Source organism: Procambarus clarkii, chromosome 50 (assembly GCF_040958095.1).
Source record: "Procambarus clarkii isolate CNS0578487 chromosome 50, FALCON_Pclarkii_2.0, whole genome shotgun sequence".
Taxonomy (NCBI): Eukaryota; Metazoa; Arthropoda; class Malacostraca; order Decapoda; family Cambaridae; genus Procambarus; species Procambarus clarkii.
In genome coordinates, this window is record NC_091199.1 from 9,560,912 (window position 1) to 9,705,090 (window position 144,179).

The following is a 144,179-nucleotide window of genomic DNA, read 5'->3' on the forward strand; positions in this document are numbered from 1 at the left end:
TTAACACAGTCAATATGAAACATAAGTAAATCAGATATCAATGTATCTAACAGCCTTACTTTAGCCTAACAGCTTTACCTTAGCCTAACGCACCCTCACTCCTAGCCTAACGCAGCCTCACCCTACCATAACATACAGGTAAAATAAGGCGACACAACACAAGCGAACCAAGGATATGTATGAAATATCATACATATCCTCGTACGCTAATATCATAACAAGTGAAAGAACCACGTGACTCTGGCAATGCCCGCCTATACCCATATATATATTTTGATTCTTTCATTTCCCAAATCATCGCCTATAGGGCACACTAACCAATACATTCACCATACAATTGTATCTTATACCCTACTCACCTGAGGGTATTCACCATACAATTGTATCTTATACCCTACTCACCTGAGGGTATTCACCATACAATTGTATCTTATACCCTACTCACCTGGGGGTATTCACCATACAATTGTATCTTATACCCTACTCACCTGGGGGTATTCACCATACAATTGTATCTTATATCCTACTCACCTGGGGGTATTCACCATACAATTGTATCTTATATCCTACTCACCTGAGGGTATTCACCATACAATTGTATCTTATACCCTACTCACCTGAGGGTATTCACCATACAATTGTATCTTATACCCTACTCACCTGAGGGTATTCACCATACAATTGTATCTTATACCCTACTCACCTGAGGGTATTCACCATACAATTGTATCTTATACCCTACTCACCTGAGGGTATTCACCATACAATTGTATCTTATACCCTACTCACCTGGGGGTATTCACCATACAATTGTATCTTATACCCTACTCACCTGGGGGTATTCACCATACAATTGTATCTTATACCCTGTGGGTATTCAGTCAGGTGTGAACATGTACACAAAAAAGTTCCAGTTGTACGACGCACACTTTATTGCGTCGTAAGCTTTATTCTCGATACGCATCGTGTGCGCATGCAGTGTGTGTATATCAGGATACATAGGATGTACATAGGTACACAGTACAGTATGTACATCTGTATACATAGTGTGTACATCAGTATACATACTGTGTACATCAGTATACATACTGTGTACATCAGTATACGTAATATGCACATCAGTACACATAGTATGTACAACTGTATATGTATTGTGTACATAATATACAAAGTATGTACATCACTATACATAATATACACTAGAATACATAGCAAATTCATTTCAGCTTGGTATTAGATTCGGGACATTTTGTAGGGATGAATCTACCTACTTTTCATTGAATACCGTGTTTACTTTTAACGTTATAGACGCTAACAAATAAAATCCATCATATATATATATTATAGCAAATCATACTTTGTAACAATCAAAGGAAGATTTAGTGTACAAATATAACAACAAGAACAACAGCAGCAATAATATTAATCATATTTTCTACAAGATATCATATTTTCTACAAGATATCATATTCTCATTCTGTTTATGAAAGCCCAGTACGGTGTTATTAAGGTTATCGGCTGTCTCTGCTAACGTTATCGTAGGCGAGAATGAATATTACATGAATAATTCATAATAAATCATTGTGTCGAGGGGGGGGGGGGACAGGCAGCCAGTATATATAAACATGTTAGGCTTATATCAAGGTTCCCTTCCTCCTCCCACACCGAAGATTGAATTACTGATCACTCTCCAAAATGCAGTTATGGCTATCTCCTGGGGCCCTATTTTACTGCTAGGTGAACAGGGGCATTATAGGTTATAGGAAACGCGCCCAATTATTTCTGTCCCGCCCGGGATTCGAACCTGGAATTTCCGACTGTGAGTCGAGAGCAGAATCAGGTCATATACCTTGTTCGCCGTTCAGCTGTGGAAGCATTTTGTGCTCGATGGAGAGAATATGGCAGTTTAATTAAATTCATAATTCTATTAGGGATTAAAATGCATTTGGAGGTTAGAAAATAAGAATGATTGCGGCGATAAAGCTAAACTGTTTACACATTTCTGTGTGTAAAGCTAAACTGTTTTTCTACATTGACACTACTTAAGTATGCTGGCTAAATGAACAAGTCCACGCGGGCCGTTATGAGGGTTCGAATCTACGTCCGAGGGTCATATGAACAGATCCACAAGGGCCGTGATGAGGGTTCGAACCTTCGTCCGAGAGGATTTGTCTCTTGGACGTAGGTTCGAATCATCACGGCCCTTGTGGATTTGTTCATTTGATTCATCATGCTATTGTGATTACTGTGTGTATACCGGCTAATTAACTCGTCTCATTATGATCTCCTTCCTACATTAGTGTTACATTACACACAGAAATCACACTAACGTGATGCATCAAATGAACAAATCCACAAGGGCCGTGACGAGGATTCGAACCTGCGTCCGGGAGCATCCCAGACACTGCCTTAATCTACTGAGCTACGACAGGGTTAAAAAAAAAAAAAAGAGTTGAAACCGAAGTTCTACTGAACTTACTGGATCCCGTAACCTCTCCGAGGCACAAACCAGGATTTTACACAACTCCCCCCTGCACTCGAGTTATGTCAATATTGTAGCTCAGTCGATTAAGGCATGCTGGGATGCTTCCGGACGCAAGTTCGAATCCTCGTCACGGCCCATCGGAAATGTTTGTTTAATTATCGTGAAAGTTTCTGTACACATTTTTGTCTTTGGTCTCACGCTTCACTAACTAAATATATTTACAGGTGGACTGAAACGATATCGTTTCTCCATTTTCGTATCTGTGGTTTAGTCGGCTTCACTATAGTAGCGTTGTTGTTTTAGATTCAGCTACTGGGAACACAAAGTTCCCAGTAGCACGGGCTATGGCGATCCCGTAGTGGACCTACCTGGCACAGGAGCGGGGCTGTACGTCTCGTCCCAAATCCTTATCCCTTCTCAGTGCTATATAGTCGTAATGACTTGGCGCTTTCCCCCGATAGTTCACTTGTAAGACCTACGTAAAAGGGCAAACGACCAAGTGACGTATTAAGAAATCGAGAGAATTATGTCTGTAGAGTCCTGAGATGCATCTTATAATCCACCCAATTGTCATAATATTTTCTCACAGACGGGCAGAGATAGCCTAATCTACTCTATCCCTTTGAGATGTATTTTATTGTCTCAATAAACGTTATCTTGGTTATCTTGAGATGATTTCGGGGTTTTTTAGTGTCCTCGACCAGGCCTCCACCCCCAGGAAGCAGCCCGTGACAGCTGGCTAACACTCAGGTACCTATTTTACTGCTAGGTAACAGGGGCATAGGGTAAAAGGGACCACAGGATTATAAGTCCAGCGTGCTGTCCGCTCGGCCGACCGGCTCCCATCCGTACTTGAACTTTCTCACGGATATACTCACGTTCTTGAGATTTTAATGTACATCTGGAGGTACATATTATTAAGATTATACGTTCAGTCCTACTCTAAACCATGGGCGGCCAGATTCACGAAGCAGTTACGCCAGCACCTACGAACCTGTCCATCTTTTCTCAATCTTTGGCGGCTTTGTTTACAATTATTAAACACTTAATGAGCTCCGAAGCACCAGGAGGCTGTTTATAACAATAACAACAGTTGATTGGGACGTTTTCATGCTTGTAAACTGTTTAATAAATGTAACCAAAGCCGTCAAAGATTGAGGAAAGATGTATACGTTCGTAAGTACTTGCGTAACTGCTTGGTGAATCTGGCCCTTGTACATCTTTACTCAATCTTTGGCGGCTTTGTTTACAATTATTAAACAGTTAATGAGCTCCGAAGCACCAGGAGGCTGTTTATAACAATAACAACAGTTCATTGGGACGTTTTCATGCTTGTAAATTGTTTAATAAATGGAACCAAAGCCGTCAAAGATTGAGGAAAGATGTACACGTTCGTAAGTACTTGCGTAACTGCTTCGTGAATCGGCTATATACTTCCCGGGAAAGAATATACGATAGCGGGTCCCCTGGACGGGACTTTGGACGCTATTTTTCCTTCACTCCGGTGGTCGGCAGCTCTCATCCTGTATCACGTTATCTCTGCTATTTTTAATTTTTCTTTCCACTACAGTGGAAAGTTTTTTGCTCTAAGGGTGAATGTTCATACTTGGATTTTCCTTCAAAGTTTCTTACTTATTTTTGGTATAAATTGATCATGTACTTACCTATCGGAGTTTACGGGGAAGTGAGGTAGCTACTACGGGCTCACCATAGCCCGTACTACTTGAAACTTTTTGTTCCAAGTAGCAAATCTTAAACAACATCATTCCCCTCCTACAAGCCTTGTTGTACCTGTTGCGGTATAATTTAACTATCCTAATGATCAAATTTCTAGTCGAATCTAGCCATAAAGTTGTAGATGGAGGTGGCTTCTACAACTTTGTTTTTCAGCGGATTACACTTGTTAACCACCCGTACAGGATGCGGGTATTTCCTAATATATATTCGACTACGTTATTGTAACTCATGGTCTGAATATCGACACCACTTGCATGTTTTTTGAGTTTCCAGCTTCCACTTATGTCCTATTGTGCTACTTTCTCTGAATTTAAAGAGCCTATCCTATCTATTCCCCCTCGGTATCTTGTATGTTGTGATCATATTATCTCAGTATCTAATTCCATTGTCTTGTATCCAAATAGAACAACACCTAATATACATATATACGAAAGTTTTAACGAATCTAGAAAAGATAAGCAGCAATTATTTCACCAATCAACCAATACAACTAAATATTTTATTCAGAAAATGGTATACATTAAATTGTTTAGTTAACATAACTTTTAAATAATAAAAAGCCTCAGACGTACTTCTAAATCAACGAATGTAAGTTAATTATCAACAAACAAGAAAAATAACAAAGAATCAAATCGGATCAGTTGCCATATGGTGAAAATATAAAAAGGAAATATAGTAAGAATTCTATAAGATAAGATAAGATAAGATAAGATGTTTATTCAGGTAAAGATACATACATTCAAAATCAGTTACAAACATAATGTTGGATTTCTAGATAGAGTACAAGTACGTTTATCGAGACAATACAATACATCTCAAAGGAATAGAGTGGCTTAGGCTACTCTATCTAGAAGGAGGGGATAGATAGATAGACAGAGCTAGTACATACAATGTCCTCCCCCCTCCTTCTAGATAGAGCAAGTACATACAATGGCTAGATAGAGCAAGTACATACAATGGCTAGATAGAGCTAGTACATACAATGGCTAGATAGAGCTAGTACATACAATGTCCTCTCTCCACCTAGATAGAGCCAGTACATACAATGTCCTCCCTCCACCTAGATAGAGCCAGTACATACAATGTCCTCCCTCCCCCTCCTAGATAGAGCAAGTACATACAATGGCTGAAGCCACTATTACGCGCAGCGTTTCGTACATATATTCTCACCTGGGGGGACGAAAGTCGGGGAGGTGAGAAGAGACCATTATAGACCTGTGCACACCTGAGAGACACCTCCCACTACGACTACTTCTGACATGGCCATTAATAACACCGCCACGTGTTTATTAACATGTATACTGAGAAATGTGCTTCCTAGGCTATAGGCTAGGCTATAGGCTACGAAAGGTGTGCTGCTTAACGTATATAGACTATAAACCTATAGGAGTTATGCTCTGCGAAATTTTAACTTACATATATAGCGAAATTTTAACTTACTCTTTAACCTATCTTACGACGATATAATCCCAAATCGCGTTACCTATTGGTGTGTGAGCAATGCAGTGTATGAATCTTGTATATATATATTCGCTTCATGCAGGTCGGCGTTCAATCCCCGACCGTCGACAAGTGGTTGGGCACCATTCCTTTCCCTCCGTCCCATCCCAAATCCTTATCCTGACCCCTTCCCAGTGCTAAATAGTCGTAATGGCTTGGCACTTTCTCCTCACAGTTCCCTTCCATGACCCAGCCTCCTAACAATTAGTGCTTTACTAACCCGACTTGCTAAGAGTAATGAAGCATTAGTAACCGAACTAACGCATATATTGAATCATTTTAACACATGCACTCACACGCCACACATAAGAACATAAGAACAAAGGTAACTGCAGAAGGCCTATTAGCCCATACGAGGCAGCTCCTATTTATAACCACCCAATCCCACTCATATACATAGATGTCTAACCCACGTTTGAAACAATCAAGGGACCCCACCTCCACACACACATGTATATACTGTGTATACATATATATTATATATATATAATATATATAAAGACACACGCATGCATATATATATGACAGGGTTGGCGGAGTAAGTCGAGGATGTGGGTCGATGTCCGCCGGATTTTGGATTTCCCGCCAGTTCGTCGTTGTCGTCATTCGAGGGTGACTCAAGTCACTTTATTTCGTAACATTCTATTGAGACAGTTCTTTTGTAGCAATGGCTGTATAATTGTATATATTTTGAATGTTACTAGGTGTGTCGGTGCTATTGCATTACTCCGCTCTTTGTTCGTGTCGCTAGTAATACAATATTTCAATATATCTGATATTCTCAGTGATTTGACTTAAAATACATATCTCATTTGGTTTATTATTTATATATATTTGACGTAGTATTTGATTAATAATTATATACATTATAATGATTTTTTCACAAAGTTTATCATCTCTATACTTTTATATTTTCCATATCATACTATAGGTTTTATTTTATTTTTTCCTCAATAAAATTCGCCTGAGTCGTTTAAAATTTTATTTCTCATTGGTCCCCCCAACATAGGTCAAAGATTAAATTTCCTCAGGATGCAACCCACAACAGTTGTCTAACTCCAGGGTATATTTACGGGTGGGTGACCGCAGACATATCAGATATAATGAAATGTGCTCAATTGTCTCATCCTGTCAGGGAATCGAACCCTGAACTATTCGGCTGTGAACCGGGTAGATGCGCAGAATACACCGTATTGATACGAGTTTCTAGTTCATTCTTAAAACTTTATATATAGAGATAGTACACAGTAATAATGTTAATAATTATATTATAAATATTAATAACATTAAATACAGCCTGAGAATATATCCATTAGAACGAGACCCCCCTTATATGACCTGTATAGTTATCTAGATATTTGTGATGGTCTGAAAGCATATTATGGATATAATAATGGTCTACATGTCATATGGCAAGTGAATCTTGGTCCTAAACAAAGAATATTCTCAAGTTCTAACTTTATTGTATCATAAATAGTTGGTTTAAAAATATGAAACGTATATGCTGAACTCGTTTTCTCTGAAACGGGCAGAAGAAATTGGTTTTCATTACTGTGAAATTTTTCCTAAAATGAGTATTTTAGGAGATGTATGAGTATCCCCTAAAATGAAATTTTAGGGGATACTCAAATAGTTTTCAGATTCCCTATTTCACCCTTTTGAGAATAATACATAACATAACCGTAACCCAAACTACCCATGGATGGGTAATAGATAATAGTACTAATTATGCAGTGGTTTTAAAGTCATTACCTCCAGGAGATCTCCTCCCTGAAGACATGTTGGATTAATAAAATAATTACAAATTAATATGTTTGATATTTAATGAAATATAAACCCCATGTTGCTACTGCTACGACCACTACTTACCTCTCCTGATGTTGTTGTTATAGATTAAGCTACTCGGAACAAGTTCCAAGGTAGCACGGGCTATGGTGAGTCCGTAGTGGACTTACCTGGCACAGGAGCGGGGCAAGTAGCACGGGCTATGGTGAGCCCGTAGTGGACTTACCTGGCACAGGAGCGGGGCAAGTAGCACGGGCTATGGTGAGCCCGTAGTGGACTTACCTGGCACAGGAGCGGGGCAAGTAGCACGGGCTATGGTGAGCCCGCAACTTACCTGGCACAGGAACATGAAATACCAGGACATCTGAACGACATGCAAGAACATCTTTCAATATTCCCGAGTGTATGAAGTAGTTACAGAACTCAAAGTACCTCATACCATTTGGTGTGAAATCATTGATTACAGAGCAATTACAGATATAGTGTTGGTGGTGGGGGGGATATGGCCTGGCTATTGTTCTTATAGTTCATAATTCATTATAGTTCCATTTGGTGTGAAATCCTTGATTACAGGGCAATCATAGATATAGTTTTGAGGGTGGTGGATGTGTCCTGGTTCTTGTTTTTATAGTTTATAATTAAATAATTGCATTATTTAATTAATGTCCACCATTGAAATTTTTTGAAACGCCCGCGCCTGTCAGCTTTTAGTAGAGAAAAATGATACCTTATGTGCCTTATTATCTAGCTTAATAATATATTTCTCCAATAGTATATGCTCCGCGATATAATCATTATTTATTTTTTTATTATGTACAAAATGCGAGTGAAAGTTTTTTTGTTATTACTTTAATGAAGTTGTTGGAGAGCATCAAGGCCAGTAAGAACACAACTTCCTCCACTATTATAGACCGTTTTTTGACCGGTAAAAGCTTCTTAAGAGGCTAAAGACCCCATAGACTAGCAATATAGCCTCGTGGTGGATCATGTGATAGTCAAGAGGTGTGGCGAGGCGAGATATAAGGCGTGTGAGGAGGGAGAGAAGGAGAGAGAGGCCGCGGCCCGCCGATTACGACTGTGCTCGCCATGTTGGATGTAAACAACTCCAGATGGCCAGCTGCTGCTGGAGGTGCTCCTCTCCCTCACCCCGTCCTCGCCAGGGGCCTGGCTGGCCGCCACCTCCTCCTGGCCAGGCCCCGGTCAAGCCGTTGATGCTAGTGCAAGGTTATAGCTGTTAGTTTACGCAATATCTCTTTTTTGCTAGTCTCGGTGGCCAGGTTATCCAAGCGGTCGGGACGAGTCGCCCCATTTTGTCTTCCCCCTCACACATAACCTCTATTTACTAATTAAAGTAACATTGTGTGAATAATTTGAGAGAAAGGAGTGACTTGTCCCAATGTTTTCCACTAGTGTGGGGTGCAGGGGCATGACAGTGTATTTTGGTTCAGTTATGCTAGCTATAAGTAAAGTAGCGTGGTTGGTTTTCTTCTCGTCTCGCAATTTGAAGGTCCCGGGGTAGATTCTTGGGTGCAGCGTATGTGATTGGGCACGTTTCGTTTAATGCTTCTGTTCACCCAGCAGTAAATAGGTACTTCCCCCATGACAGGCAATGGGGTTGCATCCTTGGGGGAGGATCAGTAGGTCGACCTTGAGGCGGACCACGATACAAGCCTATAGTGTATACTATATACAGTATATATACACTTGCTTTCTATGAGACATGGTATAATTTATCACAGTAGGTGACTTTCATGTTCTAGTGCAAAGTGGTTAGTCCATAGCTCTGGTTCGAATGACCAGTCAGTGAACTGTCGAGTCCCTGGTGAAATCTGTAACACCACTAAGTCACTTCAGTAGTATGGGATGCAAGGGTACTGTGTTTGGCATTTATCAGATGTCTTTGCAAGAGGTGATGCTGAACTTGTTCTTGGCAGGAAGTTTGTATTCAAGACTGAACTTGGTGCTATATTCTCGGAATATGACCGAGAATAACGTACATCTGGTTTGTCTTTCTGCTAGGTGCTCTGGAGTCGTATTTTATTATATTAGAGAGCACATGGAGTAGCAAAAAGTGGGTTGAATAAGTAACCCTTGTATAACCTATTTATTGTGGTTGTATTGAATACAGGTAGTATATGGAATACTGCGCCTTTTGAATAAAAGATAATGTAACCTGATTTGTAATAGTGAATTTTTATTTTACCATCAGCACAAATGGAATAGTATTATATAGGCCTTCACAGAGTACTGTGTATCCATAATAAGGAAGGCAAAGTGGAAAAATGTGGAGCGGGGAGGGGTTTGGTGAGAGAGGGGGGGGGGGGGGGTGAGGCTAGAGCTCATGGTCACATCACAGCGGGAAAATACAATGACCTGCTTAAATATTCCATTCACCTAAACTGTATGGGGGTCTGGACCCATGGACCCCCACGCGTGTGAGGCCGTAACACTTTTTTTTTCCTTACCTGCTTAAAACACTCGACTCATGAGTGGTATTAATATGCCTGGGGAGGATACAGATTGGGACAGATCTCATGTTGCACATAACACACACACTGATACAGTCTTACACTTTCTAGGACAATAATCTCCAACATACTATATATGTGTTGGAGAATGCAGAAAGTTTTGTGGTTTTTCACCCCAAAAATTTTAAGTTTTTCACAAAACCACTTACACTATACATGTAAGGGATTTTGGGAAAATGTACCATTTACACATGGAAATTCTAAAAGAAATAATCCGTTGTACATTCTTGTAAAAAATATTTAACAAATAAATAATTACAAAAATCATACATTGCAGGTTGACAAATGAAGCTTGTTCAGTTTCAAAATTACTGCATTACTGTATACCCAGGAACACCTTGGGTTCCTGGCTCATCACTACTACAAAAAAACTGTATCCAAAACCATCGTTTTCTGGTGCCAGCGCCTCGGAATCGCTATCCAAAGAGGAAATGGCTTCTGCATTCTCGATATACATCTGACCTTCAAGTGAGCATAGAACATTCACAGCCTATAGCTTTATTTTGTAAATTAATGTTTGTAATTAATCATTTTTTATTTAATGAAGCTCTAATAAAAAAAATAGTAAAATATAATAGGTACATGTAAGGAGAATGTGCTGTTTAAAGTTCTCTTTAAGTGTAAGGTTCTCATATGTTAACAGTAATATTAATTCTAGTACAGTATTTTACTCTTTACTACTTGCATACACTTTGTCTTAAGATATTTGTTGATACATTAATACTGAATATGTATAAAAATTACAAAGAAACTAATTTAATGTGTGGTTACATTCATCTCAAATATTTAATTAATTTTGGGAGTGTGGAACGGATTAATTCGATTTACATTATTTCTTATGGAAAAATTCATTTTAATTTATGAATTTTCGGTTTACGAATCTTCTCTGGGAATGGATTAAATTTGTAAACAGAGGTACTGTACCACTATATACATAAATTTTTTTGTTTGTTAAAACTAACAAATTTGATCAAACCTAACCTAACATAACCAAGTCAGTAATTCATGTTCTTAATATAATAATGATTAGAATAAACCAATTTGGAAAATATACATATTTGAAAATAATGAAAATTACTATACTTGTTAGGCAAATTAGGCCATGTATACTAGGCCAAGAAATAGTGTGACACTGGTTATTAGGTACAGATAGACAAAATAAACTATAAAATACACAGTACAGTATATATATATACATAATTTTTTCTATTTCTTTATTACAGAATGTTAGTAACATGTTGAGGTAAACAAAGAAACCCTGACACCATATTTTAAGGATGGAGAATAAAAAAAATGAGCAGTCTGCTTTGGCTGTCACTTCAGGAGAAGCTAAAGGGACTTCAGGAGAAATGGAAAAGAAGGAGGATTCATCACGCATAAGAAGAGGGCAGTTGGACACTGTTCCTGGTAATATTGGTTCACAGACTGTACTTGCAACATTGCCTGCGGGTGCTGGGACGCTTGCATCTACCAACCATATTCATGTCCAGCTTTTTGATGGACAAGTTATTCAGATCACATCGGCATCATTAGTAAATTCAGAAAGTAAAGGGAATGGAGGAGCAAGAAGAGAATGGGAAGTTGAAGAGAGGAGAGAGGGACAGAGTGGTGTAATTGGAAGTGAACTAACTGCTGGTGGAGCAGTGACGATCCTCACAAGTGGCGGCAAAACATACATCCTTCCACAACCTTTGAGCTCTGATGGTGCAGGTGGGGGATTTCTAATTACTGAAGAAGTGCTGAATGGCGAAGACGTTCTACAGTCTAGTGATGTACTCCAGGAGGAGCAAGTATTGACTATATCCCCTCCCCAGTCCTCCTTAGAGTTTCCATCTCCAGTTTCACAGCCTCCAGATGCTTTAGCCATTGCCACCAGTGAGGTTTTTAATGAAGATTTTGTAACTCTTCCCTTAGGTGACCAGACTGGATTGACTGATAGATCGAAACAATTTCAGTTTAAAGCTGATGTAAGTAATTATCAGATTTCTTCAGCATTAAATAAAGATTACATACATCCAAGAACTGAAAGTCAGAGGGAAAGTGAATCATATTCTGACTGCAGTGTTATAACTATTCATGCTCCAAGTGTCAGAGTCAAGAATGCTTGGCTGGAAAAGAGCACCAAAGAATGTAATACGATTAAGACCAGTAATGATCCAAGTTATGCAGGAGATAATAAAGAACAGTCAGATCCACTGGCTTTGGATTTTAGAGAAAGAATACCAAGAACTTCAGAGAATAATGAAAAACAGTGTGATGACTTGGACTGTGGAAATTATTCCTCTGTTTATTCTAAATGGTGTGAGACTCATAATTGCATTACCAAAGACCACTCGACCAACTTTCAAATGAATGTGTGCTCTTCAAAGAAGCCAGTTACACGAGAGACAGAAGAAGCCATTAACAGGAGGGAAACAAATGTAGTCAAGACGAACGTAGAAAGAAAACCGCCTAAAAAAGATCCGGAAGACTTAGTTACGGTTGCAAACACAGGCTGGGAAGATGATAGTACCGTGGACCAGAGTGCAAGTCTAGCGAAGTTGCGGCGCTCATCTCGCATTAGACGGTCCAAGAGAATTCCCAGTGAAGTAGGTTTTTTAATGTTCAAGTGTGAAATTTTGTATGAGATAAAAAATATTAGCACAAGATTTTAAAAGTACTATATGTAATATTCTTAATAGCTACTCTAGTCAAAACTTGATTCACTATTGGCACATGTTTATCCAATATTTCCTTCTCCACTTTAAATCAAATTTTCATTGTTTTAAATATATTTCTTTAATAACTTGTTTTAAGTACAGTAGATGGTTTTTATCAATCAGTCTGTAAACTGTATATGTATCTACTATGAGCTGTCAACTATACAGCACTAAACATAGTGGAAAAACATCATACACTGCCATACTGTTTGAACGAAGGTCAAGGAAAGGCCCAATACATGTGTACGTGTATTATTAAACCAAGTTTTTAGATGACGCCTACATCCTTTATCAAGGTGCTGTCAAACAATATTTTAACAGTAAGTCGATACAGGATGTAGGTTTCATCCGAAAAGTTGGTTTAATATTACACATTCACATGTTACTACAGGGACTTTCCTTCCCCTTCCCAAAACATAGTATGTATGTGTAAGGATACACTATGGTGTTCTTTTGTCTCTTGATATTTTCAGGATGAGGACTATCATACAGGAGAGCCGAGCAATAGGAAAAAACGAAAAGTCACAAAAGGAGATGCAAACAGTGGTCTGTGGGAGTGTGAAAGTTGTGATGCCATGTTCAGGTACGTATTTTTTTTTTTATATTAAAGCTCAAATTATTTATACTGTGGGCAATTTTAAGCTTCAGAAGGATCTTCCTCTGTCTTGAACTTAATCTAATACAAAAAAGAATGAGTCATTGTATAGTTACCATGGGGATTCTTATACTGTACTGCAACATATATAGTATTTAACTGTGGTTATTATTGAAATATTAATTCTTAGCAAAATTATATGAATTTCAGCAACTATTTTGCCATTGTCTCTTCAGTTACTTTCTTATACCAAATACTGTATCCTAATGTGTATTCATTCCATACATATTCAGCCAACCACTCGGACTAGTTGGTAGAGATGGCCTCGCTTCTTGCAGGCCATTGTTTGATCCCCGCTAGTCCAAGTGATTGGGCACCATTCCTTCATGCAAATCATTGTCCTCATATCCCTTCCAAGTGCTGTAGTCATACTAGCAATTTCTTCCTCGTAATTACCTTACCTTTCCTCTTTACATATTTTCTTGATTCTAATGATATTAGGTCAAAGAAAACATGGTATACTGTACTGTACTCTGTTCTTTGGATGCCCAACCACTTGGACTGGACGTTAGAGTGACGGTCTCGCTTCTAGCAGGTCGGCGTTCAATTCCCGACCGTCCAAATAGTTGGGCACAATTCCTTCCCCCTGTCCCATCCCAAATCCATATCCTTATATCCCCTCCAAGTGCTATATAGTTGTAATGACTCAGCACTTTCTCCTTACCTGTTCTTTGGAATATAACAGAACCAAGGTGAGCCGTGACCGTCACATGGAGGAAGGCCACGTGTTTACCTGTTACATCTGTGGCTGGAAAGGAAGAAGCAAAACCAAATATGAACTTCACATATCAACAGTTCACTGCAATCAACAGGCGCGCTGTTTGTCGTGCAGGTACTGGCGATGTTGGCAAGTGTCATTTCTGGGGCTCCTTTAGGATATGCTAAGCAGTTCTTACTTGTTTGCATGTATGCATACACACACACACTCACCGCACACAAAATCATACAGATAACAAATGCAAGCTAAACAAACATTTAACAAATACAGTATATACCAGTACATAAACCAATTATAAATAAAATGCAGCAAATGTATAGTGTCTCTAGATTTATTTATTCGCATGGTACAATGTAACTGAAAGTTAATTTTAGTTAATCAGGCACAACTATTTGCTGCATAAATGAATAAAAACTTGAATTATCATAAAAAAGTATGATTATTAGGATTGAATAAATTGAGAACATTCCCATCCAAAACAGTTGCATGTTTCATAGCTGTTACATTCAGTTGCTCCCCAAGGCAAGATCTACTGTGTCACGTAACAAAGATCATGAATATAGGACAGTGGTGCGTGCATACAAAGCCTTTTCAAACTCTTGACATTACAAGTGACTGCAAACAAAGGGTTATTGTTAACTGCTCATTTGCATTTTTAACTAGCTATGCTGACCATTAGGTGGCTATATCTTGAGGTTATCTTGAGATGAAACAAACGGCTACCTTACGAAAGCTTTGGGGTTCCCAAAACCAGACCACTTCACAATCTTCCTGGCTATGTCTTGTGTAAATTGGCAGGTGGAGACCACTTCATAGCTAAGTTGACTTGTTTGTATCCTGTGAAATATTGTTTTCTAATGTGAAGTGTCCAGTTGTCTGTACCCTGGTCCAGATAGAGTAGATTCAGGTATAAAGTATACAGCTTCTTGTTGCCGTTTGTTGGCTTCAGATGAGTCATAACAGTAATTTTTGTTAGTAGTAATGGCATCTTTAGCCTTTTCTTATACTATATCTTGGTAGTATTTTAATTGTACCATGGCTCCCAGGCATATTCTTCATACATTTGGTCAGGGATGTTGGATCTGTTGTTGTTGCCTTAAGGTGTTTGAGTGACCTTTAGTTTTATCTTGCAAGTGTTGGGCTCTGCAAGATAGCCCACTTTCTCCTCACCTGTTTGCTCTGCCTGGTGCAGCATGAAGGAGTGGAAGATGGGAGTTTTGTTTACCCCCTCAACTACCCATTCTGCCTCCTGCATTCCTAATATTTTATGCAAAGCTAGCTTCACCCCCTTAGTTACTGTTGCAACATGCATTGTGTTTGATTCTTTACTTCAGCAGGCAGCTTATAAAGATGCAGCTAAGCTTAGAACTCAGGCACAAAAGTACAGTATCTGTGCTGAAACACTGGGTCCCCAGATTTGCAGTTTCTTGGCAGAATCCTTTTTATTTGAGGAAAATTTTGCTCTTGCTGCTTTGACTCAAGTTGAGACTTCAGGACAGGAAGGGTACAACTCTGAATTTGTTGTATGGCTCTTCAGCTTTAGGCAGTATGGCTCCTGTTTGGTCTGCCAAGCACTCATGAATCCATCCTGCACTACTGTCTGTGTAACATTAGAGGTTTTGGTCTTGCACAGGTGACAATTAGTGTGGGAATGGAGGCTATTGGAAATGTGCTTTTATGTCCCTTTGGGGGTATGGTGAGGTATTCAGTGCTATGCCTCTGTGGACCACTACTTCCATTGCTATCAATTCAATGGCACTAAAATCAAGTTCAACCTTAAGCATGAAGCCTTGTACCTCTTTGTGCTAGACTCAGCCCTAAAGGCACGTCTTAGAGTAGGTTTAATGATCAGTAATCTTCGGCTGTTGCTGGCTCTTACCTTAAGAATCAATCTAGATGAGGGACTTTTATCTATTTACTGCAGGTTTGCATCAAATATTTATTTCAAACGTTGCCAACTGGGATAGGCAATAAAGTGCCTAATAAGATTCTGTATTGACAAAGTAGGCAAATCATTTTAATGTAAAGGTAAGAGGATTTATAAATATTTTTGTGTACTAGTATTTACACTAATCTATGTGCATGAAAAAGAAGGGAAAATTTTGTAGCATCATTTACATGTTGGGCAAGAATGATTAATGGAGAGTTCCAAAGAATAATATGCAAGTGTAGCAGATGAATTTCACTTGTACAGTACATGTCTGGAAGTAAATTAAGAATACATTTAGACTGGATTGACTCCTAGGAAACTACTGAATGCAGAGTTGCCAAGAAGCCACCTACTGGGGTAGCATAGCGACATACAGGCGCCAGTCGAGGGAATCAAAAGTGATGTCCTGTCATGACCACATTAACCTTTTGGTTGCGACATGCAAGCTTTTTTCAGCAATACAGTTCTGCATTGCCTAAGGGAGTAACCAAGTGGTTTTAGCTCAGGAAAATGCATTTGATTTTTGTATAGTGGTGCCTCGATTAACGAATTTAATCCGTTCCAGTTCCGAGCTCGTCATGTGGAAAACTCGTCTTGCGAAACAACAGCAACACTGTTGTCGGAGGTGTCTGAGAACCAGCGGGAACGCTTGTTAATCGAGCGAAAGCTTGTTAGTCGAGACAAATTGTCAGCGAGTGGCTTGCTCGTTACTCGAAATGCTCGTAACTGGGGTCGCTCGTCACTCGTGATTCCACTGTATTATTATTTGCAATGCCACTAATTATTTTGAATATGTATCTCAATAATAATTAACCTTCACAACAGAAAGGATTTTCCAAGCTATGAGGCCTACAAACAACACATGAAAACAGTTCATCCTTCAAATACTCCAATTGCAGTGAAGATGGAAATTGAGTTTGAATCTAAATCTGAGGAACCAGAGGAGAAGGAAGAGTGTCGAGAAGAAGAAAGATATAGAGGAGATGAGGAAGATCCTGATGATCCAGACTTTAGGTAAGACAATTGAAAAATTTGATATGATGATGAAAATAATAATAATAATAATTTATTATTGTACTGTGTGGAGGTATTTTGTCAGGCTCTAGTCCCTCCTGGGAACACTGCTTTGCTTCGCTGCTACTAGCCAACACCTCTGTTTGAGGTACTGTAGTGGAAAGCGGGCAAAACGGAAACAAAGAAAAATGTACCAGAAACCGAGTGTCCAGCCTGTTCTGAGCATTCCCAACGTCACTGAATTGTTGTTCTAAATGGCCCAAAGCTAACCTACCTGAGGAAACCGCGAACAGAAAACAGGACATCATGTCAATTCTGCGAGCCGCTATCATTTTCATTACAAGAGTGTTTGGCATTAGGGAAAGTATTTTTCTAAATGCGATGTACTATTAAGAAGACAGGTTGGGGTGTGAGCATGTTTAATGTAAATGTCTTGAAGGAGGAGGGAAAAATGAGAATTTAAAGAAAATTGTATAATTGGAGAGAGAGGTATGTTAAGTGTAAATGAGACATTTGAAGGGGATGAATGAATGGAAGATGTGTGAAAATTAAAAGAATTGGGAGATTTTGAGGTAGTTGTGTGGTTAGAAATGGATTAGGATGAAAAGGAGGAGGTGATGCTTTGATCAGAGAAGAATTACAGAATATTTGAAAGGGTATGAGTGTTAATCCTAGAAAATGTTGGATTGAGAGCATGACACAGACATGTACTGTATTTGTCATTTGGAGGAATGTGAAAAAGTAAATAAAATGAAGGATGTGGCATGACTTTGTTGACAGATGTGTATGATGTTTCCAATACATGAAGTTAATATTTTTGTGTTTAATGGTTACCTATGGTGAAGAAATTAAAATACAATATTTTGGATTTCTTTCTGTAATCGCAGCTCACATGATCATTTCTGTATTATAACAAATACTTCACATACATGATTGTGATAGCTCTTATTAGTCTCAGGTACTGTACAATATATATCATTTTGTTGTTTTTCTAAACAAAATATTGAGCAACATTTACTTTAAAGATTGTGTGTGTGTGTGTCCCTTATTTGGCTTAAAATTGCAATACTGTATATATGATTAGTATACTGTGCTGTTCTCTCATATTATGTGGAACTGTCCCAAACAATTCATCACTATCTTCCTTTGATACATGTTTTTAAATCTGACTTGAATTCTCACTTTGCTTATATCATTTCAGAGATTCAAAAGAAGCGTTAAATAAAAATGACGACTTTCATAGTTATCGTGGATCTGGGTGCACATACTGTGGCAAAACGTTCCTTCGTCGCAGCCGTTTTCTCAGGCATCTAAATTACCACATTGGCAACAAACCGTATATGGTGAGCTCTTCATTTTTTTCAATTTATAGTTTATCAGGTAATCCTAGTAGGAATACCTGATGGCTGAATCTTTATTTTTTTCTCCCCTGTCCTGCATTCTCTTATCTCGCTGACTGTCAACTAACAACCTTACAGTTTTTGTGGGATCTATGTAAACTAATCCCCCCATTTTAGTTAATCAGGCACAACTATTTGCTGCATAAATGAATAAAAACATGAATTATCATAAAAAAGTATGATTATTAGGATTGAATAAATGATTATTAGGATTGAATAAATTGAGAACACTGATATCCTTTATCTTATAAAGAGATATCACAATGGCTTTAGTACAATCATCTAGGATCTTGCTCTCCTGCCATGCCACACACATATACTCTCCTGCTTTAAACAGATTAATACCTCCCCACCATGTGAAAGTGGACAACAGCAGCGATCCTTCCGAGTGTGGAAGGAAGACTGACACTATTTTACACCAGTCTCTTCTTAAGTCTCTTAAAAATCTGATGGCAGGGAAATTAAGTCTCTTAATTTCCTTTGCCATTAGGGGCCGTCTTAATATTTTTATTTTCTATGAAAAGCCTTGAGATATTCACATCTCAGTATATAGTAAATAGCTTTTTACTCTTGAGATATTCATTAACTTGTGCAAATTATTTTTACATTTTGCAGTGCACTTTCTGCAACAAATGCTTTGTGGAAAAGAGTGGCCTTGATGCTCATCGATTAACCCACTGCCCTATCAATCAGCCGTGCCCTCAGTGCGGGAAGATTTTCAAGACACAGCGCACTATGAGGCGTCACCTCAGGACTCATCAGAATAAAATATATTCGTGTGACTTTTGTGCCAAAGAATTTCGGCACGAGGAATCGCTTAGGGTTCACAAATCTGTTCATAAGGAAGGAGGTTAGTTAGATGAATATTGCTTTATTTTTATTTTAGATTTACACTACGGTATTGCCATAGTACATAGAGTAGACAGTATTGCTCTAGTGCATGTATGGTATTGCTGTTGTGCATATACAGTATTGCTATACTTCATATATAACTATATTTCATATATAATATTGCTATAAACAAATCCACAAGGGCCGTGACGAGGATTCGAACCTGCGTCCGGGAGCATCCCAGACACTGCCTTAATCGACTGAGCTACAACATGCCCTTGTGGATTTGTTCATTTGATGCATCACGTTAGTGTGATCTCTGTGTGTAATATTGCTATATTTCATATACAGTATTGCTATTTGGCTAATTCTAACCATTTTGTTTTCCGAGCTGTGATATTTCACTAGCACATGAGCACATCTACTGTCATATGGTCAGCATGATGAATGCCTTCCTCCCTGACTCTTCATGGCTCACCAGTCTTGGCTGCAGTGTTAACCTGTGTATTTGTTATGCTGTAAACCCCCTATTCATACCTATTTGTGTCTATTGGGAAAGAGGTGTGGTTGTCTGGTTCCTTGATGCCCGAGCCTCTTGTGATTTATCGTGCATTGGGAGCTGTGAAGGGAGTTACTGCCCATTACCCCTTTTCAAGTTCATTCCAGCTGTTAACTGCTCTTGACACTTGCATACATTTATTTGCTTAAATGTTGCCTCGTGTTTTTAGTAGGCTGGTGAATAGCGATGATATTCTAGATTACGTTGTTATAATGGTCAGCAGATACCGAAACACTAGCTATTAGTGTCAGTTTACATCTGACGCAGGCGATGAGTCACAATAACGTGGCTGAAGTATGTTGACCAAACCACACACTAGAAAGTAAAGGGATGACAACGTTTCTGTCCGTCCTGGACCATTCTCAAGTCGATTGTGATTGTGACAATCGACTTGAGAATGGTCCAGGACGGACCGAAACATCGTCGTCCCTTCACTTTCTAGTGTGGTCTGGTCAACTTACACCTGACACTTGATTGAGTTTTTCTCATTGACAATGATCACTCTAAAACGGTTACTCTTAACCCTTACACTGCTCAGGGGTCATATGGACATTTACACCCCTGTGCGCAAGAAAAAAAAAAATTCAAAAAAATTTTTTCGTCTTCTAAACATGTTAATTTGTGTCCCCTGAGCACGGAAAAAATAAAAAAAAAATCGTAGGTGACATATTTTGGGCGCAATTGACCGAGGAAGTCTGGCAAAAAGTGGGCGTTGACAGAGCGGTCGTCAGACCCGGTCAGCGTCACCCGCGTTGACAGATGGGAGTTGCCACAAAGATATTATTACCTAATTGTTTCAATGTCTCCGATTGATTTTTTCTTAGTTTTTTTGCAGTAATATTATTCAATAGTGTGTATTGTAATATATTTATATAATAAAAGTGGTTAATAATCGCTATACTCAAAAGTATGATGTGCGTATTAGTGATTCAATTATTATGTTTATAAAACAATAAACAAATAGTTTTGCTGCTATTACACTCTATACACAGGTTATATATAAGTATTGGCATGTTTTGGTCACCATAACGAACCACTAAGTTTGTATTGAGAGTCGAAAAGCAACGAGGAGTTACCGCCACACACCAGCCAGCCACTCACTGCCACTCCCTCAACACACGCACTAAACTTTCTCCCCCAACAATACCAGTTGTGGTGTTATTACACTATATACAGACGTTATATATAAGTATGAGTATATTTTGTTCACCACAACTGTACAGCTAAGCTGATATAGTTAGTTCAGGCACTAAGAGTCGTCGCTATACACAGATGGCGGCTGGCGGCTCCCTCACTCTTTCAAGGTCACACGCACTAAACTTTCTCCCCCAACAATACCAGTTGTGGTGTTATTACACTATATACAGACGTTATATATAAATATCTACATGTTTTATGCACCATAACTGTACACCTAAGCTTGTAGAGCGCCCAAAGAGCATAGTGGCCACCCTCTAAACAGCTAGAGAAATCGTGCAGACGACGTCACCTCCGTCACCCATATGGCTCCTCCCAGCATAATCCTTTTGCTGTTATTACACTAATACACACATTATATATAAGTATCTACATTTGTGTTCACCATAGAGAACCACTGACCTGGTATGGTGAACGCAAACAATAACAGGTGGCCACACAGTCAGTAAACGATGCTGTCTCCCTCCGTCTCTCAGCATCACTCCTCACACAGCGCTAATTATTACAACAATCCTGCTATTATCACAACCCTGGTTATTTATATCACAGTCATTGGTCATCTGTAATATTGTCATCGCTAAATAATAACAATTATATATTTATTTTGACATTTTTCGGCGATGCTGTGGGCACAAGCTGAACATCAATGCTGTTCGCTCATGCTGCGTGCGCCGGCCTTGGTTGCTCCAACAGTACTGTGCCTCTCACACCTGAGAATATTGCCCACGATTTTTTTTAAAAATGGCATCTGTTTACAAGAGCCCTGAGGAAGCTACTGTGAACCCCGTGTAGCCGCGGGCCATTTGAATCAGGCCTGGCACCCTATGGCGTATATATACGCCATGCGCACCATGGGACATGTTACTCAGGGCGTATATATACGCCATGCGCAGTTTAAGGGTTAAATGAATTGATCTAGTTTTTCTTGGCAACAGTTTTGTTTAAATATCTTTTTAGTGAATGTAGTGAGTAAATTTAGCAGTATTTTTTTTATTTTGTAGGTAGTGGCAATATTTGCAAGGTGTGTGAGAAGGACTGTAAGACACCATACTATCTGCAGCTGCACATGAAGACCAAACACGAGGGAGCAAAGTTTTTGTGCCTCGAATGTAACCGATCCTTCAAGTGGAAGCAAAGTTATCGTAAACATAAGGCCATTCACCACCAGGATTCTTGTAAGTGTTACTTATTGTAGCCTTATCAAAGCTGTATTGTTTCCTAAAATGCCGCTGCTGGTTTTTTTAATTTTCATATCCATAGACCATTTTTTTTCAACAGCTTCTTCCATGATTCATTCTCCATTTGGGCGTGGATTCATTCATTCATTGGATTCATTTGTACATTGGGCGTGTGTGCAGCCTCACTTCTGACATGGAAGATCTCTATAAGCTTAACAGGCTTCATGTTTCCCACAGTGAGAAATCGTTAATCATTAGTGTTTCTTTACATTACATTCACATTAGTTTGTATAGTAGATCATAATGGAAGGTGCTAATGTTAGGGAAAAAATATCTTGTCTACGACATTATATGTGTTCACCTTACATAGTAGAGTATTATATAAGTAAGGGTAACCAGATGGGGGTACCTGGCAGTGCCTGGGATGACCCCGTGCCCAGGTCTTTCCCATGCTTCCTCCCAGGTCCATCCCACGCTTCCTCCCAGGTCCATCCCACACCCACCTTTCCCTCCACACACACACACACCCTTCCAGATCCCTTCCACAGACACCCTCCCCTCTCTTCCAAAACAAAACCTCCCTGTCACCACCCCTTCCCCCCCATCCCTCACACACCCTCATATTTTAGATCCAAATAGTTCTGAATGGCCCAATGGGAAGTGGCAATTTAAATAGTGAATATATTTTCCCTTACATGTTTGCTATAATGTCTTGCTTTGTAAAAGTCTCTGTTGGTTTAATTACTAATAAGCTCTGGTTGTATTTATGAGTTTACTGTGTCAGCATATTCATGAAAACAGATAACTTATATTTGAATATATGCCTGTGTGTGTTTTATGTAATGAAGCTAGAGCTAATGTTGCGTTCTCACTCAGATGTGAAGTTCAAGTGCACATTGTGTCCCCGGCATTTCTTGACCCCTTCCGAACTTCAGCTTCACCAGATAGTTCACTCTAGTGAAAGGAAGCATTTGTGTGACATTTGTGGTAAGTAGCATGCCTTTTCCTGGAAGTATGTACAGGTATTAAGTAATAGACCAGCTGGTCACACTTGCCCATGAAAGCACAAGTATTATTGTGAGTCATGGAAAAATGATATCTTTTCTTCTATTGATTTTTGTTGGTGCTTCACTAATAGAGCATTTCTTGGTGTCTGCTCCCTTCTCTCCACCTTTACATTGCCCTGTCATTTAGAAATATTTCCTTTTCTTTTTGGAGAAAGGCCCTCTCGATTGCTTCTCTAGCCAGGGTCAAGGTTTGCTCAGGACACTACACACACACTCCAGGTACTCATGGACTTTGAGCCTAACTTCAAATGAGGAACTTTTCCAATAGCCTTGTTGTATGATTTATGGCTGAACACACGGTGTAGAGAAGAGTTCAGTCACTCCGTATGTGGCGATATGAGGCTATCCTTTATTTTTCTCCTCTCTCATTTGGATGCCTTCTGTTTTCCTGTCTTTGTATTGGTGTTTATATCCTACTCACATGACTATTCCAGAATTGCCACCTGATGCCTGATGTTCAATACCATTACCTCTTTTTGTTCTGGGTTGGCAAGGTTTAAGATGCTTGTTCCTGATGGGTAGAGAGAGAGAAGCCATGGGAACTCAATGCACTTAGCATAATTGTAGAGAGTCTATGCCAAAATCTCAGCGGAGTTACTGTGGTGCCATCTAGAAATGGGGGGGGGTCTTTCATTACACTTTAAGCTCTTGTTTTTTTAATATAGGTTCAATAAATTCCCCGCATTTTGCTAGCTATTCTAACACTCATGGTACATGTATTCACATGATGCTCTATGCTTCTGATTTGCTAGTGGCCACTTGTTTTCATGTTTATTAGTTTGTTGATTTTCTCACCTTTATGATATGTCAGTTACTGTCTCTTTTTTTTTTCTGTGTTTTAATTTCATAGGATTTAACACTGCTGGATTTAACACTTTAAATTTAGTAACACTATCTTGTGATGTTTCGTACTCATCCTCCAGGTCACTTCCCTTGACTGTCACTATCTCATGGCATTCCAGTACTCAGTACCCAAGTCACTTCCTAGTTCAACTTGTTGTTAGCTACTGCTGGCCGCGTTAATTCCACTATTTCCCACTTTTTCCCCTGTTCTTTGTCCCTTTTGTTTATTTTGTCCTAATTCCTTTTGTCTTTGTCTTTTGCTTTTTCTTTGTACACTAATTGTATTTCTCGGCTTGACATTGGAATGGGACATAACATTTTGCAGAGCTGCAGACAAAATACAGACAAAATGTCTGCATTTTGCAGACACTGCTTGGATTGTGTATTTTCCAGGATTCTAGATTTTCTCTAGCTTTTATTCCACTTTGCCCTATGTCTTTTACTCCATAAATGTTCCTGGTGCTTCCTGATTCTCTAATATTCTCTGTATCGTTTCGATGATGAACTGCCATTTCTTTTCCTTGAAAGTATATATTGCTCGTGCCTTTTGTGCCAGTGTTGTTGTTGGTGGGGTGGCTCACATTCTCGGCAGAATGTCGTTCTGCCTGAATGTACATGATCTCGTCCTTTGACACAGGATCACTTGGCTTAGGGAGCAGTTGAGTGATCTTCTTCACATGAAGGTGTTTTTCATATTAATTCAAAGCCAAATTTGTTTTTCCTAGAATATATTATTATATGTCACCAACCTGTTTTATTTTTCCAATCAACAGTCATTACTGCACACTATATGGAATGAAGTGTTGCCCTATGTCTTTTCTGACTCTTTATCTGGAGTCATTCAAGAAGCATCTGTTTATATATACAGTATTTTGTTGAGCAGGTGATATACCTTACAAATTTTGTAACTAATTTGTAGCCTGTGTAGTTAGAAGACCTTTCCAGGTTAGATAAACCTTTGACATTCATTGATTATGGCTTATCAATTGACAGGCAATGCATTCAAGAACGAATATACTCGTGATAAGCACATAAAGACCGTGCATCAGGAGGACCGAGAACACATGTGTCCGCAATGTGGTGCTCTCTTCAAAGCTAAGGCATATCTAGACCAGCACTTGGCCCATGTCCACACCACCAAGGAGCGAGTAAAGTGCATGTAAGTAATACACCCTGCTGCCATTTCTTCTAGTCTAGATTATGTAAGTCATTCAGCTCTAGGGTTTGTGCGATAGCATGGCAAGGGATTGGGCTGGGGATCCATCCTCCACAATTCCTGGCAACATTGTGCAGAATTGGTACAGTACTTGGATCTAGGGCCCACACATGCCCAGGCCCAAGAAAGCAAAAGCTGGCCCCATGGCTGTGGCATATTAAAGAAATATAAAAGGAATAAATGGGAAACAAAAGAAACTGGAAATTGTAAACAATTTAAAGAAGGAAATTTTGATATGTTAGATTTATGTTAGGCAACTATTAATTGAATGTAGTAGTTATTAGAAGAGCAGAAGGGACAAAAAGAGAGGAGTTGGGAAGGAGTATGCCTGTTGGTAACACTGTACGAAAATACTTTATCTATATGTATTATTAATGTAATTATATGACGACTTGGATAACTTTTTGGTAAATGTACGTGTGTGGCTTTTTATTATATTTTTGTTATAAAATGCGTATACAGTATTTCCAACTTTAATTTAGCGTAATCACATTACATTTTTCTTACAAGTAACACTGTAGGAAAATATTTTATCTGTATTATTACTAGAATTATACAAGGATTTGAGTAACCTTTGGTAAATATATGTACTATATGTTACTTGTGACCAAGTTTCATTAGAAAATTTGTATATTTCCAACTTCAGTAATGTGTAATCGTGTTTAATTTTCCTTACCAATAACACTACTACTGTATAGGAATATGTTTTATCAGTCTACATTATTAACATAACATACATAACATTATTAACATGCAAGGATTTGGGTAACTTTTTGTAAATGTTCATTTTTTATTTTTGTTTGCTTGCTAATTATTGACACCAGCTAATCCGGATCATATAGCCTTTCTTCCCTCCCAAATGCATTAACTGGACATCTATCTGAATTAGCTGAATTTTGACTGGGAAAGTCCAAAATTAATATATTTGTAATTTTTTGTACCACCAACATAATTTGTTGGTGGTACAACAAATAAGCACCTTCCTCTATATCATGTAGGCAGTCAGCCATGTTGAATGCTAAATGAACCTGTAATCATTTCTTGAGAGTCGTCTGTAGTTTCTGGGTTAGATGTCCAGTGTTTCTAAATGGGACCAATGGGACCATAGTAGGAATATAGTACCTCATAATACAGATGATGTCTTGTGCATCGTAACATAGATGATGTCTTGTACATCGTAACATAGTTGATGTCTTGTACATCGTAACATAGATGATGTCTTGTACATCGTAACATAGTTGATGTCTTGTACTCTGTAACATAGATGATGTCTTGTACATTGTAACATAGATGATGTCTTGTACCTTGCAATATGGATGATGTCTTGTACTCTGTAACATAGATGATGTCTTGTACATCGTAACATAGATGATGTCTTGTACATCGTAACATAGATGATGTCTTGTGCATCGTAACATAGATGATGTCTTGTGCATCATAACATAAATGATATCTTGTACCTTGTAACATAGATGATATCTTGTACCTCGTAGTATAGATTTAGGTACTGTATTTGCACTTGTTGGTTTTCATATACTGTAATGTTTTTCTTTACAACAGGCACTGCGGACATGACTTTAAGACAGAGTCAAATTTAAGGAGTCACATAAAAATCGTGCACAATCCCCGAAATTCGAAGTATACTTGTAAGACTTGCAACAAAATGTTCTTAGCACCTAAAGATCTTGCCAGGCACTTAAAGGTAAGACAATGGCTACAATCTAGTTCCCAATTTATTTTGAAACTGTGTCAGGAGCAATAACTAGTAGAATTTGCATCATATGAACTATATGTAGGAATGTTTGGGGGTGTGATGAGCAGGTGAGCTTTAAATGTCATCTAGGTAGTTTTTCCATTATTTTCTTGGTCAAAGTTACCTAGTCATGCTATTGCACTATAAATAAGTTAATTACGGGAGAAATGGAATGGTTATCATTGTGAGAATCGTAAATAATGTAAATATTAAGTGTATGTACAATATTTGGTCATATGTTTTAAAGACTGGAACTCCTTAAGATACTCTGCCATAATGTATTATATTTTAAATTATTTTGTTACAGGTTCACACAGGGATCAAAGATTATTCATGTCCAAAGTGCTGCCGCTGCTTCTCTCGTAAAGACAACATGGCAGCACATCTTCGAACACACACGGCAGATCATCCCATGACCGTGTACAAGCAGAAAGCTGATCTGGTTACATGTGATGTGCCACCACAGACACCTCAAGGAATACCACATATACTTGGTCTTCCATCATCTATTTCTTCTACAAACATTTCTCTACCAAATATACCTGTGTCTTCTCATAGCATTATTCTTCCAAATGTTCCTGCTTCCTCCTCAGATATTGTTATTTCTAATGTATCTCCCTCCAATAATATTGTGATGTCCAGTGTTCCTACCACAGAAAACGTTGGCCTTTGTAATGTATCTACATGCTTAACTAGTACTCCAATCTCTGATTCTACTGTGTCATCCAACAGCCTCACACTTCCTAATATATCAATATCTTCCACAAATGTTCTGCCAAACATTGTATCATCAGCAAATAATATTATTCTATCAAATGTGTCTGTCTCATCAACGGGCATGTCTAATGCACCTGGTTCTTCCACTGCTGTTGCTTACTCGGGTATTCCTATGTCCTGTAACCTTGATTTCTCAAACACACAGTCTTCTAACAACAGTACGTCTCTATGCCACACACATTCCAACTCTAGCAATATGTCACTTGAAAATACATCATCCTCAAATAATTTAATTTTGGCCAGCTCCCCAGCATCTTCGAATAATGTGATACTCAACACAACCCCAGTTTCGTCCTCTGGGAGTCAGGCTAGTCATCAAGTGTACAGTCTTCACCCTCATATCATTACGTCAACACAGCATCAGACTTCCACATTACCGTCTGTTTCTCCTCCTTCCTCGGTGCCATCGTCAGTTCTTTCTTTATCTTCTCATCCGTCCTCGTCGTCAGTATTGATGTCACAAGCAAACCGAACACAGATGGTATGCACACCTTTTACGCCAGAGCAAGTTGTTCTTGCCGATGGAGTACTGAGCCCAGTGTCCAGTGTTCCAACACATCCCACTGATAATTCTCAGTATACTCAGGTTAGTTACTGTAATTAAAATTACAGGTACTGTAGTATATTTGCTAGTATAATACAGTGCTAGTATATGGCTGGTGCTAAAACTGTAGGATATGTATTTACTTTTACTAAACATCTCTTAATTGGTTTGACTGGATGGATATTTAATAATTTTAGCAACTTTGCATTTAATTTAGTAATGTGTTAGTTTTATGTGCTTAATTAAATAATATTATCATCCAGATTATAATTTCCTAAGTTTAAATCTATTAATTTTAGACAGCTGAAATGGCGTCACCGAAATATAAATACAAATCTTATAAACTGAATCAGGTATTTGCATTATACAATACTTCTATTGTCAGTTCAAGTAAACAAAGTTGTAGTTTATAGGAGTGACTAAGTATAGTGATTTGCAGTAAGTATATTATTAATAATATTATTATTATTATTGAGTGGTTGATCAGTTTAAATACCGAGCATGTACTCACCTATTTGTGCTTGTGGGGGTTGAGCTTTGGCTCTTTGGTGCTATTGATTAAAGTTAATTAATCTCTTTGGTGCTATTGATTAAAGGTGAGTTTTTGCAACTGAAGTTTGAAAGCTGCTGCTGCTGCTGTTTTAGATTCAGCTACTAGGAACAAAAAGTTCCAAGTAGCACCGGCTATGGTGAGCCCGTAGTGGACTTACCTGACACAGGAGCGGGGCTGTAACTGTGTTTGAAAGCATTGTGAGTGGGTCAGTGAAGAAAAATGGAAGGCCCTTGAAAGGCCTTGTTAGAAAAAAAGAAAAAAGAGATTGGCAGAGATGTATCCCGAGAGCTGCACAAAGGAACGCTAGTGCTAGTCTTCATTTATGGATGTGAGACAATACTGTAGTATCATATGGACATGAAAAATCAAGAATTAGAGCAGTACAAATTAACTCTTGAGAAATATATCCGGTATTAGGAGAATAGGAGGTAAGAAATTAAAAGGTCATGGAATGTAATTACCTGAGTGTAGTTACAGGATGAAAGCTACGCTCGTGGCATCCCATCCTCCCAGTACTCTTTAGCGCACACAAGTTGATAAACGGCAGGAATTGAGAAGAATGTTCTGCAATGGTTTGGTCATACAGTATTGAACAAGTGAATGATGGTAGACTGGTGACGAGTGTACTTGAGTGAATGTGAAGGCCAGAGGCAAGGAATGTCAGGAAGAATATGGGTTGGCAAGGTGTGAGGTGCAAGGAAGTGGGGATCGAGTAGGGGCAACACATGAGATACGGTGAGAAAATTGTCAAGGAATTGATTTAAAAGGAGAGAATAAGTGTTTTTATACTATATACCAACTCACAAGCAACACTACAGCTTGTCTTGGGGAGAGGTCAAGTGCGGCTGTGGGTGTGATGGGGCTGGTTTGTCCATGATGCTGTACTGTGTGTCGGATGATATCAGTGGATGACAACATTGTCTGGTGAACTGTGTCTACAACCTTCTATATTGTTCCCTTTATTCAAGCTGATGTCTCTCATGAAAATGGGAGCATTATTATATATGTATGTACACTATAAAGTATGATTATTGCTTCTGTATTATTATAATTATTCTTGTGATGAAAGTGTATCGAGAGAAATGAGCATTTATGTTTGTAGAATGTAAAGATTGACAATTTAAATTCACCATGTACAAATAGCTAGGTAAAGCCTAACAAGCTAGCTCTTACTTTTTGGAAACACTAATAGGTTAGCACTTCTATATTACTACCACCATGCTGTTATTGCAATAACAGCATGGTGGTATTAAGGTGTTGATGGTGAGATTAAGGCCCTTAGCCAAGTACTGTACTAAGATGTTGAAGAGTAAAAAGGTTGAAGCGTGTAACAGCTCTCTCTGCAGAGTTATTTATCAAATTTCCTTTAATATTATTCAGATAATTGAATGAAAAATAATGTGTTGTAATCCCAGATTGAGTAAGTTGAGAGCCATTTTCTTTCAGCTTGATCCACTGGAGGCATCAATGTCTTCAAGTCCCAGCATAAACATGGGCACAGGCTTAAATTCACTGGGTTCATCTATAGGAGGAGGTCCAGCAGGAAGTATGAGTGTGGCAGCAGTAGAAGACAGCGTTTCTCTGTCACTGGTTGGGAGTCACCATACTGCTGCAGGAGGGGTCTCGGGTCCAGGACTTTCTAGCCCCACCTCCCTTCTCTCAGAGGCAGCTCTAATTATTCCTGAGAAGGTAATAATAGTTTGTTTTGTGATACTCTACATGTTTAGACTCTCTTGAAATGTTAAGTGCACAAGGGTTTCATATTGATATACAGTAGTGAAGGTAGTAGCAATAGGTAGTGAAGTATCCGAATCGTCAACATTTCTCGTGAAATGGTGGGTGGGGTGATTGATAGTATTGCGGTGCTTTTTAACTTTCTAATTTCAATCAAATATTGCTCGTTATTTTCGTATACAGTACTGTGTATGACATTCTTATATTTTACTAATATCTTTTCAGTCGGGTGTCTACACTATTGTGGGTGAAGGTGGAAAAATGACTCCATTGGAAGCCTTCACACTTCATCCTGTGCCTGATTCAAACGCTTCATCCCATGAGTGCCCTGCATCATCCTGAATACATCCTCTTCTACATTGTTCTATTCACTAGTAATAAGGTATCCTGTGTAGGGATAATCTGTGGATTTTACAGTTCCCTGTATTTATTTTTGTGGCACAGTATCTTTGTAATATCTGGAGAATGTCTTTAGCATGTTGAAACTTTTAACACATACGTGGCTGTGCAAGGGCAGTGAGGGTGAGGAGAGAAGCAGTCAGCAACTACGTGGAACTACACGAGTGCTGGAGCACATCACGATAAATAGACTTGAAGATATATAGTAAATTTTTCATGAAAAAGGAAACAAAAGAAGCAAAAGTAAGGAAGGTTGAGATACAGTAGTTTAATCATTTTTGGGTACGGAATTAGTTTTGAGGCAGCTGGTAACCGATGCAAATATCATAATGGGGCATCCGCAAGTGCATTTACGCACAAACCTGCATAGAAAGACTGTATTGTACCTCCAAAATCTAGATTACTGTTTTGTTACCAATCTGGATTTGGAGACATCTTGTACTTTTTGGCTATGTATCGTTAAAGTTTGGGGAGTTTTCTTATAGCAGATGATATAAGGGAGCCGGTCGGCCGAGCGGACAGCACGCTGGACTTGTGATCCTGTGGTCCCGGGTTCGATCCCGAGTGCCGGCGAGAAACAATGGGCAGAGTTTCTTTCACCCTATGCCCCTGTTACCTAGCAGTAAAATAGGTACCTGGGTCTTGGTCAGCTGTCACGGGCTGCTTCCTGGGGGTGGAGGCCTGGTCGAGGACTGGGCCGCGGGGACACTAAAGCCCCGAAATCATCTCAAGATAACCTCAAGATACTGTTCTGTAACACACCTTTAGGTGCACAAAATCATAACATTGTCATATACTGTAACAATATAAATAATTTATTTTGTAATGAAGATCCTCTATGGCTAACAAAAGTATAATTCTGTACTGTACAGTACTTGTAAATTGCTTAATCCTACGTGCATTTGAAATATTGAGAAATTTTCACACAATCTTTGCCACTAAAACCTTCTCCCTTGTACTTTGTTTCTCCTATTACCATAACAATAATGTTTGTCTTGAACCAAGGCAAGACTTTAGGTCTTTACTACAAAACAGGAAGTTGGACAATGCTTCTGGCTAGATTACTTATTGGCTATACACTATTAACACGACTTGTACCTTCTTGTAGAATATCATGATTTTCAAGATCAGACACTTTGCTTTCCCAGTACACTACAGTAATTTGTTCCTCGATAAAACCCTTGGTGACTGATACCTTTCACATTGTGCATCTGTCTTCTTGCTCTCACATTGACATCCTGAACTATATCTATTAATTCTTTGTTTATTTTTTTATGAAAAATGAATGAATATTGGATTTCTGTAACCAAAATATTGAGATGTGACAGCTAGTGAGGAGCTTGTAGAGTACAGCAATAAAAAATAGTATTTAGTAATATTAACTAATTGAGAGCCGGCAAAATTGCTCATACAGTACTGTACAACAGTCAAGCGGTAAAATACTTGTGTCCAAGAGATTCGTCATAAGGCCTGGATTTCAGATTCTGTTTTATCATAAAAACAAAAGATATCTAGTCAAATTGTGAATGTGTGTCAACCATACTACAGTGTATATTATGTACATTGTCATCATTGTAACCTTAATATTTTAAAAATTGTAATTTCTGCATAAATGGCTTTTGGTCAGCATCTTTCAAGTTCGTTTATTGAGACAATAAAATACATCTCGAAGGGATATACAGTAGTAGCTTAAGCTATTTGGTACCCTCCTTGCATCTTTGAATCGGCCTTAGTTACGTCAAAAGTTTCAGTTGGCTGGTGTATCATTTTTTACATACAGTAAACGTGTACACAACTCCATTCCCAAACCTGACCACTATGTAAATTAATACTTACTACCATAATACATCTATCCTTTCTTACATTCACTCAACTACTAATAACTGGTATTCATTACACTACATTGCACCCTAACTCGTTATTGCACCTCATTCATATCGCGAGATATGTTGGCTCCAGAATGCCTTTCTTGATTGGCCTTGTGTGATCTGACCATATCTAAACATGTATCAATATTTTTATTGTAAAGAAAAACATATTTTTCCCTTTTAATTCAGATTGTTTATCTGATATAGACCTGTAAATAGTACTTAAATAAAATTGTGAAAAACTTAAAAATTAAGATTTTATCTAACATATATACCAGTATTAACGAGCCAAGATTCAGCAGCACACGACATCTCGTCAAGTTATTTTCAAATTCAAAATTCAAATGTTTATTTAGGTAAAGTACATACATACAAGGGGTGATACAGATATTGATGAATTTATAGATAGAGCTAGTACATACAATGCCTAAAGCCACTATTATGCCAAGCGTTTCAGGGCAAATTTGACTGTTGTAGACTATGATCACCAACCCATTAAGCTTTTCTGATAGCAGGATTTGGTGTTAGTGACCTCTTAATGTTTCAGTGGAGCCAGTCGGCTGAGCGGACAGCACGCGGGACTTGTGATCCTGTGGTCCTGGGTTCGATCCCAGGCACCGGCGAGAAACAATGGGCAGAGTTTCTTTCACCCTGATGCTCCTGTTACCTAGCAGTAAATTAGGTACCTGGGTGTTAGTCAGCTGTCACGGGCTGCTTCCTGGGGGTGGAGGCCTGGTCGAGGACCGGGCCGCGGGGACACTAAAGCCCCGAAATCATCTCAAGATAACCTCAAGAAATGATTATTGAAGAAATATTGCAGGCATGTTATACAAGGTAACATAACCTTATGTATTAACTTCCAAATAAAGCTCATCATGGCTAAGCCTTCACTTGTAAATGAATTATGATGAACCATTTCTCCTTTATAACACATACACAAAAAGGCAGCAAAACAAAGAAGTCATATATTATTTATTGAAAGTCATGTTAGCTGTCCATGGGTATTTTGTGATACAAAATGTTGACAAAATCAAGGAAATTTATCTAATAATTTGTGCATCACAAAGACACTTATAAAAACAAGGAAGATGCAATAATCTTAACATAACTTTTGAAAAGAAAAGTTTTACCATTATAAAAACTAAAACTCAATCGACTTGCCTGCTTGAAATTTATAAATAACCCTAAATATTAGGGAGTACACAACGTGTGGGCAGAAGCGTATGTCAATGCTTGCACGTAAACAACCCAGCACTTGGTGGTGATTACTTACATCTTCCTTGATCCTACTGATCAAACAATAGAATTAATATCTGGTTAAGGTTCAAGATTATTTGGAAAGCTCTGGAAATTCAGATAAAAATGATTCATGTATAGGGAACACAGCTGATAATTATGCTAAGAGAGCAATCTCTCCCTCCAAAGAATATGGAAGTGTTTGACACCATCTTACAGAATTAAAATGCTAAGCTTAGCTATATGGTCCAAATTTTTTTTTATATTATTTAAATAACAAACCTTTTTAAACTTAAATAACTATTTTATTTAAGCTCATTTTTATCAATCAGTGAATTATGTTGCAAATAAAGTAGCTTCAGTTGCTGGTGTTATTGGACATGGCTGGTTTCAAGTTTTGAGTAGCACACAATTCAACATTAAACGAAAAAAATGAAGAGCATACTGTTTTCCATTAGTATATAACAAGTCTTTTACTTTTACATCATGAGAACTTTCCACTGTCAGATGTATGACACAAGAGTCTAATATATCATAACCAATTAGTGACCAACACAGAACACACTGTGGGGAGGTTTTTGACAGGTCTCATGCAAGTTAATTTCGTGCTTCACATTATTTGTGTAAACTTTCAGATCCACATAAAATGCACAAATGTCACAGGAGGCAGCATGTGTGTGTTTGTTTGGCAAATACTGTAATAATATCAGAAAATATATACAGTAAAGGCTATTTGCATCAGCATTTCTGAACTGATTACCACCATACTCACATTCTTGTATTTTTGACAACATTGTGAATACCTCAGTCCCTCCAAGACTGGGGGGTTTAACTGTCTGGTCTTCCCCAAACATCTCAGTTATCAAGCATTTCACACCAAGTGAAATTTGTGTCAATGACAAAGTATTTGTGTCAAAACTGAAACATTTGTTGGATTCTGTGATCTGGTTTGACAAAGTAAATGACTAGATATATACCAAATATTTAGAAGTCAAATTAGTACATTAATTCAAATACTGTATTGTATTGGGTGGTAATCAGAATACAGAAAAATGTATACATGTTATTTTAATTTTAACACCTGGCTTGTACAAGTAAAGTCTTCTGCATAGATGCCACCTAACGATGTAAGAAAAAAATAGAGATAAATACTTTAAAAAGAAAGCTGTTAACTTTTAAGACATTTGGTGGCATGTCCTGTGAATCTCCTGTATACAGGTAATTTATGTACATATTAAGTACAATATCAAAATTGACATTATTAACAATATTCTTTCAGAGCTGCTGTCAGGAATCACCCAGTTCTGGATTCTAGAAAAACAAAGTCACATAAAATATTAAAAGACCTGCATTGAAGTTTTATTTTCAGCAAAATTAATATTCGGGATATCATCTAATGGACTACACTAATACTTGTCAGTGATTAATTTACCGAATTTCAGAAATATAAATATGCTTACAGTTCTAAGCTACATCTTTGCTGCTCTATTAATAAACTCTCTGAAATAAGTATAAATGTCTTCAGCTATCTCCAGCATTACTTATAAGGAGGGATTATTTTCACACAAAACAGATTTCATAAGTGATGACATCTAAGGAAAAAATCTGATATTTTAGTGCTTAAAAAAATATATATATATATTATATATGTATATAAAATATTCAAAACACTGAAAACATTTTGATAATTTGTCTGTGATCAAAGAATTTCACAAATATGGCTTCAACCTGATGTCCTGATATTGAATACAACTGACTTACATCTGATATTTCTACATCATATGAACAATCATTTGCCCATAAATATCTCAATGAAATGCAATACAAAGCTGAATTAAGTCTTCAGTATAGAAATTTACACTTCCTATAATCCCATCGAGACCATAAATAACCCACTAGGAATATTTGTAAACAGCTACCAAATATCTTGTATCAATTTATCCATATCTGTCCAAACTATTTTATCATTTTCTAAAAATTAACGTACAGTACTGTATTAATTCAACATTCCGCACACGTCATGACCGTTTTCAGCTAGTGACTAGATGCTCAAACAAGAAAATATGAGAATTTGTCTTTCAGATCATGATGAGAAATTGTATTTAACTTTACAACAATAACATCCACCTCATCATTTCTTGAGACTTGACATTAAGTTTCATAAATCTAAGTTTATAAAATTATCAAAGGACACAGCATAAGAATCAACAAGCTAGCTATGTTTCTTCTATCTTTTGAACATACTAACCATCTTGTATATGAATACATGAAGAATTTGCAAAAATTAGCATACACATATCACTTTAAAATTATACATAAAAAAGCAATGGGTACATTCATTTATAATAGCATGAAGTGTCTCCTAGTTGCATGTGGCACACTTGTTGACTCGAATAACACGTGTACAGTATGGAGAACTCTGCAACGATCACACTGTCCCACACACACACACACGCGCGAGCATTACGCGGCTGACAACACGCAAGTTATTCAAAGTCTGGTTCTGTGCCACAACTGATGAGACGCTACACTTGTATGTGCACACACCTACTCTGCTACAAAAACATCTGTCTATGAACCACTGAGCTGTAGCCAATAGGAGCTGCCTAATGTAACTAACATGAGGGAATTTGACATTTATGCATTGTCCTAATGAAGAACGAATAACATAAAACAAATAAAGCTTCAGTTAAACAAATCAGTGGCTGTGTTGTAATCACAAAAATCTAGACCATAGGCTGCTTATTTTCTGTTGATTTACATTACAAAAGTTTCTAGAGGCACATCTTTAAAGTCCTTAAATCTACCAGGCTAACATTAAGCTTTAAAATAATATTGTGGAAGCCTCATTAGCATAAAAGAAAAGCTAAAGGTACCTATTATTCTGACTGAGAATTATAGGCGAGTTTATATATTCTGAAGCACGTTCTGTTGTAAGACACAAACATAACCTTGTTAATTTGAGGAATGAGAAGCTGCAATGTGACCTACAAGTTACAGAAAAAAAAAAAAAAATAATGTTGAAATAATTAGAGATGGTAAAAAACTTTTGGCCACCAGCCGAGTATTAGACGTCAACAGTTACCTTTGTGTTTTATCTATACAGTACAGTACTACTGTCAACATGGCAACGTAATACATTACCTAAAGGAGATATAACAAACAAGCTTCATAGGTTTTAGGAATTACAAAATGGCAGTCACATGTAGCATGCTCTTACCATTGTATATAATCAAGTCAATATTAGAAATCGAAATAATTTAAAGTCTCAAAATTGAACATTTATCTATGCCAATGACTTCCTAAATACAAATACAAGCTTTGACTTAACACACAAACTAATAAATGTACAATTTAAGAACATGCACTCATGTTCTCGCTCACTGCCAGAGGGCTTCCATATTCTATGGTTGTTTGTAAAGTTATGTAAATATATAACATGTGTGGTGTCCCCAAGACAGTATTGAAGTAAATTTTCCTAGTTTTAATTCACAGCTTATAATTTTGATATATTTTAAGAAATGCAAGACATGGACATTGACAAAACTTAGTTCTGGGTTTGTGGAGTGCACCAATGATGGCTGAATTACCAAAAAAAAAAAGTAATTTACAAAGTTCATTATATGGTGGTGAACTTTTTACTGTTACATATCAATTGTGTTCCATTAAGTTATAAAATGACAACTGCAGTGCTTGTCACAACCATGTAGGACGACAATCACTAAGAGGTGTTTGGTTAACGCATCAAGCTATTTTTTTGTATATATAGCTACTCCCTCTGCATCAAGTTGTCTCAGACCACATGCCACCAGCACTGCCCCAAAGTCAAAGATGGTAAGTTAGCACAACTACAGTGTATAGCAGCATTAAACAACTCTAGAATATTCAGAGTTCCTAGATCCAACCTGGGATAAAATATGAGAGCCGAAAGACACGAGATGATCGATGTTAAAGGAGTCGAACTTGCTGAAGATTTTATCGGGATGTGATACATGGAATCAGTGAGAATGTAAAAATTTACATTCATCCGGAAAATCAGGACATTCTACTAGACGAGTGGCTAAGTGGAACAATGCAATTCTGACAGTAGGAAGCCGATCTGTGTTCACGACAATGTTCCTGCCGTGACATCTTTTCAGCAGACCTTTTTACCTCTCCCAGTGCAGCCTTTTTGACAAAACAATAATTTGCTCATGAATTTAGTGAAAATGACAGAAAGTTTGGGAAAATCAGCAAAACACAAAGATTAGCTTACAATAAAGATAAAAACATTGGAAATACCATACAAAATCAGTTGAGGGAGTCAGGGGATAAAAAAAAATGTACCCCTGGAGCCTATCAACAAAACAATATCAACTGAAAACTATTTTTTTTTCAAAGTTATTGAAAAGCAAAGATTACTTTGAACAAAAATTAATCTTTAGTTGCGCGAAAGTACTTTGGGTCAGGAGGACGTGTAAATGTATCGTGGCAGTGAGGGCGAGTCATTCCTTATCCCCTAGCCATGTGGGGCCTCACCCAACTTCTGCCTTTCCAATGCAACCAATGTATTTGTTCCCTCCCAAAATGTTTACCATCTCAAGTTTGTTCTGTCAAGAGAGAACCTATTGTCATTTACAAATAACACTGAATAATCCAATAATATTCAGTTTGATCAAATACCAGGAGTATATGAATGTGCCCATGGCAAGATGGGTGTTGGTGACATGTTATCTTTACAACTTCCCTGTGGCTACCGAGCACTTGACTAATTTCTTAAAACAGAATCTGTTACCAGAGACCTCTGGCAGCTGCAGGGAAAGGGAAGGGAACTATCAGGAGAAAGTCCCCAAGCCATTACGACTATAAAGCACTTGGAAGGGATCAGGATGAGGACTGGGGATGGAACGGGGGAAAGGAATAGTCCCCAACCACTTAAGACTGTCTGGGATTGAACGCAGACCCGCATGAATTGAGATCGTCACCCTACCGTCTAGCCCAAGTCGTAGAGCACTATTCCTTGGGCAGTCGCAGATGCAACCATACATCAGCAGACTTGATCACAGCTCCAGTCTGTACACAGTGGTTAAGTGCCTATGAATTAATCTTGTGTGGCTCATACATAACCTCAGTAAAATGGGTTCCCCACTCCCTATTTCGGTGATAGGAGAAAGGCCACGGGGATAGGTCACATTTGATGGTATAAAATAAAATTAGTTCTGCTGCAACAGCAATACACACCACACAACATTCTGAATAAATTAAAATTCACAAAACATCATAAGACATACCAAAGGGGCATATTTGTATTTCTTTTCTTTGATGTACAGCTGCCAACATAAATGTGAAGAAATACATTATAGGACAAGTCTTTGCTGTAGACAATATTTTACCTTTGATGAGCTTTTTTCCAATCTTAAAGAAAAATGCAACAAACCCAGAGTGAAAACAGTCGACACTAGAGATCTGTCCTCATATGGCCTATTTCTTCACATCTCTGTTTTGTTTACACAATCACAATGGAACTACAATTCATTTTTATTGCTGCAACAATGATGATATTTGATATCTGGAACAAAATAGAGAAGTGCATGTAAGGTACAGGGATTTAAAACGTAATAACAAGTCTTGATATTGTTAACATGCTACTTCTATAGGAATCGAGGCAAATGAATGAAACATTGCTACATCATATATGTTCATTGAAATGCTATAGATTGAGGAATATCACAAATTTAAGAGCGCATCACCTCCATGCTTGTGTACCAAGTCGTGCACAAGCGTGTGTTTCTGTGTATATACTTAAGCGAATATATGAGCGTCAAGATGGGAATCTCGACACCCGTTGAATTTTAAGTTACCCCTGATCTGACAGGCTTGGCTTAAGTCCCACATGAAGGCTAGGATATCAATTTTGTCAATACCGAGAACAACTTTCTCAAGAGAACCCGCTGGTTCTTGCCCAAAACATCATAAAGCATAAACAAATGCTTAACCATCACTAATCTTTCAGAAATAAAACTGAAGAATATCTATCACAATACAATAGGATCTTCAATAAAAAAAATCTTTCAATGTGATACAAAACCTTGCATTTTGCAATTTCTTCATATTTTACATTGCTAATTAAATAAGTAACAGCTGCAGCAAAAATTCAGTATAAAAAAAACTTAAGAATATATTCTAAGCATATGTAATCACTACTTCAAACTCTTATGCAGGCACTTGTACACAGAAAATGTACATTAACTACACACAACAAAATGCCTTTGTTTACCTACAATATTACAAACTTGAATATAAGTCACAATTCCTCTGCTGATGACAAATTAAATGTCTGTTACAGTGATAAACTTAAGAAGTGATTAAAGAACAGCATTACTGCTAAAACTGTACCTCAGTATCCAATAATTATCAAAATAACAAATTTCCTTTTAAGCAATACGTGCCTACTGCTCTTTTGGAAAATTTGACCTCAAAGCACAAGTTTCAGAGCAGTCATGTAAGACAGAATCAAATCAATTTTTCTTGAAATAAATTCCACAATGTGATGATGCTGTTGTGTAGCATATAAATATGCCAGAGCTCATGTAAAGTAAGTAACTGATGTGCCTCGTGTTCAGTTACAAATATTATGCATATAGTTGAGCATTTTATAATTTCTGGATGTAAATAGTGCAAAGAATTTGACTTCTGAGAAAAACCCTCTATGAAATAGCAACAAACCTTTGGTATTTTGATATAGAATGCACGCAGTTCAAGCATTACGTTAAACCACCTTCAGTGTCGTACTGGTTGAGCACGTCTGGGGCTAGATTCACGATGCAGTTACGCAAGTACTTACGAACATGTACATCTCTCCTCAATCTTTGACGGCTTTGGTTACATTTATTAAACAGTTTACAAGCATAAAAACTTCCCAATCAACTGTTGGTATTGTTATAAACAGCCTCCTGGTGCTTCGGAGCTCATTAACTGTTTAAAATTTGTAAACAAAGCCGCCAAAGATTGAGAAAAGATGTACAGGTTTGTGGGTGCTTGCGTAACTGCTTCATGAATCTGGCCCCTGGTGTAGGCAATGAATGAACTGGTTACAGATCACCACATCCACAATCACATGGACAGTCAATGCATACTGATATTGGGTATAGTACTGAAGCAACTGATCAGAAATCTTATGTCTCCAATACCATGACTTTATATTTTACTAATCTTAAATGCTATACACTGGTGAATAGACTAGCAGTAAGAAATATTATCTGTCCAAACTTTAACATTCAAGTGCCTTGAATAAGTGCAAAAGAAAATGATTTGTTATTACTTGCGGTGAATCATAAGTAAAATGTACACAAGTCATCCGTCATTATAAATAACATAAGAATTATAAAAATAATCTTATATTATAATATGGGATTACAATACAGGATTTGAGAGGAACTGACAGAATGATGTGCAACAACCCCCAAAATCTGATACCAAAGACAATTTTATCAAAATGATTTAAACATCAAGATTGCCAACATCTTTTCATTTTTGCCTTTATTACATTGTAGTAAAGCAAATGTAAAACTCTGATAGACTAGGCAAAGAACTGAGTATATTTCAATATCAAATGTGTTAAGCCAACAGGTTCTATTATAATAAATAAATAAATAAATAAAATATATATATACATATATATTATTTATTTATTTATTGCATCAAGTAATTTTAGTAATGCAAAATTTTATATTAATGTAGGCAAATGGTTAAAACAAAACTTTTTAAGACAAACCACTTTTATTTAATTAAATTTGACTGTAGCCGACAAAATAAATCATAAGAGCTGTTTTTGGCCATACAGTACATTGCAACTACAATGTGTCCGTAGCCTTGTGCTTAACAATTAGCAGTAAGCACGCCAATACTTGCAGTACATACAGTACTATGAAGTTCTGCAACCAGTTCCCTTTGCCACAACAAGACTGCATTCAATTCATTTCTTCCCGTTTTGACACTTCCACCCAGTGTCGTGAAGCTAGGCAGAAAAAATATCGTTTAAAATCTACATGACAGGTTGTACTATCATTAGAGAGAGAGAGCATCAATGCAAGAGTAAGAAAAATATGATAATGACACAGGAGCACCATGGGGTTAGACACTGACCCTTGCGACTACCACCCAGCTCTAACGCTAGCAGTGTGGACGATCATTCTGCAAGATGAACCCTGCAGTTATCATACCTCATATGCTAAGGTAATCTTAAGCGGGGAAATGATAGCTTGGTAACTCAAGCAAAGTAAAAGTAATGATATAAATAAAGACATACCAAAACTTACACATTTTCCATAAATAAAGGGAACAACTTAATTCCGCTTAGCTACCATCTCACAAACTAAAGAATCTAAACAATTAAGAGAAAAGATTAACAGTTTAAAGAATTCTAAAATTTAAGAGTGAAAAGCATCCAAAAAAAATAATATTAATGCTTTAGTAATTGTCATCATTGTACACTGTAAACCCACGAAAAAGATCCAAGATCAAGCATAAAATAAAACTCGGCACCCTAATTTTAAAATACTGTGAACAGAAAGAGCTGCTGCATCTAGTCAACAGTGTGCCAAGCTCTGAATCTTTGACGCCGCACTGTACTACTGCCTGTGGTGTGACACAAGGCAGCTTTCTAGAATCTGGTAAGTTTGAGCTGCAATTCTGTTGGGACTCCATGTAACCCAGAACTAGAACCTTAGAACCCCCCCTTGAGAACCGAGATAGGCAAGTGCAGGGCATAAACAAGGTGTGTGGAGGAAGGCCGTTTCCTGGTTCAAGGGGCCAAAGAAGGCTTATTTTGCGATGTGTAGATATTATGCAAATACCTCAATTATCCAGGACATTCAAAGATCTTGGAACCTTGAATTATTTACAGTATTAACTATTAAAAACTCTGAAATACAAATTATGTATGAGAAGAGCCAATCAAAACCCTGTAATGTGCTGCCAGGCCAATACCGATTCCTCTATTATCACAGGTATTTTGTAAAGCAGTTGCTATTCACGTTAGCCCAGGATTTCTTATGAGAAACGAGCGTGTCAATAATGTAAAATCCAAAATAACCCATTCCAAGCCTTTTGTGAGCTGTTTTGAATATTTATGTCATATGAGTACAAAACTATAAAGGCTTCGTTTCAGGACAAGTAAATGCATGAAGTACCAATACAAAGAATATTAACCAGAACAATTATATATATATATATTATATATATATATTGTATATGTTATCTCTTAATAATGTAGATGCGACTGTGCATTCTAGAATGTTCTTGATAACAATAAATAGGAATAAGCTCTTCTTGGTACCCAAAGATAGAATTATATCAGTAAGCAGCTGCTGCTCAAATAGAATGACTCGCACACACAAAGATATGCTTACATGCACGCACACACATATGTACACTTGTACATACACCCATACATACAATATTGGATTAATTCCTATGAGTTTTGTGTTCTTCCCCCCCCCCCCAAAAAAAATAAAAAAATAAAAAATAAAAATTAAAAAAATCCCAATATTCTAAGTCAACTTCCAGCTAGCAACACCATTTTAAGCACTGCTGCACATCATTTCCTATAATGCTTATTATACTTTACATAATAAAAAATGAATCACGCATTTGACCAAACATGGCTGGAAAATTTAAGGCCAAATATAACAATGTGTGAAAAACATAAAACCCAGGTTTACAAAAAACACCAACGGTGAAAACAGCCTATCTGGTCATAAATATTGCTTTCAGTTGGAAAAGGGGCGCAGACACCTGACTTAATACTCGCTTGACTGGGGATCTGAGGCAGAATGGGGGAGACAGCATTGAGAGAGAGTAGTGAGAGACTAGCCAGCGTGTCAACCTTAGAGGACCGAGCACTTGCGCTGTCTTCTCTTCATGGGTTCTGGCCGCAGCACTGCCCTCACAGCTTCGTCAAATACCTGGCAAGCAGAGCAAATATGTTAAAACACCATTATTAAAGCCATGCTTATTTGAGAGACCATATTTGAGGATGGCCTAGTAAACATAATAAACAGTATACCTATTACAAAAAATAACTATATATCAAATATCATATTATTACCCTAGTTCCTACTTTCCTAGGGAGGGGACACATCAATTCAGAAAAAGGTAAATGATAGCCTAGTGGACCAAACTCTCACAAGTCAAGCCTGGCCTCGGGCCGGGCTCAGGGAGTAGAAGAACTCCCAGAACCTCATCAACCAGGTAATAGTAATTCAGAATGCAAAATTGAGCATCACAGATAAACAAAAACTACCTCACTCCAGCAGTCTTACTTCACAAGACCAGATGTCAAGTGGGCTTTGTGAAGTGTTATATACTGTGCATTACAACTACATTCACTCCCTTCTTATAAGCTGTTTTCCCCTAATCTTGTCTCATGCAATATTCTGTGTTGTCCGCACTCACTCCCAACTTCTTCACTCATCCTCGACTTCCTCTTTTACTCCTACCCTCAAATTCACTAAAACACATACTTTCATCAGTCTACCATCATCCATTTGTTTAATATGCAAAATTATCAGTTTATACAGAAAGTTAATTTAATGCCAGTACCAACTGAGAGCTGCCGGTATTAACTTTATGTCACAATAATCTTGACACTCTACAGACACAATCTGTACAATTGTTCATTTCAGCTACATAGACAATTACAAATATAAGTGTTAATAGGATGCCAAGTACTGTAGTTTGTAATGTATTCAATAGAATAACAGTAATACCTGCTTAAGTCCTCGTTGTGTTAATGCTGAGCATTCCATGTATTTCACAGCTCTGATTTTATTTGCTAGTTTTTGGCCTGCTTCCCGTTTAACTGGTGATTGTCCCTGGTCAGATAAGAGTGCTAGGGTTTCTTTATCTTCTCTCAGGTCCATTTTTGTGCCTGAAAATTTAAACAAATGTAAGCATTGAATGTCTTTTGCAAATAGAACTTACACTCTTTTCAAATGAAAGTAAAAATTAGTAGTGCCATTGAATAAATCCACAAGGGCCGTGACGAGGATTTGTTCATTTGATGCATCACGCAATTGTGATTTCTGTGTTTAATACAAAGTGTAATTTAAATATATGAAATCTTATCTATATTGGCCGACCTCTCACAGTGCTCAAGAGAGAACTTGATAAACCCCTCCAAAGGATACCTGATCAACCAAACTGTGATACATACTCCAGCCTGGCCTATGTATCCAGTATGTATCCACGTCCAACAGCCTGGTTGACCAGTCCAGCAACCAGAAGGCCTGGTCGAGGACCGGGCCACAGGGACGTTGAGCCCCGAAATCCTCACAAGGTAACCGCAAAGTAAGGTATTGTAATGTTTATTTCATAACACAGTATTTGCTGAAGAAAGCTGCCTTAATTTCAATAGCAGCACTAGTGAAACTTTGTAAACAAAATTCTGGCTACTTCCCTCTAGTTCTATGTTCAGAACTCATTAATCTGTACACAGCTTTAAACTTTTACTACAAGTAATACTACTACTCATAAGTGTGCTTGTCCTTTAGTAAATGACATCTTGCTCATTGTTCTAGTACACATGTTACTACAGTTCTGAAGGACTTGCAATAACTGTCACTACAGATGCTCTTCAGTGCACACAGTTTATAAGAACACATGAACATAAGAATAAAAAGCAACGGCAAAAGGCCTATTGGGCCACATGAGGCTGCTCTATGCCAACCCCAACTCATTCACATATACGTCTGATCGCATACGTCAGGCTGCGAGCAGCCGCGTCCAACAGCCTGGTTGATCAGTCCAGCAACCAGGAGGCCTGGTCGACGACCGGGCCGCGGGGACGCTAAGCCCCGGAAGCACCTCAAGGTATATATATGTCTTACCCACACTTGAAACAATCCAGTTATACTACTGTATTATGTTACCCAGGTATCACTGGCTTTAAAAATCATTTTGTAATTTTTTTTGTTACACATAGAAGTGATTATGTTTTGTAATGCATCTGCACCTACAGGTATATCAGCTTCATTGTTAAAATCTACCAATTAAACACTCAACTAAAAAAACTCAAAGCTGTTTTAAAATCTTTAAAGGCATTCAAATTATATACAGACCAATGGTTTCACAAGGAGAACCATACTGTAGCTAAACTAGCCATGAGGCATGAACAAATTAACTTCTTTCAAAGTGTTCATAAAGGGCAATGACTTACCAACGAGAATTATAGGAGCATCTGGACAATGGTGTTTAATTTCTGGATACCATTTAGAGGTGACGTTCTCACAGGAGGACGGACTCACCACGCTAAAGCAAATCAAGAACACATCCGTCTAGAGAATCAAAGAGAAAAAGATTAAAACTAATATCAGGCCTCACTGGAATAACTTGTGTATTATATTTAAAAATAAACTACATAATTATGAACAAGACATAATGAAACAATTTAATGTAACAGTATCAATGATCTCTTAACCCTTTTTTTAGCAGCACAGGGATGAAGTGGCACAGTGATGAAAGAACCTCATAATGACCGAACCACACGCGAGAAGATGGATAAGCGACGACGTTTTGCTCCGTCCTGGACCATTATGAGATAGTGTGATACAAGAGAACCTTATGACCAACCACTCCCACTCACATACAACCACTCTTGTATCCCCCTGTGGCCAAGTGGGCAAAGGACCCATCCTCTTATACGTGTCCTCACAGAGGACATAATCAGTCACAGACCTAAAGCAATGCAAAAATTCAGGGTCTAGAAAAAAAAAAAAACAGGAAGGTATTGGTGTGTGAGATGCAAAGGGTACAACAGATCAAAATGTAAATTGTGACAGTACAATACAACATAGCAGGCGTGTTACATATGAACGTGCTACATAAACTAAGTAGCGAATGTAAAAAAATATTACTGTACATTCTCCGTCTTATCAAAGTTGCATATTACATGCTTGATTTATCAGATTGAAATTGTGTAAAGGTGTGCATATGGTGGGTGGTAGGGACAGCTGTTATACTCACATACTTGTGCTTGCAAGGGTTGAGCTCTGGCTCTTTGGTCCCGCCTCTCAACCATCAATCAACTGGTGTACAGATTCCTGAGCCTACTGGGCTCTATCATATCTATATTTGAAACTGTGTGTGGAGTCCGCCTCCACCACATCACTTCCTAGTGCATTCCATTTGTTGGCTACTCTTGACACTAAAGAAGTTCTTCCTTATGTCTCTACAGCTCATGTGGGTACTCAGTTTCCACCTATGTTCCTTTTGTGTGTATCACCTGTATTAAACTGTCTTTATCTACCCTATCAATTCCTCTGAGAATTTTGATTATGATGATCATGTCTCCCTTAACTCTTCTTTCTTCTGGTGATGCAAGGTTCAGTTCCCATAGCCTCTCCTCATAGCTCATACTCCTCAGCTTGGGTACTAGTCTGATGGCATACTTTGAACTTTCTCCAATTAAGTCTTGTACTTGACTAGATACAGACTCCATGCTGGAGCTGCATACTCCAGGATTGGTCTGACATATGTGGTATGCACTATAAAGTTCAAAATGATTCCTTACACAAGTTCTAAAAGGCAGTTCATATGTTAGTCAACAAGCATATGCCGCTCATGATATCTTCTTGATGTGGGCTTTAGTGGACAGGCCTGGCATGATATCAACCCCTAGGTCTCTCTCTCTCTCCTTGATTCGAGTATTTAATCTCCCAAATGGTACCTGTGGATAAGTGAGTGGCAGGGATACCTGGATTGTACCTGGATGGGGTTTGGGAGTTACTCTACTCCCCAAGCCCGACCCAGGTTTGGGATATAGCTGCTGTGGATGGATGGTAGGCAGGGACAGGTGATGTGGGTGGATGAATGGATGGATGGTAGGGACAGGTGATGTGGCTGGGTGGGTGGTAGAGGCAGGGACAACTACTGTGGGTGGGTGGTTACAGATCAAAGAAAATGTTAGGAAGGAAAGCTGGTGAGAGTAAAATGTCAATAAGGTCTCCTCCTGCACATAGTGTTTTTACTGTACTTAAAAGTTTGAACACTATAACCTAATAATTACACAATGTGGACAATTGCTATGTTAATATTATGAAAAAGTATAACAATAGACACTGAAAATGACAACACTTTTGCATTCCAATGACACTAAAACATGTCATCTATACTCCAAAAGTAAATGTTCCGATGACGCTAAAATGCATGATCCGACTGCTATTCATAAGCATTCATACATTCATCGCTGTTGTGTATAATCTATTATAAATACACTTGTTCTCCAAAGAATTCAATTCTCAACATTTTGACACCAAATTTATAGTTATAACTTAACAAATAACCTGGAAAATGTACAACGATTGTAAAAAAATTCACATTGCTGAGAGGCATGTGAGCAGCCCGGGGAGCCCTGAACATTTACAATCAGGATTAAAAATAAAAATAATAATAATAAAGAATATACAATACTGAACAGCAATAGCGCACAGATAGGCTTCAAATATAAGATAAATTAAGTCAGTGTTTTGCTGATATGAGATTATATTATTATCTGTCTATGAAAAGGGAAAGGTAATATTATTTACAATCACTCTTCACATTTTTAGCTTATCAGACAAAGCACTGAGATAACATTCAGTGCATCTCACACATGGCTCATACTCTAGCTGGAAGATGATTCTAAATGGATATTCGCGAGATTCAGTATGAAGCAGTACTTACATGACTTACATGTATATAAACAGGTACACTGTTGTTACATGTATATAAACAGGTACACTGTTGTTACATGTATATAAACAGGTACACTGTTGTTACATGTATATAAACAGGTACACTGTTGTTGCATGTATGTAAACAGGTACACTGTTGTTGCATGTATGTAAACAGGTACACTGTTGTTACATGTATATAAACAGGTACACTGTTGTTACATGTATATAAACAGGTACACTGTTGTTACATGTATATAAACAGGTACACTGTTGTTACATGTATATAAACAGGTACACTGTTGTTACATGTTCCGTATATAAACATTCAGATTACAGCATCATTTATCATCTACCATCAAGAAAATCTTATTCATGAGCCAATTGATTTCTGGGAATTAATCTCATAACAATACGAGGTGAGGGCATTTGGAATACAGTACTGTACTTACTCCTCTTTGTATTAGATGCTGAATACAAAGGTAAACTGACCTGTGGATAAGATAACGGTCGCAATCTATCATAGTCTTCTTGCCCCGCCGTGTCCCAGAGCCCCAGACTTACTGGAATGCTATCCACTACCATTGGTGCCGAGTAATTGTCAAAGCTGAAATCATACATTAAACATTATTAGTCCTTTAACCCCCTAATGTTTAGTCCTTTAACCCCCTAATATTTTATTATAACGAAGATAAGAACATTTAGTTCAAATCAAAATTTATAGAAAAAAAATGTAGAACATGCACACACACCCTCTGTAATATCTTGCCAGGTACAGTACTGAAATTAGATGATATTTCAAGTTCCGACTTAAGTGAAAACCTTTAACAATCTTGAGAAACTCCCAGTAAGGTAGGGTACACAAAACCCTACATTTATACTACAGGGTTAATGAAATGTAAAATAATATAACTTGGATGCTAGGCGTCTTTAGTGAGTTTCTAAATAGTGTCTATAAGACAAACATAATTCTGTTCAAAAATAAAATGAGAGTGAATGAAAATGGAGGAAGGGATAAATAATAAATAAATCAAGAAATAAAATTGTATGTCCAGGAATGGCTGTTGATAGCATGTGCTATGTATATGCAGTAGAGTATTACAGCATATAACACCTGACTGTTCAAGATATCACAGAAGACGTTAAAAACGGTAAACAAAATTTTTAACTTGAAAACCCCATTTTAACAAAAAGGCGTCATCGATAATTACTGGATTGCTTTCAGTTGTCGCTGAACATTCACTCATGGACAGTGTATGAATTATTTCATGTTGTTGAACTACTTAGGTTCTAGGACAATAACTCAGTGGAAAAATTGGGTTGACTTTCTTTGTCTATCACAGAATTATTAACCGACTGTCACCTGCTTGTGGTGCCATCTATGCAGATTCTCACCATACACTGCTGGACAATGTAGTTACTATGAACAAAAAATTTGGCCTGAGATATTAATACAATGGTACAATATCAAAGCTTTTGGTGACTATAGTGGCTAGTACTAGGGCAGTGTTGTATGTACCATAATGTTGTGGCAATGTTCTTTAAATAGTCATACAGTCTATTTCTTGTACAGTATATTTCATCGTTCATGTTTTGTATAATTGATAATATTGTATCATTCCTATTAATTGTAAAAATCTTAAATTACCACTAGGACAGGTATAGCTGTGAAAATATAATTTCTCAGACTGCATCACCCGAAGCACAACTATGTCAGGAAATGCCTATGGCTCAGTTCAGAATTCAAGCTGCAAATATATCATAACCACTTACACTGTGGGGACGTATTCTTTAGGGAAGGAGTCTGTGGTATAGGATATAAGCATACAGGTCTTGCCCACGGTACCGTCTCCCACAACCACACACTTAATGGGACGGCCAGATGACATCTTCCCTTCTCTCTTTCACACCTGTCAATAAGAAACAAAATTATCAAGTTAAAACCAAAAACACTTAATAACAATCAATAACAATTAGTTAAAATATAATATGTTTGAGCCCCCCCGCCTCAAAAAAAAAGTGCACTGAGCATAACGGAATGCCTCTTTCTGGACCTAGTCTCAATAGCTCCCAGAATATTTATTCGTGTCGCTACTTGTCAGACTAGTTAATGCTAGGATTCTGCAAGACTCACTGCCTACTGAGGATGACAGCCTTTGTCACATCAACAAGGCAAGTAACACTTGGAAATTTGAGATTAATGTAACACTTAGGCAACCCCTCCTAAAAAATGAAAGGAGGCTATGACACCCAAATTCCTGCAGATATATGCCCTGGAAAAGTGCAGAATTACATTAATAAAAACAAACGATCTGAATGGTTTCTCCCATTTGCCACCAGGTGGCATCGATGCCATTGGCAATCACGTGGTGAGACTTTATGTAGGCTCCCTCTCCTTCCCCACCTTCTACCATTACAATTTTATGATTTCCTTCCTACATTTTCCCACCATAAAGACGATGCCAAGAAGGCAACATCTTTTTGTGTCTAGAGCCGACTTCATCTAGAGTCTAGACGAAGTTGGTTATTCAATATTTAGGTAGAATTTGTTCAGAAGCCAGAAGGGTCCTGTCCCTCTTCAGGTCACTAGAGAGAGTAGCCCCTCGAGTAAATTCAGGGGAGATTCTAATTTGTGTATTATCAAAATGCATTCCGTAGTGACAATGGTTTATAATAATACAGTTACAAGTCTTTTTTTTCCAATGTAGATTGTGTGTGTACATGATCAGGTTAAACACTGCTGGGTCTGGATAGAAACTAGACAGGTAACTATGTAGACAACAATGCTTTTGGATACAGAGACCTCAATACTGAAACTGAAATAAGTTTATTGAGGTATAAATGCACACAAAAGGATGTCGTACCTCGAGCTATTCTCACCCCGTTAGACCTCAATATGCCTTACAGACTTCCTATGTCTGTAAGACACACACACACACACTGGTACACCAATACATACACACACTATATACACACATATACGAATACATACACTACATACACACATATACCAATACATGCACACATACCAATACATGCACACATATACCAATACATACACACACTGGTATACCAACACAATAAGAGAATAAGACCATTCACTGAGGGCCACTACCTCTCTAGTGGCTTCGATGAGAATAGGAAGCCAGCAGCTTGTCAAAGGTCCCCTCCCCCACATTTGTCCGGATGACTTTATCGAGCTGGATTTTTAAACTCAGCAATGTTTTGGCAATGATTTATGGAATTATTTGCCAGGCAACAAAATACACTTGGGGTTGCTGAATTGTTTTAGGCATAGATTACATAAATATATGGGTTATCTTGAGATCTTGAGGTTATCTTGAGATGATTTCGGGGCTTTAGTGTCCCCGCGGCCCGGTCCTCGACCAGGCCTCCACCCCCAGGAAGCAGCCCGTGACAGCTGACTAGCACCCAGGTACCTATTTACTGCTAGGTAACAGGGGCATTCAGGGTGAAAGAAACTTTGCCCATTTGTTTCTGCCTCATGCGGGAATCGAACCGCGGGGTGATTGTGCTTGGATTTTTGTTGTTGTTTGTTTATATATATATATATATACAAGAGTTCTTACATTCTTGTTATATAAATAGGAACTGCCTTGCACGGGTCAATGAGCCTTCTGCAATTTCTTGTTTTTTTATAACTGTGGCTGGTATGCTAGCATGTCAATATGCATTACCACTGTGCTAAAAGTCACCCAAATCAACAGGATAATTCATTAGATTTTTATTTATCTTAGGTGAGAGGTAACGTTTGCCACACAAACACATGGTGTCAATACTCGCCTATATGACCCGGGACTCACACGCCCACGCCCCAGCATGGGCCACACACGCAGCCAGCAGCGGGTGTGGGCTGGCAGGGTGTGGGTGGTGAGGGCGGGGACAGTAAGCCAGGTGGGCTTCAGCCCATGTATGTGTGTGGGGGGGGGAGAGGGAAAAAGGGCTGGGTCTTCACCCACTGTAAACAATCCCTGCCTCACACCACCCACCCCTGTGTTCCCCCCCTTGACCCGCCCCGCAACCACGCCCACACCACCCACTGGCTCATATGGCCGCCCACGGAGACACTCAATACGGAAATACTCCAGCGAAACGGTACCATTTACCCAGAAAAAGCCAGCCAGACAGTCAACAGTTCTCCATAGTCGTCCCAGGTGGAACTGATCCTCACACCGACCTTCTCCTTGGTTCCTCTTCTCACCCAACAAATATTACCTATAAAAATGCCCAAAGTTCGTTATACACCGCGGCAAATAATTCCTCAGGCGTTTTTTAAGAGATTGGTGGATGATATAGCACAACGTGGTCAAATAATTTCTATTTATATGATGTTTTCCAGTCAGGTGAGCCGAGCCGCAAGTCAAAGAGACTCCGTCTAATTATTAGGATTATACAATATACATAACTTTTTGCACTCTTAATATGCAAATATCTACTACGTTAACGCTGACTGTAACAAAAAAATAATTTAATACAAACAAAACCATAAAGACTATATATAATCCCCATCTGCGCCGCTGATAAAAATTATATTGTGTAATTAGATTATCAATTAAGTTTCTAGCAAAGAATGACAAATATTTACAATCTAGAACATTAGAATTTTACAGAATAATCAATATACTGTGTATGCTGTATTTTTAAAGGCAGTTATGGTGGTATATGTATTGTGAAATATATTATCTTGAATACCGGTGGGGACAACAGTGAGAGGAGGCGAGAGTGAGCCCCAGACAGACGACGTAGGAGGCTGACGTTTTGTCTTCTCCATGACTAACATATCGAGGTGAGGAGCCCCCTACTGCACCCAGTTGCCTTGTCCTGTGTGCCCACCACACCATGACCTCCAGCCTGGCGAGGGCGGCGATGAGGGAGTAAATGCATGAGTGGTGAGAAGTGGCGAGGGTCAACCTTGAGGGGCGGTCTCATTTGCCTCACTCCTCACACTCTCTCCATCACTAATCGACTGAATTGTAACATAAATGGACTGGAAGTTCAGTCAGCACAGCCATAATTTAAGAGCCTCTGTAGTATAAATGGTGTCATGCATTTTCTTGCAAATTATTATTAAGACATGCGAGTTTAAGATTCCACACTATTTATCTTTGCTTCCATTAGTATTTTGTTTAAAGAGCAAAGCAAATACAAACTAGCTAACTTGAAACTCACTATGTGGCTGGGAAATCTAGTTAAAAGTTGATCACTCAAATTAAATCAATCCATTTTGTATCAATTTGAATTATATGCCAATGTCACTATTTAATAAATTCTTTCATGTGTTGAGCAGTATTTTTTATTTTAGCTGTCAGGGGTGTCCAGCTTGTCTTCCCACTCTGTACATTTATGGGTTATGTAGTACAGTGGTCTGTGTTCTTGACTCGATTGAGGATCCCGGATTAGAATGCTGGGCAGATCAGAAATTGATGCCTCTGCTCACTGTGCAGTGAATAGGTACCTAGGTGTTAGGCAACCACTGTGAGTTGCATCCTGGAGATGGTTAGTACTTTAATCTAAAGAGGATGGAGGAGGACCTAGTTATAAAGTTGTCCCCAACATTGGAAATTATTATTACCACAATGGATAATAGCACTAGGTGAAGTACAGTACAGTACACAAGTACACAAAGAAATAACAGTGGTGTGATATATCAAAGAGAAAATAAATTTTGTTATAGTGTGACGGGTTGTGGTATCGCAGCTATACTGAACCAAGATGGTATGATTCTCTCTCACATAAATAAAAAAAAAATGCTGCTATTGGCCTTGCAGTGTGTAAGTCGCAGATGGAAACAAATGAAAATCATAAAATAAATAAATAAAACAATTTACTGAAATATTAATGAACAAAATTGGCACGAAAATACTTGGCTATTATGTAATGCAAAGGTGAGCTAGATAATATGACATTAATACAGAAATAAACCGTAAGCAATTAATACAAAGCATAAAAATATACTGGTGTACTGAAGACAACTACCATACCACCACCGCATCAGACACACGGCGTTAGCTGAAGGCAGACGACGGGTGACAGAAACCAAGGTGTTCCAAGAGCACTAAGAGAGAGACTGCCTCTCCAGGGAGGCGGTGCCCTTTATATAGTCTGGCAGTGATGACTCATCCGGTGTCAATGTAAGATGGACATCTGGTCAACTAGCAAACTGCTCGTTTGTGGCTGGCGGTGCCTTTGTGTTGAGCTGCACCACTGCCAGTTGAAGGCGGCTAACTGCTTGTTTGTGGGGGCAACTACCAGTTAGGAGAGGCGCCCGGCTTGCCTCTGAGCCATATCAGGCCGTGCCAGGCCCTGGGGGGTATGGAGAGGTGGCAGGACTGATGACTCATCTGGGCTGGTGTAGATGTAGACTTCCAGTACAGAGGCATTGAAGGTGAAGGGAAAAGGCAGTTCCACTGCTATGCGGGGGATTCACGTGACAATAGGCTTGGCCTATCGTGGCTGAGTGGGTTAAGGCAAGTGTCTGGGAATCGCCAGAATGCAGGTTCAAGTAACTTCATTGCCCAAAAATGATTTTCTTAGAGTACAGTAGTATAAGAAATGTGAATCTATTACAGTTTTCTTAAAGTCTACTGTTATATTATTAAAAAATATGAAAAGAATGACACAGTCATTCATATAGTTCATAGACATGCAATGTATAATTCCTGTTATCAGGTACAGGAAGCCTGTACTTAGGCTTACCAAGGACCCCTCTAGGTCAATTACCAGCCCTCCTTTTGATGCAATCCCACAGCAGTTGCCTAACTCTTGGGTTATTTACTGTTAGATAAATAGATGTATAAGGTGAAAGAAAATGTGCTGAATCATTTCTGTCCCTCCCGAGCTATTGGAATACTGTAGTACTTAAATTTGTGTTAATTTACAAGTCTTGCACTAGTTTCCTATGATGCTAGTGTGTGTTGATGGAGTGAATGGTGTCCATGGAGTAAGCCAGAGAATATACATTGTAAGAAAATTGATTTGTGTTATATTTAAAGAAGGAGAACATAAGAATTAGGGAGCACTACAGTAAACCCATTTAAATCCATCCTTTAGCACATATCTGACCAATCTATTCATAAATCCTGTTAAACTGTTTGTCTAAATAATACTAGCTGGCAAGCTATTCCACTTGTCTCTAATATTCAAAAAAGTATTTAATTACATTCCTCTTAGAATGTATCCAACTTGTACCCAATGTTGCAGGTTCTGACTCGTTATGGCAATTCCATAACCTCATTTATATCCTCTTTATTTATTCACCTAATCAACTTGAAAACGTGTCGTATTTTCCCCTTGTTCTGCATGTTTAGTGAGTACAGATCGAGACACCTCAATCTGTCCTTGTAGGAAAGGTCCCAGATACCAGCTGGCTTCCTTGTCATCCTTCTCTATTTTCTCTATTTTCTCTATTTTCTCTAGTGTTGATATTTATATTTTCTCCAGTGTATAATAGTGCGTGGGATTGGGTGGTTATAAATAGGAGCTGCCTCGTATGGGCCAATAGGCCTTCTGCAGTTACCTTTATTCTCATGTTCTTATGTTCTTATTTATTGTATAGTGCAGTGACCAGAACTGCACTGTATAGTCCAAGTGGGACCTCATCATTGTTAGATACAGTAAAGCTGAATGATATTATTCATGTTTCTGTTACTTACTATAAGTCCCAGCATTGTGTTTTCTTTATTTCATGCATGGGTGCATTGCTGTCTGGGCCTCAGGTGGCAGCTAACCATGACTCAAAAGTGTTAGTCATGTATTACTATAAAATTCACTGGAGATGCAAAGATCTTGGCTTTGTTTCAAAGTATGAATGATTACATACTTCTTATGTATAAAGTATTTGTGCTTTGAGGATGTGTTGCATCACTTTCACTAAACATGAATTGAAGGCATTATAATTAGAGTATTATATTGTGTGGATATTCTCACTTCTTATCAGTTTCATGAAGTTAAAAATGAAGAAGTGTAGTGATGATAATTAAATAAGTCATTTCATAGTCTTAAACTGTTTTATTTATTCAGCATTAATTCAGTTGTGTAAAAAGTCATTACTGTACAGGACTTTTGATACTGTATCTCATAATTAGTTGTTTATGGGATGTGTTTATACAGTACAGTATTCAAAAATTGTTTATTGTTTTTGCAACATATTCTCCCTGGCTTGGTGCCTTCTTTTAATAATTACTTGTTTACTGTTTATGAGGTATGCTTAGGCCTATTATCTGTACGCTATGTATGAGGCGTGTTCATAATCTCGGTACTGTGTATACGGGTGCCTGAAATCTATTACCTATGAGGTGTGTTCATAATCTCGTTACTGTGTACAGCATATGGGTGCCTGAAATCTATTACCTATGAGGTGTGTTCATAATCTCGTTACTGTGTATATGAGTGCCTGAAATCTATTACCTATGAGGTGTGTTCATAATCTGTTTTCTATATGTGATGTGTTTGTAATTTGTCTACTCTATATGAGGTGTGCTCATAATGTCTTTTGTTTAAAATGTGCTGATCTGTATCATTTATGAGATGTGTAATCTTTTTATATACTGCTTATATTGCTGCTTATAATATATACGTTCTCATTTATTATCATTATTTATCATCCATTTTTTTTTTCAGTAGAATAATGATGGATCCCAAGGACTGGGTTTACCCCAGACACTGGGTTGACCCCCGACATTGGGTTGTCCCAAGCACTGGGTACCTCATCTAGTACATATATTGAATGTATAATATAGATAGTATAGAAGTGTGTAAGGCTAAACTTGAGATAAATGTCCTGCAGAGTTCTGGAGCAAGGATATATTACTGTAGGTAGAATAAAGTCCAATACATTCTCTTGGATGAACTCTTGTCAAGTTTTGTCCTTTTAAAAATAAATTGCTATGTTGAGCCCTTTAATTAAAAGATATCAAGAGATTAATGGATGTTCAGTGACGTGACTGATAAGATAAATTTCTCTGGCAGTGTGCACTTATTTTTGTGGTTTACCTCACAGGTAGTACTGTACAATGTTTACTGTGTGAAATGCAAATATCTGTAAGTAACGTTGAATTGTATTGTGTTTGCCTGACTGGTATGGAAGCAAGGTGGTACTGGAGATATCCTGGAGGTGAATTTAAGCAGGATGGTAGTTAACTCTTATTGTGTCAGATAACTGACTTATTCAATTAAGTAAAGAAGAGCAGAGCGATTTGTTTATGTTTTCATAGCTGTGCCTAGTCACATAAGTAATGACAGGTGTGTTAAATGGTGAATGTTTCTGCTGTGTTATTCAGTAATAGTTTTAGCCATGTGTCCAATGTCACCGCTCACACTCCAGGTGCCCAACCACATGGATTGGTCGGTACAGTGATGGTTTCAATTCTTACAGGTTGACATTAAATCCCTGATGATCTTAGTAATTAGGCACCACTTCTTCCCTCCATCCAGCTTCTTGTCCCCCATAACCCTTCCTAGTGGTATATAGTCTTACTGGTTTAATACTTTCCCCTCATAATTCCCCTTCCCTTCATCACATTTCAACATCCCTATAATAAAGTATGTGAGGTGTCACTCCTTACACGCCAATCTACGTTAGGACATGGCCGGGTACCAACCTCGTTTGGATTATCAAATTTTTATGCACCAGAGTACAGAAAGTATTATTGCACGTATTCAAGTAAAAATGTCGACTGCCTGACAACTGTCAATTTTTTTTTTTTTTCAGTGTACGATGGTAGCGACGTATGGGTGGAGGGGAGGGGACCCCAGGAACATGCTAATTGTGCCTACCGAGACAGTCATTAGGGTTGCGGCTTCCAGAGAAACGACAGTGTTTGTGACAGCTGGCGGCAGGTTATATATTGGCCAATATGCTGGTCAGGAAAGGGGCAGTTTAAAGCAGGTTTGTGTACATGATGCTTTTATATTTCCTATTTCTTGGGAGTGAAAGGGTATGTTGAATATACTTATTTCTTGGAATAAGAAAGGAATTGGAATAAAGAATAATAATATATTCTTCTTATATATTTCTTGGGTATGTTGAATATACATTACTGTGTGCAGTACTATAGTACTGTGTACAGTAGTGTACTATGTACAATAATACTGTATAACAGTTTTATGAAATCACAAATTTGTATTAACATGACAATTATTAGCTTTGAATGTACTGTGTTGCATATATGTTTCTTACATAGATGGAAACTATTTTGATTTTATTGGTTATTGCTCTCTACCAAACTAAAACATTCTATACAGTGGTACCTCAGCTTAGGAATCCCTTCCCAGAGACGGTTCTTGACCCGAAAATTTGTAAACTGAAGCGAATTTTCCAATAAGAAATAATGTAAATTTAATTCATCCGTTCCACACTCCCAAAAATGTTAACTTCAAAGTAAATTTTATACCTGATTCACCCAAATCTTCAGTACTAAAGTATGTACAAGTTATTGCTTACTTTTATTGATGACTTGTTGGCATATGGAAGACAATGAAGAGGGGGAAGGAGGAGAGATGTTAGTGTTTTTCTCTGGGGTACTCTCTCTGGCACGTTTTGCCTGCATACCACTAGGCCCTGCTTGTGGCTCTCTCTTGTTTTTCTCACTAAAAACCTTTCCATAGAGACTTGTTTTCCCTACATTGTAACACGTGTCTGTAGTGAGGCATCACAGTGTCATTAAAGAGGTTAAGGCAACGGCCTACTACAGCTTGCTCTGGGTGAGTCGTTTCAGCAAAAGTTTGCATTTCTTCCCATAGTCTACACCACTTCTTGATTGTTGAGGAAGGGACATTCTGTACTGCCTCCTCCTCCCATGAAGAAATTTCCTCAGCTGCCTCTGGTTGCTGCTCCTTTTGAAGGGATTTCTTTGGTGGTCAGTTCTTCGCTGTGTTCCTCCACCAACTCACAACACACAACATTCACAACTCTCACAACACTGTGAATGCCACTTATTTTTCTAAATTTCTCAAACCATTCCCTGCTCGCTTTAAAATATTTTGTATCTGCATCGCTTGTTCCGTCCGTTTTCTTTAAAAAGTCTTCATGCAATAGCTAACCTGCTAACTCCTTGTTGTGTATCCAAATTAATATTAATAATTCAACATCCTCAAGTGTTTGTGTTCTTTGTTTCATGATTATTGATATGCCTTTTGCCACTTTAGGACTCATAATGTTCTTTTTCTTAGCAAGTACAGTGCATATTGTTGATAGATTTGTTGTACTGCCTAGCTAGTTCAACAACCTGTGCACCATTTTCATGTTTATGAATTATCTCTTTTTTTTTGCTCTATGGTCATCCTCACAGGTGTTTTCTTGGATTGAACTTTATCACTGGCTTTCTTGGGACCCATAGCGAGATATATAATAATAACTTTTATGTTCAATACCCAAAAATTCAAAAAACACTAAAATTCGTTACAAAGAATTCAGATGCGATTGTCATTAGGCAGGAGGCACTGGTAAACCGAGGCACGGTTGCCGTGCCACCAAGTGCTAAGTCTGCCATACGTGTATCAACAAACTACGTTACCCGAGACAAAGTTCGAAACCCATTTCAAATTTTATGAAGAAATTGGGCTCGTAACCCGAAAAGTTCATAAAGAGGGGCATTCATAAGCCGAGGTGTCGCTGTACTGTAATTGGTTACTCTAAACATGAATGGATGCAAAAAAAAACAAATTCTTTTAGGTTGAGCTTGGCAGCAGATGTGTCCGTGATGCAACAGTGTACAGAGGCCAGGTGGTGTTCATCACAGATGCAGGGGAAGTGTACACACGGGACTTGGAAGGCGGTGAAGTTCGCCCCTTGCCTGTCCTGGAGCCGAAGAAGACCTGCACTCATGGCCAGGAGGAGAAAGGGAGGAAGGTTCGCGTTCGAGCAGTAGCAGCCGGATATGATCATATATTATTCCTAAGCGCTCAAGACGAGATATGGGTCCAGGGACGGGGACCAGCTCTAGGTTCGTTAATTTATTTTAACACTGATAACCTGTTGCAAGTCAATAGATTTTGTAGATATGATAATAATAACAATGCCGGGAAGTACAGTGAGCAATTCCTTCTAAATGGTTTTTAGAGCTGCATATCTCTATTATAAGTGCATGTGAGGTACTGTATATTTTATTTGCTGAATGAATTACTACTACAGTATTCTATTTCATCAGGGCTCTTCACAAACAAAACTGAGAATGAGATTACGAACCCAGCCCGTGTCAACTTCTTCAAGGGAAGAAGGGTAATGCAAATAGAAGCTGGAGCTTACTTTACAGTCTCTCTCATAGAGGCTTTGCCTCCTGTTCACCATGACAACACAGCCGAGTCAGACGCACTTCCAGATTTTGACTCGTATGTGCGATCGTGTGAGCAGTGCCGGCGAGAGACTGGAGATCGTGTTCTTTTTGAGGATGCAGACGAATTCGATAAGTGTCCTTTAGGATTGGCAGTAAGAAAAGAATATTTCACCCCAGACAGAAGATCTGACATTTTATCGCCGGCTCCTAGTAGTGTCAACATGGACGGTAGATCGTCTCGAAATAGTGCGTTCCACGAAGATGGTGAGTCATCAGATTATGTGGCAGATGAATTAGATCCAACATCAGGAGAAGTGTCTTGTGATGGAACAGCATTAAATACTCCAGTTGAATTACGGACAGGAATCGAGTTAAAAGATATGGCTCGAATACATAAACAGAGTGAATGTAGTGATTTTGAAGTTGTTGAGTGTACTGATGATGAAACCGATATGGGAGGAGATGCTGGGAGACGGAAGTTGAGTTCAACAGGTAGTAGTAGTTTATTCATAAATGCTGATGCCGCTAGACAATTTATATCTAGACAGTTATCGTGGATGACAGCAACAAGTGTAGAACAGGGTGAGTGCATTATGGAAAATGAGAGAATCAATAATAAGTATCACATAGACAGTGCTACAGAGCTTATTAAAGAAAATGTAGCAAGTGCAGCAAACAGTGCAGCGAGTCTTGTAGCTACAGGTGTGCGAACTGTGAGTGATAAAGTGGGCCAGTTGTCACGTCATTTTAGCAGCAGTGAATGTGCAGATGGCGAACTGCACGATCTCACGCCAGACTCGGATCCTTTCAGTTTAGATGCATTCTATGATAAAGCGCCTAAACCAAAAATGAGTAAAAGTGACTCCTATGAGTGTAACAGTCTTCCACGTCGACTTTCTGACGAATTATGTCGTAAAAAAACACACATGCGAACAGCGTCTGGGGGTCTAAGTTTTCCAAAAGTTGGCAAGAATGGTGTCCTGACCCTCGAGAAAGGGCCAGAACAAGTTGCCAAAAACACAAGTCTCATCATTGATGGCGGACGTAATATTTTAAATACAGAGGTAAGTGTTGTACTGTTCAGTATATGTTTCATACATGGTTAACACCGTCTCAGACATGTCAGATTGTCAGAAATGTAATTAAATTTGTTTGTGCAGGCGATGAGTCACAATAACGTGGCTAAAGTATGAAGACCAGACCACGCACTAGAATGTGAAGGGACGACGACGTTTCAGTCTGTCCTGGACCATTTTCAAGTCGATTGTCACAAACAATCGACTTGAGAATGGTCCAGGACGGACCGAAACGTCGTCGTCCCTTCACATTCTAGTGTGTGGTCTGGTCTAAATTTGTTTGTGATGTTTAAAAACAAAAACATGACCCTACTTTGATTTTATACAGTATTACATTAATTGAATGCAAGTGACTAAAATTTGACTACTGTAATATTTAGCGTGTTATGGAAAGAGCACTTCTTAGTGATTTACCGAGCTGTTGGCATGAGCTTCAGTAGAAGCTCAACCAAAGCAGTAAGAAATTCACAGTGAACCAGAGTATTGCACTTTGCACCACACCCACTCAAATGCTGTATTTTCCAGTCGGTGAATGCTGATTTCCTCGTGCGATCCTTGTTTATTGTTTTCTCTTGTGCCATTTGTTTATAACTAGTTTTTTTATTCGGTTTTCTTGCATACACACTCTGAATGATACCCCTTATACTTTGGTTGGTCCATTGATTAGTTATGTCTGTAATGTGCTCAAGAAAAAACAATTATAAAAGGGAATTTTTTTAAATTTTGAGATGGATGATGCATTTTAACATTGGAACATTTACTATCAGGTTACAGATGATGCATTTTATCGTCGGAATGCTTAACTGTTAACAGGTGGGATTCATGTTCCTCCAAATACTTTTCCTATTGGATATTATATAACAAAAACTAACTGGATATTTGGATTAGAAAGGAGTTGTAATGTGTACTAGACATGTGCAATTTTGTAGCTCTTTTTCACTTTACAGAATGTGCATTTTACTTATATTTTTACTTACATTTTACTTTACATTTACATTTTACTTACATTTTACTTTACATTTTACTTTACATTTACATTTTACTTACATTTTACTTTACATTTATATTTTACTTAACAGGTTTGGGCGTGGGGGTCTGCTAACAAGGGTCAGCTTGGCCTCGGTGATCTCAGCCACAGGTCGACTCCAACCAATGTGGTAACGTTGAATCACATGGGGGTCACCAAGGTGGTGTGCGGGTCCCACCACACAGCCGCTCTCACCGTGGATGGACAGGTCAGTTGCCCCTGTGTTTAACATCTGTGTTTCTCCTCTACCGCCCCATGCCTTTATGGTTAACCATTTCAACATTATGGTGTTGTAAATTAGTTAGCTAGAAGGTTTTTAATTTTGTTCATTCTCCAGTAAAGTGGAGTAGGTTAACAAAAAGTAAAAGTAAAGGGTGAAAAGGGAGAAAGTTTAAAGGTAAGGGGGGTTTAAAAGGAAGGTTTTAGGAATAAAGAGTAATAAGGGAAAGTTTAAAGTTGAAGGGTTCAAAAAGAGAGGTCTTAAGGATAAAGGCACTGTATAAGTGGCTTTGACAACTTGTTTTCATCTATATTGTATGACATGTGCTTGTGGATAGGGATGATTAGTTCTTGGAATTACCTGTACGCATGATAGCGTCTGCTGTAATACCTCCACGTAATAAATTTTCCAGTACAGTACTTTCTTTGTGTTTGTTAAACATTCAGAAAATGCTTGCATTTTGATGCTATGCTGAATACTGTAATAGCATTTTCATGCCATAATGCTAAAAGAGGGAGAAAATAGTATTGTATCTAGTTATTTGTGTGTGTGTACATTGAATTTGTTGTGTTTAAGCTACAGTAATGGCAAGAAAGGCCACAACAGTCAGGAGAAACAAATTCCTTGTTTAATATATCAGTAACTCAAGATAATCAAGTACTGGTACTCAGAACATTGCTTCATCCGGTTCTGTTAAACAGCCGCTTAAGTAAATTATTCTTCTATAAATTGATTTAATGTAGGCTTCATTTGTTTTTTATTTAAAATTAGATGTAATAGATATTTTGTTGAAGATGCTGGTTAAATATCTTGAGACTGAAGTTCTTGTTAATTTGTTTATGAAGTTAGGTAAGAATGATGGGTATCTTTTGCTTCTCAAATAATTTTTAGTAATAATTTAACTGTAACACTTCATATTAAGTACAGAGTACTGTACTATACTTAATATGAAGTACTTATTAATATTCATATTAATATTAATATATTAATGTGAACGAACTGTCTGTCGTTCTAAATATCTTTGAATTTCTAGAAAGGTTTCTTCCTAATCTTGTTGGAATGCAAGCTTTATTTTTGAAGAATTATGAGATTGTTGGCAAATGTGTTGGAGAATATCAAAATTGGAGGAAATTTGTTGTGATTCACTCAGTCATGGGTTTTCTCAAATCAAGATATAGTACTATATCACATTTGATTGAAGAAAATTTACAACTGGGAGAAATGTTGTCAAATATGGTCCTCTGTTTTGTATATGTTCATGCATGCATGCACACATACATAGTAATAGTGATTACTCACCAATCATGGTTGTAAATACCTTGTTCTTTATGGTTAACCTCGGTTATTTTTCCTATTATTATTTACTATTTTTTCTCTTAAGGTTTCAATGTAGCTTTATTTCCATACTGTAACTTATTTTACTTTATTTTCTAGGTTTATATATGGGAACCCAAAGATACTAGTGATGACGTTGATCATGCAACAACGGAGCCTAAGTCCCATAAGTCTTCATATTGGAAGGTGTCTATGTACTCTTAACCTGCTAGATTGTGAAGTAAAATCTTTGATGGTGATGCTCAACGTTTGAGACAGTCCTAAACCATATATCAGATATTTAAATCACTGAAAAATGAGCTGTTTTTTTTGTTGTTGCTATTAACCTGAGATATAGAATGTACGCTGTCAAAATATACAGGCTGCAAAGCCACCTTTTAACAGCTTGGGGGGGGGGGGGGGATGAACAAGTGGATTTTTTGTGAAAACACTCTTGTATCGACAATTTTTGGCATGTTTTGGGGCAATTGGCATTGAGATTTAACACTGGATCAAACTGCCTTTGATCTAAGAGAGGTACATCAATTTAAAGTAAGGTACATTGTTCAGACTTAGTTATACTGGTTTAGCCATTTAGCCTGATAATTATCTTAAATTTTTACAGTATAGTTCCACAATTAAGGCTGGAGGGAACAAGAGCATAGAGTAGCTGCAAAATTAGGATAATGAGACAGACAATATAAGTGAGTGTTTTGCATTTTGTAGCATTTTATTTTTAACTAAAGATTTGTACATAAAAAGTTACCAAGGGGTAAGAATTGCCAGTACATGTACTCTAAATAAGACAGAATATAGATAGGAATTATCACTTACAAAGTTCACGTGTTAATTCTGATCAGAGCTTAATGTCTCCTCATTTTTCCACTCAGAAAAATTAAACTGCAGCTTTGTAGCTGAATGAAGCATAACAAGGAAGAGTAGAACAGTTTAAAATATCTACAGAGCTTGAGTCTAAATAGTCTAGATTTAGCTAAGATAATTCTCTGCTATAAAGTTCCTGTTTGATTTCTCGGAAACATTCGCTAGCTAGACGTTTACGGACTGGTAAGGCTCTCGTTAAGGCTTTCATGGGAACTTGTATTCATTATATTGATTTCTCAGAAACATTTGCTAGCTAGACGTTTGCGGAGTGGTAAGGCTCTCGTTAAGGCTTTCATGGGAACTTGTATTTATTATATTGATTTCTCAGAAACATTTGCTAGCTAGACGTTTGCGGAGTGGTAAGGCTCTCGTTAAGGCTTTCATGGGAACTTCTATTCATTATAAATTTAGAATGTGGTTGTAACCACTACATGATGTCAGTTTGTGCTGTGCATCTGATGGAACTACAGTATTGTACTCTGATGACAATTGCCACTTCATTAAAATACAGTATTAAAATTTGCCTTTCTACATTTAGTTTTGTTATGTACATAGTGGATATTAGGATTTTCATGTTTACAAATTACTTTTTAACGCCTATTAAATTTGTGGGTGAATTTGTTGAAAATACTGTATCGAATTTAGTAGTATGCCTTGTTTCCGGTACTATACTCTACTGATTTAAAATAGGATATTGGATTTAGGACTGTCTATGTAAATGCAGTATTGGTATTCACGGCATTGCAGTTGTATTTGTCTAAGGCTAGTACCGTATTATGTTGTATGTGAAACTTATGGATAATTGCATGTCACATGAGCTTTTACAACTGCTGGAAGTAAACAGCACCAGCAAAGCCAGTTTTCCTCATTATAACTAATTGAAAGTTAGAACTACACAATAACTCGTCGTCGCTTGCTGTTGAGCTCTACAATTTTATCTATTTGGTGAAGTACCTTGTAATCAGTTTGCTTTTCGGATTTAGGGTGTTATATTTTTGTCATAACGTTTTAGGTATGTAACTAATGATGAACCCCTCTACGTACGTTATTCTTACTGTTGAAGACATTCCTGTTTGCTGTTATTTGAATGCTTTGTATTTTTGCAAATTGACCCAGCCTTGTGCTCGTGTTACTAATGCACACGATCATCTTCACACTCACATGCATACTATTGATTCTTCCCATTTTAGTAAATCATGATTATTTGTTTGATAGTGATCAAGTTGTGTAAATACCTAAAGCCCTTATTGTACACGTTTATTTTTTGCCACCCGAAATTTTCATTTCTTTACTCGTGAGGCCTTTAGTGCCCAGTACTGTACTAAATTAATCTTAAGTGGAAGATTACTTTGTTATGAGGGCTGGTGGGATGGGGGTTAAAATTCTCATCAAAGGAAATGATAGTTTCGGATATGAATTTAAGAAAGCGTTTTGGCAAAGATTGTCTTTCATATGGCAAATTTCTTTATTAGGCTTCTCTGGTGGGATGTCTTATAGTTTTTACAAGTTTATTTTGTTTATTTTTATAGTTTTATTTGAAAATGTTGTAGTTTGTGTGATAGTGATATCAAACTTTGAACACTTATGTATGATTGTGTAAGGAAGGTCCCCATTATTATTCAACCTTGTTACCATCTTGTAAAAAAAATTTAAGCCTTGTATTGTATTAAGTATTGTATAAAGGAAGGGCAATTGTATACAATAACATCATGAACAATGTATAACTTGCTAATGTATTGGATAAAGGGAGGGCAATTGTATAAATGACACCATGGATAGTGTATAACTAGTTTTCAAAAAGAAAATCTCTATCATTCAAGCTTAAAATCTCATCTAAATTAGCCCCAGTACCAAAAGCAGTATATATTTGTTACGTAAATGGATTTGCTTGAGGGTGTCTTGTGTGTCCATTTTAAGGCTTTTTGGTTCTCTCCTTCCTTGATTATTTACCTGAATTTACCTGAGGGCCACTAAAACTAGTGGCCTTGATGAGGGCAGGAAGCCAGCAGCTTGTCAAAGGTCCCCCCCCCCATTTGCCCTGTATGATAGTGCTTGTATTTCCTGCCTTCCTTATAGGCTGAGGACTCTGTTGGTGCATGTTTACTTGTATTCTTGTCTCTGGTTGGAATGTTGCCTCAGTTCTGGTTTCCAGTCTCTCTTATTTGTAGGTTTGATTTTCAGGTTATTAATTTGGGGTTGGGACATTATCGGTTTGGTTAAGTGCCATTTGAGTGGTGTTAACACTTTCGCGTTCCACAGACTGAATAATTCGTCATTTATTTTTCTACTGAATGTGTTCCAACGACGCAATACTGAGTCACTCATTACAATATTTTTTAAAAATTTAAATTTTATCAGATCAATCTGGTAGTGGTTTTAAAATAAGCGCCTTTAGATTGCACACAATTTCATACCAAAATCAAAGATATAACATGAAACTTGATGTCCAAACACTTGAAATATTATAAATAGGTCTATGGTCTGAATATTAAAATATTTGTTAAAATTCTATTTATTGTCCTATTATCTTGGGACTTGTTTTAAAATGTGCGCCTTTTTATTGCGAACAATTTGATACCAAAATGAAAGATGTAACACAAATATTTATGTCAGAACACTGGAAAGATATAAATAAATTTGTGATGATTAGCGTCCAGAATTAAAATATTTGTTAAAAATCCAGTTATTGCTCTATTATTCTGGGACTAGTTTTAAAATAATCGCCTTTTTATTGCGAACAATTTGATACCAAAACGAGCGACGTAGCACGAAATTTGATGTTATCAAATTGAACGAGTTGAACATTAGGTTGCAATGTACAAAATGGTGCTCGTTCATGGGTAACTTTAGGCTTTTCTGCGGGGAGGCACTCCAGCCTTTTGTACATTTTATTCATACACATCTGTAGGGAATTTAATTGCGAACACAATGATACCAAAATGAGCGACGTAGCACGAGAATTAAGGTAAAAAAATGGAACGAGAATGCACATGTTACTGATTTTGTGCGTTTTTGCCGACTTTACGCTTTGCTGTTGGGAGTCACGCTAGGCTTTTGGACATTATATTTATACACACCTGTAGAGAATTTAATTGCGAACACAATGATACCAGAATGAGCGACGTAGCGCGAGAATTAAGGTGAGAAAACTGGAACGAGTATACACATTTGAGTGTCACCGCGCGCTTACCCGCACGGAGGGGCCACGATCCCCCTGTCAACCGCGAGTTTCCACGGAGCGCGAAAGTGTTAAGTGCCTTTGGAATGTTGCCTCAGTTCTGGTTTCCAGTCTCTCTTATTTGTAGGTTTGATTTTTAGGTTATTAATTTGGGGTTATCTTGAGGTTATCTTGAGATGATTTCGGGGCTTTTTAGTGTCACCACGGCCCGGTCCTCGACCAGGCCTCCACCCCCAGGAAGCAGCCTGTGACAGCTGACTAACACCCAGGTACCTATTTTACTGCTAGGTAACAGGGGCATAGGGTGAAAGAAACTCTGCCCAATGTTTCTCGCCGGCACCTGGGATCGAACCCAAGACCACAAGTCCAGTGTGCTGTCCGCTCGGCCGACTGGCTCCCGGGGTTGGGACATTATCGGTTTGGTTAAGTGCCTTTTGAGTGGTGTGCATTTTGGATCCTGCTGTTGGTGAGCTGTGCCTTTTTACTCAGGGTGTTCTTGTACTTTATGGTTTCATACATTTAGAGTTCTGTGCAGTTGGATGTGATTAATATGGTGGTGTACATTTTGGTTGCGTGCCATTGGGGGGGCGCTGCACTTTTTGAGTTCCAGGCCTTTTGATTCCTGCCCTTTGTAGTGGGTTTTGCTTTTCATGCAGAAACTGTCTCTCACTTAGTGTGAGGCTTTTTTTTTTTTTTTACACACAGGTGGCTACAAAAGCAGATGACTGCTGACTCTTGTTAGCAGGCTGAGAGCATTCCCTTCCCAATGCTCATGGTAAGCCTTACCCACTAGTGTTCCTGGAATACGACATGCCAATTGTTTAACAACCAGGTACCCAATCACTGCTGAGCGAGCAGAGGCAAACAGTTAAGGATTGGTATCTAGTCAATACTCCCCAGCCAGGATACAAACCCAGGCCTTGCAAAGTGCAGGGCAAGTGTGTTAGCACTGTGCCTCGGGAGGCTGTTGTAGCCCTGAGGTCTTGGAAGCCATATGTTTTTGCCATGTAGCTCATGCATGTGGTTTGCAAGTTATGTCATTCTGGCCATGTTCTAGGGCACTTCCTTGTTCCTTATTTTTATGTGGCAGCTGTAGCCCTTGCTGGCGTCACATCTTTAGGGCTCGGCTCTAGTGCACCAAGTCGACAATTTTGAACTATACATGCCTCTTAGGATGGTCAGAATTATTTCCTGAGGCTCCTTGGCCACCAGCCATGTCAGCTTTATCGCAAGCATCTACTTCATTCTAATCTATTCCCATGGATTATGGACACTGAATATCCTCTTCAGAGGCCTCTGCTAATTTGAACCCCTTACTGGTCTGCAATCTTAACCTCCAAAAAATAACAAATCCCCTGGAATCCAAATGAAGACTTTTTGCGGGCTCTTTCTTTCCTGTGTCCCTGCTCCTTGACTCCACCCACTAAAAATCTTCTCCCCTGCAGTGACTGTGACTTCCCAGCCTTGCAGTATTCACAGTTTTGTGAAATGTGTTGAAATTAAGAAAGTGATTTTTAAATTTCTTGATCATATTATTTGCTTTAAATTTGCCACACACAAACTGGTTCTTATGTCTTTTATAAATTGAAACTAGAAGTTGACTTTTAAATAAAGTGTGGATTTTTTTTAGATAGCTGGATACACGAATAGAGTAACGAGGAAGAGAAAAGGTAGATATTTAGGGTAATTAAATGATTGAGTGAGAAAGGGGCATGGTTCCATAGAGTTTGTCTAGCTACAGTATACGATAGTGTTTGAACAATTGTACAACAATTGAAGGTTTTGAGTGTTTTCTTAATTTTTCTAAATTAGTGGGGAGGATGTGGACTGTTCTTTGCAGGAAACTGTGCGTTAGTAAACTCGAAGAAGACATTTTGCCTAGACAATACAGTACTATTCTCCAAATGTCTTCAGTCACGTCACGTCTGGATCTGTCTTTGAGACACGAGTTTTGTCTGTGAGATGTAAATGCCATGTAGCCTGCCAATTCTTTTTTCTTCTTTTTCCATGTACTGTACTGAACTCTTGCTAAGTATATTTGGCTGTACAGTAGTACTATTTGTCAGAGTTATGCAGAATTTTTCTCTATTTAATGTATGCCTTTCAGTGTTTGGTACGAATATTATTTTTCTTGGTCCAGTTTTATGAATCATTTTCTCTTTATTGAATGAAGTTATTGCATCTATTAGACTTTCTGAATATACCCCATTTTCTTTTAAAATTTATGAAACATTTGTTGAAATTAAAATGGATTTATGTTAAATACCAAATACTTTAGTCTCTTCTCTGAGGTTCCAGTGTCAAGGTGTGGGTAAAAATGTAGTAATGATAGGTGTTTCCTAGGTGTTTGTGTGGGGGGACAACTCGAGCGGCCAAGGTGGACGTTCTGCACCTGTTGGAAGTGGATTATTACCCAATAAATCCCCAAACAAATCTCCCAGTAAAGTTGGGAATGCCTCATCATCCATTGTCTCTCCCAGACGCCTTGAACTTCCTGACGGAGGTCTGGTTCGGGATCTGGCCTCGGGGGACAACTACCTCATCGTCATTTCCATTGATGGTTTTACATACTATGTGGGCAAACTAAGGTGTGTGTTTTGTTCAGTGGTTTAATGTTTTGCATTTTGTAATCTTAAATGTTGATTTTGACCATAGCCATATGTTTCATTGTGGGCTTTAAATAATACAGTTACCCAGATTACAATTCTGTGACCTTCTAATGCCAAAATTTTTCGGTTGCAGTGTCATTTTCTGTTTTTACAGTCTGTGTTTCATAATTAATCCCTCTGATTTGTATTGTGCTGCAGCTCTCACAGATACATTGATCACAGATTTGTCAGGACACTAAAGCTAGACACAGATGGCATCAGTACTATAAGGACATGTTTATGCACAATTAAATCATAAGTGTTCTTACAGGACCATTTAAAGTTGCTGGTACCCATCGAGTTCTTAGTCACCTGCATTTTTGGGATGCATGTCGTTCATAAACTAAGGACACCCTGTACAGTATAGTTATGATATATGTAATGTGATTATTCTTATGTATCTACGATATTTGTTAATTAGGGACGAAGAAAACGCAACAGTGCAGCAGATACCAGTCGGTGATGCCACGACGCGCTGCAGATCAGTATTGTGCCAGTGTGACAGTGTTGTATGCACATCTGATGAGATGCATCCACAGGTATTTCCATACAGCATATACTGCATGTTTTTTTTTATATTATTGTATTGCAGTAAGATTTTATCTGTTTAGCTTTTGTAATCAGATGTAATTTATCATTTTTTGTGAAATATATGTGGGATAGATATTATTACCTTGTAATCCAATTTAACCTGAATACCATATAATGGATTCACGAATAAACTGGTAAAAAATATTCGATATCCCGTAAATCAAATAATAGGCCATATCCAGATTTCACTCAGTTATTCAACGAAGTGCATTACATGGTTTTCAGAATGACCGAATTGTATCGGTACTCGTTTAAAAGAAATGGAAGAAATGCAATGTGTATTCATGTAAACATCTATAAATGATGTTGGAAAGGTTTATATGTATCTATCTGTCAGTGTGGCAGATTTGCTCCACAACACAGTAAAAATGGTTCGTACCATCCACACCTCACCTGTCTATTCACTTCTCTATTCACCTCCCTTCTTATTTGTATATATATCTAACCAACCTACCTATACTTTTTAATCCTAACTTAAGTAAGACATATTGTAAGTGCATCAAGTATTGATGACCCAAGTTCTGTGGAGTGGTCATTATAACAGTCGGTTGCTTCAACACAACTGATAGTAATATAGTCCCGGCTAAAGATAATGTTTACATCATTTCGGAACAACATTTATCTAAGTTATCTCGCCTTATATCGAATTAAATATTGTAGAAATACAGTGATTATTACAGTAACCATTAAATTGATAAGACATGGGGGAAGGGGGGTAAAAAGTGGTTTGTATTGTGTATGATTTTCAACATGCGTAGGCAAGGGAAGCAAGGATCATAAATACAGTAATATGTCACACTTAGGTGTTGTATACAATATAGGTGTTGTACATATACAGTATAGTGATTCTAAGAGATCAGATCCTTGAAGCCTTCATTTCTCTCTATCCCTTGGGCACAATACTAGAAATACTAGTGTGTTTAGTTTTACTCAAGCAATGTGGCAAATGTTACTTTCTGCTGGGCTTCAATGCATAACATTTTTGTTGTTGTTCTGTACTAACAAAAGTACTGTGAGCATGTTATTAATATGTTCAAAATAAGGGGAGGGGGTCTATGAGCTGGCCAAGGCTGTCGTTGGCAGTAGTCAACCATGTGTATCTTAGTAGTTTTCTTAGTCAACCACATGTATCTTAGTAGTCTTCCTAGTCAACCACATGTATCTTAGTAGTTTTTCTAGTCATCGACATGGATCTTAAAGACTTTTATCCAGAGATTCACACAGGGTCTTGACAAAGGCTGCTGGGGCACCTTTGCAGGACCAAACATGCTCAGAGTGTTAGTAATACCAAGTTGGTCATTCACTGGGGTATCCTCTTGACATGCCAATATGGTCGTGAGAAATGGCTCTGGCACGAGCACTTCATATTGGTCACACACGAAGCTGACACGTAGCTATTTGCTGATCAGAGGGACTGCCTCACTGTGTGATGCCTGCCTTGTCTTGTCGAGTATGAAGCACTTGTTTGTCGAGTGTGGAGCACTTGCTTGTCGAGTGTGAAGCACTTGCTTGTCGAGTGTGAAGTACTTGCTTGTCGAGTGTGAAGCACTTGCTTGTCGAGTGTGAAGCACTTGCTTGGCGAGTGTGAAGCACTTGCTTGTCGAGTGTGAAGCACTTGCTTGGCGAGTGTGAAGCACTTGCTTGTCGAGTGTGAAGCACTTGCTTGTCGAGTGTGAAGCACTTGCTTGTCGAGTGTGAAGTACTTGCTTGTCGAGTGTGAAGCACTTGCTTGGCGAGTGTGAAGCACTTGCTTGTCGAGTGTGAAGCACTTGCTTGTCGAGTGTGAAGCACTTGCTTGTCGAGTGTGAAGCACTTGCTTGTCGAGTGTGAAGCACTTGCTTGTCGAGTGTTGTAAACTAGGGTCCTCTGTGGCCGATATCTGGCTGAGAGCTGTCAATGTCAGGGAAATACATATTGTTCCTGATAGATGGTCTCTTTAATTTTATGGATACAGCTGTGCTCTGTCACCGGAAATAATTTTGAGCTGTGGCTCTGTTCGTCGTTTTCTTTGAAAAAGGCTATTACTGTACCCCCCCCATTTAAATGATCACCTTCATTCCTTTGTTGTATTTGATGCCCAAGACCTCATTGTCGTGGCACCAGTAAGATTTGTCATTGTGTAAATATCAATTTGTGCATATAAATACTATTTATAATCCTTTAAAAAAATTTACCGGTTCCATTTTTATTAGAAATAACAATTTTATAATCTTATTTACTTGTACATTATTTTTATTTAATTAAATATATATTATATGAAAAATGTAGTATAAAATTTCTTAATCTTTTTTTTTTACTTGTACCTTATTTTTAATAAATACATATTATATGTACTGTGTAGTATATATTTTTTTTGGCTACAGGTGATAAAATTTCTGAAAAATGAAACAGAGTACCTGAGCCTGCTGAAGTGTGTCAACCAGCACGTGGTGAAACCATTCCTCTCAACCTGCACCACCAGCAACAGTAGCAAGAGCTCGTCCTCAAGCACATCCCACAAGGACCCGGCTGCACCCGGCATCGTCGGTGGGAGCGGCTTCACAGGTGGGAGACAAATCGCCCAAAAGAGTTGTCGTAAATACACACACAGATCACACTAGCATGATATATCAAATGAACTAATCCCGGGTGCATGGGGGAATTGTGTGAAACCCCGGTTTTGCTTCAGAGAAGCTTCAGGATCCTCGTGAGGGCAGTTGCACTCCAGGTTGCAATTCTTTTGACTATGTCGTTGTGCAGTTGACTAAGGCACATCTGGGAACATCCTGTGAGTAGGTTCGAGCCCTCATCACGGCCCTTTGTGGATTTGTTCAGTTGTCTTAAACACGAGGGCAATCTAGGAAACTAGATTGTTTCCTTCAAGGAGTGCTGGACCAATCGGGCTGTGGTGGGTATGTGGGCCTGCGGGCCGCTCCAAGCAACAGCCTGGTGGACCAAACTCTCACAAGTCAAGTCTGGCCTCGGGCTGGGCTTGGGGAGTAGAAGAACTCCCAGAACCCCATCAACCAGGTATCAACCCCAGTGTTATACTTCCACCTTGTTGTAATATGGTTCTTCACGTAACGCTATGCCTAGTCATGGCAAGATTATTTACATAATATTATGTCCCACCTGATAAAGCACTATGTCATGCCTCTTATTTTAATGTTGCCATTGTTCAGAATTCATCCTTGTCATTTTTTATTGTTAGGAGTGAGTCTACTTTTATTACCAGGTATGTGTGAATACCCGAGTAATGTACTACTGTCATTAGCAGGGAATGTACAGTACTGTACTATCATTAGCAGTGAATATTCAGTAATGCCATTAACAGTGATTGTATAAAATTACCATTAACAATGAATATACATTACTACCATTGGCAGTGAATATACAGTATTAACATTAGCAGAGAATATACAGTACTGTACTACCATTGGCAGTGAATAAAAAGTACTACCATTAGCAGAGAATATACAATACTACCATTGGCAGTGAATATACAGTATTAACATTAGCAGAGAATATACACGACTACCATTAGCAGAGAATATACACTACTACCATTAGCAGAGAATATACAGTACTACCATTAGCAGAGAATATACACTACTACCATTAGCAGAGAATATACACTACTACCATTAGCAGAGAATATACAGTACTACCATTAGCAGAGAATATACACTACTACCATTAGCAGAGAATATACACTACTACCATTAGCAGAGAATATACAGTACTACCATTAGCAGAGAATATACACTACTACCATTAGCAGAGAATATACAGTACTGTACTACCATTAGCAATGAATGTACAATCATGGTATTTTTATATTTTTCTGAGATTAATGCAAATAAGAAATTAATTTAAAGATAACTAAAAATGCACTGAACAGAATACAGTAAATGTGAAAACATTTCTTTTTAGTGGTGAAAATAATCTCTAGGAACTGGGTGAGACGCTACGAATGTGAGGTGGGTGTCGATGGAGGAAGGCTGAGATTTACTCCAGGTTTGGGTTATCTGGACGACATATGTGGTTCATCATTATGTAGAGCAGGAGGACGGCCTAATAAACTGACGATATAATTATTTTGGGTTATAATTTAATTTACAATGATCTTCTTTGCCAATAGTTGAGAACAGCCAGGTGCAACAGACAAAGCAGGAGCTTCTCGAAGCTTACCTCGATGTAACGCATGCGGTGGCCAGCAGTTTGAGAGACATGTTGGATGATCAGGCAGCTGACGTCACCTCTGTCATACCAATAATACGGCAGGTGAGAAACTCTTTGAGTCATTTGAGATAATTTGCAAGGAAAATGACTGTTCTTTTCGAAATTTCTGTTAATTCTCAGAGAGGGCTTGGTATTATAATATATTCACATTGTATTTACATTGCATAATTTTCTTTTCTCAGATCACTACTACAAAAAAAATCACTCATTGCTGGACACATGCGTGTATCTTTAAATATAATTCTATTGAAATGTCAGAACATTTTGTAAAGCATTGTTATATAGTTACCAGATTTATCTGCTGTTTACACCATCTATACCAAGTACTGAAGGAATTCCATTTTCTTTCTAGCATTCAGATTTTATACACAGTATTTCATTAGATGAATAGAATGGAATCTTATTGAATCGTCCATTTCTCAGTTCATCTACATCTCTGTTTTTGAGATGTCTGTTCTGTAAGACTGCAATTACTGTACTGAAAATATATATAAAAAAAGTAGAAAAAAGCATATCCCACTTAGTGCTCACAAATAGGATATACAGTAAAAAGCACGAGGGCAAACCATGAGCAAACCACGTCTGGTGTTCAATTTCTTCATTGTTTGCTCTTCAAGTTATGGATGGAGATGGCGTTGACAATTTCTTTTTACTATACAGTATATTCTACATGTTTACCACCTTTACAGCATAAGAGTACAGTCCTTCTTATGTTTCTTTGATTTATTTTTGCTTGCAGCTTCTCCTAATATCTGTTTGTACAGTTCTCCTTCTCTTGGTTGGACAATACAGTTCTTGTCCAACTTGTCTCTTTTTGTCGGCCTATTATATTCCCTCTTTTCTTTCCTTGACTGTTACCACCTTGAGATCCCTGACCCTTTCTTTGTAGCTTAGGCCTTTTAATTCAGGTAATTCTTCATGTCTCCTAAACGCCTCTTAATTAACTTACACTTGTTGGAGTTGAACTCTGACTATTGCTTACACTGATTAGGATTAACAGCAGGTCAAGGAGAGAGCTTTGCCAGGCCTCCCTTGCACCATCCTTCATACTTGACGCATCCTCTTTAACTGTGACCCTTTGTTTACTGTCCATTAAGTATTCCATTACCCAGTTGCATACACTGAGCTGGTCATTTAAATGTTATTCTGTATGCTCAGAGCAAGTCTTGGCAATTTTTGAACCTCCAAGACAGTCTTTGAGATTGTTTTGAGGGATTTACAGTCTTTGAGATTGTTTTGAGGGATTTACAGTCTTTGATGTTGATTTGAGTGATTTAAAGGATTTTTGTTATATCATGTTTGGACTAGACAAATTGCAGGGGTACTTGTCTCTCTGGTCTAGAGTCATTCAGAGTCTGGCAGAAACTTTTTGTCCTTGTTGACCAGAGCACACACTAGAAGGTGAAGGGACGACGACGTTTCGGTCCATCCTGGACCATTCTCAATCGACTTGAGAATGGTCCAGGACAGACCGAAACGTTGTCGTCCCTTCACCTTCTAGTGTGTGGTCTGGTCAACATACTGTAGCCACGTTATTGTGACTCATCGCCTGCGTTTCTGTCCTTGCATAGGGCTAAGGCAAGCTAACAAAGCAGCACTCAGAAAAGAGTTTCATTTCACTCGATGCTTAATTTTTGGCAGGTAGAAGAACACAAGTCAATTTACCAGAAATATATGAGCTCAGTGTGTGATGCAATTGCTATCAGTGGCCTCGCAGTCGCAAGCAAAGAAGCTAATATAGTCATGGAGAAGTGCCAGTCCATTTTAGCATCTCTTATTCCTGAAGACAAGAGAAAAACCAACAGTGATCTCTTTGCCCACCTCATTCTCCGGCCACTGAACCACATCCATGAGTATGTTGAATTTCTCCTATCTATGAAGAATGATGCTGATAATTATTACTCGCCTTTTACGCTAGACAAGATCAAAATTGCCCATGCCCACTGGAGGCAGCTGTCAAATGTAGCACAAAAAAATCAGGTAAGATTTAGTCAGTTTTAAGTTTATTTCATTTAAATTGTATATAAATGTGTGAAATCTGGAACGCTAAGTTTTGGAATATGTAGCTTATAAAACTTCTCTACTCAGTTTTACTTAAGAACAGTCATCATTATTATTATTATCAGTCATTATTAGTATTATTAATATTCAAACTTCAGGTAGAAGCTGAAGCAACAAAGGCGTATTGGGAAACATGTAGCCCCAAGATGGTAGAAGCTTTGGCCAACCCATCGCGACGACTTCTCCGAGATTCACACACCAACCCCATAAATGTCCACAATGCTGGACGCTTCTCATCCCATTCTTTTGTTTTGCTGACTGATGTTCTTGTGCACCTTCAGTACTCAAATTTTACAACGTATGATCTCAGTACCATGTGGGTTGAGCCAGTACCTAACAGCTCAAGTATTCAGGTATGAAATAGTTATGGCATGCCATTTTGGAGTTCTTTTAAAAGCTTACCTTGAGATGGTGTTAGTGTGTGTGTGGTCGGTGACCAGGCCTCTTGGTTGGTGGTGTGGTCAACCGCCACTGTTTGTAGTGTGACTTGTTAATTACAGGCTGGTTGTTTAGGTATCCTTTGGATGTATTTTTCATTTAGTGTCTTAGTTATATTAGAAGTCAAATTAGTTTGTGCACTCTAGCAGTGAAATTAACTTTGTTGCATTATATATATTGGGGAATTATGAGTAAAGTAGATTATTGATTGATTTATTCATTATCATTACACCCCACATCCTAATTTAATGGATTGAGGAAGTATCAATCTAGAGAAGAAAAAGGTGGATAATATAGTGAAAGAATTCTACAAGTAGTGTCTTACTACGCTCACTTAACCCCATATTCAGTAAACAGAATTGACTTCATCTTCCTTTGCTTAGAGAGAAATTTTGGGTCTTTGAAACTAAATGCTTTGGAGATGGTTTGGTAGTGAAGAGGTTTAGGAAAGACTGCTGCATGCAATGGTTTCTGTGGGTACAAGAAAGTATTTGATGTATTCACATTTTTGTTGTATATAAAGTAAAAATTTTGTATTCTCATCTCGTTCAATATAAGTTAGCAAATCTGATTTATTACTAATAATAAATTTCCTGATTTATTACTACTTTTAATTTCAGAATGGTATTCATATAACATTGCCGGAGGACACGTTGACTCTGGCATGCCCCACCAGTTCAGACAAGGGTCAGTGGATGTATGCCCTTCAGGAGGGCATCAAGCGATCTGTTCATGGCACTGGCGAGGGGGGGTTGGTGGTGGTGCCAAGGACCCCTCCCCTTGTGAGAAATGCATCTTATACCTTTACTAAGAATGCACAGTATAAGGATGCCACGTACAGTGGTAAGTCAATCTATCTACAGTATGTAAATATGTATGTACGTATATGACAGTGTCAGACCACGAAGGAAGGATTAAGACAGGAATTTCCTTAGGTATGTACGTATTTAATAATACGTCTTCAGAAGGATCGGTTATTAAATACAAAAGTACTTAGGGAAATTCTTGTCTTAATCATTCCTTCGTGGTTTGACACTCACATTGTTCATCATGTATTAATTTCCTTGTGATTTACACACACACATTTATGTACTGTATATACTTATACATTAAGAAAAAATTAAGTTTTTAACTAAAACAAGGGCTCATTAGAAATGTCACTGATGTTCCTAATGAAATTGCAGGTTAAGAGCTGTTATCATACATCTGGTTATTTGAAGCCTGATGCCTAAATTGTATTTGATGAGTTTATTAATTAAGTTACAATCATGTTTAGAAAATCATGTTGGAAGAAAAATCATGTTACAATCATGTTAGAAGAAAATGGAGCCAGTTGTGTACCGCACCTTCGTGTAGTTTGTTGATTTGATTGCATGCATATTTACTTGTTGAGCTAACATCTTTATAATGTATGTGAATCAACCTAGGAATAAATGATCACTGATGGGGTAATGTTTTTGAGAACGGCTCGGTTAGCATGAGGCTGTTAATGACTGAGCGCCGCGTGTTGCGCTTGCCAACATTTGGATGTCCACAAAGTTGTGCTGGGCCGGGAACCTGGAGAATATTGACCTTATGCATTACAGTAAGCTTGCCAACAAAAATTGTGTTGAAGGTATTTTTAGAGGGAGGGAGATAGATAGATATGGAGATAGTTATACACATATATACCATTATATAATTTATTCTAGGTCAGTGGTTCTGTGGTAAACTTCATGGTGAGGGCATTATGACTTGGTCTGATGGACGGAAATATGAGGGACAATTCCGGCAGAGCGTCTACCACGGCCCCGGTCGGCTGGAGGTACCCTCAACCGGAGGGGTCACCATTTATGAAGGCACGTGGAAGAATGGAAAACTTGAGGGAAAAGGCATTATCAGGTAAGACTAAAATAAGTAATTTAAGGCATATCACTAGGGGTTGACAAAAAAAAATACCTCTATCCACTTTATCTTGCGCCTTGCTATTACCTTGCGATGATTCCGAGGATCAACATTCCCGCAACCTGGTCTCTGACCAGGCCTCCTGGTTGGTTGTCTGGTCAACCAGCCAGAAGTGTCTACAGAAAGCCTACATATAAAATACTTAAAAAGCAGGTAATGAGTCACAATAACGTGGCTGAAGATACGATGACCAAACCACACATGAGAAAATGAAGAAAAGACAGTGTTTCTGTCCCTCCTGGAGTATCATCAAGTCGTGTGATGATAATGATCCACGAGGGCCTGAAATGTCGTCGTTACTTCATTTCCTGAAATGGGTTTGGTTATCAAATACAGTACTTAAAACTTAGCATGATAGGGAATGACCACTAAGTAATGGTCTTGCAAAATGCCAGTTTTCCTAACTTTGCTTTTTAGATTCAGCTACTGGGAACAAAAAGTTCCAAGTAGCATGGGCTAAGGTGAGCCCGTAGTGGACTTACCTAGCATAGGAGTGGGGCTGTATGTGGTATGGTTTTCCCCAACATGTCACCATCCTGAATCACCACAATGAGCTAGCAAAGATATTTTCTTAAAGATTTGTATTGTATGGGGCAAAATGTCACCCTACCTTGACTATCATGAGCCTGTTCACCGAGACATTCAAGGACGTTGCTTCAGGAAGCGCCCAAATGTCCCACTTCGAAGGTAGATTTTCAAATCACTTGATGCTTCATTTTTGAGTTCCAACTTTCTATTATATTAAATAGCTGTATTGCATTTACAGAAATTTTTAATGATAGGGTTTTGAAAAAAACATTATATTGGGGGTACATTAAATCTTCTGACACATGTACATTATTAAGGTTTATGGATATATAGTAAACATAGACGTACAATAGTTAAGGTACAGATGTATTGGTAGAGTTATAAGTATGTATAGTATATGAGTAAAGTCATATTTACTGCTGATTTTCTTACACACACACGTGTTATGTTTTGCAAATGTAGGTATGCCAATAAGGATGTGTATATTGGATACCTCCATGAAAGCCAACCTCATGGACACGGTGAGCTTAAAAAGGGACGCTTCAGCTCGCAGGCAGCTTCTGTATACACTGGCGAGTGGAACAGTGGCGTTAAACAAGGCTATGGTGTGCTGGACGAAATAGTTAAAGGTTAGTCAGTTTTCATGTTGTTTTCATCCTTAATTGCTAACTTTGAGAGGAGAGTGGGGATGTGTATGTATGAGGGCATGTGTATGTCAGTCCAAAAACGAAAAGAATGTACTGTACTGTCAGGCACATCCACACATCAAACACCGAAGGGCGACTGGCAGGGGATATTCTGAGCTATGGCTCAGAATATCCCCAGTACAGGTTAATTAAAAATATAATAGAATTAAAATAATACTTTGGTGTAAATTTAGTTAGTATGAACAAAAAAAGTGCTGTGAATTAACCAATGTCTAGTGAAAGAGAGAGAGAGAGAATGAGTGCATGAGTATATACATGCATGCTCACCTAATTGTGTCTATGGGAAGTCAAATCCAACTCTTAGTGCCCCATCTCATAATTATTGTATCTTGTGCAATTTTTCCTTCTTACTCTCTGGTTCTCTATCATGTATGCTTTTAGAACCAGAAATGGTGGTTGCTTTCTACCACCTCTAGCTCAAGTTCATTTAATTTGCTTGCCACTCACTGCAAGCAAATTATTTTCTAAACATTTCTTTGTAATATCTATGGCTCCAACTTACACACACACTATAGGCCTGGGCACATTATATTAAATACCTAGATGTGTCTAAGATATGACATTCAAAATTGTTAATGGATTTAGGGAGAAATGAGGAGTAGAGCCAGATGAAGCATCACCATTGGTCCTTATTACCAATTCACCACCACCATCTGCCATAAGTAGTGTATAACCCCCAAAACTCGGCCAATGAATAGTGCAGCTAGCCAAGTGTTTTTATTATTATTTCCTAAGTGTGTACTCGCCTGTTTTTGCATTCAGGATCTAGCTCTAGCTCTTGGACCCCGCTCAACATGCGTGCACTATTTCCTGTCTGTAGTTGCAAGTAGAATGTTGTGCTCGTGGGGTCGACTTGTATTTTTGGTAATAAATCATTTTCAAACTTTCGGTGGTTTAAGGACCTCTTGGTATACGTCATACAGATTGTCTTCTGTAGTTTAAAATTATGCCCTTAGGTCTGCTTAGTTCTGGTTTCAAAAACATTTCCTTGTCTGTTTTCGTATCTTGTATAGGTAATCATGTTTATCCACCATTTTTATTGGTTGGGGTGCATGGCTATGTATATGATACGACATATTTCAGTGTTATGATGCATGTTCCAGGCGAGAAGTACCTGGGAATGTGGCAGAACAATTGCCGTCATGGGTCGGGTATGGTCGTCACCATGAATGGTGTCTATTATGAGGGAAACTTTCACCAAAATAAGCTAACTGTGAGTATTTGTTTATTGTATATAAATATTATCTCCTTAAAAACTCATAGATTGAGTTTATTCTTACAATTAAAATTTGGTCATCTTAAAAGAACTTTATTCATTTTGGAAATATAAGACCCAACTTGGTTAAGAAATCATTCTTAGCTCAGACCATTGTCTTGGGAATAATTGTTGAATGTTTTAATTTAATGAGTTGGGTTCAGATAAATGTTGGTAATGGTATACATTCCTTGTTTTGTATTGGCTGTTGCACTAATATACTTAAAACCAAATGGTATTTTATTTCTAATGGGCTACCATGGTATAGGGAAAATTATTTGTGTCACAGTGTGTGAAGGTTGGACTTTATCTATACAGTAGTTCTAAACAGTTTGTAGTGTAAGAGAGTTGTTTGCTTTGATTAGTCTCTGCTGCCAATTATGACTCCTCATATCATGAACTAATGCACGCTAAGTAGTGAATGAGGCAGGATGCCAATTACAGTACAACCTTGATTCAACAAACTTAAACGAACAAAATCATGTGTACTCTACAAAGCCGTTTGAAAATCACGTTCAAAATATGTACAGTACAGTATTATGAAACGTACAAAAATTGTCCTTTTCAGCAAGATTTCCTTGTAAACTAAGTGCATCTAATATGCCGGAAAATACGGTAAGCATTAATTATTTGTGCAGCAATTGAGCAGTGTTAACGAGACCTGGATATATCCTTGGCCAAAGATGCTGTGCCCGAAACACTGTGCGTATTAGTGCCTTTAGGCATAGTACAGTATATACTAACTCTATCTAGAAATCCAATGTTCTGTTTGTAACTGATTTTGTATGAATGTACTTTCACCTGAATACAAATTATTATTATTATAATTATTATAATAATTATTATTATTATTATATATGCAGTAATTTGATTTTAGGGCTATGGTCTGATGGTGTTTGAAGACAAAACTTACTATGAGGGGGAACTTGGTATTGGTGGAACGTTTGCCGGGAAAGGAAGTCTACATTATCCTAGTGGAGACACCATAGAAGGAACCTTCACAGGCACCTGGGAAGAAGGTATCAAGATCAACGGTATGCTGCAAAAAGGGGTTGGTGCGCCTGATGAGGAGAACATGCCCAAGTAGGTCTGAAATTGTTTTATTTATGTTTTTAACGCTGTACAGTACATAGATGAACATCTGTCTATCTTCACAAAGATTGGCTGTTTCATCGTTCGATTTGTCACGTGTATAAGTTGCAGAGTTTGTCATCGTTCAACACGCGTCAGAAAGCTACAGCAGATTTGTTTCTTAGTTCAATGCATAATGCAAGACATCTGCAGAACAAACCATCGGTCATTGCAAGATGAAACCATTAAAAATTTATTATCATTACAGACAGAAAGTTATTTAAAGATCTCAAATTCAAATGCAATCCATCAGCTTCACCATTTTCTGGCTTTTGGTTGAATCACTTATCTATTAATTGTCTTTCGTTATTGCACACTTGGTAACTTGTCCTGATATAACTGTATGTACTGTGGCTATATCTGAGTAAGTTAATAAGGACGTAAGTAAGGACGGCTTTTTTTTTGTATAAGCAAAAAAAAAAAATCAATCAGTAGGCTGGTTGTACACGTGGCCAGTATGACAATTAAGCTGGTGTAGGGAATGATTTTGTGGGTGAATATGTCCAAAGTAATGGTAGGAAAAAGTAAGATTGGGAATGAGTTTTTGGATTAAATACTGTAAAGTATATCCCAAGAAACCATTTGTGAAAATGGACTCGGCAATGGATTTTTTGAGTGATCTTTTGATTTTGAGCCTGATTTCTAATATTCTCATCAGATTGATATATTGTTTACCACCATTTTTACCTGGTTGATGGGGTTCTGGGAGTTCTTCTACTCCCTAAGCCCGGCCTGAGGCCAGGCTTGACTTGTGTTAATGGATTAACTCTTTTTGACTTAAATGGCCCAGTCTTAATGCAGTTTTTTATTATTAAGGTCGTTTGGGAAGTTAAGTGTGAGTGCTGACCAGAAATGGACGGCGATTGTGCGTCAGTGCAAGGAACATCTGGGCATTACGTCTGGAACAGATGTGACTACAAGTAAAGTAAGTTAAAGTGTAGGTCAGGTTTATTTTTATTGTTCAGCATCACCTCAGTTGTGGGACAAATGATTTGTGGGAATGTTTATCTTAATTGTCCTTTATTTAATGAAAGAAGTTGTGTAAATTTGGTTGTTGGGAAAGTAAGTTATATTTGTTGATGATTGATAAAGCTGGCAAGAGTCCTTGGACAGGATTATGCTACATTTGTTGCCTTTCTGGCCCACAGGCTCGACATTATTTGTTATCAAGCTTTCTAGCTTTTATCATTTGAGGCAAATTCCTTTGGTCTTTTTTTTTCAGAATAAAGTTCTATGGTGAGTTATGTTTAAACATGAATATAGTTGTCTGTCTATTCCATTAGCTAGAGTGTCTGACCATAGTACATATCTGAGGATGTTCAGGTGTTGAACTCATGCTTTCTCATGCTTTAAGTAGTATCATTGCTGTACAGGATATTTTGCTGCTAACATACTTGTTGCTACTGAACACTGCTCTCTGGCCTGTTTTTCACTCGGGATGCTCTTCGTCTCTTATCCAGAGTCAAGCTGTTTGATTCAGTCAGCCATCCCACTGTTTATGCACGGAGACCACTTGTGGTTCTCACAAGAGTTAGGGTTTGCATCAATTTCCTCTCACTGCTTTACTCGTGTCTTGAAGAGATATGGAGGAAAAGGAAATGGGTAAGAAATACAAGAAGTTCCTTGGAATGAGATAAGAAGGTGCCCCTTTTTATATTGACATTCTTCCACTCTTCCTTGACACGACTTGATAGGAGTGCCACGCTGCATAAAACATTGCGTCATTACCTGCCACTGAATATACTTTTGTTACAATGACAGGTGTGGGAAACACTTGCCACTAGGTTGGAAGCAGAGAAGCAGGCAGCTCTGCGTCATAGTGCCCAAATGGACGTTTTGGATGGAATCGATCGCATTCCTGAGAGAAAAGGAGAACTCACATACCAGTATTTCATGGAAATTCATTCATATTTAGGCAAGGTAATTGATATACTATTAAATAATGTTGGAGAAATAGTTGGAGGCTAGATGCAATAAATTAATTTTGTGTATGCTGCATGTCCAATTTTCATGTTTTTACTATTTGAATCTGCAGAATTGAGCTATTAGTTCTTGGACACTGCCTTTCTAACCAATTTATTTTTCCTCTATTATGTCTACTACATATCTTGAGGTTATCTTGAGATGATTTCGGGGCTTTTAGTGTCCCCGCGGCCCGGTCCTCGACCAGGCCTCCACCCCCAGGAAGCAGCCCGTGACAGCTGACTAACACCCAGGTACCTAATTTACTGCTAGGTAACAGGGGCATAGGGTGAAAGAAACTCTGCCCATTGTTTCTCGCCGGCGCCTGGGATTGAACCCAGGACCACAGGATCATAAGTCCCGCGTGCTGTCCGCTCGGCTCCTCTCCTCTATATTTCTCTCTAACACATGCACACAACCACACATCCCCAGGAACCAGCCCATAGCAGCTGTTTAACTCCCAGGTACCTATTTACTGCTAGGTAAACAGGGACACCAGGGTGAAAGAAACTCTGCCCATTTGTTTCTGCCATCGCCGGGGATTGATCCCCGGTCCCTAGGACTACGAATCCCGAGCGATATTCACTCAGCCACCCGGCCCCCATGTTGCGTTTCATGTTGCACTGATCACCTCATTATGTAACCTTTACTCAGGTTTGTGGCACAAGGGCAGTTTTAGGCTTACAAATATTACCAAATCATACAGTGAAAAAAACAGTTAACCAACCGAACTTGACCGTTTAGCAAAGTCAACAAATGACTGCACCTGTTGTCTCCAAGCTTGTTTTCACATCTAGTGCATTTTGCCAATTATTATGATATATGTGGAACCTTTTTTCAAAGTACCTAGATTCTGGTAGTTTTTCACACAGTGGGCATTAAGCCTGCCAAGGCACCACGAATACTTTCGCGTTTTAACAAACGCGTTAACTTAAGCCTAAACAAATTTGGTTTATCTTTTTTACACAAAGTAATTAATTTGTTCAATTGCCAACATACCTAATACAGTACATGGAAGATTTGTGCGATACTTGCTAACTAAATTGCATATCGGTATCTATAATGAGGGTGGCTTACATTATGTGTGAGTGGCTTGGGATCTGACCTTCCCCCCATGCACTGATGTTTAAAATATTGGGAGAGTTTCTTTGTAACTCAGCCAGGTGTAAATCTTAGATAATGGGAATAAAAGCTAACATTTATATTTATTGTTGAGGTTTAAAGGGGCTTTGATTTCTCAGTTATTTTGTGCCATAACCTTCTATAAGTACTGTGTATCTTATATAAATACAGAATACATATATTACATATCCAACCCACACAATGTGATAATGATTCAGGATTGGCCAAAATGTTGTCAATTCTTTTATTTTCAGAAGTGTGAAGTTGGCTTTCTATTTTTTAACCACGTTATTGCAACTTACTGCCTGCTTGGCATATATTGCCATTATGACATATCATTTATATTACAGTACAGGTATATGCAATTTGCAATAAAAAATGATCCAAATACCCTAATAAATATAGTGTACTAATTTGAATAACATATTAAAGAATCTTGTTTATTGGTTAAATTTATTCTTCATGCAGTACATCAAAATTAAATAATGTTTCCAACTCATATACGGATAATTAGTGCTTGTAGAATGGACAGTTTCTGTTTTATAGGTAAAATTTCCTTTTACACATTTTTTTTTTCAAGGCATTTGGATGCCGGTTACATCCATTAGGACAACTCCTGCAGTCTCTGGTTGACGCCTTCAGAGCCACCTATGGCGGAGTTGTGGCTCACCCGCGCCTTCTGCCGTATGCCGTACAGGAGGTTAGAGTGTTCTTGCGTCAAGATACCATGCTGATGTATTTCTTGAATAGCTGTTTCTTTTTATTCTAAACTTTAATGTTTAAGTAATGAATGATTTTGGTCTTCAGGTACATTCCTTCACTTCAAGATTATACCAGTTGGTGAGGGTGTTGTTTCCAGACTTACCAAGAGAGGAAGAAAATGTTTTATTAGAGCCACCGATGGAAGATCAAGAAGAAATGTAAGTGACGCCATCTTGGCAACAGATCGTGATGGACCCCTTGGTGGGCTACGAAAATTGTGTAGTGGAACAAATCTCGCTGGTATAGATTATTGCATTAACTTCACTATGCTGTGTTGTTACACTGGCCAGACTTTATTTACCATTTATGAATTAAGGCTCCTCACATGTTCAATGAGCCAGAGTATTTATGGGCCATCTAGGTTTACCTGTAGTCATTGTTGATACAGCCTGGCCTGGGACTGGACTACCCTGGTGCTTGTAATGAACCCCAAACCATCACAATACAGCTGATCTGGTAGCTCCTGGAGGAGCTGGTCAAGTTACCTTTTGAATGCTTTATTTGCATCGATATTTCTTTTCTTTGCAGGAAGTTGAAGAGTCACAACCTCTGATAGTCATGTGGTGTTCTCTAATTGTGCTTATGGCATCCTTGCTTTTCATAATTTTTTTTGTATTTACCTCCTACCATTTCTCGTATTCCAGTGTGTTGTAATTTTATTGTGCAGGTTTGGAATCTGACATTTCAGTATATTTTATGGTGTACTGTATAATGTGAGATATCTCTCACTCATCACATTCCAAAGAGTGTAACATTGGGATCATAGATTTACCCAATGTTGAGATGAACTATCTACAAGAGCATTAAATGGAGGCCCCAAAACACACTGTCCTAATCCAAGAAATGTTTATACAAATGCCCAACAATCAAAACCAATCTGAGAGTTAGATAACAAGCTCATCAACCAACTCTTTGTCTCCACCACCAGGTGGTGACACGGCCGATACCAGGCCTCAGTCAGGAGACCACCTCACGCTCTCGCCTGACATCCAGAAGGTCACATCTCTGTGGAGCCTTGCTTGCCTTTCGGCTAGTTGGTCCAAGCATTTCGTGAGCAAATAGGCTTTTCACACTGAGCATTTCTTTCTCTCGTATTCTGCACCAGCTTGGTTTTAGGGTCACCTTTACCGGCACTTGTCAGTGATAACTGCTAATCTCCGCAGTTATCTTCTCTGAGGTATTCACGTCCTTGCTCTGGAAGGTTACTTCCAAGCTGACCCTGTGCTGGGTAGGGCATTGAGATTTAGTTGCCACACAAAACCTGTTGAAGTGGAGGTTTGTAGTTAGCAATTTGTTTGGTTAGTGCTCGCTGGATAGGCACTTAGAGTACAGTAGCATTATGCGATGATTTGTCCTACCTATGGCGCCTTGTGCCTGCACTGCTGTAAAGGATTGTGTTTGTTAACTACATTTGCAGTCTGGTACTTCCACCTACAGCTCATTATTGTATGGTGTTTCCCCACTAGAGGGTTTCATTGATCAAAGCCAACTGATTTGTTGTGTTCTGAGCTAATATAATAAGATTTTTTTGGTGATGTTTCATATTTGAACTTTAGTGTCCATTGCTAGAATGTTGGTCATTTGGTAATGAAAGTGTTATCAAGGAGATTTCATGAACAGTACTATTATACCTGTGTAGTAAGTGTGTGAAGGATCAAATTTCAGTTGCAACCCTTGGGAAAATTAGCACTAACCATCTGGCAATGGTTAGTGTTAGTGCACTTAGTGGAAGTGCAAGTTTTGGTCCACTTGGTTGGAGTTGAGTTCAGTTCCTAAGGGGTTAAATTATGGAGAAGGTCTCTCATTGGCCCAGTGGGACCTTGATAAACCTAACAAGCCTCCTGTTCACAACAATGGGAACCCAAATATTTATACACTTCATCCCTGATACAGACATATCAGTATAATTGTACATAAAAATGGTATTTTCTAAGCATTGGTAATTCAATTAACACATAGCATATTGTGTTACTGTCTATGACGTTAAATAGTATGGAGAAATACATTTGATATTAAAGAAATGCACCACATTTGATATATTGACAGTGCTCGCTGTGACATACGACAGCTGGAAAAGGGACAGGCAGATGCATTCAGTGGTGGTTTAATCATTACAGTGTAGTGACTCCAGCTTATGTGATTCATCCCTGGCTGCTGCCGCACGTGTACTCTCCACTTTCCACACTGTACGTCCTGCATCACCAGCCTAAAGATGAAGAGTACTGGAGGAGGCTGCTGAAGTGGAACAAGCAGCCAGATACTGCTCTTATGACTTTCTTGGGAGTTGATGTGTGAGTAGACAGCTGCTCCCTTCCTTGTCAGGTCTCATTTTATTCTTTCCTCTTTAATTGTTGCTTTGATATGCAAAATCCCAGAAGTTAAAGTTAGACAGTTTATTTTCTCATTCTGAAACAAAGCTAAATTTCACAATGGGATTTATCCCTCATACATGAATCACAGTTGGTAGTGCGTTTGCCTGAGGAATTCAGGTTTGATTCCATTGTACAGCATTAATATTTTCCAAAAACTGGAGTTAATTCATGTCTTCCGTCTTTCTAGAAATCATTGAGTCATGCATTTTAGCAGTTGTGCAATAGCTGCTTGAGAAACAAAATGTACACTAGCTCTTTTTTTTGTTTTCATGCAGCTGATGCTTTATTATGTTTTATTCATGTTTAGAGTCTACCTCATAAAAATGCACTGTACATTCTTGTCACCATTGAAATTGAAATTGAAATAAGTTTATTGATGTAAAATACACACAAAGGGATGAGGTAGCTCAAGCTATTCTCACCCTGTTCAGTACATCGTGTTAATACATACATAGACACACATCACAAACAATAAACATATTACCAAACATTCTGAGAGATAAACATCTACATTTCCTCCTTTACACAAGTAGTATGGTATCAGACGTACACACAAATACTTTTATGACCTAGGTATACTGTATAGACAATTTGCAAGAGACATGCAGATAATTCAACAAAAAATTACAGTCTTGGTGCAAAATTGGTGCTTCTCAAGAATATCATCAACCTTTCCGTTGTGATACATCCCGACTTGTCACCATTATTTAGGTTCTATACCTGTGAAGGATGTTAATGCATCAGAGGGTACTTCTTTCCTCCTACAGTAATCAATATCTAACCTGGGTCACTGTGTCCTTGTTCTGCTACACCAAGTGATTCCCTGCAAGCTTATTGCTTCTTCTTGAAGGAAACATCAGTCAGACAAGCCTCTTGTATAAATAATGTTTTTCTTGATGAAGAGCCGAGCCAGTGGGTCAGAGAAAGTTACCGATAAGTCTTTTATAGCAAACGTTCCAAATTTACTTTGTAATAAGGGTGGGAGAGAGAGAGAGAGAGTGACTGGGAGGCATTATCGCCAGTCTAGAAAAAAGGTTACTGGTCAAGTGTTGCCAGAGACAAGCAAAAGAGAGAGAGGCGTAGTTTGCACTAGTCCCCATATAAGTGCCTCTTGTTCATGTGGCCAGTACCAGTCCTGGACCCAGGTTTATTTTAGCTTGATGTTCATTCCCTTTATTGCAGTAAGTTTTGGTTGCCGGAAGGAGCGACCATCATGGAGTGTAGCCGCACATTGGGCACACTAAAGGACCAGCATTTTACTGAAGCTATTGAAACCCTTCAGATGTTGTCAACGTCATTTAGTCCACGGGATAAGTTAGGACTCATCCATCGTACCTTTCAGCAAGTGAGCAAGGTAGGCAGCTTGTTATACTTTAAAATATCAGATGCTGATATTAAATAAAACCATTACAACTTTTATGCAGTCAACAGCAGAGTAGTCAGACTACAACTTATTAAAGGAAAATATCCTAATTATTTTTACATTTATAGTTTATACCGTTTGCATCAAGCTCGTTAAATTTTGTTTACTACCATTTTCATAATATATGAAGATCTTATTGAGGGCAAAATTTAATAACTAATAGTCCTTTGAATTCTACTGGCACTTAATTATAACTTTTAGCATTGAATGCCTTGTGCACTTATCCTATCCTAAGCAATGGTTTCTTCAGGCTGTAATGAACAAACTGGGGAACAACTACTTGTGGAGCATGGATGACCTCTTCCCAGTGTTCCAGTATGTAGTCGTTCGGTCACGCATACAGCATCTCGGTGCCGAGATTCAACTTGTGGATGACCTGCTGGATCCTCACATGCAACATGGAGAGCTAGGCATCATGTTCACTACCTTGAGAGTAAGTCGGTCATTAGTTGTACACCTGAAGATGTTGATTATTACAGTGAAAGTGTGGCAATTCCATTATGAAATAAAGCCCAAAGGAGAATTTTGTGCACTTAGTTTTTCATCCACAGTTTATAAGATCTTGTTGATCAAACCACACACTAGAAATTGAAGAGACGACGACGTTTCTTATCTTAGACCTTTATAAGATCTTGTGTATTAGCACTACAAAATATTTGGTTTACTGTACTTACAGCTGATTAAATCATGAATGGCAGTAGCTTTGGGGCTTTGACTGTATGGTACAGTATATATATATAAATTTACTGTTAAATCCATAAATGACTTGTTATTTATATTTAGTTTTTCTCCTTTTTAGGCCTGCTACTACCAGATCCAGAATGAGAAACTCAACCATATGGTATGATGAAACTCTTGTTGATCTCTTAAGAATTTCTAATATATTTGCCATGAGTTGTTACAAATATTTACAATTAACTCCACCACAGTGCCCTCTAGCTTATTTTTGTTACTGCCTTCCATTTTAGTCTTCGAACACATGTTCACGAATATTCATTTTTGTACTCAGGGCAATGATGTTCGTACGCTCTTGTGTGTAGATGCGGTATGTTGTTGTGTTACGCCAGACAAGAGATTGTTATTGTTTTGGTGTCATATGCATGTGTCGGAGCATCGAATGGCGATAATATGGGGATGTAATTCATGTTGGGATTCATTCATGGGTTTCAATTCACCTTGGCGCCTTCTTTTAATAGTTACATACTTACTCACGTTGGAGAGTGTGTTGAATACATATCAAGAACCTGTCATGATAAGTTAAAAGTGTATAGCATGCCTAATGTGGAATCAAAACTTTTAAAGACAGATAGGAGGTTAATATGTTTTACCTTTCTTCTGTTATACATAGCACACAAACTTTGGTACAAACATGCTGCTGTATAACTGGTATTTATATTTTTAACTTAGCCAATCACCACTAGCTCTTATCAACATTGTTGCTAAATGTGACTAGCATTGCATTAAGTATGAAGCCTGAAGCCTGAATACACAGCTGACTTGCGTCTTTTGTGATGGCAGTGAGCATGACCTCTTGTGCCATGCGCAAAATTATCGAGCTTGTTATGCAGTAGACACTAAAGTAAGTAGACACTGTAGACACATTTAGTTTCAAAGCATTATATGAGAAAGAGTGCTGGGAAGACGGGACACCACGAGCGTAGCTCTCATCCTGTAACTACACTTAGGTAATCACTTAGGTAATTACACACTACGGAGAGTCATTTTGTGGCGCTAACAGCTGCAGACAAAATAGAACTTCATTCTGTTAGAGAGTTGCGCAGTATGACTTTGATGTTAAGAGAAAATATGTTGCAATTTAATTGTGGACCATTTAGGAAGTGTGATTATGTTCAACAGATAACCATTGTCAATTGATCATAGGGATACACAGTTCAAACTTAGTTCAGGGCCTCTCCATCCAGTTTGTGTGTGTGTTATCAGTTGCTTGTTAACATTTACGTGATAATACTATTTAACGTTTTCAGACCTTCCCAACATTTTCAAATAATGTATGATTTTGTGCTGTTTTCCTTTTTCCTTTTATTTATATTATTTCATTATTTACAGATTTATGTCTTAATGAATATGATCCAATCATGAAATAACTCATTATTTTGAGCATGGGATCAAAGCAAGATAAGAATGTAGCATGCTTCATATGTTCTGCTAGTAGCATTGAGATAAAATGGGTCCTAATATACACTTAATGCTGATCCTCCTGATCAGAGTACAGTATAAATTCAGCAGTAGCAGTACAAGACAGTTGCTTTTAAGATTCACTTAAAAAACAAATTACATGCAGAGGAGCTCACTAGTATCACTAAACACAAAATTCCCTCATCATGCATAAGATGGAAGTGCAGTGAATTTGCTTGCCCAGTATATTGTACTATATAATTGTTTAAATCTGATTTATTTCAAATCCTGCCATAAAATTAGTTTACTGATATATAAAATTTTATTTTGTATGACTTGATTGTAGCATTTTGACTGAAGCTACTTGATGTATGAATGCAGGATTACGGATCATATTCTAGGTAATCTTAAGGAGGAAATTACTTTCTACACATTTCAAGAGATCAGATGTGTTTCTCGTGACATTCAATATGGCGATATAACCTGTGTTGTGCATAGTGTTGCCATCATCATCATCTTTATATCATTTTTAATTTTCATGGAGGGGGAAGGCAATATATAGTGAAAAATAAGAGAGCAATAGAGGCTAAAAAGGTTCTAAGAGGCCATTCATATCATCACATAGTATCAACTTCATCACACAGCATCATGAAGGGGAGTAAAAGACCCAACATATGTGTGTCTTAAGACAAACATTTTTGGATGCAATTTGATCCTTTCTCAAGGTGATGTAAACAGTGTTGAGAACATTGTTTACAGCATCTCGAGAAAGGATGTTGGTTGCATCTGAATATTTGGTTTTTAATACACTTACACATATATTGTCTTCTCCTTCTTTCAAGCACTATGGCATTGTAATAAGTTCCTCCACATATTATCATTTCCATCACATAATACACATAGCCCAATCACACTGTACCGAGACGTCCACAACAGTGCCACGCCACTTCATAGGACTAGGTGTAGAGCACTTCCTGTGATTTGTCATCTAAAAAATAAATAGGGAATAAAAATAACCTGTAATAGGTAAAGAATCTTTCCCCATTAATAAATTGATTCCATTGCCTTTTTTCCTAACAACATTATCAGTATCCCATTTTTCACTTTCATGGGAAAAATGGGAGGCAATATTACTGTAATGAAAGAGGATAATATATACATTATGACCAAAAAATCACACATGCATTAATTATATAATTTGTTATATAGTTAGGAGGCCTGGTCAAGGACCGGCCTGTGGGGACATTGAGCCTCGAAACCATCGCAAAGGTAACCGCAAGGTAGTACGAGAGATTTATACTCGATGCCTCACACACAAACACATACGCACGCACGCACTCGCCAACACCTCGCACACCTCTTGACCCCCTCCCCCGTACTTCCTCATGCATTCACTGACCGTGTCTGCCCTTCGTCATCTTGGTCACTTTGTCTACTCTCCTCCTCATAAATTCAGTTCAATACCACTTTCATCATCCATTCAGTTAATATTACCATATTGTGATATTTTCTAATGTGCAGTTTTTATTTATTAAATATATTATTTTGATTGGTATGGAATATTGTGTATTCGCTTGTTTATGGCTGGAAGGGTGTTGCCAGAGTTACAGTCGGTGTACCAGGACTAGTCTGTTTAGCTTTTGAGTACTATATTGTCATGGTATTTCCAAAAGCTAAATGTAGGTATATTAAATCTTTATCTGTTATTATTCCTAAGCATATTTATTTTTCTATAGTTTAAGGGAAAGTGATTCATCACTGATTGGGTAATGAATTGCCTTTGTCATTTTGTTAATATTCAAGTAGTCGTTTAATATAATTATGGTATTACAATATAGATTTTTTTACCCGTTGGCTATTTTAAATTTTAGCAATATTTCAGCAAAGATATTTGTTTAATTTTATCTGGAAATGATTTATAGTGTGTGTGTGATATATAGATATACTGTATATTATATTTTATCGTTTCTCTTATACTTAATGAACAATTAAGATGACTGCTGCCGTAGTCAGGTGTTTGCATGCAATATTAATTTACCGGTAATTTACATTGGGTGAACACATTAGACTTTGTATTATTTGCTGTTTAATATATTGTGTATATGTTGGTTGAGTGATTTATTGGTTATTTGTCTCTTGTTTGTTTATATTATTCTATAAAAATCCAAATTTTATTTCATTAATATTGAAAAATATAATGAGGGTAAATATAATAATGATTGACAATTTTGAACAGTCACAAATTTTTGTATCATTATTTTATCCATATTGTCAATTCCTATAGATAAAATATTTTTTGTAAAAGTCGGGTAGGTTACTGCAGTGGTATTTTTTAAAAGAACGAGTAGCTGGTAGTCTTTGCTTCATGTGTTATTCTAGAATGAGCATCCTGTGGTATGCGAGTAAACAATTTTATACCAAATTTTGAAGTGTATGTGACTTGAAATTAGGCAGATTAAACTTAAATTATCTGATGATCCACAAGTTAACTACATTCGTACAGTATTTTGGGCTCCCACGCATATAATTCAAAAGAATTTACAAACTTTTAACAATTATATTTTAAAACACTGCACATCCCATACAGTTAGGAATTCTAAAACATTGCACATCCCAAGAATTCAGGACTTCATTTATGACCTGAAAGTAAAGGGAAAATAAAGTGTTAATACTCATATAAGCATTTTATTGAGTAAAGCGAGCCAGGAAGTGGAGTTTTGGAGGGCTACAGAATGTATTTTTATTCCTCCTGTAAACCCTTGTTTGATTTTCCCAGTTTTGCTTGTCACAGGTTTTTCAGGATATATAGATAAATGGTGTGTGTGTGTGTGTGTTTTATAGAAGAGAATAATTTACATGTATTTTAAAATCTGAAATATTTGCGGTACCATAGATATTCCAAGGGCTTTAAATAAGAGTAAGAAGAATGACGACACATTTTCTGTAATAGCATACAGTACGTGCAGAATTAGTAGGCAAGTTGGAATTATAACATTAGTGTTGTTGGACAATGAAATTTCAAAAATATGATGTAGCTTTGAGAAAATATTGAAGCCATACTCCAAGTACATTAGGTGGTAGTTCAACCCATCCTTTTGAGTGGCCGATGATGAACAAAAATGGTGAACTATATCGTGCGAATCTAACCAACATAAGCAACAGACCCACGTATAGAAATGTAACCTATACCATAGGGTGGGGGGAGATGCAGTGCTGTAATGAGAGTTCATATCATCATAGACACCTCAGGAGTGTTGCAGTGCTTTGTTTACTAACATAATTCTTTACATAACAGTTGTACTCATGGCTTAGTGAAGTACTTTTTTATTATTATTATTATTATTATTACTGTATTATTATTATTATTATTATTATTATTATTATTATATTCTACCACAGACGTAGCCACACATTTACAATGCTAACCAGCATATATACATTTTCTTCTGTCCTCCATGGACAGGGTTAGAGATTTGTTAAACATATAGTTCAGGGATTTATTGAACAATCAACCACAGAAAGTGATTGTAGTGTTTTTAAGTACTGTACTATGGAGGTTCAAATATTAAGAAATCATCTTCAATATTTGCTCTCCCTGTGCATAATTCTTCCTCATATGTTTTAAATTAATGAGGATGTGAGGGATCTCTGTAGTAGGTATATGCATTGTCTGGAGAATATTTTACATTTGATAAATGACCAGGGTTATGTGGAGGTTACTTACATATTTAACAGCTAAAGCCATGGTTTAAATATTATCTGGATACACATTGTGCTGGATGGAATGCAGTTGGTACAATCCTGGACACAATCAGTGGATACAAATTTGACAATTTCAAATCTAGATAACCTGGAGAAATGCATATACTGTATCTTAAATACAGTAATTGTCTTGTCCTGAATAATGGCTTTTATACTTGAATTCAATATTGAAAACTTAACTCTCTAATGTTAGTAATCGTAATCTCAAATTCAGATACGATAATTCTAGTCTCAAATTCAAAATCAGTAATTCCAGTCTCAAAGTAGTAAGTGTAAGGGAGTATTTTATAATGGCTGCCATATCATGGTAGGTGGGTGATGCTTGCTTGTTTTGGGGATGGAAGGTAATTGTGTAACAAACTGAACAAGAAACACTTGACAAAGTGCATGAAATTTTCACTTTGCCCTTGACAAGTAATGGAAAAATTATGTACGATATGTTTTAGTGGTATGTGAAGGATTCCCATCACTAAAAATTATTCTTTTCTTCAATACCTATACCTATAATTATTACAAAAAAAAAGAATCCCAGAATCTAGATGGCAAGTTTTGCATGCGCTCTGTATTCTGTAGAGCATACACGAAACTGGCCATCTAGATTCAGATAGTTTTTTTTTCGATACAGCTGAAGCTCTATCAACTGGCCTATGAGTAGTTTTAAAAAAGGAAAGTTTCCAGAAGCAGCATCCTGCTGCCAAACTGGAACTTTTCACTTTTCCTGACTACTACTGAATCCCAGAGGAATTATTGACCCATGCCCACATAATATAAACAAGTTCAAGTATGTTTATTGAGACAAGAAAATACATCTCAAAGGGATTGAGACCATACAAATTTGAGAGGCTTGCAACTAGAGTAATACTAGAATTGAGAGGTCTTGGCTATTAGCACAGGTTGAGAGAACTCGGTCGTACTAGGAGGAGAGAATGATTAAGATGGGATATGATAACTACATACAAGATCTGGGAGGGGGGTAGATAAAATGGATAAAAGAAGCCTATTTAAATTAATAAGAGGTAGGACAAGAAGCGACATTGGTGGAAACTAGACATGCAATCGAATCGAAGAGATGACAAATATGATGAAAATACACATACAAATCACAATAGCGTGATACATAAACCAGGGTTTGTGAAAACCCCGGTTTGTGTCTCGGATAGGCTGCGGGATCCGTGTTAGGGCAGTAGCACTCCCGGTTGCAATTCTTTTAACATGTCGTGGCGCAATCGACTAAGGCGCGTCTGATCATCATCCCGGACGTAGGTTCGAACCCTCATCATGACCCTTGTGGATTTGTTCATGATAAAAATGTTATATGTTGAGAGGGTATGAATGGTTAGGTGGTGATTAGGACGGAAGTATAAACCTACTCATCACATCCAGCAACTACAATTTCACCACCTTTGCCATGTCCTCCATCTCCACTGCCTCACCACCACCACCTCTCTACTGCTGCCTGCTCCTCTCCACTGCTGCCTGCTTCTCTCCTCTTTACTGCTGCCTTCTCTTCATTGCTGCCTTCTCCACTTCACTGCTGCTGCCTCCTCTTCATTGCTGCTGCCTCCTCTTCGCTGCTGCCAACTCCTCTTCGCTGCTGCCAACTCCTCTTCGCTGCTGCCAACTCCTCTTCGCTGCTGCCAACTCCTCTTCGCTGCTGCCAACTCCTCTTCGCTGCTGCCTTCCCCTCTTTGCTGCTGCCGCCTTCTCCTCTTTGCTGCTGCCGCCTCCTCTCTGTTGCTGCTGCTGCCTCCCCCCTCCTTCTCCTCCCTGCTGCCTCTGCCTCTCCCCTGCAGCCTCCTCCCCCTCTCCCCTGCTGCCTCCTGCAGCCATTGCTTCTCTGCCACCAACACCTCTCCACTGCCACCTCTTCCCCCTCTCCCTTTCCTCCCCCACCCCTCCTCCTCAAACCTTCTTCCCCCTCCTCCCTCCTCCCCCTCTTCCCTTTCTTCCTCCTCCCCCTCTCTTCCCTCCTCTTCCTCCTCCCCCTCTTCCCTTTCTTCCTCCTCCCCCTCTCTTCCCTCCTTCCTCTTGCCTCCACCACCACACCCTTGAGCAATACTTTATCCTTCTGTCTATCCATATTTTAATATTGTACAAATAGGAAGGCCATTTTGTTTTAAGAATATTTGTAATATTGTTTGTATTGTGTTCTAGTAACAAAAATATTACTAAAGTTATTAAAGTCCCCTTTTCCATTAGTGTAATTACCTAAGTAATTACTTAAGTGTAGTTACAGGATGAGAGCTACACTCACGGTGTCCTATCTTCCCCCAGTACTTTTTGTCGTATAATGCTTTGAAATTACCGACGGTTTTGACCTCTGCCTTCTTCTCACCTAACATGTTCCAAATGTCTACCACTCTGTTTGCGAAATCTAGTGTGGTGGTAATCTCATGTTGAGTTGCAAGTGGGGACTTACAAATGTGTCAGGGGTTGTCTGAGTGGTTGTGTGTGTGTGTGTGTTGGAGAACAAGGTGCTGTACAATAAATATTATTTAAATAAGAAATACTATTGTACATGGTGTAATGCTGCTGAGTAAATTTATAGCTCCATTCCCAAAATACAGTACCAGTTGGAGACCTGGCAGTTGTATACTTTGGGGCTGAAAGGCCAAACAAATCATATTGTCTAATTAAATAGCTTTCCTCTCAAGCTCTCCCATAATATCTGAGTAGAGTGAAAAGCAAAATGAATATATAGATATTAGGAGTATTTACCAAGATGTGATTTAGTGGTCTTTGGTAAATTTGAGGCATCTGTAGTTTAATTAGGTATTGTTTGATGCAAAATGGAGAGGGGTAAATACAGTTCCAAGATTGTGAAAAGTAAAGTGCATTTGGATAGAATCATTAACAATCTTACTTGCTGAACTGTATATGAGGCAACTATCATAAACTCTTAATAGTTCAAGAAGGCATGAAGAAATATGTTAGGAAAGGAGCTTACATGAAAAAATGGATAAACATAAAGCATATAAAAAACAATCGGGAAAAGTGATAATATCTTGATCCATCCTGAGCCTGTATATCAGGTTCTAGCCATGTTTTCTTACTTTCATTCTTACTAGCCATGATATTCTTACTGTCATTCTTACTAGCCATGTTATTCTTACTTTCATTCTCACTAGCCATGTTATTCTTACTTTCATTCTCACTAGCCATGTTATTCTTACTTTCATTCTTACTAGCCATGATATTCTTACTGTCATTCTCACTAGCCATGTTATTCTTACTTTCATTCTCACTAGCCATGATATTCTTACTGTCATTCTTACTAGCCATGTTATTCTTACTTTCATTCTCACTAGCCATGTTATTCTTACTTTCATTCTTACTAGCCATGATATTCTTACTTTCATTCTCACTAGCCATGATATTCTTACTTTCATTCTCACTAGCCATGTTATTCTTACTTTCATTCTCACTAGCCATGTTATTCTTACTTTCATTCTCACTAGCCATGTTATTCTTACTTTCATTCTCACTAGCCATGTTATTCTTACTTTCATTCTCACTAGCCATGATATTCTTACTTTCATTCTCACTAGCCATGTTATTCTTACTTTCATTCTCACTAGCCCATGTTATTCTTACTTTCATTCTTACTAGCCATGTTATTCTTACTGCATATCATACACTGCAAGGGGTAGTTTTACCACGAGCTTTCTCACACACTGGAGAAGAAGAAGAGTTTTGGCATCAGAAGAGAACACGCAAGAAATTCTTTGTACAGCACTTGAATGTTTATGGAGAGAAGTCGCTAGTTTGGTTTAGTTGTGCAGTATTTTGGTATATAGCTTGTCTAGTTATTTAATGATTGCTTTGAATTGCTAGAGATGTTTTTATTTGGCAAAGGAATGTACATCTTTGATAATCACATTAATAAGTGGGCAATATCTTTGGCCAGGTAAAATCTTGTTTTTAAATTTGTTAAAGACTTTTATTTATACATGTCAAAGATGTGTTAGTCGTAGTTGTTCCGTACGAAGTGTGAGGTTAGATTGACGGAAGTGATTTGCTAGTGGATGAGTTATGTATTGTTTGTTTGAGTTGAGTGTGTTTAAAGTAAGCCAAAGTAACATACCGATAAAGTGAAGTTCATCAAGGTGTTTATGTTGTTAATGTGGCAAGACTGATAATTTATAATTAGGTGCTGTGCATTTATGTAATGTGTAAATAGTAATGTTAAGAATTGTGTTCAGTTTGAATTAAAAAGCTATGTGTATAAAGAAGCACAAGATGAGGCATCTATAGTGCTGTGATAATGTTGCATGAATACAGTATTATGCTTATGCACAAGGAACGAAAAAGGCTTTTTGGTGTTAAGTGGAGTTAGGGTTGTTATTAGCTTGACACCAACTGTTGAGAGCTTTCATTGTCTGGTGAGCTGTTTTGGAACAAGTTCCAGCAGTTAGCCTTTCCGGTAGATTTTTTCCAGACGAACTTTTGTACTCGAGTGATGAGAGTGAAATTCAAGATATTGACGTCAGAGCCAAAGAATTAGCCAATGTTGAGAAGATCAATAATGTTTTATTTAACAAATCTATTCATTGTTTTGGAGTTAGGAACTTATGTGAATATTGAATGGATTGAACTGATAACCTGTTTGTGTGTAGCAGCTGAAATCCGCCCCCAACACAAACTGCAGGTAGTTAAAAAATGAATGAAATGTTCATAGATATAATTGCTGCTCGTCACTGTTGTCTAAATTAATGTCAACAGCAGCACCATCCGAGGTGTTGATCTCTGCAGCTTCTTATTTTTTCTAAATATCTCAATTCTTAATGTTTAATTGAAAACTTGATTGTTGCCTGAGGGATTTGTCTCTAAATATATGTAAATTTTTTAATATGCCAGAGGTATTTAGAGGTTAAAGAAATTTAGTATAAAATTCTGTACCACTATTAGTGCTCCAAATTATGTGGAAATTAGTTTTCTGTAGTAGATGATTAGGCCATTGATGAGTCAAAATTTATTCATAGAAGTGTCATTAATGTTTTACTGAAGGTACATAGGTTATTAATGGCACTGTACCCAGTCAATTTCTATAAGGTATAATTAATGTTATGATCAAGGTACATAGCTTCTAAAATACATCACCCGAAGGTCTTGTAGATAGGCAAATGCGTGACAATAATATGGTGGGGCAGATGCTGTATATGAATTTAAAGGGTTGCCTTATGAGTTACAGATTACATATCATTGAATCTTCACCGAAAGCAGTAGTGCTTATCATAAGGTGGCATCTTTTGAACATATTTTTACTCTCAAGTAGCTGAAGTGTAATGATTAGATGTACAATGTTGTAATATTTCGTAATGTTTATTTGATAGGTAAAAATTTCTTGTAGATTGGATCCATTGTTAATGATTAGGACGAAGTACAGTAATATTGTTGAATAACTTGTACTATATTTGTATTTTATAAAAGTATAAATTGCCATTCAGGACTTTGTCATGTTTAAAATCAAGAACAAGCTTTTATATGCTGTCTTTAATCAGCAAGGGTTTCAGCTCATTTTCTGTAGCTACTCTATATGTGAAGGTTTCACCACCACCCAGGAAAGGGTATGTCCAAACAGCCGCCCATAGAAATGGGTCCAGCAGGTCCCATAAGAAGTGTAGGAAACATTTTGTACATGCCTTAATGAAGGTATAATGTGCCTCTACCAGTACTGTATATTCTCTCTACATCTCTCCAGAGCCCCACGTTGAACATGGTTACGTTACAGTGAACATGGTTACATTACATTGTGGTGTTTTATTGGATAACTTTAGACAGCTTATTGCTAAAGAACATTTTGCACAAATGAAGAAAGCTTATAATTTCTGATACCAAAGTCACAGCCTGGAGATTCGTGTTTTTTTGGCAAATTTGATATCAGATGATGATGTGATGTGGTAATGTGAGCTTTGATAGCTGAAGTAAGAAGATAGTTTAAATTATCATTAATCATCCCTGGAATGTTATACAGCCTTGCTCAAAAATTTGCATACCAGAATTATTTCCAACCTGAATCTGCTTTGTGGAATGACTTTCACAGCAGAAAACAAGTCATTGTATATCACTGAAAGCTCTGTCACTGCTCAAGAGTGTGTCATAAACAACTTTTGATCTGTATTAATACAGTATATTTAACAGATATATGTGTCTGCTGCTGAATGTTTAGCAGCTATTCTGCCAGATGCGTGTTTACAATCCTGTCCATCATGGCCTGTTATGAAATTTTGACTGAATAGTCAAGAGTTGTAGTTTATATGATAGAAATGTCAGCTGTATATTTTGTGTACATTATACTTGTTTTTATAAAAAAAAAGATTGTCAAGATTTTACTTATCCTTAATGCATGTTAATTTGCTACTTATGCTTTCAGCATCTTTTCTGATTTATCCAGTTGATTGCTTCCTATAGTAAGATTCCACTGTCAATGGGAAAGTGAATCGAGCTGTCAGACAGGGACAGCAGTTGAGGTGCTATATAGAACTGGCGTCATCGGTAGCTTCTCAAACATCCCAACACAGGTGATGCTACATAGTCTTCGTAGCTTAGTGCCTTCTTTTGAAAAGTTACTAACCTGAGCTCAAACATCCCTGTAGGAGTCATTCTGGTACTTGGGAGCACTGGAAAATATCGCCCAGTTAGGGAAGGCGACGGGAACTATCAGGAGAATGTACCAAGCCATTACAACTATAGCACTTGGAAGGGATCAGGATAAGGGTTTGGGACGGGGGGAAAGGAATGGTGCCCAACCACTTGGACGGTCGGGGTGAATCTGATACCTTTGATATTGTTCGCCTTATGCACTTTTGTTTTAGTATTGACATCCTTAGTGACATTTAGTACCTTTTGAATATCCTGCCCATTTGATGGTGCTGCATAGTCTCCCTGGCTTGGCACCTTCTTTTGATAATTACTTACTTGAACAGTTTGGGACTGAACATTGACCTGCATGAAGTGAGACCGTTGCTCTACCGTCCAGCCCAAGTGGTTGTGTGAAAAATGAGCTTAAAATCACATGCACTCAAAAAAAGCTGCAGTACATGTTGCCATACTTGATGGACTGGAATACGATAAACCATCATCGAAACAAAGGGCTGTGAGGTTCATAATGTACGAGTCAAATACTGCCGCTAACAACTCTACATAAGACAATATTTGGACTTGTCCTCCTAGCCATGTTCAAGGCTACATAAGACAATATTTGGACTTGTCCTCCTAGCCATGTTCAAGGCTACATAAGACAATATTTGGACTTGTCCCCCCTAGCCATGTTCAAGGCTACATAAGACAATATTTGGACTTGTCCCCCCTAGCCAAGTTCAAGGCTACATAAGACAATATTTGGACTTGTCCCCCTAGCCATGTTCAAGGCTACATAAGACAATATTTGGACTTGTCCCCCCTAGCCATGTTCAAGGCTACATAAGACAATATTTGGACTTGTCCTCCTAGCCATGTTCAAGGCTACATAAGACAATATTTGGACTTGTCCTCCTAGCCATGTTCAAGGCTACATAAGACAATATTTGGACTTGTCCCCCCTAGCCATGTTCAAGGCTACATAAGACAATATTTGGACTTGTCCTCCTAGCCATGTTCAAGGCTACATAAGACAATATTTGGATTTGTCCTCCTAGCCATGTTCAAGGCTACATAAGACAATATTTGGACTTGTCCTCCTAGCCATGTTCAAGGCTACATAAGACAATATTTGGACTTGTCCCCCCTAGCCATGTTCAAGGCTACATAAGACAATATTTGGACTTGTCCCCCCTAGCCATGTTCAAGGCTACATAAGACAATATTTGGACTTGTCCCCCCTAGCCATGTTCAAGGCTACATAAGACAATATTTAGACTTGTCCCCCCTAGCCATGTTCAAGGCTACATAAGACAATATTTGGACTTGTCCCTCCTAGCCATGTTCAAGGCTACATAAGACAATATTTGGATTTGTCCTCCTAGCCATGTTCAAGGCTACATAAGACAATATTTGGACTTGTCCCCCCTAGCCATGTTCAAGGCTACATAAGACAATATTTGGACTTGTCCCCCCTAGCCATGTTCAAGGCTACATAAGACAATATTTGGACTTGTCCCCCCTAGCCATGTTCAAGGCTACATAAGACAATATTTGGACTTGTCCCCCTAGCCATGTTCAAGGCTATGACTTTGAATGTGCATCATTCACCTTCAACCTTTAGTGAAGGTGAATGATGCACCTCCTGAAATCAACATAAACAAACGCCTTACCAAACATGCATAAAACCACAATATATATAATAATTTTCATCAAAAACAACGTTTTTACTGTCATTAAAAACAAAGTTTGTTGTTATACTGTATGGAAGATTCATCCTGTCAGTTGGTTACTAGGTAGGTAAAAAAAACTGCACTTAGTGAAAACTGTCAGTATTTTACTTATTGCTTGGGCTGGAGGACTTGAAATTGAATTGAAATTGAAATAAGTTTATTGAGGTAAAATACACACAAAGGGATGAGGTAGCTATTCTCACCCCGTTCAGTACATCGTGTTAATACATACATAGACACACATCACAAACAATAAACGTATTACCGAACATTCTGAGAAATAAACATATACATTTCCTGGCTGGAGGACTGGTTGCTATATTTAGTGTTGGTGGAAAACACATGAAGCATGCTTAAAGCCTGACATGGACGCTCCCTTATTTATAGCTTCAAGATCAAATATAACAGTATTGGAATGTTGGGAAGTATAATGTTATCACGTACAGTAGCAAGAAGCTAGCGGGGGCCCTAGAACTAGATCTCATTCCCCGTAGGAACAGCTAGTTGAAGCATACAGGGACAGAATGATAATAAACAGATAAGAGATGGGACCCAGAACATTGTAGATACAGTAGGCGAAAGGGATAAACAACTTTCATGAAGTCTATATTATTAACTTGTATTTCTCTAACTGGTCGTCAATGCCTTGTGCTCTCCTATATATTCGCCTGAGCAGATGCGTGGCCTTGAGGTCCAGGCAAGTGTGAGAATGTGTTAGGAGAAAGTTTTCCTAGTGTGCTACCTTTCAACAGTCTCTGCTGCTAGCCTCATTATATTTTCCCCCTCCTTCATAGAATACCAGCTGCATTATATACGACTTGGTAATGCTCTTGGACGGACCATTTTTATCTTCTACAATAACACTGCTGTGCTTCCAGTCATTGAACCCCAATGTAGCAAAGGAAATCCAGGACGGACCGAAACGTCGGATCGTCTCTTCATCTCCTACTAGTGCGTGGTTTGGTCACCACGTTCAGCCACGTTATTGTGACTCATTGTCTGCAGCTGCAATGGTTTTTATGTTGTTATTATTCACAAGCTTAGGTACAGAGCAGTGTGATGCTATCCTGCTCTGTATAGCAACACGCTCAAAATAGCTCTCTTGATTTAGCTCAATAGCTAGCTACTGAATTTATCCATTATTCCCATTTCACTGGAATGTTACTCATACATGGAACTAGTAAAAAAAATGAGAATGGCGTCTGAACTCGTACCAGCAGATGTGAATATAAGACTCCCATGCCAGCAGGAGACGTGAGTAATGAGTATAGACTCATAGCAGCAAAGGTGGAAGGGGAGGAGGTATGAGCAGATAGTGTAAAGAAAACAAGAGAATGTTAAGGAACTCCAAGTTGGGGATAAACTTGGCATGATAAATATCTGATACCGTGTAAAGGAAGAAATGTATATGTGATGTATCTATATATGTACGAACACGTTGTACCGAACGGGGTGAGAATAGCTTGAGCTACCTCATCCCTTTGTGTATATTTATACCTCAATAAAAATATTTCAATACCTAATATCGGGAATGGAAGGTGTAGGACTTGGAGAGCAAGTATATAAGGTTAAAGATCAAGCAGGCTCCCGCACAGAGCTCAGGAATCTGTACATCATTTGATTGACAGTTGAGAGGCGGGACCAAATAGCCAGAGCTCAACGCTCGTAAGCACACCTAGGTGAGTACATCTCCTGCGCCAGGTAAGTACGGCGGGCTCACCATAGCCCGTGCTGCTTGAAACTTTGTGTTCAGTGTAGCTGAATCTAAAACAACAACAGTAGGCACTTATTTTTTAACAAATCTACTAATTTGTAACAAATTTAAGCAAATTTTTGAACAATCTATTTTTGTTTGGCCTGTATACACTGTGCAAGTGGGGGATGCAGTGCTAATTTCTCCTTAAATCTGGGAGATGATGATGATATGTTCCATGGACATTTTCTTCGTTTCTGGTGATAAGTTCAACATTATAAACACGACGCGTTGCTCGACTAGGCTGCTGCATTATAATGCTGGCACCATAGTCATAAGTCCTCTAATTAAATCTCACGATAGCTATTGTACGTAGACTGTCATAATTACCGAGACGCGCTGTGTACATACACCCTTGCCGGTGTGAGCTTGTTATTTGCTGTTCTGCGCCCTTCTATGAGGGTGTTTATTGTAGCTTATGCTTTGTGCAATACCTCCTATTGACTTAACCTGTCCTCAGGCAAGGCTCGTTCAAGCGGCGGCCGACACCTCCCTTCCCCCCCATTCCAAAGCACATTTCATAAATTTTGATGTTATGTGTAATAAATAAGCGTTTTTTTCTCGTGTATAAATTAATATTATACATTATAGTATTTTATATACTGTAGATTAGGTTGGGTGTCTAAGTTCTGTTGACGATTATTTGCATTTGAAGTACATGGCTGAAGCATTTACAGTTACGATTCGAACAGAAGGTGTAAACGATGCATTGTTCAAGAACTGTTCGAACGTAATTTATTTATATACAAGCCCGTCCTCCAAACAAAGACTCTAAAGTGATTCCATGCACCCGCCAAACCTCATGTTTATAAATGAAAAACGTTTTACACACGACTCACAACTGATGACGTTCTAACACTTCCGGAATAAATGCTTCACTGACGACTTTTGTTAGAACCACAACGCTATAAATGCTTCACCCACGTACTACAAATACAAATAATCGCCAACAGAACCTAAACACCTAACCTAACCTATGCCTATATATGCACAATATGCTAATATAAAATTATATTAATTTATATTTGAGAAAATTCCCGTTTTAAATGAACACCATGTAAAAATTTATGAATGAGTCTGTGGGGTCGACCGCTGGATGGAATGGACTTGAGTCGAGGACGGGTTGTGTGTAATTTTTTTTTCATTCATAAACAGGGGGTTTGACGGGTGCATGGAATCACTTTTGGGTCATTGCTTGGAGTACGGATTGAATATTAAAATGGAATGGACTTGAGTCAAGGACAGGATGGATGTTTTCTGTTTGCCACACCTCGGGAGAACCTTGAACGTTGTTCCGGCACGAACATTGCGCATCATAGCGACATGCATTATTAAAAGTAACTATGTTGAAGAGAGAGAGAGACGATTACTTTTCTCACGGTTTAAGAGCCTACTCGGAACAGCAGCTGGCGTGCTAGTTCAGTTCTGTTGCTACTACTCTTGTGGGCCATCTTCCTAAAACGATAGTACACTTATTGCAACCATATTTAGTCGGATATACCAAATAAGAAACTTGTGTGCCATTTTTCATATATGTGTGGGTTTATTTAGCTAACCGGATATTTAATGTTAATCCGGTTTAGCTAATTATCGGGTTCGACAATGAATCTTAATTAGTAAATATATGTCATCTTGCGAAATAGTTTTTTTTATTAAACTAGGTTGTAAGTGTTAATTAGTTTAAATGAAAAGTAGCCTAATTAAAAGGATTGAAACACGGAAGTGGGAACTTAATTGACTATAAAATAGGCTTCAAGTACACCACATTCCTCTGAAAGTCTTGTTATAGGATTATAACACTATATTCAACTGTGAAATTATGTTCAGTGTTATTATCAATATGTTGGGCGGACGGGAACTGTTATTTCACCGCTGTTGGTGTTATTTTGTTTAATTAATTGTGGGTATATTCACGCAGTACGAGAGTTCCAACACGTCCAGCTAGTTCCCACCGGCCGAGAGTTGGCTGTCGGGCGTATGAGGTGACCCACCTGTAGAGTGGCTGAAAAGTTGAAAGCTCATTTGACTTTTGTTTCATTTGCCCCTAATACATACATTAGCTCTCTTAACACGCTCTTGGAAACAGTTACATTGATTTATAATGAACTGAACGATGGAAAGGAGGATAAAAGAGTGGTTATGGGTGATGATCTCTAGGTGACATGAGAGGAAAAACAAAACAAAAGTCAACAGGTGAAAAGGCCACAGATGGGTCGTGTCAACAGGCAGTCGCCGTGTGTGCGTCGTGAGGTGAGGACGTGTGTTGCGTGTGTGCTCTCTGTACTCTGGCACCATTGTGGTACTCTGCTTGCTGCAATTGCTTACTGTGCAAGTCCATTGTAAGTGTGTGGCAGTTCGTCCGTTAAACTTGGAAAACGAGCGGTTGTAAAGCTGAAGTGAGAGTGATTTTGACGGGATAATAGGGTTTTAAGTGAAAATTAATTGATATGTGATGCAGAAAAAGGGTAGTATAGTACTAACAATCTTGAACCATCTTAAGAATGCTAACAAGGCGAACATGGACGGAATAGTGTATTTAATACACTACGGCAATACTTATGTTCGAACCGGCGCCCCTGTAAGCTACCCCTCCCGCCCCTATTTTATATACACCGATTTTCACTATTTATACAGGCTATACCGTCGATTTAGAATGATATATATATATATATTAGATGATAGAATAATGTTATATAGCATATAAATTCGTGTATAAACGTTGGAAAGAACTATAATTGTTTCCCAGAATAGCCATTGAACTACACAATTACATTATTACAGACCCACAACCTTAGTAATTTAGACTATAGAAGGGTCCATAATACACTAATTAAACTAGGTGTAACTTGGCAAAATATATTTAAGATCAGCTGGTTCTCTGATACAGCATCACAGTTGGAAACCAATGGCCAGAAACCGGTTTAATACTAGGAAAATTTTTATAACGTGGAAAGTCAAATGGAGTGACTAAGCCAGACAATTAAGTCAGAGCTAAGGTAGGAATTCCCTGCTGACAGAGTGACATCACTCGGATGATATTTTCCTCTTCCTCTGAACGTCTTAAATGTTTCCAGCGTCTTGCTGTTAACAACTCTTGTTGATTGACTAGTCTCATTTAATTGTTATTTTCCAGTGGTTGGATGGGTTAAAATGGAGATACCATTATATATATATATATATATATATATATATATATATATATATATATATATATATATATATATATATATATATAATATATGACAGTGTCAGACCACGGAGGAAAATTGAAACAGGAATTTCCTTAAGTACTTTCGTATATTAATACATATATTCACTCCTGAAGATAAATACGAAAGTACTTAAGGAAATTCCTGTTTCAATTTTCCTCCGTGGTCTGACACTGTCATATGTATATATGTTAATATCGCCCCATATCGAACCTTTTCAAAGCTGTAAGAGAATGATTCTGGCTGTTTTTTTTTAATATAGTTTACACGTGTTTACACTTTTTGTTGGCAACTGAGGGATTATAGGTAAACTGGCTCTATGAAAGTTTACAGCCTCGTTAAGTTAGGTTAGGGTACACTCCATATATTATCATAATTGTCTACAACTTGCGTTTATTATTATTACTTTTGTATTGTCTAGTGTGGTCAAGTAATTTTTGTTATTACACGTGTAAATACAGTATTATTTAAAACAAGAAAACATCACATTTCGTGAATAAACGTCACTAGTACATATATCTTTGAAATGCATTAGTTTTTGTTCCAGATAATGTATAGATTACTTCAGAGAGAGCCTACATATACATGATTCTTACCCGTATAGCCTATATTAATCACGATTCTTACCCTTATAGCCTATATTAATCACGATTCTTACCCTTATAGCCTATATTAAACGCGATTCTTACCCTTATAGCCTATATTAAACACGATTCTTACCCTTATAGCCTATATTAAACACGATTCTTACCCTTATAGCCTATATTAAACACGATTCTTACCCTTATAGCCTATATTAAACACGATTCTTACCCTTATAGCCTATATTAAACACGATTCTTACCCTTATAGCCTATATTAAACACGATTCTTACCCTTATAGCCTATATTAATCACAAATCTTACACTTATTGACTACATAAATACGATCCTTACCCATATATATATATATATATATATATATATATATATATATATATATATATATATATATATATATATATATATATATCAGCCTACGTAAGCAGGATGCTTGCCCGGATACTCGTGGCTCGCCCAATGGTGTTATTCCCATGAAATTTGGTTAACCCACCTAGGCGCAATGTTTTCCCATTTTCAGGGACAGGAAGCTTGTCTGTCAGGCATGTCGATGTCTCACTAGCCAACGTCCGGCCATTTTCTACAATGAAACCCACCTTCCTAACAATTAACCAAGTCTCGGGGTTCTTATTTACTGCTAGATGAGAATGTTTTTTGAATATTAGGAAATGCTGTATGTTCAAACGTCTTGCTATGCCGAGGAAGAAGAATAATCAGAGATTATTCAAGGGTCTGACCCCGCTAAAGTTTCTGTCCCAGTCTTTGCTGCATCCGCGGAACTGAATTTCTGAAAGGATTTTGAACGCCCCTAAATAAGAATTTAGTTGACTCCTTTTGAACGTCATATTAGACTGACAAACGTACAGATTTCGGAGTAACATTAATTATTCGTATACTAAGCCGCTTCAGTAAACTTTGCGAACATAATTTATTTGACAATATGCAATAATCAAGTATTTAGAATATTATTAAATACAAGTAAGGAAGTATTTTATCTTTAAATAAAAGAACTATATACCATATTTAAGCATGCAAATTATTTGTATAGGGCCCATAGAATTACCCAAATCCAACAAAAACTATTTCATACTTTCTCCATGCCACTTCATAACATTATAGTGAAGATAAGAATCCTAGTCCAATAATGAATGGTGACTAGGTTTTTTTTCTGTTTAATCCTGTACTTCAAAAGTACAGAAACACCAGATGACACTTAATTTACAGACTGTATGATACTGTGCTTCTTATATGTAACTGAATGATGTTGAAATTGAAATAAGTTTATTGAGGTAAAATACACATAAAGGGATGAGGTAGCTCAAGCTATTCTCACCCCGTTCAGTACATCGTGTTAATACATACATAGATACACATCACAAGCAATAAACGTATTACCGTTCATTCTGAGAGATAAATACATACATTTCCTCCTTTACACAAGTAGTATGGTATCAGACGTACACACAAATACTTTTATGACCTAGGTATACTGTATAGACAATTTTGAATGATGTTAGTATACAATTTGTATCGCTCTAGGGCTGAAATTTCATTACTCAGCGTAGGGCATCGACTCCGTCGCCACTCAGTGACGTGGAGTGACTGTTATCACCCACCTACCCTTACTGCTGCAGTACTCTACTCACCTAGTGAGTATAAGGCAACAAGGTGTGAATGAAACTTGAAATCGCGCAGCAAATGTAAATTTAATTGCCTTGATGTTATTCTATGCTGCTGTTGTCCCCATGTTTTACTAGGCTTCGTGCCTTATGATATTTTATCAGTCTGAGCAATCGATGTCAAGACCAATATTGTGTGTGTGTGTGTGTGTGTGTTTACTATTTGTGGGTGCAGGATCGAGATGTTAGCTCTGGGATTCCAGCTCTCGAACCGTCCGCTGTCAAATGCGCTGAAACCCGACTTATATTTATTTTATAACTCCTAAATATACTTTACATACGCGCGCGCGCGCACACACACATGCTTTTTATGTGATATACTTTTGAGAATCATAATCAGTGCCCCGAGGGACGCCAGCACAGTGCCCCGAGGGACGCCAGCACTGTGCCACGAGGGACACCAACATAGTACCCCGAGGGACGCCAGCACTGTGCCCCGAGGGACGCCAGCACAGTGCCCCGAGGGACGCCAGCACTGTGCCCCGAGGGACGCCAGCACTGTGCCCTAGGGACGCCAGCACAGTTCCCCGAGGGACGCCAACACAATGCCCCGAGGGACGCCAACATAGTACCCCGAGGGACGCCAGCATAGTACCCTGAGGGACGCCAGCACTGTGCCCCGAGGGACTTGCTTAGTCACGACATTTAATGACCCGTGGTGTGCGGAGCTCTCGCTCAGCTGGTGGGGGAAGCAGGACTGGTTATGTCACGATTTGATTTCTCAGTTTGAAAGTTTTTAACCAACTTGACCATCAACTAACATTCCAGTCCTTAGCCAATGTTAAAGACATGGACTCATCCTTTGAGGCGAGTATGGTATCCCGGCATGTTACATTCACAGCATATGGGACATGATGTAACAAATTATTTCAATGATGATTTTCCAGACTGGGTTAAAGAACAGGGAATGATTTATTGACGGAATATAACTACACTCGATATATATATATGTATTCTATGACGTGTTGCCTTGTGTTAATCCTGAGGCTCTCTCCCTTTCCTTACTAAGTCAACTGTGTAGAATGAGAGTTGACTTACTTCTGGGATGATTGTTGTTGCTCTGTGTTGAACCTTTTCCAAAGCATGTCTGTGCCTGTGAATGTTATGTCTCCATGTATGGATACAGTGACGCGGACGGGGGGGGGGGGGACACGTTGGAGATTTGTACAGCTCATCTAATTTATTTTAATTATGTTACTTATATTTTAAGTATGAAGATATACGCCTTCATACTTATCAATTTATCTACCTTCCCAGCTCTACGTCTATATATATCACTTCTCTATGCGTCTACCAGCATAGGGTTTGCATCGTCTGTAAATATTATTATGTACGAATCTACCTTCTGCTGGAGGTCATTTACGTACATAAAGAACAGGGGCCAGATTCACGAAAGCACGTACGCAAACACTTACGAACCTGTACATCTTTTCTCAATCTTTGGCGGCTTTGTTTACAATTATTAAACAGTTAATGAGCTCCGAAGCACCAGGAGGCTGTTTATAACAATAACAACAGTTGAATGGGAAGTTTTCATGCTTGTAAACTGTTTAATAACTGTAGTCCTGTCTGTTAGATACTCTCAAGTCCAGACCAATTTCTTCAGTTACCCAGCCTGTTTTCCTAGTTTGTGTCAGCCTTTTGTGATTCACAAATGCCTTTTAGGCAATCTAGAAAGATGCAATCCACTCATTTACTCTCCTGTTGTATCTTGGTATGTGTGCTTTGTTCCCATAAGGTCGCCGGGGGCTAGAAATAGCCTAAGCTACTTATCCCTTTGTGATGTATTTCTTTCTTGTCTCCATAAGCATACTTGAACTTGAATCCAAGGTTGCCCACAGGTAGCGGAAACCACTCTCCAGCAGACTTCCTACTGCTGTTGGTCGTTATCTTATCCTACATTTTCCACCTTATCCCCCAAAAATCATCACGGTTACCTTGCGATGATTTTGGGGCCAAAGGTCCCCGCGACCCGGTCAGGGTTGCTGGACTGGTTAACCCGACTGTCTGACTATGAATCACAGCCTTGGTTGATCAGATATCCTTTGGAGGTGTTTATCACGTTCTCTTGAACACTGTGAGGGGTCGTTGGGAGTTGTTATCGTATCCAGCCATAAGTGTGCTGTCTTGCCGTGCTGTAACCTTGGGTTTGCTTCTAACCGCGGAAGGGAAATGTTAGTCCCTTATCCTGCAAATATTACCACGGTGTGTAAATGTGTATAGCCACGCTCATACACACACTCGAGTTTTCTGACACACAGACGTGTGTATACATGTACATGTCTGTGTGTATGTGTCTTAGACGCAATTATCATGGCGTGTATATCAACATACATGACTACATGCTTCTCGTTACACAGCTCTGGAGAAAATCCAAGGTAGTGCAAGAGTTCTAGTTCTTATGAGGATAAGAAGTAGAGTAACATGATCACGACGTTCGAAAATACTTAAGAAAATCGACAGAGTAGGTTAGGTAGAACATGCTACATGACATAGGATGGGCACCAACGAGGGCACAGTTGGAAACTGAGTACCCAAATGAGCCACATGCATGAACTTCGGAACAAAGTAAGGCAAACAGATGTCACAGACGGTGGGAAACGGCTCTGGCTAGGCAGCATGTCTGCCACATGCACTGAACTCTTAGCCATTTAATGGAACACCATCCTTATTGTCAGAACTGCATTGTTCGACTTAAAGTTGTACACCTTGTAGAATGTCGAGACTGTACAGGAGCGTTCTCCTTCCCTAATTAAAAGGGAATTATTCCTTTTATTTCTTCTCGTGTTGGCATCTTGAGTGATATTTAGCGTCTTGTTGAATATTTGACACTGATGACGCTACATAGTCTTAGATCCGTCTTTTGATAATCACATAGTTCCTTCATACACAGATTCAAAAGTGTAGAACCCTTTCCAAAGGGTTCAAGAACATGTACCTTAGTTGATTAACGTTCGATAGTAGAGACCCCAAGAGCTGCAGCTTGACCTTCCATAAGCACAACATGATGATGGGTACACAATGTTGATTGACGGTTGAGAGGCGGGACCAAAGAGCCAGAGCTCAACCCCCGCAAGCACAATTAGGTGAGTACACACACACATACACACACACACACACACCAAATATCTTACAGTAAATTATGTGTTATATTCCACATATTATTATTATTTCTCTTTTCAGGAATGTAACATAAACGAAAGAAAAAAATATATGTGAAAATTGCAGTGTTAAAAACAAAACAAATTAAAACAGAAACGTCACATTTTAACAGTAATAAAAAATGTTAGTATATGAAAATCTACCAATAATTGAAAACCCAAAACATTGTGTATAGAAAGATAAGAATTGCAAGGAAGTAGTAGTGTGGATAATTATTTTATCGGCGGCGTGGTGACGCTAGGCTCCGGAGGGGCGTGATGGAGAATCCTGCCTTCGTCAGCGATGGGTCGACTCTACAGCAGCAGCCAGGAGCTACGGGAGGTGAGTATACTTTACCCTCTATCTCTATACCTCCGGTTTACATCTCTTCATCTCTGGTGTACATTTGACGGGGGGGGGGGTTTAATCCGCTATATCTGTGGTTTATAGTCTACATTTGAGAGGTTTAGACTGCTTCAACGGTCGTTCGTACCTCTACATTTGGGGTTTACATTACTAGACCTCGGGCTAGATTCACGAAGCAGTTACGCAAACACTTACGAACCTATACATCTCTCAATCTTTGGCGGCTTTGTTTACAATTATTAAACAGTTAATGAGCTCCGAAGCACCAGGAGGCTGTTTATAACAATAACAACAGTTGATTGGGACGTTTTCATTCTTGTAAACTGTTTAATAAATGTAACCAAAGCCGTCACAGATTGGGGAAAGATGTACACGTTCGTAAGTATTTGCGTAACTGCTTCGCGAATCTGGCCCCTGATTTACACAGCTTCACCTGTACTTTACATCTATTAATTTTTCTTTGAAAATGTAAACAAACTGTATTTACATAGGAATAAAGGATTGTACATAAGGTCTGTAAATATAGCCTTATGTACACTTATGTAGACCTCAAAGCCTCATGAAACCCAGCAAGAGTATTTGCCTTGTCTGTACTTACCTTGGAGAGAGTATATAGGGCCGAACTTCAGCTCCTGAGCCAGGATTCGACAAACATTTACGCATGCACGTACGAAAGATGTACATGTTTCACCAATCGAGCTCAGAAGCATTATGAGGTTGTTTAAAACAGTAGTAACCTTGGATCGCGAGTTCCAAAGCTCGTAAACGGGTTAATACCTGTAAATAAAGCGACTGGGATTACTAGAAGATGCACAGGTTTCGTAAGGGGTTGGATAAAGGCTTAATACGACTCCTGGCCTTGATACCTGGTTGATGGGGTTCTGGGAGTTCTTCTACTCCCCAAGCCCGGCCCGAGGCCAGGCTTGACTTGTGAGAGTTTGGTCCACCAGGCTGTTGCTTGGAGCGGCCCGCAGGCCCACATACCCACCACGGCCCGGTTGGTCCGGCCCTCCTTGGAGGAAACAATCTAGTTTCCTCTTGAAGATGTCCGCGGTTGTTCCTTACCTTGAGGTTACCTTGAGGTGCTTCCGGGGCTTAGCGTCCCCGCGGCCCGGTCGTCGACCAGGCCTCCTGGTTGCCGGACTGATCAACTAGGCTGTTGGACGCGGCTGCTCGCAGCCTGACGTATGAATTATTTCCTGTAATATTTCTGATGCTCGCTGGTAGGACGTTGAACAGCCGTGTTCAACGTCCTACCAGCGTTTTTCCTGGATGTGTTTGTAAACTGCATGTAAGTTTTCCCAACTTACATGCCAGTTGGGAAAATTATTTGGGAAAATTGGGGTAGTGGGGGTTGGGGTTTGAACGTGTCCTTATTTTGTCCTGTCCTAGTTTTTACCAGTGTTGCATATGCTGCTGCTGATATGAGTTTATTTGTGTGCCACCAGAGATTTGTCGTTGCGTCTACTTTATGATCGTTTTATTTCCATGAAGTTGGTAGGTTCCTCCCTTTATTTATTTATTTATTTATTTATTTATTTATTTATTTATGCATATACAAGAAGGTACATTGGGAATGTGAGGATACATAAAATGGTAATTACAGTCTTGTAAAGCCACTAGTACGCGCAGCGTTTCGGTCAGATTGTATATACTTTCATTGTATATAGTTTCTCTGGCCTCTGTACCCAAGTCACCATCATCATAACCTTGCACTTATCCGAATTGAAGTCTAGTAGCCATTTATCCAATCACTTCTGTAATATATCGAAAGTTTTTCCTCCTGGAGCTTCCTATTGGCCTCACTTGTCCTGATTTACCTAATCGACTTCACGCCCCCAGTAAGCAATCAGTGCTAGAAGAAGAAGATCTAGTTTATCGCATTCACAGATTGGGAAAGATTGGAGCCGGTCAGCCGAGCGGACAGCACGCTGGACTTGTGATCCTGTGGTCCCGGGTTCGATCCCGGGCGCCGGCGAGAAACAATGGGCAGAGTTTCTTTCACCCTATGCCCCTGTTACCTAGCAGTAAAATAGGTACCTGGGTGTCAGTCAGCTATCACGGGCTGCTTCTTGGGGGGGTGGAGGCCTGGTCGAGGACCGGGCCGCGGGGACACTAAAGCCCCGAAATCATCTCAAGATAACCTCAAGAATACCCGTGTCAGCCAGGGACCAGAATCGCGAAGCAGTTACGCAAGTACTTACGAACCTGTACATCTTTCCTCAATCTTTGACGGCTTTGGATACATTTATTAAACAGTTTACAAGCATGAAAACTTGCCAATCAACTGTTGTTATTGTTATAAACAGCCTCCTGGTGCTTCGGAGCTCATTAACTGTTTAATAATTGTAAACAAAGCCGCCAAAGATTGGAAAAAAGATGTACAGGTTCGTAAGTACTTGCGTAACTGCTTCGTGAATCTGGCCCCTGATAAGTACTTGCGTAACTGCTTCGTGAATCTGGCCCCTGATCAGTCATATGCCAATTATCCACCTATTACTCACCCTGTGTCTCTCAGGTCCCTGTGTCACATAACGGGCTCAGGGATTAAACATTGACTTAGCTGAAAGTAAACTTGAGCAATGCTATTAAATTTGGTACAGAGCCTAACAATACAATTCCATACTGACTCGGGTACTAAGACAAGCGTATAATTTGTTTTCAAGTTACAAAGGTAATACAGTTGTAAGTTACAGGGTAACATTAGGTAAACGAGAAACTTGAAGCCAATGTGAGCTTACAGACAACATTTGAAATTGAAATAAGTTTATTGAGGTAAAATACACACAAAGGGATGAGGTAGCTCAAGCTATTCTCACCCCGTTCAGTACATCGTGTTAATACATACATAGACACACATCACAAGCAATAAACATATTACCAAACATTCTGAGAGATAAACATACACATTTCCTGACAACATGTGCGGCAGCTGAAGTTAGGAAACGGTAAATTAGTTTATTAGTTGGATAGTTACCTTGAGGTGCTTCCGGGGCTTAGTGTCCCCGCGGCCCGGTCGTCGACCAGGCCTCCTGAGTTATGAAGTATATGTGAATATTTTGGTGACAAGGTTTACGTTTGGTGAGATCTTCATATCAGCTGATGCCCCCCACTTGTAATCGAAGCTAAGCCTAATGGTGATAATGTTCTGCTTGTTCTGCTTGCCATTATATCCGTTCTAACTACCCCCCCCCTTATATCTTCACATATCCTCATACTGTCACGATACCCCCCCCCCCACCACATTCCCACTACGGTCCACCCCTCTACCGCTTGTATCGTCTTTTTCCTGGATGTGTTTAAGGTTAGTAAGTGGTGTAAATAAAGGAGCGGGGAGTGTGTGTAAGGCAGTGGTGAGTGTATTGATACCGGGGAAGGTGGTGGAGGCTGGCTGACTGACTGGCTGGTGGAGAAAGTTGATGTGGCATGCAACCCCCCCCCCCCCCCCTTCCTCCTCCACTCCCTCGCTCTTCCCCCCCGCCATCCCTCCTCCACTCCCTCACTCCCCCCCCCCCCCCCACCATCCCTCCTCTTCCCCAACGCCGTCTATATTATTCTATCCATGTCCTTTTTCGTTCCATCCCCCACGTCACCACCTTCCCTATCCTCTTTTATCGCCACCTTACAATCTTCCATTGCTTCCCTAACCCCCTATCCTTCCTCTACCCAAATATCTATCTCCCCATGCCACCCCTCACAGGCCTTCTATCCCTACCTTACTGTAACCCCCCCAACCCCCATCTCCTGACCCCACACCCTCTTGGTGGATAACATAAATTCACGTCAGGGACAGAGAGACTAACACGGGAGACATTTCCCGTCACGCAGGGTGCAGTCGCACCTCCGTAGATCTCCAGTATCAGCTCTTGATACTGGTAATGGCTCAAAAGGGCCGCCACTTACGGGCTATTCATGCCCGTGCCACCTTTTAGGTGGCTTAATCTTTATCAATCAATCAGAGAGACTAAACAAAGCAAAAACAGCCTTAGGAAAACTGAGGTTAATCCTTAACACAACATTCTGTTTGTGTTAAGGTTATTGAGCTCAGGAACCTGTACATCAGTGGATTGACCGTTGAGAGGCGGGACCAGAGAGCCGAAGCTCAACCCCCGCAGGTACACCTAGGCGAGTTCCGTTGGCTTCGTTCTCGACTCGCAATCGGGGGATCCCGGGGTGGATTCTCGGGCAGGACAGAAGTGGTTGGGCACGTTTTCTTTCACTAAATGCTTCTGTTCACCTAGTAGTAAATAGGTACCTGGGAGTTGATACGAGCCTCCAGAAATTACAGTACTTTTTGCATCTTTTTTTATAAGTGAGAAAATAAAGCTAAATATTCTTTAGGTCTAGGATAGCACGCATATGTACTATATTAGGCCTAAGATAGCGTGTATTAGGCCTAGGGTTGCTAGGAGAAGTTAGGTCGTATTATTTATGTTGCTGATAAAAAGTTTCAGATATATAATATAATATAATATATATATATATATATATATATATATTATAATAAAATATAATATATGTGTGTAAATCACGAAAAATAAACACGTGATTAAAAATGTGACAGTGTCAGACAACGGAGGAAAATTGAAACAGGAATTTCCTTAAATACTTTCGTATATTAATACATCTTCCACGCCTTCTGAAGATGTATTAATATACGAAAGTACTTAAGGAAATTCCTGTTTCAATTTTCCTCCGTGGTCTGACACTGTCACATTTTTAATCACGTGTTTATTTTTCGGCCACTCACAGGGAATCAGCCAAGTCTCACAAGTACAGAGTACTGAATCACCACTACAATTTTGTCCCCATTGCTTCTGAGACACTCGGCGCCTGGGGTAAGAATGCCACCAGTTTTTTTTTTTTTTTGAAAGAACTGGGTTCAAAGCTCGATAAAACGAATTATGCAAAGCTTTAGTCCGGCTGCATCTCGAATACTCTCCAGTCCACCAAACCAACATGCGATGAAAACTAACATGCAAACACTACAAGCAGTGCAAAATAGGGCGTTCAGAAGAGCTACAAAAAACACCGTCCTCCATATATTCAGACAATACCTGAATATGTGATCAAAATAGGGCGTTCAGAAGAGCTACAAAAAACACCGTCCTCCATATATTCAGACAATACCTGAATATGTGATCAAAATAGGGCGTTCAGAAGAGCTACAAAAAACACCGTCCTCCATATATTCAGACAATACCTGAATATGTGATCACTAAACATCACACTTCAGCACCAAACCACCCTGGTGTGGAACACGATCGAAATGTTAGAAGATCCAATGCTAGAAAAACTAATCCAAGATAGGATGCTTAGCTCCTACCGCTGGTAGCCCAAGAGCTGAGATCTACTAGATGGAAGATTGATTGATTGATGAAGATTAAGCCACCCAAAAGGTGGCACGGGCATGAATAGCCCGTAAGTGGTGGCCCTTTTGAGCCATTACCAGTATCAAGAGCTGATACTGGAGATCTGTGGAGGTGCGACTGCACCCTGTGTGACGGGAGATGTCTCCCGAAAACTAGATGGAAACTAAGCCCCACAATATATAACCCCAAGATGAAATAGATACCAGAACCCCCTCCCCACCCCCCCCACCCCCAAAAAAAAAAACAGAACAACATTAAACCGAATATCAAAGCATGTTTGCAAGCATTTGAGTGTGTATAAGTGATTGCTACACAGTATTCATCTTAGCCATATATGTTGAAATACATGTGAATAACCTTATAGACACTAGCAGCTCTGTACAAAAGAGAGAGCAACCTTAGCCTAGCTACCATTTTGGCGAGCGTCAGTAAAGGCAGCAGCAGCAGCAGCAGCGGCAGCAGCAGCAGCAGCAGCAGCAGCAGCACAATCGGTTGGCAGAAGGCCAGGAGACGAAAGTTTTTTTTACATGTGGCTTTTACTTGAATTTCCTGTTTATAGTGAGTGCCCGCCTAAGGCATGACAGGTGATTAGTAAGAAGACGACCTAAATCTAAGTATACTACTGGACGGTAGAGCGACGGTCTCGCTTCATGCAGGTCGGCGCTTAATCCCCGACCGTCCACAAGTGGCTGGGGCACCATTCCTTCCCCCCCCCCCCCGTCCCATCCCAAATCCTTATCCTGACCCCTTCCCAGTGCTATATAGTCGTAATGGCTTGGCGCTTTCCCATGATAATTAGAATTATGCTACTGCTACAATTTCTGCTAGCTTTCTTCAACTAAATACTACAGCACCCGCGACATTCGCTAATGCGTATGTGAACTAATTTTACGACTGCTACCATACCGAAGCCAAGACTACAACTACGTATATATATGATACAACGATTACTACTACTAAAATAATTGCCAAATTGATTGTAAACAAACGGACTGTGAATCAGTGTTCTTGCAATGCACTTGTGCGGGGTCTCTTTCAGTCTACTGTAGTTAATTCAACACAAACATTGTGTTTAACAACCATGACCGTATCTGGAGACTACTGTTAATGAACTGTTGCCACACACTGTAAGGGAGCTAAGGCCCGTCGCGGGCACTAGGCTGTGTGGCGAGTAATTGGTGAGCACCAATGGCAGCAAAATGTTCACGGGTTTGTTGTAGGCTTTAGGTGCCTGGTCTCTCTGTCTCTCTCTCTCTCTGTCTCTCTCTCTCTCTCTCTGTCTGTCTCTCTCTCTCTCTCTCTGTCTGTCTGTCTGTCTCTCTCTCTCTCTGTCTCTCTCTCTCTCTCTCTCTCTCTCTCTCTCTCTCTCTCTCTCTCTCTCTCTCTCTCTCTCTCTGTCTCTCTCTCTCTCTCTGTCTCTCTCTCTCTCTCTCTCTCTCTCTGTCTCTCTCTCTCTCTCTGTCTCTCTCTCTCTCTCTGTCTCTCTCTCTCTGTCTCTCTCTCTCTCTGTCTCTCTCTCTCTGTCTCTCTCTCTCTCTCTCTCTCTCTCTCTCTCTCTCTCTCTCTCTCTCTCTCTCTGTCTCTCTCTCTCTCTGTCTCTCTCTCTCTCTGTCTCTCTCTCTCTCTCTCTCTCTGTCTCTCTCTCTCTCTGTCTCTCTCTCTCTCTGTCTCTCTCTCTCTGTCTCTCTCTCTCTCTGTCTCTCTCTCTCTCTGTCTCTCTCTCTCTCTCTGTCTCTCTCTCTCTCTCTCTCTCTCTCTCTCTCTCTCTCTCTCTCTCTCTCTCTCTCTCTCTCTCTCTCTCTCTCTCTCTCTCTCTCTCTCTCTCTGCAGCTTCAAGATCACTAACAACAAAAGCTGGTAAGTTTGTGGTAGGCTTCTGACCACTAAAATGCGTCATTTTAGCAGTTGTAACTCAAAGCTCAGTCAAAATTACGATTATATTTCCTGTATTACACATCAGGTGTATACACAGACGAGGACAGCCCTTGGGGGGAGGTGTAATTACGTCGCCACGAGAGAAGTCGTGTCATTCTGTCATTGTTTTGTAGCTCAGGTGTACTTTGTGGCTTAGCGCGAGCATTTAAAATGACATATTTGTCTCAAAATCCTGGCACAAAACAAGACTTGTGACTTTGCAATCAACCCACAATGTTTCCTGATGACAACAACAACGAGTCATTAAAAGTATTAACAGTATCAACACAAGACAGAACACGAAACAATGGGTATAAATTGGATAAGTTTAGATTTAGGAAAGACTTGGGTAAATACTGGTTCAGTAACAGGGTTGTTGATTTGTGGAACCAATTGCCGCGTAACGTGGTGGAGGTGGGGGTCCCTTGATTGTTTCAAGCGTGGGTTAGACATGTATATGAGTGGGATTGGGTGGTTATAGATAGGAGCTGCCTCGTATGGGCCAATAGGCCTTCTGCAGTTGCCTTTGTTCTTATGTTCTTATGTTCAACATTAATTATTATAACAGGAGCCGTATAGGAATATAAGAATAAGGGAGACAGTAAATGCATCTATGTTTATATCCACCTAAACACGCTCATGTATAGCCCAACCACTTGGGCTGGACGGTAGAGCGACGGTCTCGCTTCATGCAGGGTCAGCGTTCAATCCCCGACCGTCTACAAGTGGCTGGGGCACCATTCCTCTCCCTCCGTCCCATCCCAAATCCTTATCCTGACCCCTTCCCAGTGCTATATAGTCATAATGGCCTGCCGCTTTCCCCCTGATACTTCCCTCCCTCCCTCCTACCTTCACATTATCAACAAGTTTTGAATTTGAATTTGAAGTCCATTGGGTAACGCGGTCCAAACTCACATTCAATATACAGATCATCTGACAGGAGGATTTTGAATCAACATGATTTCAAATTGTTTATCAACACGCTATCTCGCTGTGATAAATCCTTAATCATGTCAATTACCCGGATTTACCCCCTTGCTGACTATAGTTGTTCGCTTGTATCTTGGATCATTATAAGTTTTCATTTGATCTTAAGTTGAATTTTTTTATGGAGTGGCACATTGAGTGAACAATCTGCTTTATTTTTTCCTTGTGTATTGTATTGTATTAAATGTATTTATTGCCTCACATTCACAAACATAAATTATAGTGAGTTAATAATCACTCAACCATAGGTGAATATAGTGCTTTTTAATGAACAAATGCACAAGGTGCCGTGACGAGGGTTCGAATCTACGTCTGAGAGGATGTCACGGCCCTTGTGGACTTGTTCATCTGATGCATCACGCTATTGTGATTTGTGTATGTGTAATAGTGCTTTTACAGTGCTAACCACCATACACACATACATTCCCGCCTGTCTTACATAGCCGGGGTTAGAAATCTGCTGAAAACTAACATATGGTGCATTGGGGTATTGAACACTAGACCACGGGTGATTGGAATGGTTTATTAAGGTTGTCGGTGTGGACAAGAGGTCCGACAGGGTACAGTGAGTACTAGGATGGTCAACATTCATAGTTTAGCTTGGTAAAAGTACTGACTCATAAGCAGGCGAGGAGTCACAATAACGTGGCTGAAGCATGTTGACCAGACCACACTAGAAGCCGTCCTGGACCATTCTCAAGTCGATCATCGACTTGAGAATGGTCCAGGACGGACCGAAACGTCGTCGTCCCTTCACCTTCTAGTGTGTGTGGCCTGGCCAACAATACTAGTTATATATTTAGGAAAATGAGAACAAATTGCCTCGTTAAGGGTTACAAATGTCCTCGAACCACCACCTGAACAGATAAAGTCTAAGAGGTAAATTGCCAAGTACATTGATATTGTTCATCACTTAATATTTACAATACTGTGAAATGATTCGGGCCTGTTTATCCTTGTCAGTCATCAGTTAACTGCCACTGGCAGTTGATAACAGTAACTATTTACTTTGATAATAACTGACGTGTCTAAGTATAGAGTATTGGTCACATCCTGAGCCGGGAGGTGGAAGCTGCTTCATAAGATGTAGCGAGGGTGTGTGTGTGTTTGTGTGTGTGTGTTTGTGTGTGTGTGTTTGTGTGTGTGTGTTTGTGTGTGTGTTTGTGTGTGTGTTTGTGTGTGTGTGTGTGTGTGTGTGTGTGTGTGTGTGTGTGTTTGTGTGTGTGTGTTTGTGTGTGTGTTTGTGTGTGTGTTTGTGTGTGTGTTTGTGTGTGTGTGTGTGTGTGTTTGTGTGTGTGTGTTTGTGTGTGTGTTTGTGTGTGTGTGTGTCGTGATGGTGTGTGTGTGTGTCGTGATGAGAGAGAGAGAGGCCGTATAGGTGACTAAGTTGAAGTTCCCTGCACTTGTAACCTCAGATGCAATGGAAAACAGCACATTGCCGGGGTTCTGGTGTTAAAATATTCTATAGGAACGTCTCCACTGGGTTACAGAGCTGAAGAGAGGGTCCTGAAAAACATATTGATAGACATGTGACCCCTTCGGACACCAGCCAAAAAAGAAGATTGAACTAATAATATACTCTAGAAACAAGAAGATTGACACCTTGTTTATATAAAAAATAGACGAAAAGCTGTCTATTGCCTGTCTATTGTCGCTTGAAAAGAGACAAAAGCTGTCTATTGTCGTCACATGTCCACTTGGGAACTATCTGCCAATGATTGATGAAGATTAAGCCACCCAAAAGGTGGCACGGGCATGAATAGCCCGTAAGTGGTGGCTCTTTTGAGCCATTACCAGTATCAAGAGCTGATACTGGAGATCTGTGGAGGTGTGACTGCACCCTGCGTGACGGGAGATGTCTTCCCAAACGAACTCAATATATAGACACGACAAGAACACCCCTTTCAAGACGCCTAGCCATGCACACACAGCATGGACCTATCAAGGGACATAGTCTTCCACATAACCAGATCATCACCAGAGATATCTTGACAACACCACAATAATCGACCAGTTACAATAGAAGACTTTGTCATGGGTAAACCAAGCCAGCTATCAGCAGCTAACTGTGCCATATTCGGGACCACGAGGAAACATATATTACACTGCTCCAGCTATCATGGAATGATAGATTCCATGATAGCTGGGGCTATCATGGAATGATAGCCCCAGCTATGGTGGAATTATAGGAGACTGCATAAGTTGCAATGATGTTGTTATAGATTCAGCTACTCGGAACGAGTTCCAAGTAGCACGGGCTACGGTGAGCACGTAACTTACCTGGCACTGGAGCGGGGCAAGAAGCACGGGCTATGGTGAGCCCCAGTTGCAATGAGCCTGTGGGCGCTTAAGTGAGATATGTTTCACCTTCACCTCATCCTCGGCTATATATCCTGCGGCTCAAAATCTGGTAGATTACGGGCTATTCATGCCTATGCATGAATAGCACGGGCGGCTTAATCTTTATAAGGTGGCTTAAATCTTTTATCTTTATATTAATTGGGTGGCTTAATCTTTATCAATCAATCTTGTAAACTTCACGACCAAACAGTACATTCATTCCCAAAAATATACCATTTACGGGCTATTCATGCCCGTGCTACCTCTTGAGTAGCTTAAACTTCATCAATCAATCAATCATGTAATCATTGGAACTTTGATAACGTTGATGCACCAACGAAACTGCTTGTGCTTGTCCGCCAGCTGTCTGCCTCATATTGGAGACTACTTGTTATTTAAGTTCAATTTCTGCCCCCCCCCCATCCCCCCTTCAAGGGGTACGGGTAATGGGTGGAATGGCTGGTCCTATGCGTGCACATAACACTATGTACATCATCTACTCCCTCGCCTAATGTGTCACATTTTCAACCGAATCCACCAATCTGGTAAAAAAAAATCGACGTGTTAGTAAAAGTTAATGCATCGAAATATTGGCATTTTCTATATATTGGTCTTATCTATATCTATATCTATACCTTATGTGTGTATATCACGAAAATAAACACGTGATTAAAAATGTGACAGTGTCAGACCACGGAGGAAAATTGAAACAGGAATTTCCTTAAGTACTTTCGTATATTAATACATCTTCAGAAGGAGTCTATATGTATATCTTATCTATATTTTTCTATATCTATATTGGTCTTCTTTTGTCAAGTTTTCTTCGGCTTGAACGTTTCTGTTTGGGCAAAAGTTAGTTTTTTTTTACGGAGTGACAAATGGTGATTACGGGATGGTACAAGACCCGCAAATTGGATGTAAATTCTATCACTTGTACCCACCTGGAGCAGCTGGGATTCGCTTAACTGTCTCAAGTGAACAGAATGTCAAACAAGGGGATTAACCTTTACCAGTGGGGCACTTCCCCCCAGCTCACGCTATGTTGTGTGTGTGTGCAAAGTGGGAGAGGATAGATTATAGCTATATCTACGGCTCGTTGTCCTCTCTCTCTCTCTCTCTCTCTCTCTCTCTCTCTCTCTCTCTCTCTCTCTCTCTCTCTCTCTCTCTCTCTCTCTCTCTCTCTCTCTCTGATGCGCTCATTTACACTTTTCGTGGGAATGGAATATCTCACCGAGAAACAGATAAGCAAAACGTCCAGAGATTAAGGGGATAAGAGGAAGGGAAGGGAAAGGGAGAGAGAGAGAGAGAGAGAGAGGGGGAGGACGCGACTGACCGACTAACCTAGTGTTACTCCCTTGTATCGATATCTTAAGTGAGAGTACTAATAGAGCTGTGTTTCTGAAATGGAAGAACTAATTGAGTGAGAGTTGCTCATTAGGTCCAAAAACACACACCTGCCTGCTGTAGCAAGAGTCCACACACACACACACACACACCTGTGCTAGACAGGTGTGCCGGCAGGAATAGCCTAATATGCTTATCACACCCTAAGAAATATTTTCACATCAATGAAATATCAATAATGTTGTATTTTAAATATGATGCCTGTTCTTCGCGCGGATTATATCCATATCAAATACATCAAAAGATATATAATGATACAGCACAACAGAATATCAGGAAGCTGTTTGTGTGTCTTTGTTGGTGAACAAACGCATCAGGTGGATGTTATTGTTGTGTTATTGTTCACCAGGGCACACCCTGGTGAACATTGTTCCCAACACCCTCTTCCTGCACCACACTCTTCCCAGCACCACATTCCTCCACCACACTGACTCCTGTTAGCGGGTTCTCCCTTTGTTCTCCACAAGATAACTCGAGAAGATATCCCATTATGTAGCTCATATTAATCCTTTTTCCCCTACCAGTTTCCCCCCTGGAATACGATCTGCCAAGCAGTTTACAACCAGGTCCCCCCTCTCAGTTACTGTTGAGTGAACAGGGGCGGAGCATGTTAAAGATTGAATGATGGCCTGTCGACCCTCCAGGGACTCAAACCCCGGCCGTAATCGCTCACACGCAGACGTGATAGACAGACACATACGTAGCCAGGAACGTATGTTACCCCCACCCCCTTCGAGGGAAGCATGAGGTGTTTGTAATTTAATTTTATAACATGTAATGCAGATGTGTTATTGCGGGGGTGTAGGGATTATCAGGAGAAAGCGCCAAGGTCATTGCGGCTATATAGCACTTGGTTGGACACAGGGGGGGGGGGGTGGATTTGGGATGGGTCGGAGGGAAGGAATGGTGGTCAATCACTTGTAGACGGTCGGGGGATTGAACGCCGACCTGCATGACGCGAGACCGTCGCTCTACCGTCCAGTTCAGGTGGTTAGGATGGGGGGTGGGGGGGGACGATAGCAGAATTAACATCAGTAATATTACAAGCAGGTACTCAACAACAACAATTACTACTACCACTACTACTAGTAATGATAGTAGAGGTTGTGGTTCACGGTGTGGTAGTGGTTGTGTGGTAGAAGTTCACGTACTCACAAGACTTGCCGTGCTCACAGTGTGAGTAAGGCAAGTGAGTACGTACATGGATGAACACTAATGAGGCAGCAGTGTGGTGGTGGTGGGTTCACTGTGAACTTGATTGATGAAGATTTAAGCCACCCAAAAGGTGGCACGGGCATGAATAGCCCGTAAGTGGTGGCCCTTTTAAGCCATTACCAGTATCAAGAGCTGATACTGGAGATCTGTGGAGGTGCGAATGCACCCTGCGTGACGGGAGATGTCTCCCTTGTGAATGTGTTAAGATGAAGCAACCCAAAAGGTGGCACGGGCATGAATAGCTCGTAAGTGGTGGCCCTTTTGAGCCATCACCAGTATCAATAGATGATACTGGAGATCTGTGGAGGTGCGACTGCACCCTGCGTGACGGGAGATGTCTCCCGGACCAAATGGTGACCAGATCTGACTGTGAACGATTGATTGATTGATGAAGATTAAGCCACCCAAGAGGTGGCACGGGCATGAATAGCCCGTAAGTGGTGGCCCTTTCGAGCCATTACCAGTATCAAAAGATGATACTGGAGATCTGTGGAGGCGCAACTGCACCCAGCGTGACGGGAGATGTCTCCCGGACCAAGTGGTGACCAGATGGTGTGACTGTGAACTTCATTACTCACCTTATATATGCATACCCACTACCCACCCCCTCTCTCTCCTCTCCCATTACTCACATACACGTAAGGGCCTCGCGGCTGAACGGACAGCGCTCTGTGGTCGTAGTCCTAAGAGCCCGGGGCTTGATTCCCGGCCGAGGCAAAAAAAAAAAAACCTTAGAACATTATGTATTAGAGTGTCACCGTATTGAAAAATATAGAAATAAGGAAATAAATAGTGTACCACATCAAATTGTTTGGATGTGTGATAATGGTATGATAGACAGTATACTTAGGAGCTACAAGAATTTTGCCCCAAGAATGTAACAATTATATGCTGTACTTGCTGTATGCAATGTTAAATGGGATTCTTGTACTGTTATATGTCTATTTGAACTCACTGAATTTGTGCGCCCCTTGAGGGACTTGAAGTAGAGGGGGGTAGAAATAGCCTAAGCTACTCTATCCCTTTGAGATGTATTTATTGCTATTCTCAATAAACATACTTGAACTTGAACTTGAACTTGAAAAAAAATAACCAGAGCTTTCACCTGATGCCTCGGTTAACCTAGTAGTAACTTGGAAGTACTTTGGGAGTTAGACAGTTGCTTCGGGATGAGTCTTCGTGTGTGTGTGTGTGTACTCACCTAGTTGTGCTTGCGGGGGTTGAGCTCTGGCTCTTTGGTCCCGCCTCTCAACTGTCAATCAACTGGTGTACAGATTCCTGAGCGTACTGGGCTCTATCATATCTACATTTGAAACTGTGTATGGAGTCAGCCTCCACCACATCATTCCTTAATGCATTCCATTTATTAACTACTCTGACACTGAAAAAATTCTTTCTAACGTCTCTGTGGCTCATCTGGGTACTAAGTTTCCACCTGTGTCCCCTTGTTCGTGTTCCTCCCGAGCTAAAGAGATTGTCTTTGTCCACCCTGTCAATTCCCCCTGAGAATTTTGTAGGTGGTTATCATGTCTCCCCTTACTCTTCTGTTTTCCAGGGATGAGAGGTTCAGCTCCCTTAGCCTTTCCTCGTAGCTCATACCTCTCAGTTCCGGGACCAGTCTGGTGGCATGCCTCTGAATCTTCTCTAACTTTCTATTGTGTGTGTGTGTGTGTGTGTGTGTGTGTGTGTGTGTGTGTGTGTGTGTGTGTACTCACCTAGTTGTACTCACCTAGTTGTGTTTGCGGGGGTTGAGCTCTGGCTCTTTGGTCCCGCCTCTCAACCGTCAATCAACAGGTGTACAGATTCATGAGCCTATCGGGCTCTGTCATATCTACACTTGAAACTGGGTATGGAGTCAGCCTCCACCACATCACTTCCTAATGCATTCCATTTGTCAACCAATTTGTGTGTGTGTGTGTGTGTGTGTGAGAGTGAGATAAATACATATATATATGCTTAATTAGCTAAATTAATACCTGGGTGAAACTGGGCACCTTTCCGGAAGGGGACCTGGGTAAGTACTGGTCTAGAAACAGGGTCATAGATTTTATGGAACAAATTACTGGGTAACTTTCCAGTGGGATCACTGGATTGTTTCAAGCGTAGGTTAGCCTACTTGTGAGTTTGGGTGGACATAAATAGGAGTTGCCTCGTATGGGCCCCGTACGAAACTGCCTCGTTCGCACTTTCCTTAATCGTTATTTTCTTAGGAGACCTGCAGTTGTGGTGTGAGAGGTCATTTACACATTGAGCAAGTTGGTTGACCTAATTTTCAAAATCTAAAAAAAGTGTAGGTCTAAAGTAGCATGTTTTCGTGCATTTTTTTTCTTCTAATGACCAATCACTGTTAGCTAGGCTGCTAAATCATAGTTTGTTTATATTTGCTAATCCAGATAAATCATGTTTGAAGTTTTTAATTGCTAATCCAGACGAGTATGAGTATTTATGACTCGTATGGTCTCTTCAGTAAGATTTTGTCCCATGTCTTTAACAACTTCTGTGATGTTGAATCTTAGTTGAAATATTGGGTTTATAACTGTGCACTGTGTTAGATAATGTTCCCGTGGTCTGTTGTGGCTGTAACTGTGCACTGTGTTAGATAATGTTCCCGTGGTCTGTTGTGGCTGTAACTGTGCACTGTGTTAGATAATGTTCCAGTGGTCTGTTGTGGTTGTAACTGTGCACTGTGTTGGATAATGTTCCAGTGGTCTGTCGGGCATTTCTTCACAGTGTTGACATTTCCTCTCATCTTCCGGAACCTGTAAGCCTATTTCCCATGCACATGGGTATCCAAGCCTGATGCGATGTAAGTGTAGTTCCGTTGTTCTACTGCTCCCTTTCATCAAACTAAGTGGTTCGTAGTTGGTTGAATTCTTGTACCAACCCGCAGATCCTGATGTTGCAACTGCTGTGTTGTGGTCACATCTTCTGCATTGCTGTTTCTAATTACTTTCTTATTCTGTGATAGACTCTGTGGTATGTAAATGTCTACATTCTTCCTCTTAATTGCAAGTTTTGCAACTTCGCCTGCAATGTCATTTCCTATTATTCCCACATGACTTGGTACCCGGTTAATAAGTATCCGTCGGCCTTGACGTTTGACTGTTTACATTAATGATATGCCATTTGTGATCAGACGGATGTTGTCACTTACGTGTTCTTGTTGCAAAGTTGCAAGGTGAACAGCTGTTATTGTCTCCGGCAATGATAATTTTCCGCCTGGTGCGGTACCTTTGGAGAACGAGAGTTGTGGCGGGCGGCCAAGGTTAGGAAAGAATGAAGGTGGAAATCCTCTGTTTTTTTCCCCTCCATGAGTAACGGTGTGGTTTGTTGCGTGTCTGGCGGGCTTTATTACGGCCCAGATATTAAGACTTTACTGACGATATTTGGACGCCATGTTGGCGCACTGAAGGGGAAGATTACGGCCCAGATATTAAGACTTTACTGACGATATTTGGACGCCATGTTGGCGCACTGAAGGGGAAGATTACGGCCCAGATATTAAGACTTTACTGACGATATTTGGACGCCATGTTGGCGCACTGAAGGGGAAGATTACGGCCCAGATATTAAGACTTTACTGACGATATTTGGACGCCATGTTGGCGCACTGAAGGGGAAGATTACGGCCCAGATATTAAGACTTTACTGACGATATTTGGACGCCATGTTGGCGCACTGAAGGGGAAGATTACGGCCCAGATATTAAGACTTTACTGACGATATTTGGACGCCATGTTGGCACACTGAAGGGGAAGATTACGGCCCAGATATTAAGACTTTACTGACGATATTTGGACGCCATGTTGGCGCACTGAAGGGGAAGATTACGGCCCAGATATTAAGACTTTACTGACGATATTTGGACGCCATGTTGGCGCACTGAAGGGGAAGATTACGGCCCAGATATTAAGACTTTACTGACGATATTTGGACGCCATGTTGGCGCACTGAAGGGGAAGATTACGGCCCAGATATTAAGACTTTACTGACGATATTTGGACGCCATGTTGGCGCACTGAAGGGGAAGATTACGGCCCAGATATTAAGACTTTACTGACGATATTTGGACGCCATGTTGGCACACTGAAGGGGAAGATTACGGCCCAGATATTAAGACTTTACTGACGATATTTGGACGCCATGTTGGCACACTGAAGGGGAAGATTACGGCCCAGATATTAAGACTTTACTGACGATATTTGGACGCCATGTTGGCACACTGAAGGGGAAGATTACGGCCCAGATATTAAGACTTTACTGACGATATTTGGACGCCATGTTGGCACACTGAAGGGGAAGATTACGGCCCAGATATTAAGACTTTACTGACGATATTTGGACGCCATGTTGGCACACTGAAGGGGAAGATTACGGCCCAGATATTAAGACTTTACTGACGATATTTGGACGCCATGTTGGCACACTGAAGGGGAAGATTACGGCCCAGATATTAAGACTTTACTGACGATATTTGGACGCCATGTTGGCACACTGAAGGGGAAGATTACGGCCCAGATATTAAGACTTTACTGACGATATTTGGACGCCATGTTGGCACACTGAAGGGGAAGATTACGGCCCAGATATTAAGACTTTACTGACGATATTTGGACGCCATGTTGGCGCACTGAAGGGGAAGATTACGGCCCAGATATTAAGACTTTACTGACGATATTTGGACGCCATGTTGGCACACTGAAGGGGAAGATTACGGCCCAGATATTAAGACTTTACTGACGATATTTGGACGCCATGTTGGCACACTGAAGGGGAAGATTACGGCCCAGATATTAAGACTTTACTGACGATATTTGGACGCCATGTTGGCGCACTGAAGGGGAAGATTACGGCCCAGATATTAAGACTTTACTGACGATATTTGGACGCCATGTTGGCACACTGAAGGGGAAGATTACGGCCCAGATATTAAGACTTTACTGACGATATTTGGACGCCATGTTGGCACACTGAAGGGGAAGATTACGGCCCAGATATTAAGACTTTACTGACGATATTTGGACGCCATGTTGGCACACTGAAGGGGAAGATTACGGCCCAGATATTAAGACTTTACTGACGATATTTGGACGCCATGTTATCACACTGAAGGGGAAGATTACGGCCCAGATATCAAGACTTTACTGACGATATTTGGACGCCATGTTGGCACACTGAAGGGGAAGATTACGGCCCAGATATTAAGACTTTACTGACGATATTTGGACGCCATGTTGGCACACTGAAGGGGAAGATTACGGCCCAGATATTAAGACTTTACTGACGATATTTGGACGCCATGTTGGCACACTGAAGGGGAAGATTACGGCCCAGATATTAAGACTTTACTGACGATATTTGGACGCCATGTTGGCACACTGAAGGGGAAGATTACGGCCCAGATATTAAGACTTTACTGACGATATTTGGACGCCATGTTGGCACACTGAAGGGGAAGATTACGGCCCAGATATTAAGACTTTACTGACGATATTTGGACGCCATGTTGGCACACTGAAGGGGAAGATTACGGCCCAGATATTAAGACTTTACTGACGATATTTGGACGCCATGTTGGCACACTGAAGGGGAAGATTACGGCCCAGATATTAAGACTTTACTGACGATATTTGGACGCCATGTTGGCGCACTGAAGGGGAAGATTACGGCCCAGATATTAAGACTTTACTGACGATATTTGGACGCCATGTTGGCGCACTGAAGGGGAAGATTACGGCCCAGATATTAAGACTTTACTGACGATATTTGGACGCCATCTTGGCGCACTGAAGGGGAAGATTACGGCCCAGATATTAAGACTTTACTGACGATATTTGGACGCCATCTTGGCGCACTGAAGGGGAAGATTACGGCCCAGATATTAAGACTTTACTGACGATATTTGGACGCCATCTTGGCGCACTGAAGGGGAAGATTACGGCCCAGATATTAAGACTTTACTGACGATATTTGGACGCCATGTTGGCACACTGAAGGGGAAGATTACGGCCCAGATATTAAGACTTTACTGACGATATTTGGACGCCATGTTGGCACACTGAAGGGGAAGATTACGGCCCAGATATTAAGACTTTACTGATGATATTTGGACGCCATCTTGGCACACTGAAGGGGAAGAGAACTATCAGGGGGAAAGCGGCAAGCCATTACCACTATATAGCACTTGGAAGGGGTCAGAATAAGGATTTGGGATGGGACGGAGGGAAGGAATGGTGCCTAAACACTTGTGGACGGTCGGGGATTGAACATCGACCTGCATGAAGCGAGACCGTCGCTCTACCGTCCACCCCAAGTGGTTGGTGTAACATCCTGGGCCTCGGGACAGGAAGGTTTTCAAACTTTTGGAGTGTGAATTGTTGTGGCGGAGCGTGGCAGAAGTGGCAGCGCGGGAGGTGACCCCAAGGAATGTGAGCTTGTCGTGAAGACGTTTGCCAAGAGCTGCATAGTGTTTTCTTATACCTGCATGGAGAGAAGCGCTCTGGCTAGACTGGCAGAGGTGGCCGGCGTGCAGGATGTGATCGGTGTGTGTGTGTGTATGTGTGTGTGTGTGTGTGTGTGTGTGTGTGTGTGTGTGTGTGTGTGTGTGTGTGTGTGTGTGTGTGTGTGTGTGTGTGTACTCACCTAGTTGTGTCTGCAGGATCGAGCATTGACTCTTGGATCCCGCCTAAGTGTGTGTGTGTGTGTGTGTGTGTGTGTGTGTGTGTCCTCACCTAGTTGTGTCTGCAGGATCGAGCATTGACTCTTGGATCCCGCCTAAGTGTGTGTGTGTGTGTGTGTCAAGAGGCGTCAGTGGCTCCCTTACTTCACCTCTGGGTATTCTCCCATGGAGCTCAATACCTCATGTTCGTGGTATTGAGCATTGTATCTTGTAATGTACAAGATATAATGCTTCAAGGCCATGAACTAACCAATCAGGTGTTGGCTATGGGTTATGGCCATAATGATGTTAAAATGAACACTATTTGTATTGTTAGAGAAGATCTGAGAGTTACAGTGATTGGTTTTGGATTTGTTAGAGAGGTAAGCACATCTCTGGTCTAAGGTGCGCGGGTTCTACAAAACTAAGACATGTTACTGGTACACTCAAGAGATCGACGACGTTTCGACGTTTCGACGTCTAGTCATGATCGACGACGTTTCGGTCCGTCCTGGACCATTCTCAAGTTAGTTGTTGTGTTAATCATCTGTTGCCTAGATGTTACTGGTGTCTGTGGCGTAGGGGTTCTTGCTGGCGGGCGTTCAATCCCGCAGTGGTGCAAGTGGGCACCGTTCTTCATATCCAAGTACCTTGTCCTCGTATATCTCTCTTGCATGTGCTACATAAGTCTCATAGACTTAAAACACTTTCTTCTCATAAACAACCTATTCACTTATAACTTACCATGTAATATTTCCACTCAATCTCTCTGTCTCTGTCTGTCTCTCTCTCTCTGTCTGTCTCTCTCTCTCTGTCTGTCTCTCTCTCTCTGTCTGTCTCTCTCTCTCTCTCTGTCTCTCTCTCTCTCTCTCTCTCTCTCTCTCTCTCTCTCTCTCTCTCTCTCTCTCTCTCTCTCTCTCTCTCTCTCTCTCTCTCTCTCTCTCTCTCTCAGTGGCTAGCATCTCTCTCTCTGTCTGTCTGTCTGTCTCTCTCTCTGTCTCTGTCTCTGTTGTTGTTATACATTCAGCTACTCGGAAGTTCCAAGTAGCACGGGGTATGGTGAGCCCGTAGCTTACCTCTCACAGGCGCGGGGCAAGTAGCACGGGCTATAGTGAGCCCGTAGTGTACTTACCTGGCACAGGAGCGGTGCTCTCTCTCTCTCTCGCTCTCTACCATTTTTACCAGCAATGTTTGGTCTGGTGTCGAGGCACTGGCCGGGAGAGTGGTGCCAAAATCTGTTACTCTTGCATCTTGGCTACAGGACCGGAGCAAGTGCCACTTTTCATGGTTGACTTCACAGTGCCACCTTTCATGGTTGACTTCACAGTGCCACTTTTCATGGTTGACTTCACAGTGCCACTTTTCATGGTTGACTTCACAGTGCCACTTTTCATGGTTGACTTCACAGTCCTCCCTACTTGCTGCTGCTGCCTTTTTGATCATTGTAAGTGCGCCAACCACCTGCTCTTGTCTGTACAGCAACGGCCTAATTTATTGCGGGTCGGCGTTCGATCCCCGATATTGAGTGGGTGGGCTGCATTCACTTCCTTCCGTCCCGTCTCGGGCGTCTTGTCCTCGTGGTCGATAATTGCCTTATCTTGTTAAGGAAAACGGTTTCTATACAGATTCAGCACCACTACGGGCTCACCATAGCCGGTGCTGCTTGCCCCGCTCCTGTGCCAGGTAAGTTACGGGCTCACCATAGCCCGTGCTACTTGCAAGTTGTTCCGAGTAGCTGAATCTATAACAACAAGGTCAGGATATGGATTTGGGATGGGACGGAGGAAAGGAATGGTGCCCAATCACTTGTGGACAGTCGGGGATTGAACGCCGACCTGCATGAAGACGGGACGGTAGAGCAACGGTCTGGCAGTGGTTGGGTTGTTGTAATTGATGATATAGATTGTTTTAGTTCAAGAAAACAGTATTTAGAGAATACAATAATATTTTTATATAAGAAATGCTTATATTCATTATATAATTCCTCATTATATAATGCCAGGACGTAGTACAATAATGAGCAAATGTTGAGGCATTATCTTGTTATCGAACTCGCATTATTGGACATCCCCAGTGCGTGTGCCTGGGCAGTCTAGAGGAACGCGAGTTCGATCCCACCATACTGCTTCAATATTTCTCAAAGGTTTATATTGAGATAATTCTTATTTTTCATCCCAGCCCCCCCTCTTCTGTCCTTGTATACTGTATCTATATCTATAAACATGTCTGTTTGTTCGAGGGTTGAGACTATAGACCCTTGGAGCTAGACAAGCCATACTTTGCTGGATGACTGGTGGTTGGTCGGGGAAGGTCATAGGTAAGTCAGGGTGGATCCCCTACCCTGGGCTCTCTTTGTATGAGATGGCAAGGTATATTGACCAGACCACACACTAGAAAGTGAAGGGACGACGACGACGTTTCGGTCCGTCCTGGACCATTCTCAAGACAATCGACTTGAGAATGGTCCAGGACGGACCGAAACGTCGTCGTCCCTTCACCTTCTAGTGTGTGGTCTGGTCAACATACTTTAGCCACGTTATTGTGACTCATCGCCTGCTTATGACAAGGTATACTTACCATTCTCGCTAAATACCTGACTCCATCCCCACTAAGGTTCATCCAGTATAATATATTCAATGTGAGGTTTAATGTTAATTTCATGTGTGGGTGGTCACCGCAATATTAGCAGCAGCAGCAGCAGCAGCAGTAATAATAGCATTACCAGCGACAGCAGTAATAACAGCATTATTACCAGCAACAGCAGTAGTAAGAGCAGCAACAGCAGTAGTAAGAGCAGCAACAGCAGTAGTAAGAGCAGCAACAGCAGTAGTAAGAGCAGCAACAGCAGTAGTAAGGGCAGCAACAGCAGTAGTAAGAGCAGCAACAGCAGTAGTAAGAGCAGCAACAGCAGTAGTAAGAGTAGCAGCAGCAGTAGTAAGAGCAGCAACAGCAGTAGTAAGAGCAGCAACAGCAGTAGTAAGAGCAGCAACAGCAGTTGTAAGAGCAGCAGCAGCAGCAGTAGTAAGAGTAGCAACAGCAGTAGTAAGAGTAGCAGCAGCAGCAGTAAGAGCAGCAACAGCAGTAGTAAGAGCAGCAACAGCAGTAGCAAGAGCAGCAACAGCAGTAGTAAGAGCAGCAACAGCAGTAGTAAGAGCAGCAGCAGCAGTAGTAAGAGCAGCAGTAAGAGCAGCAGCAGTAAGAGCAGCAGCAGCAGCAGTAGTAAGAGCAGCAACAGCAGTAGTAAGAGTAGCAGCAGCAGCAGTAAGAGCAGCAACAGCAGTAGTAAGAGCAGCAACAGCAGTAGTAAGAGTAGCAGCAGCAGTAGTAAGAGCAGCAGCAGCAGCAGTAAGAGCAGCAACAGCAGTAGTAAGAGCAGCAACAGCAGTAGTAAGAGCAGCAACAGCAGTAGTAAGAGCAGCAACAGCAGTAGTAAGAGCAGCAGCAACAGCAGTAAGAGCAGCAGCAGCAGCAGTAAGAGCAGCAGCAGCAGCAGTAAGAGCAGCAGCAGTAAGAGCAGTAGCAGCAGCAACAGTAAGAGCAGCAGCAGCAGCAGCAGTAAGAGCAGCAGCAGCAGCAGCAGTAAGAGCAGCAGCAGCAGCAGCAGTAAGAGCAGTAGCAGCAGCAGCAGTAAGAGCAGCAGCAGCAGCAGCAGGAAGAGCACAGCAGCAGCAGTAAGAGCAGCAGCAGCAGCAGCAGCAGGAAGAGCAGCAGCAGTAGCAGCAGTAAGAGCAGCAGCAGCAGCAGCAGTAAGAGCAGTAGCAGCAGCAGCAGTAAGAGCAGCAGCAGCAGCAGCAGGAAGAGCACAGCAGCAGCAGTAAGAGCAGCAGCAGCAGCAGCAGCAGGAAGAGCAGCAGCAGCAGGAAGAGCACAGCAGCAGCAGTAAGAGCAGCAGCAGCAGCAGCAGGAAGAGCAGCAGCAGCAGCAGCAGCAGGAAGAGCACAGCAGCAGCAGTAAGAGCAGCAGCAGCAGCAGCAGCAGGAAGAGCAGCAGCAGCAGTAAGAGCAGCAGCACTAAGAGCAGCAGCAGCAGCAGCAGTAGCAGCAGCAGTAAGAGCAGCAGCAGCAGCAGTAATAACAGCATCATTACCAGCAACAGCAACAGCAACAGCAGCAGCAGTAATGGACGAGGAGGGGGTGTGAATGCACATTTCCGCTGCTGCCGACCCCTGTCCCATGTGAGCTGTTCACCCAAGGTTGTCACTCCCCCCCCCCTTCACTGTCACCATGTGACACAGTAGGACCCCCCCCCTTCACTGTCATCATGACACAGTAGGACCACCCCCCCCCCTTCACTGTCACCATGTGACACAGTAGGACCACCCTTCACTGTCACCATGTGACACAGTAGGACCACCCCCCCACCCTTCACTGGCACCATGTGACACAGTAGGACCACCCCCCCACCCTTCACTGTCACCATGTGACACAGTAGGACCACCCTTCACTGTCACCATGTGACACAGTAGGACCACCCCCCCACCCTTCACTGTCACCATGTGACACAGTAGGACCACCCCCCCACCCTTCACTATCACCATGTGACACAGTAGGACCACCCCCCCCCCTTCACTGTCACCATGTGACACAGTAGGACCACCCCCACCCTTCACTGTCACCATGTGACACAGTAGGACCACCCCCCCACCCTTCACTGTCACCATGTGACACAGTAGGACCACCCCCCCCCCCTTCACTGTCACCATGTGACACAGTAGGACCACCCTCCACCCTTCACTGTCGCCATGTGACACAGTAGGACCACCCCCCCACCCTTCACTGTCACCATGTGACACAGTAGGACCACCCACCCCCTTCACTGTCACCATGTGACACAGTAGGACCACCCCCCCCCACCCTTCACTGTCACCATGTGACACAGTAGGACCACCCCCCCCTTCACTGTCATCATGACACAGTAGGACCACCCCCCACCCTTCACTGTCACCATGTGACACAGTAGGACCACCCCCCCACCCTTCACTGTCATCATGACACAGTAGGACCACCCCCCACCCTTCACTGTCATCATGACACAGTAGGACCACCCCCCACCCTTCACTGTCATCATGACACAGTAGGACCACCCCCCACCCTTCACTGTCATCATGACACAGTAGGACCACCCCTCCACCCCTCACCCATCCTTCACCGTCACCGTGAAAGATTATATCAAAGGAGATGTAAACAAGGATTGATATCAACACAAATCAGAACTCGAATGACTGTGAACCGATTTAGATTCAGGAATGGCCTCTGTAGATACTGGTTTGGACAGAGTTGTTGATTTATGGTACAAGTTACCGAGTAACTAAATAGACTTTTGATCCCTGGGTTGTTTCAGTCGTAGGTTAGACATATGAACGAGTTTTCGGGGGATATAAATAGTAGTAGTTTAGTATGGGTTACTATTACTTAAAAAAAAACTAGTATCCTGTTTGGTTTATTTTTTTTTTGCCAAAAGATTGCCTATCACCTCAGATGATATTCACTGTAATTGATATGTATGGTGAAGGAGAGGTCCTGAGACAGACCCTTGAGGTACTCAAGGCTGGAGCCGGTAGCTGAGCGGACAGAATACTGGTCACGTGATCCTGTGGTCCCGGGTTCGACCCCGGCGAGAAATAATGGGCAGAGTTTCTTTCACCCCTGATGTCCCCCTGTTACCTAGCAGTAAATAGGTACCTGGGAGTTAGTCAGCTGTCACGGGCTGCTTCCTGGGGGTGGAGGTCTGGTCGAGGATCGGGCCGCGGGGACACTAAGCCCCGAAATCATCTCAAGATAACCGCAAGAAGATACTCTACTTACAACAATCCCAAACCCAGATTTAACTCCATCCAGATATAAAATGCCGCAATCACATTCTGCTCTCAAGTGATTAAAATGTAAAAGAAAATATGAGAAAATTTCTTAAACACGAGCGGCCTTTAATAAAACCTTGTTTTAATTTTGTTTTATCTATGTTTTTCAAGATATAAACGAATTGCATTTGTGATTATGCATTCAATAAATTTTCCTACAATAGGCGTTAAAGGATGATAGTTGAACGCAAGTGATCTATCCCTCTTCTTAAAAATCGGTACAACATTTGCAACCCTCCATGCTACGGATTGCTCTAATTATCTCTGAGAAATGATTAGAAATGACATCAAACCAAGACATCATTGCTGTCCTTTAACTTCACCTTACGGCTAGAAGATGTCACTGGTGCTAATATTCACAACGGCTAATATTCTCACACCCTGACTTAGTGCCTTCTTTTGATATCTAATATTCTCACACCCTGACTTAGGGCCTCCTTTTGATATCTAATATTCTCACACCCTGACTTAGTGCCTTCTTTTGATATCTAATATACTCACACCTTGACTTAGTGCCTCCTTTTGATATCTAATATTCTCACACCCTGACTTAGTGCCTCCTTTTGATATCTAATATTCTCACACCCTGACTTAGTGCCTTCTTTTGATATCTAATATTCTCACACCCTGACTTAGTGCCTTCTTTTGATATCTAATATTCTCACACCCTGACTTAGTGCCTTCTTTTGATATCTAATATTCTCACACCCTGACTTAGTGCCTTCTTTTGATATCTAATATTCTCACACCCTGACTTAGTGCCTCCTTTTGATATCTAATATTCTCACACCCTGACTTAGTGCCTCCTTTTGATATCTAATATTCTCACACCCTGACTTAGTGCCTCCTTTTGATATCTAATATTCTCACACCCTGACTTAGTGCCTCCTTTTGATAATTAATATTCTCACACCCTGACTTAGTGCCTCCTTTTGATATCTAATATTCTCACACCCTGACTTAGTGCCTCCTTTTGATATCTAATATTCTCACACCCTGACTTAGTGCCTCCTTTTGATATCTAATATTCTCACACCCTGACTTAGTGCCTCCTTTTGATATCTAATATTCTCACACCCTGACTTAGTGCCTCCTTTTGATATCTAATATTCTCACACCCTGACTTAGTGCCTCCTTTTGATATCTAATATTCTCACACCCTGACTTAGTGCCTCCTTTTGATATCTAATATTCTCACACCCTGACTTAGTGCCTCCTTTTGATATCTAATATTCTCACACCTTGACTTAGTGCCTCCTTTTGATATCTAATATTCTCACACCCTGACTTAGTGCCTCCTTTTGATATCTAATATTCTCACACCTTGACTTAGTGCCTCCTTTTGATATCTAATATTCTAATATGGAAGTGTGTGTTTGTTGTTCTCACACTCCGGCTCGAGTAAATAAACTGCACTCTTGCT

General features: G+C 39.6%; 4 protein-coding genes across 18 annotated transcripts; 2 read left to right on the plus strand and 2 right to left on the minus strand.

Annotated features, from left to right (window-relative positions):
• The first annotated feature begins 8,358 nt into the window (after positions 1-8,358).
• Positions 8,359-35,557, plus strand: LOC123772695 (uncharacterized). Of its 8 annotated transcripts, none has more exons than XR_011222525.1 (17): positions 8,470-8,731; positions 10,313-10,503; positions 11,259-12,623; positions 13,208-13,317; positions 14,075-14,221; positions 16,863-17,051; positions 18,253-18,394; positions 19,067-19,301; positions 22,040-22,213; positions 23,093-23,203; positions 25,120-25,285; positions 26,903-27,044; positions 27,403-28,458; positions 30,498-30,658; positions 30,929-31,085; positions 33,518-33,804; positions 35,486-35,557. XR_011222525.1 is itself a non-coding variant. In XM_069303488.1 (16 exons), the coding sequence occupies exons 3-15, from the start codon at positions 11,313-11,315 to the stop codon at positions 31,043-31,045; spliced, it is 4,143 nt and encodes a 1,380-aa protein (XP_069159589.1). In that variant the 5' UTR covers positions 8,472-8,731; positions 10,313-10,503; positions 11,259-11,312; the 3' UTR covers positions 31,046-31,085; positions 35,486-35,557. The 8 variants fall into 8 exon arrangements, 1 of the variants encoding a protein (XP_069159589.1); XR_011222524.1 differs by having other exon boundaries at positions 8,472-8,731; positions 30,416-30,658; XR_011222522.1 differs by lacking the exon at positions 8,470-8,731 and adding an exon at positions 8,359-8,387 and having other exon boundaries at positions 30,416-30,658; positions 30,929-33,804.
• Positions 33,931-53,252, minus strand: LOC123772693 (Rac family small GTPase Mtl). Of its 5 annotated transcripts, none has more exons than XR_011222527.1 (7): positions 53,017-53,172; positions 50,670-50,806; positions 49,389-49,503; positions 46,403-46,520; positions 44,955-45,115; positions 43,981-44,150; positions 33,931-42,202 (listed from the first exon to the last, which is right to left on the minus strand). XR_011222527.1 is itself a non-coding variant. In XM_069303490.1 (7 exons), the coding sequence occupies exons 2-6, from the start codon at positions 50,783-50,785 to the stop codon at positions 44,073-44,075; spliced, it is 588 nt and encodes a 195-aa protein (XP_069159591.1). In that variant the 5' UTR covers positions 50,786-50,806; positions 53,017-53,172; the 3' UTR covers positions 33,931-42,202; position 44,072. The 5 variants fall into 5 exon arrangements, 4 of the variants coding, with proteins under 4 accessions (XP_069159591.1, XP_069159590.1, XP_045621975.1 ...); XM_069303490.1 differs by having other exon boundaries at positions 44,072-44,150; XM_069303489.1 differs by having other exon boundaries at positions 33,931-44,150; positions 53,133-53,252.
• Positions 53,253-53,581: 329 nt separating this feature from the next.
• Als2 (Amyotrophic lateral sclerosis 2) lies at positions 53,582-104,270 on the plus strand. 4 transcript variants are annotated; one of them, XM_069303486.1, is made up of 26 exons: positions 53,582-53,703; positions 58,627-58,803; positions 60,589-60,859; positions 61,064-62,253; positions 63,345-63,500; positions 64,947-65,033; positions 71,230-71,474; positions 71,956-72,073; positions 74,489-74,669; positions 76,246-76,388; positions 77,988-78,326; positions 78,506-78,760; positions 79,466-79,688; positions 80,537-80,726; positions 81,780-81,946; positions 83,128-83,237; positions 84,157-84,362; positions 85,227-85,335; positions 86,172-86,330; positions 88,075-88,194; positions 88,302-88,414; positions 90,374-90,547; positions 91,811-91,982; positions 92,302-92,484; positions 92,851-92,892; positions 94,119-104,270. In XM_069303486.1, the coding sequence occupies exons 2-26, from the start codon at positions 58,633-58,635 to the stop codon at positions 94,149-94,151; spliced, it is 5,157 nt and encodes a 1,718-aa protein (XP_069159587.1). In that variant the 5' UTR covers positions 53,582-53,703; positions 58,627-58,632; the 3' UTR covers positions 94,152-104,270. The 4 variants fall into 4 exon arrangements, 3 of the variants coding, with proteins under 3 accessions (XP_069159587.1, XP_045621973.1, XP_069159588.1); XM_045766017.2 differs by having other exon boundaries at positions 92,851-104,270; XM_069303487.1 differs by lacking the exon at positions 64,947-65,033.
• Positions 100,893-101,549, minus strand: LOC138351645 (putative uncharacterized protein DDB_G0277255). Its single transcript, XM_069303651.1, has one exon. The coding sequence runs from the start codon at positions 101,547-101,549 to the stop codon at positions 100,893-100,895; it is 657 nt and encodes a 218-aa protein (XP_069159752.1).
• Positions 104,271-144,179: the final 39,909 nt, after the last annotated feature.

Excerpts from the sequence above, each read along its gene's own strand:
- LOC123772695 (XM_069303488.1), top strand. The coding sequence starts at position 11,313 with ATGGAGAATAAAAAAAATGAGCAGTCTGCTTTGGCTGTCACTTCAGGA. Across the intron at positions 14,222-16,862 it reads GCGCGCTGTTTGTCGTGCAG|AAAGGATTTTCCAAGCTATG; the intron begins GTACTGGCGATG and ends CCTTCACAACAG. Across the intron at positions 17,052-18,252 it reads CCTGATGATCCAGACTTTAG|AGATTCAAAAGAAGCGTTAA; the intron begins GTAAGACAATTG and ends ATATCATTTCAG.
- LOC123772693 (XM_069303489.1), bottom strand. The coding sequence starts at position 50,785 with ATGTCATCTGGCCGTCCCATTAAGTGTGTGGTTGTGGGAGACGGTACC. Across the intron at positions 46,521-49,388 it reads GACCGTTATCTTATCCACAG|ACGGATGTGTTCTTGATTTG; the intron begins GTCAGTTTACCT and ends TTGATTCTCTAG. Across the intron at positions 44,151-44,954 it reads CACAACGAGGACTTAAGCAG|GTATTTGACGAAGCTGTGAG; the intron begins GTATTACTGTTA and ends TCTGCTTGCCAG.
- Als2 (XM_069303486.1), top strand. The coding sequence starts at position 58,633 with ATGGTAGCGACGTATGGGTGGAGGGGAGGGGACCCCAGGAACATGCTA. Across the intron at positions 60,860-61,063 it reads GGGACGGGGACCAGCTCTAG|GGCTCTTCACAAACAAAACT; the intron begins GTTCGTTAATTT and ends CTATTTCATCAG. Across the intron at positions 79,689-80,536 it reads TAAGGATGCCACGTACAGTG|GTCAGTGGTTCTGTGGTAAA; the intron begins GTAAGTCAATCT and ends AATTTATTCTAG.
- LOC138351645 (XM_069303651.1), bottom strand. The coding sequence starts at position 101,549 with ATGAAAGTAAGAATAACATGGGCTAGTGAGAATGAAAGTAAGAATAAC.